General features: G+C 40.1%; 2 protein-coding genes across 6 annotated transcripts; both read right to left on the bottom strand.

Moving 5' to 3' along the window:
* Nucleotides 1-9,789: 9,789 nt before the first annotated feature.
* LOC139625685 (retinal-specific phospholipid-transporting ATPase ABCA4-like) lies at nucleotides 9,790-66,579 on the bottom strand. Of its 4 annotated transcripts, none has more exons than XM_071485876.1 (51): nucleotides 66,194-66,579; nucleotides 64,994-65,105; nucleotides 63,792-63,885; nucleotides 63,542-63,683; nucleotides 63,144-63,283; nucleotides 61,133-61,260; nucleotides 59,744-59,941; nucleotides 57,978-58,067; nucleotides 56,693-56,927; nucleotides 56,086-56,225; nucleotides 52,514-52,630; nucleotides 51,529-51,726; nucleotides 47,984-48,189; nucleotides 47,725-47,901; nucleotides 47,285-47,507; nucleotides 46,269-46,490; nucleotides 45,810-46,014; nucleotides 45,583-45,660; nucleotides 45,235-45,450; nucleotides 44,381-44,558; nucleotides 44,131-44,262; nucleotides 43,790-43,929; nucleotides 43,504-43,641; nucleotides 42,813-42,991; nucleotides 42,210-42,312; nucleotides 41,422-41,627; nucleotides 41,149-41,203; nucleotides 40,939-41,019; nucleotides 40,244-40,419; nucleotides 39,898-40,022; nucleotides 39,630-39,728; nucleotides 39,363-39,552; nucleotides 30,492-30,586; nucleotides 30,145-30,177; nucleotides 29,741-29,846; nucleotides 29,536-29,610; nucleotides 29,168-29,337; nucleotides 28,725-28,902; nucleotides 28,453-28,568; nucleotides 26,515-26,662; nucleotides 26,309-26,432; nucleotides 25,732-25,861; nucleotides 15,786-15,906; nucleotides 15,636-15,698; nucleotides 15,433-15,539; nucleotides 15,007-15,148; nucleotides 12,464-12,598; nucleotides 12,222-12,325; nucleotides 11,528-11,620; nucleotides 11,146-11,395; nucleotides 9,790-10,884 (listed from the first exon to the last, which is right to left on the bottom strand). In XM_071485876.1, exons 2-51 carry the CDS (start codon nucleotides 65,057-65,059, stop codon nucleotides 10,765-10,767), a joined length of 6,987 nt encoding a protein of 2,328 aa, XP_071341977.1. In that variant the 5' UTR covers nucleotides 65,060-65,105; nucleotides 66,194-66,579; the 3' UTR covers nucleotides 9,790-10,764. The 4 variants fall into 4 exon arrangements, 3 of the variants coding, with proteins under 3 accessions (XP_071341977.1, XP_071341978.1, XP_071341979.1); XM_071485877.1 differs by lacking the exon at nucleotides 66,194-66,579 and adding an exon at nucleotides 65,572-66,174; XM_071485878.1 differs by lacking the exon at nucleotides 40,939-41,019.
* A 3,063-nt stretch (nucleotides 66,580-69,642) lies between these two features.
* Nucleotides 69,643-104,289, bottom strand: arhgap29a (Rho GTPase activating protein 29a). Of its 2 annotated transcripts, XM_071485874.1 has the most exons (23): nucleotides 104,119-104,289; nucleotides 102,816-103,194; nucleotides 88,861-89,004; nucleotides 85,476-85,572; nucleotides 84,857-84,929; nucleotides 84,356-84,416; nucleotides 83,686-83,832; nucleotides 82,267-82,331; nucleotides 82,058-82,168; nucleotides 81,789-81,869; nucleotides 81,109-81,291; nucleotides 80,573-80,710; nucleotides 80,191-80,381; nucleotides 78,001-78,164; nucleotides 76,767-76,895; nucleotides 75,027-75,125; nucleotides 74,525-74,688; nucleotides 73,634-73,822; nucleotides 72,962-73,099; nucleotides 72,451-72,686; nucleotides 71,982-72,297; nucleotides 71,765-71,873; nucleotides 69,643-71,580 (listed from the first exon to the last, which is right to left on the bottom strand). In XM_071485874.1, exons 2-23 carry the CDS (start codon nucleotides 103,093-103,095, stop codon nucleotides 70,637-70,639), a joined length of 4,059 nt encoding a protein of 1,352 aa, XP_071341975.1. In that variant the 5' UTR covers nucleotides 103,096-103,194; nucleotides 104,119-104,289; the 3' UTR covers nucleotides 69,643-70,636. The 2 variants fall into 2 exon arrangements, with proteins under 2 accessions (XP_071341975.1, XP_071341976.1); XM_071485875.1 differs by lacking the exons at nucleotides 88,861-89,004; nucleotides 102,816-103,194; nucleotides 104,119-104,289 and adding an exon at nucleotides 86,410-86,759.
* Between the last annotated feature and the right edge of the window lie 6,528 nt (nucleotides 104,290-110,817).

Genomic DNA, 110,817 nt, shown 5'->3' with positions numbered 1-110,817 from the left:
CTCCTACATGGAAATTACTCCGACTTGTTCTAGTGTATTGGGTGTGATAACTGACAGAAAACCAGATTACGTAGCTAACTGAAAGGAGAACTGACATCTCTACATATGTATATGGCAAACCCTTTTAACATTTAATATATCTACAATTTAATTTTGACTATTCATTATTCCATTTCAAAATATCTTCAATTCCTCTCAATTAAAGATATATTGCAAATGGGTTTAAAATTTAAGGGCTAAATTTGACTATCTGGAATGAACATTACAGATATCAACAGCTTCAGTAAAAGCCTCCAATTGATCCAAAATGCTACAGCAGGACAGGAACTAGGAAACGAGATCACATCTCTCCTGTGCTAGCATCTCTGTATTGGCTCCCTATAAAATCCAGAAAAGAATTTAAAATCCTCCTCCTCCTCACCTATAAAACCATAAATGGTCAGGAACCATCGTACCTTAAAGAGTTTATAGTTCCCTATTTTCCCAATAGGACACTTAGTTCTCTAAATGCAGGTCTACTTGTGGTTCCCAGAGTTTCTAAGAGCAGAATGGGGGCAGAGCCTTCAGCTATCAGGCTCCTCTCCTGTGGAACCAGCTCCCAGTGTGGGTTCAGGAGGCATACACCCACTCTACCTTTAAGATCCGGCTTAAAACTGTCCTCTTTGATAAAGCTTATAGATAGAGCTGGCTCAGGTATGTCCTTAACCATCCCTTAGTTATGCTGCTATAGAGCTAGACTGCTGGGGGATTCCCATGATGCATTGGGCTCTCTCTCTCTCTTGACTACTTTATGCCATTAACTTTGTTTTTTTTCCCTCTCCCATAGTTTGTGCTTCTCCTCTCTCTCCCTCTCTCTGTCCACATTCTGCAGGTATCTCTGTTTCTGGAGCAGCAGGATGAAGATATACCACTACTCATCATTACTATTAACAGTTATCTGTCAGTGTTATTGATAACACCATTACCTATATACATCTGTTCCTGGTCTCTCTCTCTCTCTATCTCTTTTCTCCTCTCTCCTTCCCCCACCCCCTCTTTCTACTCTTAAACCCAACCATTGAGGCAGACGGCCCCCCACCCCAAGCCCGCTTCTGTTGGAGGTTTCTTGCTGTTAAAAGGGAGTTTTTCCTTCCCCCTGTCGCCAAGCGCTTGCTCTTTGTGGGAACTGTTGGGTTTTTCTCTATAACAAAGTAAGGTCTTGGCCTTACCCTGTAAAGTGCTTTGAGATAATGTATATTATGATTTGGCGCTATACAATAAAATTGAATTGAATTGAATTTGGCAGACTGATTTATCCACTATATAGGACTAATGTTTGGCTGTGGACTGATTAATTTCAGAATCAAAGGTTTAGTGTCAACTAACAACGAACATTAGCTTGATCATAGGAGAATATTAACTTATTTGATGAAAGGTTGAACAATAATAAACACTTGGGGACCTCTGCTGGTCACTTTAGACAACACTATTTGGGAAGAATCCACTGTGCATTTTCACGTTTATTCAGGTTGTTTATTAATCGCCGTCGATCTCCTCCACTCTGTTTAATCACAGTGCAGCACATATACACAACAAGCAGCATTTCAATGACAATCAGCTGGTCGGATTGTGTGCGTGCACGCGCATCGGTTATATGCAGAGGATGCCGACATGAAACTATGGCAGGGCAAATTAAATTTAATATTAATTTAACACTACAAAATAATAACATTAATCAGATACATTAATGGAAAACCAAGCCAAATATAGTCTTTAACATTGGCAAAGACATAAGCTATCGGCGATCGCTCGAAATATAAGCTCTATTAAATGTCATATTTTTGCTGTAAAGCCCTCTTACATGTCATAATTGAGCTATGTTCCATCTAAATTCAGATTGATATTAAAAGGAAAACACAGACCAATTTCACTCCAGATTGATGTAACTTTACATGTATAATCTCAGAATGACACTGAGGCAGCATCATTCTGGTATTTAATTTCAAAATTAAAGCCCTGTAAATTGTTTTAGTAAAGCAATATTTTCTAACTCTGATTCAGATTATTATTGTCTGAGGTTGCATGTTATCATTCTGAAGTGAAATGGGTCTGTGGAAACAAGGAGTTTGCTTTTAATATCAATCTGGATTTAGATGGAACACAGCAAATATGTATATATTATTTGTTATGGCTTTAGGGCTTTGATTTTGAAATTCAACATCAGAAAATGCCCTCATTTCTGTTTTGAACTGTGTTACAGTTCTCAAACAGTTCTGGAAAACATGGGATAAGATTTATTGCTGTTCCACTGCAGCTTGTTGATTTCATTTGTGCATTTATTGTTTATTAAATAATGATGATGTGAAGATGATGAAGGAGACTCTGCTGACACCGTCTTGCTTGTATATAAAAAGGTCGCTCTGATGCTACAAAGAAGTCCAGCATCAAATAAAGCACCATGGATTGCCTGAGAGAGGATTCAAAGCCAATATGATTCTCCTCTGATTAACAGCTCTAACTACCCACTTATATAGATTGGTTGTCTTCATGAAGCTGAGACAAAATATATGTTCCATAAATGGGCCAAAGACAAAGAGACACTCATCTCCCATGTCCTTTTGACCTGGGGCCCCTAACTGAATATACCAGACCCAGGAAGTTATATACCATATGGAACTTAGGACACTACAAATTGTTTTTCACATTTAGCAACCAGAACATGCCATGAAAAGCCTATTTCAGATACAATGTGAAAAATTGGCACTTTTTAACAGTCTTCATTTCAAATTTACTAACTTTTGAGCTGCGTATTGCAGAATAGCTCTTATCTTAGCATCCACTTAGTGCACATGCCCCTGGCAAACTGACACTTCAACAAATTAGCAGTGAGACATGCCTCAACCAAGCAATTGAACAGGACATGGACATGCTGGACATCGGTGTCCCATGTGTCGCTGAAAACAACCATCCAGATAATCTGCACACCGTTCGTCACAGGCATATTACGGAATCCAAAGCTCATTAATATGTTTTCATACAATCCAGTGGGTGTTATAAACACAGAAATTTCATGCAGACAAGCCAACAGAGATGTTTGCCAATACCCTTTCAATACATTAAATTTACTAACAATTCTTGAATAGTAGGGCTATAACAAATTCACGTGACAGAGGCAAGATGATGTTCTCCACTTTGGAGTAGCAATAAAATAGTTTTGGTCTGATACTTGCCACTCCAGAGTGAATGGGCCTGTGAATTTTGCTTGGAATGGGGAACCAACTACTGAAATAAGGGCTACCATTTTTGTTTGTACTTAGTCAACGTACATCTGAGTCTGAACAGGGCTGCTAGGGAGCAGGAGCCTGAATCTCACAGACCTCAGGAAAGGCATCTTGGTTGGGGGTGACAGGGCCACAGAGCTCAGACCTGGGTGCGTCAGCTAGATCACCTGACCAGACTACTGTGCTGGTGGAGGGGGTATCCGGCTGGAAGATGGTGGGGTCCACAACGTCCTCCTTGATACCCTCATCCCCCTCCTCTGGTGACTTCATGGCAGCCGCATTGTCAGTAGTGTCAGGGTCCAATCTGACATCCTCAAGCACTCTGCCTATCTGCTGGTATGGGAACTCCACCCCAATGAGCAGCCCTGCCCCGTCCCCGCACCGCCCCTCAGTGCCCTAGTGTCATGTGCACAGCAAAAACCAGAAGAAATTGATCTGATTACCTACATACCTTTGTTATTGTTACAATGGAAGAATGAATTTAAGAAGTTCCACATCACATACCTGTGTAATCAGCAGGCTTAGTGAAGCAGGGTGTTTGGCCTTCAGACGGTTAAAGTGATAGTTCGGGTTATTTGACGTGGGGTTTTGTGAGGTAATCTATAGTCAGTCTATTACCTGCAGTAGACTCGGATCTAGAAGATGCTGCCTCATCAGTCCGGCTGCCATCCTGGACAGGACCTCAGAGCCCTCGGAGCAGGTGAAGTGATGATCTGATAGCTCACCACTGCCAACAGCCAGTCGAGTGTCAGCAGACGAAGCATATGGGGCACTGGTGTAAACTTCCCCCTCAAGGCCAGTCACACAAATCAAGGTACTGGATTGTTCTATGCATCCAGGAATGTGAGTGGTCCTCCTGCAGGTTGTTTTATAGTCAAGTAGCACTGTTGCCCAGATTGCAAGACTTCAGCTGTGCAACCACCCTCATGTCACAGTGATTTGGTGATATTAACACTTTAAATACTATGTTGAACACAATACCTGTTGTTTTCCTTCAAACAGTGACTGAAGTATCAATTCAATAATATGTTTAACATAAACATTAGATGCCTACTCACTCATGAGGGCAGAGATCTGGAAAACGACATCTGTACAGACTTTGATGAGCTTCAGCTCAGTCAGTAGCCCAGTCATTGTTTGGATGAATGCCTCTGTCTCTATGATAACTACATTTCTATGTGTTTTCCTGTGGTGAAACAGATTTATGTATCAGACTTTTTTTTTCTTCTGTCCCCTGCAATTAGTCATCTGACTACCCCTCAGATTTATCTGGTGTTCATACAGACTGTATGTAAAAACTCTATATACAGTGCATCCGGAAAGTATTCACAGCGCTTCACTTTTTCCACATTTTGTTTTGTTAGAGCCTTATTCCAAAATGGATTCAATTCATTTTTTACCTCAAAATTCTACACACAATACCCCATAATGACAAAGTGAAAAAAGTTTGCTTGAAATTTTTGCAAATATATTAAAAATAAAAACAAAAAAAATGTACATAAGTATTCACAGCCTTTGCTCAATACTTGTTGAAGCACCTTTGGCAGCAGTTACAGCCTCAAGTCTTTTTGAGTATAATGCTACAAGCTTGGCACACCTATTTTTGGGCAGTTTCTCCCATTCTTCTTTGCAGAACCTCTCAAGCTCCGTCAGGTTGGATGGGGAGCGTCGGTGCACAGCCATTTTCAGATCTCTCCAGAGATGTTCAATCAGGTTCAAGTCTGGGCTCTGGCTGGGTCACTCAAGGACATTCACAGAGTTGTCCCGAAGCCACTCCTTTGTTATCTTGGCTGTGTGCTTAGGGTCGTTGTCCTGTTGGAAGATGAACCATCGCACCAGTAAGAGATCCAAAGCGCTCTTCCTGACTAGTCTCCCAGTTCCTGCTGCCGAAAAACATCCCCACAGCATGATGCTGCCACCACCATGCTTCACCGTGGGGATGGTATTGGCCAGGTGATGAGCTGTGCCTGGTTTCCTCTAGACATGACGCTTGGCATTCAGGCCAAAGAGAATTTTGTTTCTCATGGTCTGAGAGTCCTTCAGGTGCCTTTTGGCAAACTCCAGGCGGGCTGTCATTTGCCTTTTACTGAGGAGTGGCTTCCGTCTGGCCACTCTACCATACAGAGCAACAGAGCAACGCTGGAGCACTGTCAGAGTGACCATCGGGTTCTTGGTCACCTCCCTGACTAAAGCCCTTCTGCCCCAATCGCTCAGATTGGCCGGGCGGCCAGCTCTAGGAAGAGTCCGGGTGGTTCCAAACTTCTTCCATTTACAGATGATGGAGGCCCCTGTGTTCACTGGGACCTTCAATGCTGAAGAAATTCTTCTGTACCCTTCCCCAGATCTGTGCCTCAATACAATCCTGTCTCGGAGGTCTACAGACAATTCCTTGGACTTCATAGCTTGGTTTGTGCTCTGACATGCACTGTCAACTATGGGACCTTATATAGACAGGTGTGTGCCTTTCCAAATCATGTCCAATCAACTGAATTTACCACAGAAGGACTCCAATCAAGTTGTAGAAACATCTGAAGGATGATCAGTGGAAACAGGATGCACCTGAGCTCAATTTTGAGTGTCATGGCAAAGGCTGTGAATACTGCACAGCCTCTTGATAATGCAGCATACATTTTCTGTGGTTGTCATGCAGGTTTAATACTTAGCATACTGATACTGAGTGGTGATGGTGAGTTTTATATTTATGTTCTGTTAGGGGAGCAGGGTGAGGTCATAATGACAGTCAGGAGTCAGTCAAGAGGACAGTGAGCAGGCAGGACTTAGTAGGACATCTGTGACATCCTTGGTGAGAGCTGGACATCATCTTATAACATTGTGGGTGCCAGGGAGGAGAGCCAAGGGGAGTCAACCCAAACCTCTGTGGTCAATTTTTAAGGTAAGAATGATTTGATAGAATCTTTTGTGGGGCTGTATCTAATAGTTGCCATAATCAATGACCAGGGCTGAAAATGCATCAACATCAATATATATATATTGTGGTTGATATTGCTTATTTTGATACACATCTGCTTTTATAATGATATTGCTTATTTTGATACACATCTGCTTTTATAGTGATATTGCTAATTGTGATACACATTTGCTGTTATAGGACTAAGCCCTTCAGGCTTTCATTTAACTAATAGTTATGCTGTGCACAAATACTGTTAGAAATTTTAATGGGGCTCATGTAAGGAATGGAATGCATTAGGATTCTCAAGCCAGGGGTCAGAGAGGTCAGGATCAAAGAATACTGTGCACAGAAACAGGAGATAAAGCATGAACATCATCTGCAGAATTAAAGGGCAAACTGACCTGGCGAGCTGATATGGGAGTGAAGATACCTGCTCAAGGCAGAATAGATACCGTGTTATCAAAACAGCTCCATATTAGGGCATAATGGAAGAGCAGTTGGTAAAATGCAGTGGTATAGATGGGGAACGGGATAGTGGGTAAAAGTTGAGTTTCAGGTCACGTTCCGGTCGGAGGCAGAAGAAGAGGCGGGAAGCGAGAGGAGCCAATCAGAAGAGGACATCGCGTCTTAGCACTTTTTCTTTGTATGTAATAGTATAGAAAATACTGGACCAGGGAAAGATAGACAGTCAGAATGCAGGCTGACTAACACTTGTTATTGGTCAGGGTGAGGCATTCTGGTCCAGAGCTCTGTAAACTGTTCATTGCTTGCTGAAAGGATTTACTAAAGAATTGGAACTCAAATTCTGTGGTGGACATTCATTTATTTGGTCCTTAAGTATTTTGAACATCGCACTCATCTGCCAGAGGGTGAGATTGTTTTTTTCCTTCTATATATATATATATATATATATATATATATATATATATATATATATATATATATATATATATATATATATATATACACAGGGCATTTTGCCTTTATTTGATATGACAGTATAGAGTGACAGGAAAGGGGTAGAGAGAGGGGGGAATGACATGCAGGAAAGAGTCAGGCATCAAACCAGCAACTCGCCTGGTAAGAGCATCAGCTCATGTGGTATGTGTCCTAACCACTCTACTATCAGGACACCCCTACATCAATATTTCAAGTTGATGTATCATTTCCCAAACAGGCAGGGCTGCATACTCAGTATACACACACACACACACACACACACACACATAGTGAACAGCAGGGAAGAGAGACTGTATCATTTCCCAAACAGGCAGGGCTGCATACTCAGTACACACACACACACACCAGGTGGAGTTAAGATATCAAGATTACTCGAGTTGATGACAACTCTTGCTGTACTTTACTGTAAGTGCAATAAAAAATAAAAAAGGGCAATAACTTTACCAAACCACCTGCTCAGAAATATTTGAAACTATTTTGTCCACTGTCTCCCAGTACAGAACATCTGCTGGTTAAGCTAATAGTGAATTGATAGGAAAAGCCAAAAGAAAGCTGTCTGTATGTAAGTCTAACTGATTATCTTGGTTTACTAAGAACTGAGAAAATGGCTAAGGCAAAAACCAGCCCAATCAATTCTAATCCTGTCCTGAGCTTATTCTACTAATTGTAAATCATTCTCATTAATAGTATGAGCTGGATTAGTAAGGGTCTGGAGAAGATAGAGATAAAATCCTAATGATACCCATCCCTACAGCTGGTTAGTGGCTGACTTAGGGAGGATGAGGATGAGGAGGATGTTTGAATCCCCCCCATATGTATTGTTTAACCATTGTAATTTTGTGATAATTATTTTTATGGCACACAATGCAATCAGTCACAAATTGTGAAGGATTGCTTCACTTGTAAGTGTTGTCTATTCATAAGTAGGGGGAGCTTTTTTGATATCTTTTGTCCTTGTTGCTGCTAAATACTCTGATAAAGCTGTAAAGTTGTCTGCTTGCTACCTTAGAATATCCTTTGAATAAGTGTTTGAGAAAGTGTTTAGGCTAGAATCTGGGCTCATATGTTGATTGACTGTGCCAGTGTGTTGGTTAGATTTTCTGGAGGAAAATTAATCATTTAGATTAACTGACTAATCTGTAAAATGACCAGTAGATTTTTCACTGACCCACTCGTGGACCCCCTGCAGTTCGCCTACAGAGCCAACAGGTCTGTAGACGACGCTGTCAACATGGCTCTTCACTTCATCTTCTCGCACCTGCACTCCTCAGGGACCTATGCCAGAATCCTGTCTGTTGACTTCAGCTCTGCTTTCAACACCATCATTACAGCTCTGCTGCAGGACTCTCCCAGCTGAGCGTGCCTGACTCCACCTGCAGGTGGATCACCGACTTCCTGTCTGACAGGAGGCAGCACATGAAGCTAGGAAAGCATGTGTCTGACTCCCAGACCATCAGCACTGGATCCCCGCAAGGCTGCGTTCTTTCTCCTCTGCTCTTCTCCCTGTACACCAACACCTGCACCTTCAGCCATCAGTCTGTCAAGCTCCTGAAGTTTGCAGACAACTAAGACGATGGGTCTGCCTACAGGTGGGAAATTGACCGTCTGGTGACTTGGTGCAGGCAGAACAACCTAGAGCTTAATGCTCTGAAGACAGTGGAGATGATAGTGGACTTCAGGAAGAGCCCAGCCCCACCCACCCCCATCACCCTGTGCAACTCCCCGTGGCCATCGTGGAGCATTTCCGCTTCTTGGGAACCACCATCACACAGGATCTCAAGTAGGAGCTGAACATCAGCTCCCTCATCCAGAAAGCCCAGCAGAGGATGTACTTCTTGAGGCAGCTGAAGAAGTTCAGCCTGCCAAGGACAATGACAAGACAATCTACATCTCTGTCATCGAGTCCATCCTCACCTCCTCCATCACCATCTGGTATGCTGCTGCCACTGTGAAGGACAAAAGCAGACTGCAGCGTATCATCCGCTCTACTGAGAAGGTGAAGGGCTGCCACCTACCATCCCTCCAGGACCTGTACACCTCCAGGACCCTGAGGCATGCAGAAAAGATTGTAGCTGACCATGGACACAAACTCTTTGAGTCACCCCCCACATTAGGAGGCTGTGGTCCTTCAGGACCAAAACCTCTCGCCACAAAAACAGGTTCTTCCCATCTGCTATCAGCCTTATCAACAAGGCTAGAGAGCCCCACTGTCACTGTCACTGTCAATTTTACTCTAAGTTTATACTTTTTTGCACCAAACACCAGCACAAATTCCTTGTATGTGGAAACATACTTGGCAATAAAACTGATTCTGATTCTGATCATGTAATGTGATGTGTGATGATGTAGGATGTTTGTTTTTTGTATTAGGCTATTGTCAAAGTAAGAAAACACCTGAAAATCTTAAAGTATTTGGTGGTGTATTTGTGATGCCAAAACATTTTGAAGTGCTTAAAAGAAATGCTGATAAGCAGACAATTAATTATACTAATATTAACCTTCTTCAGTGTATTCATAGCTATCACATAGTCAGTCAACTGCTGTGGTTTTCTGGCTGTTACTGTTAAATCTCAGGGGTGTTTTTTCATGTCAAAAACAGTTTTCTGTAAAAGTGAATGTAATGTATCTAAAGTCAAACAGCATGTCTGAACAAAGGTCCATATCTTAAAAATTATTTTTATTGGATATGGTGCTCCTTTTGAAAACATCGCTTTTATGTCATTGTGTCGTCGTCTAATGACACCAGGTACTGGTGGAATGCAGACAGTTCAGTTCATATGCAAGTTTCACATGCATATGATAAAGCACAAAGATTTAACAAGACATTCATGGCATAAAAATATCAAATGATATGAGTTTCATAGAAGCAAAAATATTTCGCAGAAATTATAAGCTATATTGCACTTGCAGTTATTTTTTAGCAAATTGCCAAAAATCTTGGGCAAAATTGTGATGCTTCAATTAAAGCTGCAATAATAAAGTGCTAAGGCTCTGCTTCTCTCAGTGTTTATTTCACATATTACATAAGGCAAAAAAGATAATCTTGCTTGGCATCTTAAGCAAAACACACCAGGCCCTATGCTTTCTTTACAATACACATTGAGCTCTCATTATAACCAGATATTGAACTTTTTTTGACATTTCATCACTCAGAGTCATGGTCCTTGTCATGTATCTAAAGCTCTGTTTCATCTTTTTGCAAGGCCTAAAAGGTGACCAGGAAGGGAAACATATAGCACACAAATGCTCCACCCTTTCCAAATTCAAAGTCCACTAACCCTGTTTACCAAACAGCAAAGTAAAGCATGTGCAGTGTTGTCATCATCAGTCAAACATGAGATTTGGAGGGGCTTTCCTCCCTCACAGACTGTGTTTCAAGGCCTAATCCAATACAGCAAATCAACACAGGCAGCTCCATTCCAAGGGATTGTACAAATAGTGATGAGAAATGCAGCCTTCTGTCACCCAAAGTTGGGGGACACATCAAACTTATCCTCTGTGACTTTTAGTATCCCAACCTGAATATCCACCAGTTTTTTTGTCTCTCTGAGGCCATGGCTGGGGCTGGGACTAGTGTGATTACACTACAGTGAAATGAAAACCTCTCTTCCAGTTGAGCTCAATGAGGTAAGTTCACTTCCCCAAAGACTCCATAGGTGTGGTGTCCATGTACCGCTGTGCCCCAGCAGCTTTTGGATGCAACACAATAGTGTCATCTTCTCTTGACTGTTGCTTGGCAAAATTCACAAACACCTGCAAAACATCAAAATGAATCATGTTCAAAAAGATTTTTTTTTAGGCACCAGGTTGACATATAATGAGGAAAAAACAAGGATATAATGCCTAAAGAAGAAAATAATGAATCAGTGAATCCACAGTTAGCCTAATTCAATTGAGTCATGTAATCCTTTACATTCAAGTTAAAACCTAAAGCAAAATAAAAGTAAAAAATGCACACTCCTGTTAAATTCCCATTTCACAATAAATTATGTTGTAATTTTCTAAGCTCACTACCTGGTCAAGGGTGGTCTGTGACACTGAGTAGTCCTCTATGTTTAGCTTGTCTTTGTTGGCCAGGACCATTTGAAAGATCCTAGCCAGGGAGGAGGAGGAGATCTTGTACTGGAGCGTATTGTAGTGTTTCTCTCTCTGGATGCAACCAGGGAAGGTGCTCTCGATGAATGCTTCGGCAGGGTTCAGGTCTGGGGCACAACCGGACTTAGCTGCCCTGATCTTCATGGTCAACACGTAGCCATCACCAAATCTACATTCACATGGATTTAAGATCAAGCAAAAACAAAATCTCAGCAATTTCATAGAATGCTAATTTGAGTTTGTATCCACTGAAAATTTTAATGTATTGATCAGCAACATGGGATGAAGTAGAAAGACCAACTTGTATTTGAGATGCTGAATGGTTCCCAAACACTTGAAGGATCCATTAACCATAATGGCTAAACGGGTGCACAGTGCCTCACATTCCTCCATGCTATGAAGATGAAATGATAGATATTGAATTCTCTACTCACAGTACTAGTGGAAGCAGTATTCTAAATATTTACTAAAGTATAAAGTAGCAAGACATTATTGCAAATATACTCCATTAAAGGCAATTGAAAATCCTACATAAAAGTACAGTAGTTTTACCAGCAAAATAGTAACAAGTAAAAGGTATAAGTACTCTTTCTATATTAAAATGTTCCCTGTGATTAATATTTTATGATATATGACATTATTATATGACAGGTAGTTAATCTGAATATAATCAGCATTTTACAGTTGTAGCTGCTCAAGTTGGAGCTAGCACTAATCACTTCATGCACCATACATTTAGGTAGTTTAGCCCAATGGCACAGGTCACACAATACATTTTGAGAAGATTAATGTGAGAGGAGAGAAGAAAAAACAATGTCTGACATGCATCTCTTTTTACTCTAATCTTTTATTAATGGTGAAATATTGGATAATTTTATCTCTATGGACCTAAAACAATATGAAATCATGTAAACAGTTAGGATGGGAAATTGCTTAGTACCTAGTTACTTTCCACTGCTCAAATACAGATAACCACACGCCATCATACAGCCTACCTGTGTGAGGTGAGAACCACAGCTCGTCTTTCCTGAATAACACTCATAATGGAATTCCAGAGAAAGCGTCTGGAAAGAGGGTCCATACCTGTAGTAGGCTCATCCTGATGTTCATTAAGTAACAACAAAAACATTAACGCACACACAGAGAAACATTTCATATATGTCATGCTCATGTAACTGTGATCCCTATCCTAAACCTGTGATCCAAAAACAGAAATGTTACATCTGGATTGCCTCACCAGCAGCACCAGAGCAGGGCAGCCAATCATGGCAATGGCTGTGGAGAGTTTCCTCTTGTTACCTCCACTGTAGGTCCCAGCACTCTGACCTGCATACTCTGAGAGACCCAACTTCTGAATGGCCCACTCTGCAACCTGAGCATGAGGAGAGTAAGTACTTGCATTACAATTCCGTCAAACTTCTGAAGTCATGTAGATCAGTCATATGTAGATCAAAATGACACTATGTACATTTTCCTTTGTACAACTATAGACCTATCTCCAATCTCCCATTTCTTGCAAAACTCCTTGAAAACTCCTTGGACTGTGGCCAGCCAGCACCGACTCACATGTCCAACAACAACTTATGGGAAGAGTTTCAATTTGGGTTTAGGACAAAACATATAGAGATATGTTAGAGTATAGAGTATGGTCCTCACCAAGGTAACAAATGACTGTTTATAGCTGCAGATTCTGGTTATCTCAATATACTCATCCTGTTAGATCCCACTGTTGCTTTTGATACAGTCTGCCACAAACTTCTCCTGGACTGATTAGAAAATCTACTTGATGTCACCGACACTCCATTATCTTGATTCAGGTCATACCTCACATCTAGAAAACAGTTGGTCTCCATTAGCAGCCTCAGATCTCCCACATCCCCACTTTCCCATGGTGTTTCCCATCATCATTCTTGGGCCATTACTATCCATCATTTATATTCTCCCTCTTGGACACACAACTCGTCAACATGGCCTCAATTTCCACTGCTATGCTGACGGCACACTACCTCACACCAAGCCCACAGACACTATCCAACCTAACAGACTGCTTAAATGACATCAGTGCTTGGATGACCTGCAATTACCTCAGACTTAACCAGGATAAATCTGAGGCTATCCTCATTGCTTCCAGCCAGGCCTCACAAAGTTTCCCATCAAAATCTGACCATCCCTGGGTCTCAATTTAAAACTAGCCTATATGTATATACATTCACACACATACTTTGTGTGTATATATATATATACAGTTAAGTTCAAAATTATTAGCCCCCAATGAACTATGGAACATTTCCCTAAAACTCTGCCCAATGTCTGCATCATTCATAAAACTGTGCATAGTTAAACATTCATCAATGTGAAGGCCTCTATTTGGTACATTTGGGAATTTAAAATAAATCTTCAGGTCTGCTTTATACCAAATGTAGTGAAAACTGAGGGGATCAAAATTATTAACCCCCATGTGATTTTTTGCTTTCAAACTACACCTGAGCAATCAATCAGCTTTCAAACAACGCCTGAGCAATCGATCAGCACTGAACTCTACTTAAGGGACTCCAAGTAAACAGGGCTACGGGCACTTGATTTAGAGGGACTACTCCTGGTAATAAGTAAGAAATAATTTAATCATGCCAAAAAGTAAAGAAATCAGTGTGGAACTCAAAAAGATAGAAGAAAGATAGAAGACGAAGATCAAAAAGAAAGATAATGGATGTTCATCTTAAGGGGCAAAGGTATTCTGCTGAATTGGCCTCTTCTGGACTTGATGTTTCAAGGAAGACTGTTGTGAGGGGCTCTTCATGGTAGTGGGCTTCGGGGTCATCAACCCAGGAAAGCTCCATTGCTCACACAGAGGCACATCAAAGCCAGACTGAAGTTTGCCCATGAACATTTGAAACATGGGGATGAGTTTTGGAAGTCTGTCCTTTGGTCTGATGAGACTAAACTTGAGCTGTTTGGGCACATGGATGCTACATTTGTTTGGGGAAGGAAGGGAGAGGCCTTCAACCCTAAAAACACAGTTCCCACAGTAAAACAGGATTTTGTTTGATAACATAATGGGGGCTAATAATTTTGACCTTAAGTGTCTATATATACACATATATATACACATACATATAAATACACACACACACACACACACACACACACACGTAATTCTTTCATTCTTATATTTATATCTTGTTTATGTATCTGCATGGGCGGCATGGTCTCCCTGTATCTGCGTGGGTTCCTCCGGGTACTCTGGCTTCCTTTTACAGTCCATAGACATGCACATTAGGTTAACTGGTGACTCTAAATTGTCTGTAGATGTGAATGTGAGTTGTGAATGTGAATGGTTGTTTGTCTCTATATGTCAGCCCTGTGATAGATGTCCAGGGAGGGCTGGATTGGCTCCAGTTTGGATAAGTGGTATAGATAATGGATGGATGGATGTTTCTGAATGTTTTATTTGCTTTGTAAGGGCACTTATAAATAAAATGTATAATAGTAATAATAACAATAATAATAATAATAATAATAATAATGTGTCATAATTTTAACTTGAATAAATCCTAGTGTGTGTAGACTATTCACTCATTGTAAATTTATGCTCTAAGTTTTGTAATCTTTTTGCCAAACCACAAGTTGACAATTAAAACAATAAAGGAAAGTAAATAAATATGGATTCTGAACGATACACTGAAGCGAATGTTCAGCTTATGAAAAAGCTGTTTCAGTTCAATAATCTTTCTACATTACATTCTTATTTTACACTTTTCACACTTTTAAGTTTCACCTCACCCTGCTGATTTCAGACTCTGGGACTCCACGGAGGCGGGCATAAAGGTGTAGATGTTCTCTACCTGTCAGCAGCTCATCTATGGCGTCAAACTGTGGGCAGTATCCCATGTTCTGGTGAACGTCCAGGATGTTGGTTAAAATGCTGCCAGGATAAGAAAAAGGAAACAAGTAAGCAACAAATATTTGAAATTCTCAATTTTTTTTGTCATAAAACAGATTTTGTCATACGCTGGCTGCTTATTGAAAGCTAATATTGAGTGAGCAATTTCTATTTCAAGCCTGGGTCCCTATGGCGACTCTTAGTACCTAAATTATAAATCTGTTATGTGTGACAGAGATTTTTTTTCATTTAGATTAAGACTGCTGCTTCATGGATATTGAAGTCCATGTTGATTTGCTTCTTATTCATAATAATATATTACTAACCTGTGACCAGCAACTGAGGCTTCTCCTGAGGTGACTTCAATGTCGCCTGTCAACATCTTGAACGTAGTGGTCTTGCCTGCTCCATTTACCCCCAGGAGACCAAAGCACTGCCACAGATTAGAAAAAAACATAATAAATTGATTGTAATTTTACCAGAAGATTTCCCTATGTGCTGCAAATTGTATCAATTTAACAGTAGCAACCTCTCCAGGTGATACTCCAACACAGATTCGGTCCACTGCAGGGATGATAGTTCCTGTGTATGTCTGACAAGGCAAGATGAGAACGAAGTAAGGAAGTATATTTACTCGTATTTTGTCCTTTGTCCATCATTGATGATTTTTTTTTCTCACCTTGGACAGGTCTCTTATGCGCAGAATATCATTTGTTTTTCCACTCTGGTAGATATGCTCTCTTTCCTCAGCCACATCTGCATCTTCATCCAAAATAGGAGGTTTTGGGAAATCGGATATCCTACCAAGGGAAAACCAGTCAGCCAATCAAACATTCATTAGTCTATGCACCAATAACATCATAATCTTTTTTTGGCCTTTATGCCTTTATTGATAGGGCAGTAGAGAGAAACAGGAAATGGGGAGGCAGAGAGAGGGGGAATGACACCCAGGATAGGGCTGCTTGGAGTGGCATTCGAACCGGGTGCCGCCTGCAGTGAGGACTACAGCCTCAACACATGGGGCGGGTGCTCTACCCACTGAGCTAAACACCGCCCCGTAACATCATATTTTAAACTGCATTATCAAGAATAAGTGCTTTGAGTTTCTCAGTATCTTACAACACACACTGTACATTTCAGTACATTTAGTAAAGTTGGTATTCTTGTCACATGGCAGAATTTTCTTGTTTGGACATGTTTTGCATGTTTATCAGTTGCTACACTTTAAATATTTCCGATTTGATTATTGTTTGTTTGTCATTATTGTGTTGAACCATTTTTGGATTGTATAGTTTTGTTGTGTTTTGAAGTTTTGCTTTCCGCCGTAGTATACAACCAACTGAAAGTGTTGTAGTGGTCAGGAGTAGGAGACCAAGGGTCTCTCTCATATATTTTTATCTTGTTTATGTATCTGCATGCGCGGCATGGTCTCCCTGTATCTACGTGGGTTTCCTCCGGGTGCTCTGGCTTCCTTTTACAGTCCATAGACATGCACATTAGGTTAACTGGTGACTCTAAATTGTCTGTAGATGTGAATGTGAGACCAAGGGTCTCTCTCATCTTGGGGAGTGGAGAGTGACAATGATGTGGAGAGAGAAGCATCATTTTCAAATAGGTAGTTTTTGGCATAATCTGATTTGTTACTGAATAGGAATAGCAAATAGCAGTAGATTGTTGGAGGACGAAGAATTGGAGGCTGAATGGATAAGAATTGTAAATAGAGGGAAAGGTTGAGGAGGACGGAAGGATATAAGTTATAGCTGGATGATGGTCATCTGAAGAGGACGAGTAAAGGCCAGATCGATGGAAGGAAAGCTGGAAAGAATACTGGAACAGTATTTAATACTTGGAACAGTTTGTGTGGAGATTTCGATGCTCACAGCATAGTATGGGGTGAACAGGATGATTTAAATGAAGGAATCTTAGAGGAACGAACGTAAGAAGAGGAACTGGTGTGTTTAAATGATGGAATAGGAATAATTAACAGGAATCTTAATTTGGTGAAGAGCACGGAATCAGCAGTAGATCTCACTTTGGCATCACAGTGATAGGATGGGATATTAAAGATATTAAGTTTGCAAAGGGAACACGTGATATATATCTGATCATATTAACTTAATACAGACATAAGCAGCATTATTCTAGATGCACCAAAACAATCAATACCAAAGAGAAACAGAATTAAAAGGAAAAATATAGTTCCATAGTGGACAAATGAATGTACTATTGCAATAAAAAATCTAAATAAGCCATTTAAAATCTTGAAGAAAACACATAAAGTTCAGAAACGCGCTAGGCAGAACTACATCGTTAGACCGAGTTTGGGCTATGCTTAAAAGGATGTCTGGTAAAAGGAAGAATATGAGGGAGAGGGTTAAACCAAAATTATCGGAAAGGACTTTTTCTGGCACACATAAACACAGCAAATGTGCTAGCCATTCCCCTGCATTATGTCCGATTGTAGACGTGTACGTCAAAGTCCTGCACTCAGGATTGCAGCTCTCTTTTGACCCATCCAATCCCACTGCCATGCATTCCTAAACCATGATTATGGATGAATATTAAACCTCTGAACCCACAATCCTCGTCAAGCGTCTGTTTAATTTGAGAAACCCAGGCGGTCAGCCCAGTGTTTGAATTAGCCAGTGTCTTTGATTAGCCAGTATCAGCTTTGCAAGTGGAAATTAATGAAATGCCATTGGAAATCTGAAGAACCCAGTTAGCATTAACTATTGGGCAAGCCTAAAGGGCCACAAGGCTAACCATTCTACTCAGAAATTGTAACAGCCTTATGAAGAGAAAATTGAAGAGAAAAATGCAAGTGCAAGAGCTTCGGTTGGACAATAGGAAACACAGATGGAGTAATGATCAGGGCTATAATGTTAAGCCCCACTGAACTGCTTTCAGTTGTCCAACCTTGGTTTTTAGAGGAGTTAGTGGTTGACCTGCACCTTTTGTAATGGAATAAAGAGATAAATTTAGATAAGATCTAAGTTAGCAGACACATAGAGGTATATCATTCTGTTTATCTTAAAACATACACTGAAGCCTCAAAAACAGCTCATAATTGAGTAGGGATTGTACTCATCATACCAGATGTAAATGTAATGTCAAACAAAAGAACCAGCAGAATTGTTGGCCATTCTTTTAGCCCTCAGCTGGATAGAAAACTTCAAACCAAGTGAAGTTCTAATATGTTCAGATTGTAGTAGTGCATTAACCAGTGTCAAGAATATGCAGTCAGAAGCAAGACAGGGTATTGTTTTGGGAAATATGTCAAACTACTTTCAGAATGATCAAAACAGGAATAAGTGTGAAACTCACTTGGGTTCCAGCTCATATAAGGGTGGAGGGAAATGAACTAGCAGACAAGTATGCAAAGGATGCAACTAAAAAACAGAATATAGTAGTAAATTATAGTAAGGCTAAGTAAAAGTATCAAATCAAATCAGAAATGGTTAAGAAATAGAATGGAACAGGGAAACTAACAGTAGGCATCAGTATACAAAGGACAGTTGGAGAAATAAGAAGCTAGCAGAAAAACAAAAAAAGAAGACATCATATCAAGGATTGGATTTGGGCATACTAATCTTAACAGTACATTTATGATAACTAGTCAACACGGAACTGGTGTGTGTGAGTATTGTACAGGAAACAGTAGAACGTGATTATTCATTATTCTCAGTATCAGCAAGAAAGGCAGGTTTTCAAATGTAAATTGGAAAAAGATCATATCAAATTTGAACTAAAAATATTGTTACAATTGAACTCAGGGTATGTGGGGTATAGAGCTATATTCACATTTTTGCAAAAGACTGGACTCAACAGAAGAATATAGCATAATTTATTGGAATCATTCCAATCCATACTCCATTTCAGACAGTGGTGGAAATGCACCTATAAGTTGTTTGCCAACTGCCATAAAACAAAATCAGAAGAAGAGGTTCGAAATGAAATGAGGAATAGTAGTCGACAGAGTGCGAGAATTTCAAATCAAATTTGAGATACTTAGTGGCAATGGAGCATGACTGCTTCATGAATGGATCAGAGATACGCAGTTAGGCAGACATGGATTTTGATGAAGAGTGTTAGAAAGTAAGGGATTTGATAAATTAAAATCAAGGTAAAGGGAATAAAAGAATTAGAAATGACAATGGTGAGAGGAAGTGGGGGAGAAGAGTGTGAGCAATATCAGGGGGAAACACTAGAGAAATTAAAGAAAAGGCTTGAGGAAGGATGAAGAAAATAAATCCATTTGTGCTAACAGCAACTCTGGCTGATAAGATAGGGGATATACAATATGTGAAGGTCCTCAATGATGGAAATCTATGAGATGTGCAAATGAACAACAACTTAAGAAAGCACTCAAAATAAAACAGACAGGAAAACATAAGGTGGAAAGCAGGGAAAGTGGGATCACGAAATGGGGGTGGATGTAAGGGAGTGATCACAGGGGTGCCAATGTAGTGCAATGGAATAACTAGAGGAATATCAAAGGTGGAGAAATAATGAATGCCCAAAAACTGAAAACAACAAAAAGAGTGAAACGGTAGTGATTGAGTTTGAAGCAGAGGGTGCAACAAAGAAGGTTTTCCTGAGCTTTATGAGTTACCCAATGAGAATGCATACACCGAAGCCAATTAGGTGCTTTAATTGTTAAACGTTTGGGCACACAGCCAAATATCGTAAAGAGCAGAGTAAATGTGCTAGATGGGACCAAGTTACCAAGTAAGTGACTGAGTATGGAAAGTGTAGAACAGGGGTGCAACCAAATGCAACAGCGGAGGAGCCCATAATGTGGCGTATGATGGATATGTGGACATGAAAGAAGAAAACAAAATCGAAAAAGTAGAGTGGGAAGAAGGATCACTTATGCAGAAGCTGTAATAGTGATGTAGAAATGAACAATGCTACTTATGCAAAAGGAGCAGTGGAAGTATGAGGGCTACAAACAAATGACAGGATCTATGTGGACAAAAAGGCATTAGTAGCATTTATTGCAGGAGTGATTACAGTACAGCAGAAGCAAAGTAAAAAAATGATAAAATTCAGCTGGTTGTCAAAGCAGCAGAGAATCATCTGGGATTAGTTGGACTGACATGGGAAGAAGTGAGGGAGAACCTTACAAATCGGTCAAGTCAGGAAACATAATGGGTTGGTTAATAGTAATTATGGTGATTCTATTACAATGAAGTGTCAGGGGCTACTGGGCAATGGCCAGGAATCCAAGCATTTCATTAGAGAAATGGCTAATAAATGAGATGTAATATGTGTTGGTGGATGTGTTTGATGGATGAAAGGGATTTGGTTTGTACAAATGATGGAAGAGGAACAAGAGTAATCATTACTATAGGCACTGAATCAGCATTAAATGATGGAAGAGGAATGAGAGTAATCATTACTATAGGCACTGAATCAACATTAAAAATACATCAGTGTCTAAATCCTTAGCTGGAGTTAGTAACTAGGATTTGTTGAGAGCTACAACAGTGGGCAATGATCACTATTCTGTGTCATGCTCAGTAGGAGAAAGACTAGAGGTGAGGCCAGGTAGTGGAATCTCCAAGTGGATCTTTGGAAAAGCAGATTGGGAAAAGTTACAGAAGTGAGGAAACACTGAAAAGGATTGATATCTCTGGAGATATAGATGAAATAAACAATTATAGGGATACAGCAGAAATCATGGCCAAATCATTTGCAAATATACACAGTTCAGAAAATGTTAGTAGAAGCGAAAAGGAGAAGGGAAAGAACAATAAGTCAGTATCCAGGTGTGTTAAATAGGAGGTAAGAAATGGATGATAAAACTGGCAGAGATGACAAGAGCAATTGGCAGATCAAGACCAACCTTTCCAGGGAAAGAACAAGTGTTATGTCATGCTAAAGCATCTAGGGGAAGGAGCATCCTTATAGTGGCTTCAGCTGTATAATAGTGTGGAAGGAGGGGAAGATTACCAAGTGCCTGGAAAGAAGCAGCAGTGATTCCAAGAAGAAAACCTGATAGAGATTCATCTAAGCCCACTAGTTACACGCCAATAACATCAACTTCTAATATGTGCAAAATCATGGAAAGGATGATAACAGAAAGGTCATCATATAAACTTGAGAGGAGACAAACATTAGCAAGTTCTCAGTGTGGTTTTAGGAAGGGAAGGAACATGATGGACTTAATAGCAAGAGTAGAGACTGAAATAAGAAAAGCCCAGGCAAATGAAGAATCAGTTATTGCAATGTTTTTTACAGAAAAAGTCTATGACATGATGTGGAAGGAAGAATTGCTAATCATGCTGCATGAAATGGCTGTTGGTGGGAGAGCTTTTCATTGGATACATTTTCTGTTCAGAAGAAAAATCCAAGTTCAGATTGGGGCAGACTTGTCAAATCAGTACACAGTTGGAAATGGCACACCTCAAGGTAGTGTGATAAACCTGTTGTTTTTCATTATTATGATTAATGACATTTTCTCAAGGTTACTAGCAGATATAGGTAGGTCACTATTTGTGGATGTGGAAATGAGGAAGGAATAGATGAGGTAGTGGAGTGAGGTTATGATTGGGTGTTTGAGTGGAAAAACCTCAAATAGTCTTTTTTACCAAGAAAAGAATTGAGGAAAGAATGAAGCTAAGGATATATGGGAAAAAGACTGGAAAGGGTTGGAACATTTAAATTTTTGGGAGTTCTTGTTTAATCACAGTTAACATGGGCAAAAAGGGCAATAAATGTGATTAGGTGTTTGACTGGGGGGGGGGGGGAGTAGCTCATCGCATTCATGAATGTAATGAATGTATGAGGCATTGATAAGATAAGATTGATAAGATCTGTGAGTGTAGCGTGGGTCTTTGAGAAAACTAGATGTGATTCGGGCTCAGGCATTGAGAGTGTGCAGTGGGGCTTTAAAAATGGGAGAATGCAACTGATGGCAAAATACTGGATTAATATGCAGGGACACAATCAATCTCACCCACAAAAGGAGTGTTACAGGAGTGCTGGGAGAATGGGAGTGGTCAGAAGGATAACTCTGCTCATGTAGGGAAGCTTTTCTGTCATAATGGTTTAGTTCTTTGTTTGCTCCTTTGTTGTATTTGTTTTCATGCCCTTACAACATTCACCACTCATGCACACCTTACATTCCCAATTCTACTGATATTCACACTTCATTGAGTATTATTTTATGTTAGGCATTTAATCAATCTTCGTTGTTATATGAATATCTATTTTAGGTGTCCAGCAGCTGGACATTAGGTCCAGGCCTTAGTGGCGTTTTCCCTTTGGGATGCATCATTTTTCTTTTTTTTTCTTTTGGTTATTCTTTCTGGTAGTGTTGTGTCATTGTGGTTAGTGTCAGTTGTCCCTGGACAGCTGTCTTGAGAGCATATCCCTAGGAATTTGTGGGGTTGCCTGCTTGCAGGTTGTTCTTCAATCATCAATGTAGGGGTAGTGTTGGAGATGTACGCCCTCATGTTGACAGGGGTAATTCCAGGTTAGGTCAGTAGGTAAAGAGGCCGGCGCCAACCCCGAATAGGGATAAGGTTTGCGGAATGCATTTACATCTTTGAACAAGCTTGCCAGTATTGTCATGGACTGGATCACTGAATGGATTAATGCCCTGTCCTCAGGTCTAAATCTGGATTTAGATGGTGTAGGTAGGTGTAGGTGAACTTGCTGCACTGTCCCAACCAGAGGCTGATGCGGTGGCTTTTGTTGCTCCAAGCTTTTACCTTGGAAATTAGGCATATCAAGGACAAAGATAAGATTGTGGCTGATGCTTTGTCCCATGCCCCAGTGGGTTAATTAATACTGAATCTTGGTTTCTGTCAATGCCTGATTGTTTTGCTCTTTCTTGTTCCCTCTTAATTTGCTTCTAGGATCCAGTTGGGGTTAGTTCTCCATTAGCTCCTTTGTTGTATTTTGTTTTCATGCACTTACTACACACTTGCACACGTTCACCACTGATTCAGACTTCAATGAGTATTGTTAGGCATTTAATCATTCTTTGTTGTTGAATGAATATCTATTTTTGGATGCTGGAACTGGTGTGTTCTCCATTTTGGCCTTATGAACCAGGTTGTGAGAACTGCAATAGATGGAAAAAACTAAAGATCAGGTTTTGATATGTTCAGATTTATCCTCTGCCCTAGCATGTTTAGGTCTTCCCAGCTGACGAAGATATACTGTATGAGGTCCTGCAGTCACACGAATAGTAAATCAGGGAGGTCAGGTAAAATTTCCATGGGTTCCAGTGCATGTTCGGTTGAAAGGGAATGATAGGGTGGATGAGTTGACAAAGAGGGCTTTCCGATCTCAAATCAAATTAAAGCTGCAAGTAGCATTATGTAGACCCTTGCCCTTTTGCACACCTCAGGGCTGCTGCCAGGAGGTAACTGGATGCAGCCACCATGCAATACATTCCTGTATATCAAGTGTAAACCAGAACATGAAATTGTCATATACATCAAACGATGACTGACAATCAAGGGTCACTTCCTTTTTTTAAGTAGGTGGCGATGACTATGACTTCAGATTAGTTTACAGATGTCTTCAGTGAGCAGATTGGGCAATGTTTGTTTGAGTTATAACAACTTCCTGTTTCATGGCAAAACATCAAAATTAGCCATGCCACCAGAGCCGTACCGTTCAATGAAACTCATAATTTCACAGCAAAGCATCATCAGGGTCTTTTGGCATTTTCTAACAAGTTTGGGGCAGATTGGGCAATGTATATCAGATTTGTAAATACTTCCTGTTGCGATATTTGCCATGCCACCAGCGCCACGCCCTTCGATGAAAACCCCCAGTTTTCACGATGACGCATAATCACAGCCTGATGCATTTTCTGACCGTGTTTGAGGTGGGTGTGGTCAACCTGCTGAGAGGATTGCTTCAAATTGTAAAACATGGTATCATCTATTGCTGTAAGGTGGTGCTATGAGTATAATTGAATATTGGTGTGTAGATGTCTTCAGGCCGAGACTCCTATCAAACAGTTTGGGGTAGTTTGGATGTGTATTTGAGTTAAATTTCTCATGGTGAAACACTGTAAATCACCATGGCACCACAGACAGGCCGTTCTATGAAAACCCACAGTTTTAAGCACTGTCAAGGTCTTAAACATTTTGACCAGGTTTGAGGTGCAGGCAGGTAAGACTGTGTGATTGAGTTATAACGCGTTAAATTTTCATGGAGGACGTTCAACGGAAATTTCAGAGGCTTCGCAATTTAACGTCTCACAGGTCTTACAGTTGTAAGATGTACGTTTTCAACATTCAAATGTCTACAAGTGACTAGACCTATATTATAGATGTTTTTGAGTAATGTACTTACATTATCCAAAATGTTTTGTAGAAATTTCCAAACCAGAGAAATAGTGATTTTAATCATGGTAAAGCTCCGAATCATTTGGTTGCCTGTCAATGATGTCATATCCCCTAAGCACATGTGTCGGCTTGGTGGTTCCCCTGAATGTTTTTCAAAATATTTGATTAGATTAAACATAAAAAAAGCATTGTGGTTGCTTGCCAGAAGCTCAAAATTGACTTTAATCCTGTTTTAAGCCACATTTTAAAATAGTCTGGATCCTAAATATTCAGAGACAACAGCCAGGCAAATGGCAGTTCAGTTCCCATCTGCTCATGTATGTCCATGCATCAACTCTTGACCGTACTGGTGAATGACAGATTTTTAAAGTGACACTGCTTAATTTGGTGTTTCTACCAGTTTTAATCCCCTGGCCTGTGGTGTTATGGAGAGGAGGACACCTCTTCAGATAATTTGGCTGCCAGTGAAAAAAACTCTGGAATGTTTGATTCATAAATTAGCAGGTAGTTAGTTAGATTCGCAACTTTAGCCTCCAGCTCTTCCCTGATGTCTGCTGTCCGCCGTACAGCGTCAGCAAAACACTGACTTTAAACGTGAAACAGCTTGCAGTGCTTTTAATGGTTATAATCACTGGGTCTGTAGGGAACCTGTAGATAATTCAGCTCCAGGTAAAAACCTCCTGGATGACTGACACTGAAGAAATACAAACCAGGAGAAACTTAAGGCAATGGTGATGAAGACAACAACTCCCATGATCCCATACTATTTAATGACATCACCCAACACTGTCTTTTGTTATTGTTTTGATTGAGAGACCCCTTGCAGCAAAAGTTACCTACTATGCATTTAAGATTAGACTGACAAAATATGATGTCGATCTGATTAATTCTCTAGGAGGAGATGGTTAAATTCCAATGCCTATAAATGGCAAAACAAATTCAAAATATATAATTTCCTGTTTAGGATAGGGATACATACAGTCTTCTCTGTAGGTCTTGGCATGTTACATATATGAAACACAGGGCGAGTAGTGCCTCCTTGAAATTTTATAGGGGGTGCTATCAAGCCATTTTGCCACACCCAAGGGCAAGACCCATAAAATATGTTAATTTTCACGAGGCCTGACTCATATGCAAAGTTTGGTGAGGTTTTGACCATGTTTAGGTGATTTACTTTCCAGTGTGGAATTTTTTTTTTGACAAACTTTACAATAGGGTTTCAAATATTGAGTTAAAGCCTTCAGAGTTCCTAGTCTCTAACAAACCTTGATGGCAACTTTTAGTGATCTGTGCCACATAGTTCAAACTCACCAGTGATTCAGGAAGAAACGATACTGGAAGAGAATGTTAAGGATGAAATAGACAAAGCCCTCAACAGCCATCCAGAATAGGTTCTTCCCAAGAAAGTCCCAGTTATAGGGGTCTGGACTGTAGTCTTTACCTGAACAAACATAAGCACAACATACTTGTCAATGACACTGAAAATATTTAACTTTTCAAGAGTGTTGGTTGTTTTTCCTCAACATGTGGAGTTTTAAAGTAACGAGCAAATTGGTTCTTGTTTACTTTATTATTTTAAAGATAAGACAATATCAGAATGAATGCAGCAGAAGCTTAGTTTATCTTGATTATTCCTGAACATCACTGGAGGAGAATTTGTCAGAGATCATTTGTTGCACCAGTGGCTGTTGATTGCCTCACAACTTTGCAGTTGACCTAGGTGTTAATGGTACAGGTAAAGTATCAGATTTCTGATGCAGGCAATGACCCAACATTCATTCAGAATGTTGACATAGTGGCTGAGAATTGGAGGCTTTTGTTGCCATAAGTTTTGTTGCTTCAGCTTACCGGGCTGTGAAGGATATAAGTCTGTGTATTTGGTTGTTACCAAAGCGAGCGTAGATGTCAGTCACAGCCTGGTTCATGGCCATGTCTATGAGACCTCGTCCCAGGCAATAATGGGGGAAGATGAGCAGCACGGTCTTTAACAGCTGATTGAACTTGTACAGAGTCTACAAAGCAATCCGATGCATATGAATGAGGATGAGACAGAAGATGGATAGGAATTTAGAGAAAGGAGAATACTGGTCTTACTGTGGTTCCCTCAAAAAGGTCCAAGATGAAGGTGATGGCACTACTGTTGATGCCAATAAAGAGGTTGATACATGACAGAGCAACATAGGCTGTGCTGGGGACGCTGAATATGTAGGACATGGGGTACATCATGGGTGTTACAGACCAGCTGAGAGAGAGAGAGAGAGAGAGAGAGAGAGAGAGAGAGAGAGAGAGAGAGAGAGAGAGAGAGAGAGAGAGAGAGAGAGAGAGAGAGATCAGAGTATGCATCAGTTAAGCACAGTGGATGTCACAATCTAATGCTGAATACTGTTAGGCACACTAGATCTTTGCAAACCAATTTTGTGCTCTGGCCGCAAATTGAACATGGACTGTACACATGTGGGTGCAATTTAGGACTGCATGTGTATTCCTTGTATTTTTACAACCAAAATATACAAACCCATTTCCAAAACACATATAAACATATAACATACAAAACATATAAAACATATAAAATGTTGAAACTGAGAAATGTAATTGTTTTATGAAAAATGTATGCTCACGTTAAAAAAAAAGTTGGGACAGGGGCATCACCTCTTCTTTTAACAACACTCTGTAAACATGGGTTAGGGTTAGGGTTACCCTGGAGTTTTGAAAGTGAAATGTTGTCCCATTCTTGCCTGATACAGGATTTCAACTGCTCAACAGTTTGGGATCTCCTTTGTCGTCTTTTTCGTTTCACGAGGCTCCAAATGTTTTCAGTGGGTGACAGGTCTGAACTGCAAGCAAGTGGGTTTAGTGTGGACTCTTCTACTGCAGAGCCATGAAGTTGTATTACGTGCAGAATGTGGTTTAACATTGTTTTGCTGAAATATGCAAGGCCTTCTCTGTAAAAGACATTGTCTAGACTGCAGCATATGTTGCTCCAAAACCTGTGTATTTTGTTCAGCATTAAAGGGATCCTTCCCCGATGCGCAAGCTTCCCAAGCCATGGGCACTAATGCACCCCCACACCATCACGGATGTTGGCTTTTGACCTGTGCGCTGATAACAAGCTGGATGGTCCCTCTCCTCCGACCCCGGAGGATGTGGTGTCCATGATTTCCAAAAAGAATTGAGCTCTTTTTTATTGACGCAACAAACTGTGTTCACAGACGATGGTTTTTGGAGGCCCCAAGGACACGAAGATCATGGCCATCCAGTATTGGTTTTCGGCCTTGTCCCTTGTATACAGAGATTTCTCAAGATTCTCTGAATCTTTTAATGATATTATGAACTGTAGATGCTGAAATTCCCAAATTCTTTGCAATGTTATGTTGAGGAACATTATTCTTAGACTGTTGCACTATTTGCCCACATAGTCTTTTACAGAGTGGTGAACCTCTCCCCATCTTCACTGCACAGAGACTCTGCCTCTCTGACAGGCTCTTTTTATACCCAATCATCTTACTGACCTGTTGCCAATTAACCTAATTACACAATTTTTCCAGTCGTTTGTTGCCCTTGTCCCAACTTTTTTGAAACATGTAACTGGCATCAAATTCAAATTGAGCATATATTTTTCATAAAACAATAAAATTTCAGCATTTCAACATTTTATATGTTGTCTGTTCTCTTTTCAATTAAATACGGGTTTACATGATTTGCAAACCATCACATTCTGTTTTTATTGACACTTTACTTTAATATGTCCAAACTTTTTTGGAAACAGGGTTGTACTACAAGATGCATTGTTATTAGGAATAAAAGATCCCTGCCTTTTAACATTAAACAGTAGAATTAGAATAAACAAATAAGAGACTGACAGCCTCAAATCATCTCTACACTGCATTTTACCTTGTGTATTAAACTATAAAACATAAAATTTGAAAGACCAGTGCCAATTCAAAGGGCTAACAACTTTCAATCACTTTAAATGTAGCAGTGTCATGTTGATTTTGCTTATTTTGTTATCTTTAATTTTACCCATTTTCTTACCCATAAAGCATGATTAGCGCAACAAGTGGTTGGAGGTGGGTTGGTGAGGTGTAGCACTTCTTATCAAAAAAGATGAAAATTTCCACCACCATTGCTGCACTGATGGAGTAATTCAGCTGGAGAAAGAACACAGCCACAGAAAATACCAGTGTTTATCCTTATTAAACCCCCTCAATCCCCTTAATCCCCTGTCTTATGTTAACTGTTAAAAACAGTTAACATAAGCCAGACAATTGTGTACATTTCAGAGCAGGCTAACAGGGTCACTGTACCATGTCCCAGAGGAAGTTGGCCATCCAGTAGATCAGTGGACTGACACCACTGACAAACTGCAGGTGTTTGGCCTGGGTGACCCTCTCCTGGATGAGATACAGGACAAAGCTAGCTGGGACAAAGGACATGGCGAAGATGATGCAGATGGCCACCACTGCATCTACTGAGGTTGTTAGGCTGGGGAAAGGACAGATAGATTAATGTGTTTCTGAGAGCTAGTGTCACTGAAAAATATCCTGTTATTCAGCAGTGACAATGAACAATGTTTATGTTACAAATCTTTTATTTGAGACTCTAAAATAAAACTGACTGGATCACCAAAAACTGTTACTGCACACGTGTCACAGCTGGGTTTTACTACTCTTTATTTTTCTGTGTAAACACTCAAGTTTAGACCTTGAAATATAATTGGATGAGGACTATATGGCTGCTGGTCACTCACACAGTAATCTCAGAGAGTTGTTCTTTTGTGAGGTTCAGGGGGTGGTTGATAGCAGTGATTCCATATTCATCCAGGTTAGCTCCTTTGGCCAGGTTTGCACGGAGGATGGCGTTGTTGGCCACGTTCATGAAAGATACCATAGCATGCCAGCCCTTATTGTTGTACCACACCTGTGGAGAAATTGTGGATGATATAAAGACCACTGCTGATGTATAATTTTGATAACATAGTGGAGTAACACATAAACTGCAGTATTTACTTGGTTTGCACAAAGTTATGTACAGTCTAATATATTGCATTATACAGTGAGGCAAATTGATCACAGTGATGTAGGTTTCATCTGGCTGCTGAAGCTTTAGTGGACTCACCTTGACATTGTTATGAGTCTCCATGTACCTAAGGAACGTACCTATGTCCTTCAGCATTTGTTTAGAGTATTTGCCCTATAACCAACAATGTGAGAATCCATTAAAAAAGAAATCATGGAAGAGGAAGGTGATGAACACACAGAAACAAAGACAATAGTTCACACAAACATATACAAACAAATAATTTCAAGTTTTAAAGTCATACCCCAGTAACATTGAGCAATCTCCCCAGCTGTGCTGCTACATCTTGGATGGTCTTTGGCTGTAGCCCCAAAACAGGAAGCTGCCCTCCCACTGATATACCTCCATACCTGGACACCACAGAGAAAAGTCTAATGGTATCTCTAATTTTAACTAGAGCTACTGCAGATTCTACTCATTACAACCACTGGAGGGAGAACTGCTCCACTACATAAACACATACATCCAATTACTTAAATGGTTACTATTTAACACTTTTCTAATGTTTATATATTTATAGTTTCAAGTACCAAAAACCATATTGACATAGTTTTACATCTACTCTCTCAGGCCTTTCTATAGCCTCTAGGCTATTTGGATGTGAATGTAATCTTACAATAAGGCAGATGGATACAAATTAGATTTTACCTTTGTTCATTCACCCAATATTTGCTCTTCAGGCTGGAGAAAAATCATACACAGAGATTATAATATATAGAATATATTATTCTTTCTCATAACACCACACATTTGATGTGAAAGAACTACAGTGTTGCACTACTACAATAAATTTTAACATTGCAGTGAAAATACCTACAAAGTTCTTGAGTAAACACAAAAGATTTATGTTTAGATCAATACAGAACATAGGATCTACAGTAGCCCACAATGATGCCACAATGTGCAGGAATTGAATGCATCTGTTTCCATGCACTCTTTGCTTTTTGGGCAATAAATAGGTTCTCCATTTTCGGTTGGTGCAAAGGATCAAATACCTGGTTCTGATGAGGCTGGGGTAGGTCTTCACCAGGTAGTCAGAGATGTTCCTGCCTGTAAGGTCCATGAGAACATCTCCTGTTGACTGGATCCTCTGATGCACAAAATAACACACAATGCACATTTTATTAAAGACTGAGCTACGATTGTATGTGCTCCTATAAGTATTTAAATTGAAAACAACGACGTGATACACAAAAGTGTGTGCTGAAGGAATATAGCAGTGTGCATACTATGAAGTGTGGATAGTGCCAACTCTGGGATCATCTGGATAAGGAGAACGAGTAGTCAACCCTTCCATCGCCACTGGAACATGTGGATTTTTGAATTGGATTGAATGGGACTGCAGACAAGATACTGGCAGTGGTATATGTAGGAAATTAATATAAAATGTATGCCTACTAAGTACGTCTGAACTTGATGCATCACCTTGATACCATCTGACAAGTACATCATTGCAAAGTACGTTGCCATGTCAGGCCTTACCTTGTGATTCTAAAAGCACAGGTGCAGACAAACATGGGTTCATCCACACAAGGGGAAAGCATAATTTGCCATACAATTGATACACTTCTTAAACAACATTTAACTCTGTGAAGCTCAATTATAGAAAAAAAAACAAAACACCCTTATTACCTTTCAATTGCTGCAGCTGATGATGTAGAAATAAAAGGGTAATCTTTTCTTAAGTTTAGGGAAATAATGTAATATGAAAGAGTACAGTCCTAGTTAGGAGCATATTTTTTGTATTTGTACTCATATTGTCTGAACAAAGATACAGAGCAACAAAGGGCTCATTTGCAGGGTTGACTGTTTATGTAGGCCTGTATAGCCTTTCATGAAAAGGTAATCGCACAACAGTCATATTATTTATGAGTAGTCATCCATTTTTAAAAGAGATAAAACAGAGAACTGAATTTCATATTAATTAAGACTTGTTCATTTGCAGTGGTAGTCCCAAAGACAGTTTGTTTCCCCTTTAAAGAAGAGATGAACATGATATTTGCTGCATAGTGTGTTGCCGTATCCTTTATTTCAGTGTTTGCAACGTCCTCTATTTGTCTTCACTGGGAAATGTGTAATCATGTCCAATCACTCTCAATCACATCCGGCACTCTGTACCAAAGATTTAATTAATTTATGCATTCCACTGAAGTAACTCTAAAATGTCTGGCTATAGCTTATTATGCTTTCTACTTATTATACTAAATGGAATACATGCAACCCCCATAGCACTCTCCATATTCAAAAAAACTTTCACCTGTCCCTGAATAATGCAACAAATATCCCTCAAAACAGTCTTGAACATTAAGTACCTGTTTTGCCCAAAGCAAATTCACATGTGAACTTGGTGACCTGGGCAAGCGACCTAATAAAGGCACCTGTCATCCAGTAATCATCTCCTTTTCATCTTCTCACCTAAGCGCGCAGCATTAGCTAGTACTGTTGTTAACCGCCCATTTCTGCCTGTTACCGTTAAGTTTATAGCGTGTTCTATATTGGCTATTGGCCTTTTATCTCAACCGACCATTCTCTGTTTTCGCCATGTTGCAATGACTGTGTTGACGGCTAAGAAATTGTAGCTAAGAGTGAATTATTTTTTCTCGTGCTTTTTGGTCACTAACTAGCACTTGTTTACAGTGCACACTAGCAATATTAGCGTAATTTAAAAAAAGCGTATTTGTAGCTGAGTGCTTTCTCGCTCTATTGCTACATCACTGGTCTCACAGAGCTTCAGGTGATCTGTCAATAGGTTTGTGGCTGTGTGTTTTTCTTGATCTTCTGCTACATTACCAGCTTCCTGATGCAACAGGTGCCGATTCAGGTTATATTCTAGTTTCTCACTCTATGGCTACACCAGTGGCCACAGTGTTGGCAGTGTTTTTTTGGGGTTTTTTTTGAGTAGTGTCAAGCCATCTGAACTACACCAAGTGCTGATTTGTGAGCAGGCATTCTCGCCTGTTGTTGACCATGTTCTAGATTGGCAAAACCTGCTTGGTTCCCCTCAGCCCATGGTCACGGTAAGTGTCCATCATGCATTAAAAATCTGAAAAAGGCATTGACAGATAATGCTTACACTAATTGCAGCCGCATGCTGTTGGCAGAGAGGGATGTGAGGTTGTCCCAGCATGACAATAGCATTTCTGAGGCTGGGTTACCCCTTTCGGGAATGCCAGCAAAGGATCCCCCTTCAAGTTCTAAACATCACTGACATACTGACGATAATGCCCCCAACATGAGAAAGAAATGGCAGCATAATGAACCTTTGGCTCTCAAGGCGGACACATTGGCCTCAAAGTTTGCCCAAATTAAGGCTCTTCTTAATTTACGGCCTGGTGACCATCCTACTGCTTCTGCCACTATGGAGACGGACGCTTGCTATTGCGGCCTCCGGTAATCTCTTTTCTGATAGGGAAGACAGAGAGCAGGAGGAACCAGACAGGGATTTCCCCTCTCCCCTCAGTGTCCGGTTCTCGCAGGTCAGGAGTAGATTCCCTGAAGGATGCTGAGGCTGGCCTTTGCCTTTTCTTGGTTTGGATGCAGCTCCCTCTGGCACCTTTTTAAAACATGCTCCACAACCATCTACCTTCAAAGTTCTGCCCTCTGTGCCATACAGTACTCAGCTTCAGAAGTGCTGTCCTGACCCCAAAGCATTCCTCCACCTACCCAGTAACTGCAGGGCCCTGGTTGCCTTGAAAGATGCTGCCCAGTATGGCCTAGACCAGATGCCTGCCATTGATGCTTCCATCACTTCTCTGATAGTATCTCCTGATGATGCCTTAAGACCAGATGCCCATCGCCCATACCCGAAGTGTGGGATCACTGACAACCTCCTTACCAAGAGCTATGATATAGCAGGTTGGCTGGGACGTATTGGAAATTCTCTCTCCCACCTTGTACTAGCTCTGTCACAGACTCTCCAGATTGCTGGAGGTGATGCCTCGGCACAGAGCTTGAGTGATCCAGGCATTTAACTTCATGACTAAGGAGTTTGGAAGGTTGATGCCTACTCTTGATCAAAACCAATAGTCATTCAGATGATCTGGGAGAGGTACGGGAGAGCAGGTGTTGCACTGTTTGCTTTAGAGGCGTCAACACACAGTCAGCTGTGTTTCTCCCTCTCCGAGCAAAACAGTCCTTTGGGACAGGATGCGCTGATTTACCCCTGGCCAGACTGTATGCCTTCCCTCCAATTCCACTACTTATGCTGATACTTCACAGAATATTCAGAGACCACACAGTTTCTGGTGGCTTCATACTGGCCAGGGAGGATATGGTTCCCTGTGATCCACTTGGCCCCTCCCAGTGAAACAGGTTCTCCTGTCACAATTAGGAGGGCACATTTGGCATCCCCATCCAGATCACCTTCGGTTGTATGTTTGACCCCTGAAGGACCAAGATTTTTATTGAATTTGTGCGATCAGGCTGTGATCCACACTGGACTGAATGCTCGAGCACCTTCAACTAGGCCTCAGTATGCCAGCAGGAACTGATCTGTGCACGCACAGATCAGAATGTGGACCCAGAGTGTTGCGCTGTGCCTGTATTGCTCAGAGACCTGCAGATGTTGCTGGATATGGGTCTCTCTGTTTGTACCATCAAGGTGTATGTTGCTGGCATCTCAGCTCGGCATGTTCTGGTGGACAATCGAACTGCGGGGTCACATCCTCTGGCGAGTCACTTTCTGAAGGGTGCCCTCTGGTTTCAGCCCCCGCCCAGATGTCATTAAACTTGGAGTGTCTACACCTCTTGGGCTGGCTTGAGGGGTGTTCTACTGAGTGACATCTGTGCTGCGGCTACTTGGGCTTCCTCCTGTGCTTTCCCACACTTCTACAGGGTTAATGTTGCTGCTCCCATCCAGTGGCGACAGTGGTTCGATCCGCGTGGCACAGTAAGTGTGGATTCCTCATGATTCCACCAGATTCCCGTATGTAATGTAATGTATTACATACCGTCTCTGGTGGCAGAATGTCATAGAACAAGAGTTACAGATGTAACTAAGGTTCTATGAATTCTGGATGACTGCCAGAGTCCAATGTCACTAGGAATCTAGACGAGAAGATTCTGTAGGAGACGATTACTGGGTGACAGGCATCATTATGAGGTTGCTTGCGTAACCCAGGTCACACCTGACTTTGTTGGTATTTTGTCTCAACCTTCTCCAGGGTATATACAGAAATCCTGAAGTTAAATTTAATACCTTTTAATACCTTTCTGTGGATAAATAAATTATCAGACATCTTCATAATTACATGTCAGACATTCTAGTTCAGACAGACTGACGGTTATGTTTTGTCAAGCAAGAAAAAACTGTTCTGAAATGCAAAATAATAGAATTTTAATCACGTGATAAAACATTAACTTTTGAAATTCAGCAATAATTCTGATTAAGAAAAAATTAATTGTTTGACAGCCCAAGTCAATATCATAATTATGGGCACATATGACATTCATTCATACAATGGAGAAATCAGAATGCTCAGTAACTTCATTTAGAAATAGCTTGGTTTGGAAATTAATCAAATAATTATTTCTCTTCTCTACAGTTCAGGCTGATGCTCACCAGCAAATACACACACAAAAAAGTCATATTATGTCACAATGTCTGGTGTTTTGCAATATTCACCCCTATAATTGTTTGAGTCACCTGTGTGTATTCTAACAGGGTCTTAAATTATAAATGATTTTTGGTACATTATATTAAGCTGTGAACAGTTGAGGAGTGTTACATTAACTGCTGGAATGTGAGGATGCCCTGCCTTACGTATATTTACTTTTATTGGGCTTTTTCATTTTATTCTTATTTATGTATTTTATTTGTCATTCTAGCCTTAGTGGTTTTTAATCTGTTTGAGGAATGCAAAATCAATATTTAATGTGTAACCCTGATTTCTTGGTCGGTAGCGTTCTCAAGTCTCTCTGGGCTGTGGGCAACAAGTGGGATACAATTTTCTTTTAGATGTCTTCTATAATCATCACCAACAAGGCAGCACAGTTGACACAACTTTATTCTGCTCTCTCAGCAGCACATGTGCATCTCTCAAAACTCACATTCACACCTGTCCCCCTGTAGATCATAGCAGGTGGTATTCTCAACGCTAAAGCGGGTTGCAACTCAAATGTTACACCTACAAAATATATATTATATATAAAATAATAAAGTTGTGCAACCGATAATGAAATTATATAATAAACTCAATGAAGTAATATTAATAAATAATATAATAAATTGTTTAAGAAGAATAAGAAGTAGCTACAGCAGCCAATGTTTTATCTCTCTGCACTGCAGGACTGAGAGGTTCAGGAAATCCTTTGTTCCCACTGCCGTTAGACTATTTAACAACTCAGACAAAGGCATTGGAGAATGACACAGACTCAATTTTAATTTACCTGAATACATGAATAAGCTACTGGATAATCGTGAATCTCCGTATAGGGATAAATAAAGTATTTCTTATCTTATCTTATCTTATGAGATGAACTTTATTGTCCCAGAAGAGGGAAATTTGTCTTGGGCAAATAGAACCAATGCGCTGCCGCGTTCCATCATAACACTGAACATATAAGACCAACAATACAGCACAGAGATGAAGGACAAAATGGACACTACAGACAGTCTGCACTGTTATGAACACAGTCCCAACTTGACATAGAGTCGCATATCCCGCCCTCATTGTACAATCCCAGTACAGCCCGACACACAGTATATAGGCAGGTTCAACAACTGCACAGTCCCATAGCCTTATGTTCTAGTACATGGACATGCAGTAAATAAATAATTTGTCTATAAGCATTTAAAATAGATTTTAAAAAATAGTACTTGCTCATCTATATTTAGGATATTTTCTTTCTTTCGTTCTTTTTGCTCAAAGAGTTACGGAGATTGGGAGGAAGGAGAACTTGAAGTGATTGCTTTTGTAGCTGATAGCTCTGTACCGTCTCCCAGAGGGTAATAACTCATATTCAGCATGCAAGATATGGGAAGGATGTTCCAGGATTTTAAATGCTTGATTCACAACAACCCCCTCAAAGACTGAAGGGACAGGTAGTTTTTATTACTTATCACCTTCATCGCCATTTTCACTAGGTTCTCTATTTTTGTTTTGGACTGTATAGTGAGAGAGCCAAACCAGGCTGCCATTCTGTATCTGATCAGACTTTCCAGTACAGCATTAGAAAAAAAAGTGACATGGCGGAGTGGTTAGGGCGTGTACCACATGAGCGGATGCTCTTAGCAGGCGAGTGCCAGTTTGACTCCTGAACGGCCTGCTTCTTTCCTCCGTGTCATTCCCCCTTTCTCTCTGCCCCTCTCCTGTCACTCTCTACTGTCCTATTAATGAAGGCAAAAAAATGCCCAAAAAATACCTTAAAAAAAAAAAAAGTGACCTGATGTGCCTACTCCGAACAACCTAAGCCTGCGAAGGAACTGTAGTCTTTGACCCAGTCTGGCACATAGGTGCTCAACATGAACATTCTATTTAAGTAGATTGTCCATGTGTATACGCAGGTACTTATAAGAAGACACCTGTTCTATTTTTCTGTATATATATACTACTATAACTACAGGATTGTGAACGCCCACTTCTTTTGGGTAAAAAATCATCTCTTTGGTCTTTTTGGTGTTTAGTGTGAGATGATTCGTCTCACAGCAGTCCCGGAAGGAGTTAATATTGTTGTAGTTTAATGAACGACCTTCACTTGCTTTTATTAAGCTTAGAATAATTGTATTGTCAGGGTATTTTATGATGTACTTATTTTGCTGACTACTTCTACAATCATTTGTGTATAATGTAAACAGGATGGGTGAACTCATAGCACCTTGTGGTATCCCTATTCTGCAGGATTTGGCTTTTGAAAGTGAACCGTTTACCCTGACCTGTTGCGACCAGTTTAGGAAGAAAGAGTGGAACCATAATAGAGGGACTGACTTTCAAGTTTATGAGCTTCTGAACCAACAGGTGGGGACAAACCGTATCAAAAGCAGAGCTAAAATCAGCAAAAAGAACCCTTGCATATGCCATGGGGTCTTCAAAATGTTTGTTGATTAAGTGAGCCACAGTAATGACCGCATCCTCCGTGCTGCGCCCAGCCCTGTATGCAAACTGGAGCGGGTCAAAGCATGAGGTTACTTCAGATTTGAGCATCTTCACCATAATTCTCTCAAAACACTTCATGACTACACGCGTTAACGCCACAGGTCTAAAATCCTTGATTTCAACAGGACACTGAACTTTTGGAACGGGAGCCATAATAGATTTCTTCCAGAGGGCTAGAACAGTAGTGCTATCTAAGGACCGCTGGAAGATAGAGCACCAAGCATCAGTTGACCCAGAGGAGCATTTTTTCAGCACCAGAACTGGCAACCCATCCGGCCCTACTGATTTCTTTTTACATACCTCACTAAAAATTGACTGTACGCATTGGGGAGCTATTTCCCAGCAAAAAGACGTGTTATTGAGAGCAGACAAATCTAAAACAACCTCTTTTGTCAAAGTATGATCATTTTGTAAATTATATCTTAAAAAGAAGTCATTGAATTCATTGGCTCTTTCCCCCTCATTTATTGTCATTAACAGACTTTTGTTGGAGTTCAAATTGGTAATCTTGTTCATGGAGACCCATAATTTTTTGTTGTTCAAGTTGCTGAGGCCCTGTCCATGGCCACTTGCTGATTGCCTTCTTGAGCATACTATTGAGTTATTTATGAGCCACTGCCACCCATGCTCCATCTTTATTTTTAAACGCCAGCTTCTTTTTATTTATGCAGGCTTTTATGTCTTTGGTGATAGGTGGCTTACCCTTAGCTAAATGTAAAACATTCTTTTTAGGGATGATATAGTCCACGCAGAAACTGATGTATCAGTTATTGTTTCGGTTGCTTCATTAAGATCAGGGTTTTGGAAAATGCCCCAGTCTGTACAGGAAAAGCAGCCTCTCAAAGTCTCAATGCTGTCCTCAGTCCACTGTAACAGAGTTTTTTGCTGTGGCTTAGATGACTTGAGCACAGTGTTATAAGTAGGCACAAGTTGGACGGTGGCATGGTCAGAGTTTGAGAGAGGAGGGAGTGCCATGGCTTTGAGAGCTAACATTACTCAGTATGATGGAGGGGAGCGGTGGTTTGTTGCCCCTGCGTCGGAGCTGCTGCCTAACACCACCGCGCCTGCCTCTTTTGAGCAAAATTCTCAAGCAAATTCTTGCACAGGAGTTCAACCACCACCAAGAGAAGCAGAAGTAGGGACATGAGAGGCTTCATGGCTTGACAAAGGGAGCAGGTACATTTATTCAGGTGCTGACACACAACCCACTCATATTCTCGTAGGCCTAGGTTAGTCTTGTATCCACTCAAGCAGGGATAAAGTCGGTGTACTGAGCGCAGACAATGTTGTGAGACGCCACTCTACACATACATCCAAACAACTGGAGAAAGCAAACAAATATACAAAGTTACAGCAGCGGCACTAGAGCCCGGGTCGCCAACAGAGCAGGGCCACCGGAAGCAGCCAAAATAATCTTATCTTATCTTAATACTCAATAATATTTAACCCCTAAATAAACAACATATGGTAAATGTATAATTAAAATAATTTAGGTTACAACTGTATTGAATTGTTGTAAATAAAGTTTAAAGATTGTGATGTACTTATAAACAACATTGGAGTGGCATCAAATCCTCCAAATCCTGGAACGGCTATGATGTCTGACTGACAGCGAGGTACTTATCAGTGATGTACTTATCAATGACATTTGAATGGCACCAAATCCTCTCAAGTTTTTATTACATGACAGGTTCCTTCAGTAGGTTATCTGTGGCACAATCCACACTTAATATGTATACTATGGTATTCAGTATCAGTGACCCATCTACCTACTTGTGGAGGTGGCAGGCCTCCAGCTCCTTCAGGGCACACAGGCAGCATGGTGAGTTTCTTGGGTGTGCTGCACTGACAGTCTGGAGATGGTCTGAGGGAGCTCCACTCTGGACCAGCCAGCATATCTAGCAGAGCAGGGTTAACCAGGGGCATCTCCCACTCTGTGGTGATGTTGTTACATGGGAAATCGCTGCAAATGGGAGAAAATGACCCATGCGGTTAGCAAAGCACAGATAACAGAAAAAAAGATCTAAAACTATTACTTACTCCAGTGGTTCATCCACCATGCAACGAGTCCCAAAGCCAGGCTTGTCCAGCAACACTTCACCAAAGTATCTCATCTGAGCATCCATTGGACGCTCATTACTGCAGTGGATAAAATAACACATGATTACCATATCAGATAATTCTGTCTGATTTATAAATTCTGCCCTTCTGGCCAAATTCAATTAAAATACTGTACTGATCTTTTTACATTCAGTAATACTCTTGACTACTAAATGGCATTTGGTGATCTGGAATCCTTCATAATCACCTGAAGAAGGTATACTGTCGTCCATACATCCAGGGACTGAGGGTCAGACTTGGATACTCTCCAAAGGGTGGAACAATCAGGGTGAATGTCAGTGCCAGGAAAACAAAACTGGCTGGCAGGACAATCTACCAGAAACAGAGACATAACTGTGATTTGAAGACCAGACAAAAAAACAGTCAACTGTGGCCTATGTTTGACAAAATGTCCAGGTTGTTTGCTTTTTCAGTTGCTAGATCAAAGCCTTGCTTTTTCTTGCAAAAAAATATGTAAAGTCAACCTTGTTTTCAAATTTCAATTTCATAAAATACTATAAAGATTACAGTGGTGTAGTGGATGTGAGGATTACCTGAGCAAAGAAGTCTTTGGAGGAACGGGTGGTATGATGCAGCCTCTTGATTAGCAGAGCAAAGAACTGTTTGATGGTCAAACACAGGCCTTTGACTTGGTAGGATCCTCTGCCTGCTCCACCCTCTAGGACATCACATGGACCCTGGCCATTGGCATGCAAAGCTCTGTCTGTCTCTGAAATTCAGAGTTCAAGTTAAGTTGCACAGCATGACTTGCACAGACAGTGGGTGTCACTTAGAGCGACAAGACCAGCCAGCAAGCCAAGCATGCTTAGTCTTCTGCAGACAGAGACCAAAAAGTAATAGCCTATGCATTGATAGCATTGCTCTACTTGCCTATAGGTATATAGTAGAGCATCTTTTGCATGTTACTGGTGCACCAGTGACAGCTCCAAATCAAAATGGATATAATAAAATCATACAGTTAGTCAAGTGTCACTAGTAAAAATCCCCAGGCTGAAGCTCTCTACATTACACTGTTGTCAGGAAAAACACTTTTGCCAAAATATGTTGTCAGGAATGCATAAAACATTGTTTAGAATGTTTTTATTTGATAACAGAAAGTTTAATAGTATAGTTAGTAATATTTCACCTTTCGACACATAAAAGACTGTAAACCCTCTTAAATTACAGAATTTAATGTTTTTTCCACAACAGCATTTATCCCAGGCTTTAAGCTGAAAGTCACGGTCACCTTTTAGTGGTTCCATATCAACAGCCACTATGTTGAGTCCACAGAGACTAGCTCGAGAAATCTGCTGTACTGATTTCTTGTCTGAGAGGATTAAAGAGTGGGATAGAAAGGATACAACTCACATGATGAGAAGTGGGTGGAGAAAACAGGGATAGCAGAGATACAAACAAATCATGAGGAAAAGAAAAAAGTGCTACAAAAACTTTGTACCTTGTATACATTTTCTGTTGGTTGCATTCCCATCAGCAGTGACCTTTAGGAAGATCTACAAAAAGATAGTCGAGACTCAAGATTAACAGATGCTCTTTTATGAAACAGCCTAACTGTGAAAGGTGAAACAGGGGCATGAAATATATGACAGATTGTCCCAAAAAAATTCTGTTCTTGCACCACAATATAAAAATTGGTAAATGTATATGTATTTTTTGATTTTACTGTGATTACTACACTGTTCCCATTTCTTTTCTTCTTAATTCCACACACCTCCTCTAGTGATGTGTCAGACACACCAAAGCTGCTGAGGCCAATGTCAACCAGGGTTTCCTCCAGCTCCCTGAAGAGGCTGGCATAGGCCCTGGGCTGGAAGTTACGGTTTGGAAGCAGATAAGTCAGCTCCTGGCCAATGACCTCGATCAGACGAGCCTGCGGCACGTGATGATGGACCAGAGCTGTGATTCTTTCCTGGTTACCTGGAGATGAGTGAAAGAAGCTGACTTCACTGATTATTTTAACTAAACTGTTCTGTGTATTTAATATGTTTTTCTTTATTTTCTTTTTATCTCCTGTCATGTTTTTGCATTTTCATATATTTCTACTTAACATGCCACCTGTTGACAGAAACTCTACTGTCTTTGCTGTATCTTTTTACTATTACTTTTAATGCTGCAACAGCTAAGTTATTAAAGGTTCTTCTCATATTATCTTATTTGCGTTTGCATTCAATGCCTTATCTTTACTCCCAGAAGCATACAAGAGGTGAAGAGGTAAAGTCAGGCAAAACTCCATGTTATTATTATTTATTTTATGGGAACACAGAGGGCAAAAAAAAGTTGACAGAGTGCACTGATTACAGGGTGTTTTTCATTGTGTTGACAGCAGGTACAGTAAGTAGACTGACTACAATCCATTGCAAAGGCACTTTTCATCAACATGACAGAGATATGTCCCACTGTATTCATAATTTTTGAGAAGAATAGACTAAAAACAGGTTTGAGGAGATGGTCAAGAACTCATAACACACCACAGACTAATGGAACTAATGGTTGCCTTACCATCCATCTGCCTGTCTGCAGCCTGGCTCTCCTCCATGTTCACTTTAAACTTTGAGCATTTTGAGCATTTACAGGAGCAATCCTCTGTACAGTCGCAGCTAGTCTGGAGGACAAAATGGCGACATAATAAAACCATAATTAACTTTTTTTTTTTGCATCCCCTTATTCAAGAGGACACATTTACATAGAAATCACATTGGTGAAACCATGAAAAAATGTTGTATCATCTGTTACCACTGCCTCCTGGATACACCCTCTTCAACAGGGACATATTTGACTGTATGCTTTCTTTGCTTACTTGTTCATTTATCATTATTAACCAGGGTTTTTGACCAGAATTATTATAGGCTAAATGCTTTCCTGCCCAGTTTAGAATATAATTCTCCCTGGTGAAGGCCAGAAGCTGAAATGCGTCGGTCTAATAAGGTTCTTCAATTTACTGTAAATGCTGCTGGAGTTTTGACCTCTTTGGACCTTTCTCTTTCTGCATCCACCTTCGAACTAGCTTAGGTTGTGCCAGACACATGAACTTTTATCTACAAAACTACCACTCTAACATTTTAACCCAAATGCACACAAACATTTGCTACTACATTTTCTCACCCTGGGAGTGTCATGTTTCATTCGTCGAACAAGAGTGAGGTAGAAACCAGCACCAAAACAGTTCTTGAGGAAGATTGGGGAGCCACAACAGTAGAGGCGACCCTGTGAGATGATAGCTACCCGGTCACTTAGCAGGTCGGCCTCGTCCATGTGGTGGGTGGACATTATCACTGTACGACCTGCAAACCAGAGACAAAGTGGGCAATAAATAAGGAATGAACAGAGAGAACTGGAGGAAGGAAAGAGGTTTGATGATTTTTTCTTTCTCTCGTGGATGAATAATGCACTAATAATACTGTTGCGCTGTGAAGGAATATGGCAGGAAAAATCTTCATATGTAAAGGTTTCTGGTTCAGCTGGTCTGACTTTGGTAGGCCCAAGAAAACATGAAATCACTGTGATAGTTAAAATGGGTGATTTGTAGTGCTCATAACACATTTCAGCTTCATAAATGTATTATGTTACAACACATTAAATGCATGATGGTAACAATTATATTACAATGAAAATGGTGTGTAAAAGTTGCCAGTCCTTAGGGACAAGAGTGCAGCAATAGAAAACTGTAATTTGTCTGTTGATATTAGATAAAACTTTTTTTCTAACATCTGTGTATACAGTCTTGGTAAAACATCAACAATGCCATGATATTTAGACTCTAGCCCCTCCTCTAACCACCAGGTGTCAGTGTTACCTGCCCTGTATTTCAGCAGCAGGTCCCAAATAGAGCGTCTGGAGTAGGGGTCAACTCCAGAAGTTGGCTCATCCAGGATCACCACCTTAGTCCCACCAACAAACGCCAACGCCACTGACAGCTTTCTCTGCATGCCTCCTGAATTAGAATGCCATACAGTATTGACAGTGCACGTGTGTGTGTGTGTGTGTGTGTGTGTGTGCGTGTGTGCGTGTGTGTGTGCGTGTGCAGTTTGCATGACACCAAGAATTAATACATTTGTCCATACACCTGCATCTAGACAGACCTGAGAGGTTCTGGGTCAGTTCATCCCTCTTGTGAGGCAGACCAAGATCCTGCAGCATGTTCTCCACTTCTTCCTCAGCCTCTGCTGTTGGACGGTCTTTCATCAGTGAGTAGAACAGGATATGCTCTGCTACAGTCATACTGACAGACAACAAGAGAATGAGGGGGAAGCGTTAACGCTGTTACAATGCACTGCTAGTACATTTATTTATCACACTGTTTTGATGAATTCCCAATAGTGGTGCAATGTAATATGCAGTATACAGGCTCCAAAACCACTCATTCATGTATTTTGGAGCCTCTTTATACATGTTTTGACTAAATGTGATAGGGGTCACATACTGATAAAAAAGGATGTTGTGTTGAGGGCACATTCCTAGAGACAGGCGGATGGTATCCATGTCTGTGCGGATGTTCTTGCCATAAATCGTTGCTGTCCCCGAGGTGGGAGGGAACATACCAGTCAAAATAGACCTGGGAGAGAGAAACAGAAAGAGAGATAGGCAGAGACAAGATAGAGACATTTTAGACAGTTTTCTACATGTTCAGTTTCAGATTATTGGTGTGCTTGCACAGTATCTGTGCCACATACATGGTGGTGGTCTTCCCAGCCCCATTGTGGCCCAGAAAGGCAGTAATCTGGCTCTCGTAAAAACTGATGCTGAGGCCATCCACTGCTGGTCTGGAGCTACTGCCAAACACCTTGACCAGGGCCTGGATACAAACACCCTTCACCAGGTCAGCAGGCTCTGCCTCAAAGAATGACTGGCCTGCACACAGTGACAAGACAACCACACACTGTATATACAACATATTTAGTACATTTAAAAAGCAAAACAAAATACATCAAAGCAGGAGTGCCTTTTAAGTAAACAAGGAAACAGAATGATTATCAACAACAAAGTTCAAGCTAATTAAGTGACAGTCATATCAGCACCTCATCTCTTCTCATATTGCTATCTTTTTTCAAAAGTCTTATTTTATTTCTCGAATGCTTATGAACAAGGCAGGACACATGAAATTGGGGGGCTTGGCTGCATAGAAAACAGGTTCCATCACTTATTAACTAAGCAAACTGAGAAAGAACTGAGAAGTTAGCCCTGTGTGTGTTCACATATGGCAGCAAGTGCAAATACACACAAGGGCATTGAGTTTCCACACAGTGAAACTGACTGGCAGAGTGATAAAAGACTTCTAATTAAATTTTTTGTTTAGATATCAAAAAACAACAAGGGGCGACCTGATAGCCGAGTGGTTAGGGCGCATACCACATGAGCACAAATGCTCTTAGCAGGCGAATCGCTGGTTCAACTCCCAACTGGCCCAATTCCTTCCTGCATGTCATTTTCTGTCATGCTCTACTGTCCTATCAAATAAGGACACAAAATGCTCGAAAAAATATCTATATTAAAAAAAACAACAACAAACAATATGCAGCTTTTATACCATCTTTCTCCTGGTTCTCCTGGCCCATAGCCTGGTTGTCCTTCCCCAGCCTCTCCCTCTTAGCCTGGTGTTTACATGAGGTAGTCTCCTCCAGAGTCTTCTCCTGGTTTATCTCCTGTTCTTGGTTTTCTTCCTCCTCTTTTTTCTGCTGCTCTCCTTGCTCCTTGTTTTCCAGGTTATCAAAGCCTTTTTTATTCAACTCCAGTGTGCTGTTGACTTTCAAAAAATAGAATGCAAAACAGATTTAATCATGTTAAAGACACTTTGCAGTCCAGGTCCTCTTAGATAAATATTAGACATATTAGGTTTCAGATAAACCTTAGGGTAAATGGTAAGTGATACGCTTACTTGAAGCTGGAGTCACAGTGTTGAGCCAATAACAGGGGAGGAGGGGGAAGTAAAATGGCCGGCCAATTCCATACTGTCCTGTGATCGAAAGTAAATATATTTAATACCTGAACTACTGTAAGTATGCAGATAAATCAAGTATCCTGTGTCCCAGAAATGATCTGTAAAAGTAATATGACTACATATACCAGCGGAAGTTCTACTTCATTTCTCTCTAATACACTGACCAGGGAAGACATTGTCCAGGTACCAGGCAAGCACAGCATACAGTATAGTGTCCAGGCCCATCATGCAAATGGAGGTGAGGAAGGAAAACTCATCCCCCTCTAAAGGGCTGGTCTGAATATTGTCCCACTGCAGACCCAGACCCTGTTCTTCATACCGTGACAGGTACTCTGTTCCAAAGCCAAATGCCACTTGGGATAACAGACTCTGAGGAAAGAGGCATGACTCAGGACTGACACTATAGAAAGAGGCATGACTCAGGACTGACACTATAGAACAGAATAGCATATATATATATATATATATATATATATATATATATATATATATATATATATATATATATATATATATATATATATATACACACACACACACACACACACACACACACACACACATACATACATACTGTATATATTATTATTATTATACATTTTTATTTATTTATTTACACCCACCACCAGGATCTTCATGTCCTTCGTGATGTGGTCTTGCCAGGCAAAAAAGAAGATGTGAGGGAGGTAAAGAGTGAAGTAAACAATGCCGCAGCAGGCTGCTGCCAGGTTGGCCTGATTAAAGAAGACACTTAGGAGGAAGCATTGCATAATGGTGGCCATGGTGAAGGTGATAAGAAAGAGGAAGAGGATGACTGGATTGCTGTAGTTCAGTACCCTCCCTCCCTGTAGGCCAAAGAAACACACAGATTAACACTGATTTTCCCTTTAAAATGTTTCCTTAAAGTAGCATTAAAATTAAGAAATTACATTTTGATCTACACTGTATGACAATGTAGCACATATGGTATTTAGTATTACAGAATGTTTTTTGCACCATATATTCCATCAACCTCATTTCTCTCAACAGAATTTGAAGAATAACTTGCTATGTGAAATTAGGGATAATAAATGAGTTTTTACAATTAAACCTCAATTAACCACTAGAGGTCAGACCAGCCCATCTTACTATAATGAGAGGATGTGACATTTACAAGGTAAAAGTTTTAATCATTGACCATCATTCCTGCAAAGCCAGTCACATTATTCCAATGATGTCATGGTATTCATCATCCTTTCATTAATGATTAATAGGGTAAGTATGCAATCATTTACCCACTATAATTAATTAATTATTTCAAGGAAAAAGATCTGATAAAGATTGATGATGAACTGGGTGACATCTTGACATTTACAGCCAGGCTAGTTTAGATGATGAGAGACACATGGTTTTAATCATTACGAGTCATTAGCATTACAGGTGAATTAGGTGTTGCTAGTAAAACATGGATTGTAGCACAAAATCGAATGGTAAAAATGGCAACCAAATGGCACTAAAACAAAAAGCTAAAATTTAAGTAATCAGAAAAGTGCTGGAACATTGCGAGAAAAGTCAAATCAATATATAGGAGCTGGTATAAATATACATTACATAATGAATAAATATGAGACAAAGAGAAGACTTGGTAAATTTTCCTCACCATGATGATGGAAGAGAGAAGAGCAGTACTAGTACCCATCATGATGAAGCTGTCAATAAACCATGTGGACCAAATGACACCATTGGTGACCCCCATGGCTTTCAGGGTCTCCTTCAGACGGAGTTCCTTTTCTAGAACGATACTCTTGACTATCATGGACACAGAGTAGACCCAGGCCAGTACCATGAAGATAGGGAAACAGCGATTCAGTGTCAGCATGAAGCTAGATGGAGGAAGGGGAGAGGAAATAAGATGGAGGAGAAGAATGTAGTGACTGATGCAGGAAACTAGAACTGTGTAATTCCCTGTACTGTAATTCTAAATTGTGACTGAAAATGATACCTTGAAAATCAAAAGCTAAAAAAAGTCAATGAAGAATTCTGCTATGGCTGTTAAATCTGACTGTGTAAAGTTACTAAAAGATCATGGCTTCTACTCACAGATCATCCACATAACAAGGGTAGGGCATCTGCTGAAGGTAAATACCCAGCGGCCACTCCTTTCCTGTCTGAGTCTTGATGATCCCATGCTCTATTATGTCCTGAAGGTAAGCAAAGCCACCCCAAACATAGCGGAGGTCATCCATAGGATCAGCTCTGGGGCCAGGGTCCCAGTACCTGAGCAGCACATACATATTTAGTCTCAAGGTTTATCATCGTTATGATAAACCCATTATTTATGCTTGACTTTGATTCTAACCTGTCTTTGACCTTATTGGTGCGCTCCACTGCATCAATATCCATACGGATCTTGAACTTCACATGAGGTGGGACATTGGTGGTCCAAGGGAACATATTTACAAAGACAACGCCTGCCAGGAACTTGCTGTCCTCCGACAAGTCCAAAGCCCGATGAGTGATGGCATCCTCATCAGGCAGAGCCACAAACTTATCCAAGATTACACACTGGGTGAGAGAGGATGAACAAGACAGAGGTCGACATATTGAATTGAATTGAATTTCCCTCAGCCTCTGGTGACCATGAATGATGTTGAGATCTTTCACCAGATCAATACCTCCATTCTGAGAGCACGCCACTCATGTGGCTAGAATCTTATTAACTTTAAAATAAAGATCAGATTTTTATTACTTTGAAATTCATCAGAAAATGCCTTTTTTTTATCTTTTAGTCTTAGCATTTAGCTAGGTGAGTATATTTTTTTAAAAAGTGGAAAAATGCCAGAGGTGCCAGTGTAGGCTCAGGTCTCTATGATCTACACTCTACATGCACAATTGAAGTGACATTTGAGCAGAGGTTGTCTATTCTCCATAAAGCATGTCTGATATAGCCATTAACTATAGGCTATGGCAAATAGGGAAGGGCCTTGATCCAGCAGGAAATATTTCATAACAGCTATTTACCACTGAGATCCCAACAAAAACCAAAGCACGCACAAACACACACACACACACACTTGCTGTGCAAACAGAGACATGCAATCAAAATACATGCAAATGCTTTATGCATTTTATGATTCAAATCTCAAAGGCCATCCCTTTATTTACTCAAGCATTCATTGACTAACACTGCAGCCCCACTGTGTAGTGTGGTACGCATGCATGCCACCAACATGCAGGCAACCAGCCATCAAGCCCACGGTCATTGTTGTTGCTTTATAAAGGATGGTGGATGGAGTGACAGCTGTATCTAATTGGCTTCAATCGTTCCCACTCTCCCTGTCACACTCAAGTGCTGTAAGCTTCAACTTGGACAAAAACATAGAGCACCAGCCGTCCACCCAGCCATGCCCCCAGGTGGCCCCCATGTCACCCCCCAGGGTGATAGGCCTCTCATCCATATTTGCTACTGCAAGAAAAGGGGTGATTTGAACTTTGTTTTAAATACACCAGCCCACTTTAAATTTGGAGGACCTTTACAAAAGAAGGTATGTGATGTGTTTTCATTTTTTTAACACTCCACTCCATCAGCAGTAAATAAAAGAGACTTGACAGCTAGTTTGTTTCTCTGGGTCTCGCCAGGTGGCAACCCACCGTGACGTCACCCATTGGTTTGCGAACTGCCGTTTTGAAGCCTCGAGTTTGCAATTTGGCCGCCGCCATCTTGATTTTTTGAAACCAGAAGAAACCATATTTGGAGAAGAGGGTGGCGCTGAGTAGGAGCAAGGGGTGGAGCTGACCTGAGAGCCGAGGTCACTGTGCCCGCCCACCTAAACTGTCGACCTGACAACGGAATCAATCTTTCGGCTACGCAGCGCTGCTGAATCTGAAGTCATTTTCCATAAGTCGAGGTAAACTTTATTACGAAGTGTTAAAGTACTTTAGTTAATAGTTAAAGGGGACTGCTCTTGATTGACAAGTGACATGTGTCAATCATAGATTAGCCACGCCCCAATGCATACCCTACTTTATCGTCTATTTTAAATTAAATGGGACTATAATTTTAAAAATGAAGATCATGTTGTATTGAAGAAGACTTGAAACTAGCAATTGAGACCATAAACTCATTATGAAAACGTTTACTGGGGTCATAAACCAAGCGAGAAGTAGGGTCATTTTCTCATAGACTTCCATACAATCGGACTTCTTTTTGCAACCAGTGGTATCGCCCCCTGATGGTCAGTAGATAGAATGCAGGTTTAAGGCACTTCCGCATTGGCTTCATTTCCCGGAGCCGGCGTCGACGTCCATTTTTATATACAGTCTATGGGTCTCGCCCACCTGGGTAGATTTCCATATCTCTGGACAGGGAGACAAATTGCAGTGTAAAGACAGCTTATCTAAACTCTCAAATCATTTCAAGAGTGGAATTGAGCACACAGTAGTCATGCAACCAGGGTATTGAAATCAACAAGTGACAAGACCTGTGCCTAATTTGATTATTTCATGAAGAGGCCTGTCCTAGAACTTGACATTTCAGGTGACGTGAAATGTGAAAAACTAGTCCACATTCTTACTCTGAGAGTCAAATGGCAAAAAAGTTAGCAAATTATCTTGATACCTTAGTTTCATCTGGAATTTAGCACCCTCTGTGACCAGTCAGTATGATTTTGCATGCTTTTACATACATTCAGCAAGCGCTTTATTAGGAACACAATACTAATACTGGATAGGGGGTTCACATTGCTCTAAAACAGCTTCAGCCCTGGATTCCACGAGATGTTGGAAACTTTCCTTTGAGATTCTGCTCCATGTTGACACGATTGCATCACATAATTTCTGCATGAACATCCAAAGGTGTTCTACTGGATTCAGGCCTGGTGACTGAGGAGGCCACTGAAGTTCACTGAACTCACTGTCATGTTCATAAAACCAGTTTGAGACGACTTGTTTTTTTTTGTTTTTTTTACATAGAGCATTATCCTCCTGAAGCAGCCACAACATGATGGCAAACTGTGGCCATAAAGTGATGAACATGGTGAGCAACAATACTCAGATAGGCTGTGACATTCAAACCACGATTGATTGATATTAAGGGCTCAACGCGTGTCGAGAAAACATGCCCCACATCATTACACAACCACCACCAGCTGGGAGTGTTGACACAAAGCAGGTTGGGTCCATGGATTCAGACTCTAACCCTACCATCTGCTGCCTCAACCGAAATCCAGATCCGTCAAACCAGGCTATGTTTTTCCAGTCTTCAGCTGTCCAGTGTTGGTGAGTCTGTGTCCACTGTAGCCTCAGGTTTCTGTTCTTGGTGACAGGAAGTAGAACCTGGCATGATCTCTGCTGTTATAGCTCATCCACCTCAAGGTTGGAGGTGTTATTCACTCTGCGGCTTTACTGTTCACCACAGTTGTAAACAGTGGTTATCTCAGTGACCATAACCTTCCTGTTAGCTCCAACCAGTCTGTCCATTCGCCTCTGACCTCTCTCATCAACTCAGAACTGCTGCTCACTGGATGGTTTTGTTGTTGGCTCCATGCTGAGTAAAGACTGTTTTGTGTGAAAATCCAGATCAACAGCTTCAGAAACACTCAAACGTTGTCTGACATCAACAATCACATCACAGTCAAAGTCACTGAGATCACATTTTTTCCACATTCGTTTGATGTGAACATGACCTGTATTTGCAGGATTTCATGCACTGGACTGCTGCCACATGATTGCCTGGTTGGACAACTGCATAAATAAATAGGTATACAGATGTTCCTAATGAAGTACTCAATCACTGCATTTCCCAAAGTCTAGCCTGAGATATTTGAGAGGCACATACATTTTGCCAACAAGTCTATTCTATTACACACTAACAAATCCTCAATGTTTTTAGTAATGCCCACTCACATCCCCATATTGGTTGAGCATCCGAATAACCTGGTCGGTGAGGTTGAAGATGTCTCGCCAGTCAAAATCAGGCACGTCATTTGGACGGTTCTGTGGTGGACCGTTGTACAGGAAGTTCAAAATGTGTTTGGAGGAGAACGGTGCCTCCTTTAGACTCCTGTCAATGAAATCCATCACTGATGGATTACGAATTGTGTCCTGAAACAAAAGGAAGTAGGGGAATAACCTTTATTTACCCAGTTTTTTTTTACCAAGAGTAAGAACCTTTTTTCCAAGGAAGACATTACTGAGAAATGAGCAGGAACACAATTAACATTTCATAACAATTAATCTCCGAAGTTAAATTTTTTTAGGGAAGTGTAACTGTCCTCATCATGTTACATTCACCATCAATTTGTCCTCTCTCTTGTGTCTACCATCAGTTAGAGGGAAGCAAACGAGGAGAAAATTAAAATAAACAGGTCTTACTGGTGGAAAAGAGCATAATAAGAGAGAAATATTGACAGTGTTGCAAAGAGTGGGATAAATCAAGAACGGAAAGCAATGGCATATTTTGGTAAGTTAAGGTTTTATATTCAATTAGGAAATTTAGGGAGTTCCTGAAACCCCAGCAAAAATCATCAGTGAGTAAAAGATCAGGATAAAAGAACAACAGCATTATTAATCATCTCATTCAAAGAGACAGTTGTTAAGCATCAAATGTCAACTGAATGGCAAAACAAAGGGAGATCCGAATCACATCTGCTGTATAGGACACAGTACGGCTAGTATGTAGATGTAATTTTAAACCACAACTGAGTTAACTGAGTTAGTTTAAAGTGATATAAATGCTCTGGCCCTGCATGCAATCTTGTAAAAGAAGTTTCTACGATGTAGACATGATTCGATAAACTTACTTTATCCCTGACCTCATTATTTATGCTGTTCTGGTGTACTATTCAAACCTAATCATTCAGTAAAACTATATTTATCCTATATATCCTACCCGGATCATCTTGACTTGGACTCCATCTTGGAAAAAAGCCCAGATCTGCGGAGCCACTTCATGCCAGGCCTTCCCCATTATTCTCAGCCTCTCCAGCTCCTCAAATGTAGTGTTAGCCTGCAAGAGAGATTAAAAGGTGTGTGTGTATGTTGTAGTATCAAGATTGAAAGGACAGGAAACTATTATCGAAAATTAACTCGCACACAACTATTCTCACAAATCCCCATATCTAGGTGCACAATGGTCAGAAATTTAGGACACATGTAAATACACACATTTTGCTCACAGAGAAGACAAAACCATGTTGGGGTAAACGTCAACTCCACATGTATACATGTGCATATGTGTACAAAATATTCACAAATTCAAATACACACATTGTCACAAGTTCTCTTAATCTCTTGCTACATACCATTCCCACATTCAACTCTCTGTGAAAACAGGCTTTTGAAAAGACAACACATACATTCTCACACAAAGAATTCCCCCAGCCCTGTTCAGATAATCAGTGACTGTGCAACAGATGTACTCTGTGCCAAATCGTCAAATATTTACTGCACGCTTATCATTAAAACCCTGGATGTGTGTTGGTACAGTGCTTTGTGTAGCAATACCGAACACTGGCTATTTCAGTACTCAGTCATGTGCAGTGGGGGATGAAAGCGCTCAAGAGCACACCCAATTAAATGCCTCTTGTATGTGTCTGAGTTTGGGTGACAATGGGGACAATGGAGCTGGGGTGACAATGGAGGCCATTGGTGACAACTGGCTGAATGTATTCAGCCTGCCCAGTGAATCTCAGTCAGGTTCCCACAAGTGAGCACTTCCTCACTCCGCAGGACAGATTAAAATAGCAGGGAAAAGAAGGATTTGCAGATGCTCAGTTTAAATTTAGTCTTTTATTATAAACTATGTTTGGTGTATCCCATTTTGAGCCCAAAACAGCAAAGCAAGTATTTAGCAAATAAGTATTTAAATTAAAATTACCACAACATTTACTAGTTTCGGTTAAGGAAATGTCTAACTTCCTCATCCCTTCAGTGTTTGCAAACAGTAAAAAAATACAGCAATGAGAAGTGATAATAGGATGCAGATACATAGTCAACATTACACAAGAGTAGTTACATACAGATATTATTATTATTTTGGTCTTGTAAAGAAATGGATTAACCCCTTGGTCACGACTGTCTTGGTGCAATTAAGAGTGTGTCTCTTTGCATGTGTGATCACATGTCTTTAGGGATAGACTCTTGCTGCTTACATAACACCAAAAAAGCCTTGGTGCCACTAGACTGCATGGTAGGCACCACAGCCAATCAGCTTGTGATATAAATTGCAATCAAGCCATCCATGACTGCTGCCTTCTGAAGGGCTTTGAACAACACGTATCTACATCTAGATACAAAGGAGCTGGACATGACATGAGGAAAGTTGATCTTCTTTAAAAGGAAACTGAATTGTTCACTGCGGTATAGGCTTGCCTGCTCTGGAAAACATCTATTCTTATTTTCTATTTAAGTTTCAATTATCTCTCCATCTTTGAGTTTATATACATATATTATAACCCTGCTTACCATGCTCTTCTCATGTAAAAGCAAAAAAAAAATGCAAAAAGTAAAGTCTACCACTCCTTGTCTAATAGAACATTTCCCCAGAGAGTTGAAGCAGGCCTAAGGTCTTTAAGAATTCTTCCACTTATCATCTACATGCCATCATTGTATTATATCTAAATCAACAATAGAATAAAAATTTGTATAAATCCATGGTTTCAAGCCCCAGGCAAGTCCTGTGGAAGTGTTATTACACATCCATAAAGTCCACCAGCATAGCACTCATGATCAAGAACGTTGTTGTGCTCATTTTCATTGCCCAAGGGCACGATGGGAGTGACACTACTGCGCAGTCTCTATGGGCTGCATAACGTGAAGGTAACCCGGAAGCCAGCCTTTTTCACCGTATGCGCCAGGCACGCAATTTCTTTGGAATGAATGGGCGCCATTTTTAGATCCAATATCCTGTTTTTATAATACATCCATGGTATGTCCTCTTTTATGGTCACAACGTCACGTGGCTCCATTTGAAATATAGAGGGTCATTAACCCCTCCTCCATCCAAACTTCCGGCCTCCCTGAACATTCACCCTACCTTCCATGTTTCACTGCTCAAACCAGTCTCATCCAGTCCTGAGCCCTCCAGCCGAACCTCCACCTCCCGCCCAGGTCGATGATCATCCGACCCTCACAGTCATGCGCATACTAGACGCATGTTGCAAAGAGCATGGTTTCCAGCACCTGGTGGACTGCAAGAGCTACAGTCCTGATGAGCGGTCACAGATTCGCCAAAGGTTCATTTTGGATGCTACCCTCCTAGCATCCAAAATGATGGCCTGCACGGATGTTGTGGAGAGGGTGGTTTGTATTGTCCAAGATGGCCTGCATCTTCAAAATCAAAACAAAGCAAGCACTTCAACTGAGATTTGCGTTTTTCTGTGGGCTTTTTTTTAAGTGGCTAAAACATGTTTCCATGGATGACCCCATCCACAGCAGCACATCTCTCAGCTTCTGTGCCAGTGCTCCCAGCTGCTTCTCCAAACTGGCTGACTGCTGACTAGAACTACTGCAGGTAGTACTGCACTGACTATATTTGAGTACCGCACATCCCTCCACATCAAATAACCCAAACTATCACTTTAACTTAACTTCCATAAAACTTCAATTAGAGGCTGAGTCCCACTTAAATGATGAATCCCTTTTACTAGCCTGGTGTGGCTGCACATTTTGTCAAATAAACGCAGCTCTCAATTAGATGCCCGGTTCTTCGGATGTATTGATTTCACCCTGTCTAAGGTAGGCTACCGATATTTGATATGGGTCTCTCTCTCTCTCACTTTTTGTCACTCTCTTTGTGCGTGGGTTTGGCCTAAATGCGCTGTCTCTCAGAGCTAGATCAAATTAATTATTTGTGATATGTTTTTTTATAGCCTGGTCATTTTTATATCAGTAATATTCATACTGGTTTAAATAATTAATTTGATAGTATTTCCTATCTTTTCTGTTCACGAGTTTTGTGCAAAAGGAATTAAAGGCCTGTCTAATGTAGACTCCTGTCCCAACTATAGGCCGGTTGAATTCAATGACTGAAACAAATAAAAGCCTGTGCTATTAGTTTTACAGTATCTATGTTTGAATATGTTTTGTTAAAATAGACATTTTTCTAATATTAGTGTCAACTGTGTCTAGTGTAGAGTGTCTGACTTAGATGCACATTTAGGATTGCTTGAAAAGCACGCTAATTATATCTGTCATTACAGTCAGTTTTGATTAATTTAATTATCTTTACATTTATACAAAAAAAAAAAAATGTATGTACTGTATGTACTCGCTTTACTGAAAACAGGTGGCAACTGTGCTTCTGCTTGCAAATCCTCCATTAGTTGTTTAAGAGGGAGGGAACCACATTTCAGATATTGCTGTGGTGTAAAGTTTGTCAGCCCTTGGAGGCCCCCTGACAGCCTGGGGCCCCAAACTGTTGCCTGCATTGCTTGTTTACAAGCTGTGCCTCTGCTTGCTTACGTTTCGTATGATCTGTCTGACAGCTGGTGAATCAGGCGCATAGAGGATCTGTCCCAGAAGCATGGGCTTGATGGAGTTCCAAACAATCCTGGTGGCAGGGTCGGACTCCAGTTCTCTCATCAGATCATTGCAGAAAGGAGCTGGAGAAAAAGATTATGCACATACACTGTTGACACCACTGTCAGACAGACCATGTTCACAAGAATTTGGCATCAAATTATCAGAAGACAGTGGCATATCATGAAATAAATAATAATAATAAATAGTTGCCATGCTTATCTAAAAATTTACCAAATTAGGGGAAGACTGGATGAAACATGTCAGAGAAAAAGATAACAAACTGTTTTCTAAAAATACAGTTCAAAACACTTTTGTTTTGAGATATCTTGGAAACTAACAAATAAGTGGGCTGAAATAACAGCTTTCTTAAAGTGACACCATTCAAAGCTAGTGGGTTTGTCATATTAAACCAGGAGATCCACTGATTTTTTCACAAATTTTCTATTATAAACCTTTACTCCAGAAAAGCTTTATAATACATACTATATTATTGAGAGCTTAAGACAGAGCTTCAGACATCTGCCATACTTGTATATGGTCTACTCACTGGTGCTGTTGTTATGTGTGTAGTGGGCCTGTGCCCTGCCGCTGCTGATTCCCAGGAAGGCTTTGTAGTTATTGTCTTCATACCAATTAAAGGATGTGACTCGGGAGAAAGCCCCCTCAGTGTAGCCACATACCAGGCGGGAGGCAGCAGCCATCACCTGCCTGAAAGAGAGATTGTTCTGGAAGAGAGGAGTCATAACCTGGAGAAGCTCCTTAGAGCTATTCCTCTGGAGCAACTGTGGAGAGATAACCAAAGGAAAACAGGCCTTAACTATGAACAGAGAAGATGGGAACGTTGTAAAAAAAATTGAGTGATTAACTACCTCATCACCAGGTGAAGGAACTTTATGTTAAGAAATTTGAAATATGCAAAGATAGGCTCATCCTGATGCTAAGCCTTTTGGGGGGATTTTTGTAGTCACTACAAGCCTTTTTGTAAGTTTTCACAAGAGTCAGTTTATCTATCTATTTCTGTTGTATGGAAAATAATGTATCTCCAAATCTGGATTTTGAAAAATGCATGGTCACAGAGCTGAAAACAAGACTGGTCTTCAAGAGAAGTTGCCACTTTCTAGGTACATGGTTTTGACAGGACAGCAATGCCTTGCTACCTTAAAAAAAATGAAATAGCAACAATTCAGGTTTCCCTTTGACCTTGTTATCTTCTAAGGGAACATCTGATTTTATACTGTATAATGGTGGGGAATGACTGAGTGGTTCACATTGTCGAGACAAAGCTAAGTGTCTTGCCAACAGGATGTCAGCTATACTAAATATCCCATGGAAACCTCCACAACAAACAGAACAGTATTTCCACACATCCATGTACACTAAATTAAGTACAACACAAATTATACCTACACAATCACGCAAATACAACATCTCACACTAAATTACAAAACATCAAAGGGAAGTTATGGTTGCATTGACGTGGGTAATTCAAACTAAGTAATGGGCACACAGAGAGAAAGATACACAGACATATAAACAGATGATTCAGTCACAACCAGTGTTTTTTTTTTATTAACCCTTATGTCTGGAGGCTTCAGCTGTTCCTGCAGTCTTAGTGCTGTTTCCATTGTGATGGTCTGAAAATTATGATGTATCTGTTTGAGGCTAAATGGGTCTGTTCTGGATTTAGCCTTCCTCATACGCACTAAATGATGTTCCCCCACTGTCTGTGTTTGCGTAAAAACTAAGTCAAGAGGAAGCAACTGTTTCCTGATGACTAAAAATAGCAGGTTGTGAACTTTTAAATGGAGCTGGCTGCAAGGGCTGCGCCTTACCTGTCGCAGTTTGTCTGAGGCGGCAGAGACAACCCGTACCCAGAAGTGAATGTCAATGCCCTCAGAGTGATTGTCCAGAACAAGAGGAAGCTAAGGAAAAACACAAATACATTATTTTAACATTTACTTTCATCAAAATGTCATCTCTGAACTGTCAAAATGCTATATTTTGTTTCTCAACGTTTACACCACACTTCCTATAAACACAATTTCTTCCTGACACAAAGAATACTTAGAAGCTGATACTCTCTCCAGCATAACTTTCTCAGCCCATGACTAATACCTAACCCCAAACTATTGCAGCCTGACCAAGTAACACGATAAAGTTGTAAGTATTCTAATAAACAGTATACTCATTATTAGGTCCTCTCTTGTTTTTTGGTCCTGTTTTGTGCCATGAAGCACTTTCAAGACTGAAATGACAGTCTCCTCATCCAGAAAATTAATATAGGGATAAATTGTGCAGTTACAGACATGTTTTAGTGGACCAAAGAGAAAACCTGAAAATACTGTTCCCTTTATATCTGCTGAGCACTCTGCTGGTTTTGCCCAAGGATCTTCCAGCCAGCTCACAACACAATAGGCTAAAGGTTCAGGAAGCAGCATGAGGCCAAGACACAGAACTGTCAGAGGAGATATCCTTCCTCTTTGAAATTTCTTCCTATCCCAGTATGTGTGAGAGGGAGGAAGTTTTTTCCTGCTACAGCACAGACAGACAACTAAATATATTTGGCACAGTCACATGTGATTTGGCCTGCATGAAGATGAGGCAGAGGAGCCAATCGTCTGTCTGACTGTTACCCATGTTTACTCTCAATGCCCACGCGGTTACTAAAGAGAAGAGTGTGTCCTCACTAAGCTAATTACAGAAAGATGCCAAGTGTGTCTGCTCCGCTACATACTTATGGCTGTTTCACAAGTTCTCACTCCTATCTATTTGAAGAAGTAGATTGGCAGAGTTGGAGCAAATTTTGGAGGTAATTTTATTATGTTTGCAACAGTGTGGTTGCTGTACCTAGGAAGTAATAAATAACTCATTCAAACTAATTTAGTCTAAAATTGCACAAAAAAAATCAGCTTATAATCAAACACCAGTAATACATGTTTTTTCATCATTTTTACATATTGTTTACCAGTATTTTTTTTGTTTGTAGTAACAGATCATGGTTGTGTATGATTATAATGATATATTTATAACCACTTTAGATATCATTTTTTTCTCTACAACACTGGGTGATATTAACACTATTGAATATTCCACCTTTTTTGAAATGTAAAAATACTGTCTCCTCAAACCTATCTTTAATGGCTATCTGTTATATACAAATTTGTGTTTCTCACAAATAAAGACCTGAATGGATAATGATGTAGTTGTATTAGTTCTCTTAGAAATATTTGTCCCACCCTATGAATCATAGCTCTTGTAAAAATACTAACAGCTGTTTTTCCATTGGGTCTCCTGACTTAAAACATGCTGTATGTCAGACAATAGGCCTTCGTCAGCTTCTTGTTTTGATCCAGATGTCATCTGAGCCCAAACTCCAAAATTTATGCATATCACAAATTTATAATGGTGCATCTATAAGCTTTATACTGTCAGACTTCAATGGATGGCTTATGCAGCTTATGAACAGTGTGTGAAATGTGAAGACAGGGCTGAGAGCTTAATTATGACAGAATGGACAGATACTGATTGGGCAGATATTACTCAGAGAACGCTAACATCGTTATCAGCCTCCTAAATCCCAGGATAAACAAGCACTGACCAGACGGAGGAGCTTGAAAAAGTCAACATTGGCATAGAATTTGTCCTCAATGATCTGCAGCCGTTGTGGAGTAAGGATACACATGGCATTGTGGACAGCATAGAGTCCTCGGCGGCTGGGGAAAATAAAGAAACGCTCCAGCAGGTTTAGGCTGCAGGCAATATCTTTTAAATGCAAGTCTGGGACCCCAAAGGCAAACTGGAAAAAAAGTGGACAGAAAATATAGGTTAGGGACACTTAAACCTTTAAATACAGTCTTTAATCTAGGCTTGCAGGTACAGTAAGAAGTTCCTCTTTTTTCCACAGAAACTTCCAAAGCACTTCAACTCAAGGATTGCAGTAGAAGCCTCTTTGGCAACAGTTACAGCTTCAAGTCTTCTTGGGGAAGCCTCAGTGTTTTCTTGGCTGTATATTTAAGGTTATTGTCATGCTGAAAGGTGAACTGCCACTCTGGCTGTGTATTGAACAGGTTTTGTTTGTATTTCACTGCCTTCATCCTTTCCAGTCTCCCTTTCCCTGCTGCTCAAAGTGGCTTCTGTCTAGCCATGGCCTGATTGATGGAGAACTGCTGAGATGGTCATCCCTCCAGCAGGTTTACCATCTCTGCAGACAACTTCTGAAGCTCTGACAGTTGGGTTCTTGGTCACCTCCCTGACCAGGACCCTTCTTGTCCAGTTACTCAGTTTGGTCAGATGGCCTACATCTCAAGGATAATTAAAGCAAACAGGATACTACTGACCATAGTGTAGAGGGAAACAGCAAAGATTTGATTTTAAATAAATCAAAATGTTTCCACTTTGTCATCAGGAGTACTGAGTGCAGCTTTATGGGCAAAAAAAGGGCAAATCCATGTATTTACAATTAAATCTATGACTCTACTATAATCCAGTAATAGTGTTGTTAGATGCCATCCTTTGGGTTGGCCAGCCTGTTTGAAATGTTAAGTAACCCATCCTTTCATCCATCTGCTATACTGGCTTCAGCCAATCACATCCACAGTCACACCTGCAAATTACTTGAGTTTCCATTTAACATGACCTCTGAAGACACTTTACACATGATCCTGTGAATGTTAATTTGTTTAGCTGTGTGACTGTTTATTCAGCCAGAATCATTAAAACCACTGAACCAGATAACTATATACTGTTGTTGTCAACATTTCCAGTGTGACAGCTCTGGTACCACGCAAGGGAAAAAGGTAGGGTCAATACTGGCAGATGGTGACAACCAGTCTCTACATTGGTTGTGTTTCTAGCACAGAAGTCTGAGAAATAATGAGGTACTGATTTATTGATGCTACAGTAAGTACCCTCTGCTATCCAGCCCCATCATGTAGATGTGTGTTATGCATGTGTACTAGTGTGTGTGTGTGTGTGTGTGTGTGTGTACCTGTTCAGGCCTGATTAGAGCTTTGACTAACTGCTTCACCACAGACTCTGTCAGAGGAACGTCTCTTAGCAGGAATGATGTCAGAGTTTCATCATCCTTCAGGATTGTCTCCACTTTTACTCCTCGGCCTAATAGAGAACAGAGGCAAGTAAATATAAATGCATGTGACTGCTCTTTAATTATCATTCATATGCTGCTGGGTTTTAATGATTATATACTGTCGACCAACACACATTTATTAAAGCTCCTTTTGATCTGGATACTTAGTGGCTCATATTTTGGGCAAGTTGTTACAAATCTGCAGCATTTAAAAGGACAGGAACATGGGATGAAGATGCTCCAACTGTCTCACTGTATGATTGTTTCAAGTGGCTTGTCTGTGCATGGATAAAGTTTATTCTGGAATCTTAAGTGTATAGAACATGAAATCAAGAAAGGGAGTGGAAAAGGAAAATACTGACTTCAGAAGTCCAGAGAAAAGAATGTATAAATAGACATGAAAAGGTTTTTTTACTAAAAGCATGCAAGAAAAACCAAGAAGGCGAAATGCAACATTCAGTCACTGGCTATACTGCATATTATATTATTGGGTTTCTAAACATATTTATTATCAGCAGCAGCATCAGACAAGTAGCTCTTTCAATTCTCACAGAAAACTTTCAAAGTTCTACTGTGTCAGCTTTAATGTAACCACTTGTTTTTGTGGTGAGGTTACTCACACTGCCTGAAAGTTTATGAGGCACTGACCGCTGACACGAAGAGTCCTTGGGGGTAGTATCTCGGTAAAGCAACACACAACTGTCAAAACAGATGGTTCATTACTTCAGTGATTCTTTTGTACAACCAACATGCACTTGAATGTGCAAGTTGGGCATCCAAGGTGTACATGAAGATAAGATAACACACTGCTGCAGGAGGCAGCAGGTCTCTTTTTTGGTTACATTATTAGCACTTACACATAGCTGCACTTGTTCATAATCAGGGGCCTTGAAATAATGAACATAAAATCCATTCAAACATTTTCTGTCTAATATGACCATTCATGATGAGTCAAATTCATCAGTTACATAACCTAGTCCTCCACATGATTCATTTTTCTTTCTCAGGGCTCATGGGAACTTGTGTGGAATGTGGATCCATATCTCTGTTGGCTCTCTTAGTCCATCTACATATTTCACCATCAGAGTGGGAGCACAGAGAGCGGCCAGATGTAATCATTCACAGGCTGGAATGCAATCAGCCTTGTTCCACTCCCATCATAAAAGTTTTATTTTGCCAGCAGGGAAACATACTGTATATACAGTATAGATGTACATATGTTGACATGGACAGTGGATTGTTAGCATGGTGTCCCATGATATGGGATCGCTATTTCTATGTTCTGTCATGGGGAGAGACCAGAAGTGCAGATGGGGGACAAGTGTATTGCTCTCCTACCAAATAAACAACACACTAGTGGTGAAACTAAGCAGCTTAAGTTACAGACCTTCCTTAAATCCATTTGACATAATCCTGTTACACTGTATAGATACACAGGCTGATGGGTAAAAGAGGTGTATGGTATGATGTAGACTGTGACATGGTTTTCATCCATATGATGGCTCTGAGCTTTTATCTATCAGTGTGCAACAAAAAGTAACAAAAATGTGTCCTGCTGCCTGGTTTGTTTACTTGCTGGTTGTGTTTCCAAGTTCTATTAAATCTGCATGTGTTTTAGAAAAAATCATGACTACAAAATATAACAGCAATACATTTAGGAACCAAACTCATTACACTCTCCAAGAGCAGAGAACAAAGGATAGCTTGCAGTTCTACACAGTATTGTTGTTTAAAAGCGTGGTTTAAAACTGAAAGCCCTCACCTCACTACAAAATATCAAAAACACATTTTTAAACAATTCCTCCAATCACATCTATTCCACTGAAACCACCATCCAAACCACTGACCTTGGGTTTGCTTCTGCAGACAGTGATGTTTTTGTACTATGTTGATGAAAGCCTAGAGCACTGACCTGAGACCTGCTGAGGATGGGTGCGCAGGATATCCATGAAGTTAGTCATGGAATTCAGTTCCCTCCAGAGACGACCCAGCTGTAGAAACTCAGGATCGCTAAAGAGAAGCTCCTGGGCATCTGAGTAGAACTGAGCCAATCTGACAAACGAGGGGAGTAACAGATCACATGCAGATCACACAGTCTTGTTTACAGATTGATGGCATAAACATTCACATATGAATGCATGCACACATCAAGGCTTCAAAACAAATAAAACATAATCCAGAGGCTTTTGAACATATTTTCTTTGACTCCATTACACAAGTCTGCCTCTCATCTCAGATCAAATATTTCATTGGAATTCAACATCTCTGGCTGAGATCCGCCTCCCTCTGCCAGCCTGGCGTGATGCTCACATGGAGTTGTTGTAGTTGGACACAAGGCCAGGAGATTCACCACGGGTGGGGTGCTGGAAACAAGGGTTGTTGGCATTACAGAAGATACCCTGGATCCATGGCAGGACTCCTGTGGAGGGCATGGCCTTGTTGGGGAAGTGGCCTGAGGGAGACGAGACACTGTTTACTTTCAGTTCATTTATCAACATCTATCAACAGGATGCCATGGACCGCAGAGGAAAGTACTCTTGAGGACAGAGTTGTTGCTTACATTCATGTTGACGGTAGAGTGGATTCACCCTTCTTAGCCACACCAGTCCCATGAACAGCATAACAGGCCACATGATCTCCATAAAGAACCGCACCTGGTGGAAGAGTATAACATAAACTTTCTAAAAATGAACAATGTGAACTTTGGCTCTGTTCAGACCTGGCTTTAAAATGCGTCTCCACATGCGTCCCGAGTGACCCCTTGTGATCGGATCTCATTTCCCCGCTTCATATGCAAATAAACAGGTAAGCGTTGTTGTTTTTAGCCAATCAAACAGCTAGGTCCATAGTCAATATGCTTCTGTGTATGTACATGTCTATGTGAGTGAGTGAGAGAGCGAGCGAGAGAGTGAGCGGTGCGAGGGGTTGAGTAGTGAAATAAGGTTTTATCCATTAGAAATGGCAAGATATTTTCGGTTCATTATGAAACTGTGGCGTCACTAATTAGGCTGCGGCAGAGGATGTCAGCAGAGTAGGAGGTCCTTCAATGTGACCAGGACACATTTGTGTTCACACTGCTAAAGAATGTGGCCACATGTGACCAAGACCACCACCGAATGTGGTCTGAGTGATCAGATCTCAAATGTGTCCTGAATGCATCCTAGGTGCATTCATACCTGTACTTAGAGTTGTCCACTTGTGATCGGATCACTCAGGACGGATGTTAATACCAGGTCTGAACAGGGCCTTTGATAGAAGTGAGCGAGTCATTTATTCTAATATATGAATGGATGTTAACCAAAGTGTTTTACGTATGAAAAGAAAGAAAAAAATGAACTTCTTGACCATACACACAGAAAAATGGCAAAATAATAAGTCTCACACATGTGTGGCAGTCCTGGCAACTGAGCTGTAATAAGTCATTAGGCTGCTACTACATATACAAGTCAAACGGCCCATCAAATATTATACTGAGAAAATAAAATAAACTCTAGGTTGAGGACCTACAAAACGAAATTTTACTATTTTATACTATGAAAAAACTGTTCGATAAACTCACAATACATATAATAAATACAATACTAAGTGATATACTCTACGTATAACACAAGTCACACCAGGATTACTCAGCTGAAAGTTATGTTATGACCAAGTCTCCTGATTAGCTTTATGAACATGCAGGGTTGAGATATTTTCATGAAATCTAACTTTTTTTCCAACAAATTCGCAAATTCTGCAACAATGAAAATGGTAGGAATTTACCCTCTGCCTCCTACGGATGGTCCAATTCTTCCACAGCAGAAGTTTGACCTGTCTTCCTGCCCCCATGGCTCCTCCTTTTCACCCCAACGGGGGCTGGCACCAGCCAACACACCTGTATTCAACCATCACACAGTACCACTAAGATCCAAATGAAGCCTCCTTATGCATTGCAAAAATATTAGCAACTTAAACAACAGTTATATTTGTAAACCTAAATTTTTGTGGATGAACATATGCATGTTCATACATCATAGAGCTGTCCATCCATTAATCCAATGAGTGCTCAATGTGAATGCTAGCAATAGCTCTGCAATGAGGTCAATGAGCTCTACACTTCACATGGTTAGCATAGCAATTAAAGACCTTCCCACAGTCTATAAATATTATCCAGTTACTGCTATTCATGGTTAAATTTGCCTCCTAAAAGAAATGAACATTGCAAATTACTTGTGCAAATCACAAATTTCACTTTAATCTAGGTCACTTACAACTATTATGCATTTTTGTTGCTACATCACTAATTAGACATAATATGACTATATTTCAAAGCATGAAGTGTAGCATAGCATATCACTTACTTCAGAAGAACACTGTAGACTGATACCCTGTAAATAAACCATAACACTGCATATTCTACCAAGTGCTCCTTGTTGCACAGCTTGTTTCCAGACCTTGTGAATAGTTAAGCAGATTGATTTAATCTCCTTTCTCAGTGTTCAGAGACTGCTAACGCCTCTCATCCATTTGTAGAGGTCTACATTACCTAACCACCTGGACGTCATTACACTGCATAATCCTACCACTTAATCTTACCACTAAATATCCCAATTTTAATTACAACTGAACAATTTATGGGTCATCATACTGTTTGGTTACTGTATAACCTGGATGAAGCTTTTCTTGCTAAACAAGAGCTCAGTATTGCATAACTACTGATAATAATTGGAATAATTCTTCTTTGTTCAACAAAGTTGTTGCAAGTTTTAAACATTTGAAAAATAAAAAATACAAATCATTGTGGTTGGAAGTTGTCAGACATATTTTGTTTTCAAATGCCTGTTGTTTCAACACTAAACTTTGCAACAGTGACTTTTATAGATAAACTTAGATTATTCTTCTGAACTGACACGAACATATCAAATTTGCAGTAGAGGAAAAATATCTAAAATTCAATTCTATAATAATCCACAAAATATTTACCATTAACTGACAACAACACATTAAAGTAACAATGCAGAATCCTGCATTTTCCTGTGTCAGTGTTGTTAACTCTTCCTGGCTCATCGTCTGGATTGTAGTTGGGAAGCACTGGGGAGACGCGGGAACTTCGGTCTTAAGGGAGTCGTAGCATTTCTTTACTGCCAAACAGCCTGAAGTGCACATACATTGTACCGCTACGTTCACAGCTACACTGCTAACCAGCTAACTCTCTGCTCCGGTCGCCGGCCTTACCGCCGGGGGTGTGTATCGTCACCGCTCTCTCTTTCTCTCGCTCACTGCGCACATAACCTACGTATTCCTGAAGGAAGCTGCGCTACTCCGGTAACAATATTCTGTCTCAAACTTCCCAAACTTGCATCAGATCTTGCACATCTTCTTCTTCTTCTTCTTCTTCTTCTTCTTCTTCTTCTTCTTCTTCTTCTTCTTCTTCTGAATTTCAGGCATGCTGCCCTCCACAGACAAGGAGTAGCTATTTATCCTATATTTTCAAATACAGGCCAGTTGAGTCAAGAAATTTTAATACCGCTCTACCAATATGTTTAAATTCCGTTTCAGTTGGAAACAAAGATTAGAAAGAGAAAGAAGAGAGACCCAAATCCGGCGACTTGATGAATAACTTTCCTTTCATTTTTTAATCTGTTACAAGAGAATACAACGTGCCCTTGCTGTGTCCAAATTTTCACACTGACATAGACCATCCAGATGTTTGCCCATGACTTTCAAATAGCTGGCTAAACCACAGTGCCCCAGTCTCAGCCTAGTTAGAACAACATCCCCTCTCCCAGAATTTATCAACATCTTTCTTTTAACAGATGTCTAAAAGAGAAATAATGTCTACCTCTTGGCTATTCTCCCCACTCTTTTTGCTACTGAAGCTACCATGGCTTGATAAATTAGAAACAAGGTGTATCAGTAACACTTTACAATACTGGTGACAATATCATACAATATCCCCCTGATCCCCAATTGCACCAATCATCAGCACAAATTCCTTGTATGTGGAAACATACTTGGCAATAAAACCAATTCTGATTCTGATTCTGATTCTGGTGCACTAATGTGCATTTATTAATACTTAACTAGTATTAATTAATACTTTAAATTCATGGGTTAATTACCACAATGGGGCAAAGCCATTTATTTAAACTTCTAGCCATCTGCAACCAGGATGCCACTGTACCAGATGACCTGGTGCATCTGTTTATTACCTAATATATAAATAAAAGATGCTTATTTAAGATTTCTTCTGTTCAACAATTTCAAAACACAGAGGTCACAGAGGTCAAGCCTGGCTCATCGGAAGGGCTGTGGCCCACTATAGAGCAGTGATACAAAGATTTAAAAAAAAAAGACATCAAAATATATACAAAACACCACAAAATTAGATTAATGTTTTTTTAAAGATGCATTTGTAAAGATTACTATACAGATACATACAGGAGACCGAGGCTCCAACTCATTGTACTCTTTCCGATTGCGTTACCACCTAAAGTTCAGCCGCAAAACTACTACAGAAGGCAGCAGAGTAGTCCCTCCCATGGGTAAAAGTTGCCAGGTTTCTTTCAATCAATAAAAACATGTGAATTAAACTTTCAGACACACACACTTCCTGCAATTTTTAACTGTTAATAGGCCATAACAGTGTAGTTTTCTGAAATTATTTTATTGGTGACAAATTAACACATTTATAGTAGGGTCTGCATATAACATTTGCACTTCTGACACAGTTCAAATATTTCCTCATCATATAATATGTTTTCCTTTGATTTGTCATTTAGAAGAGGCTCCAGTTGCCAACATCATTCTTCACAAAGCAAACAAACAAAACAGTGAGATGCTGAAGGAGAAGTTCTTTATTCTGGAGGGGAAAGTGGAGTCTTTGACAGAGGAGAAACATTTTCTCTGTGAGAGACTGGAAGACGGTATGTTTTCAGAGGACAGAAAATGTCAAATGGGTTTTTACAGTTACATTCAGTCTTATGTTTGTGTAGTACATCAGTGCAAAAGTGTGATTTTCAGTTTCTTAAAATCTTAAAAATTTCCCCAGTTCAAGACATGCAGCAGATATAATTGTCTCAATGTCATATTCTAAGGAGAGATATCGCTTTTCACTTCAGTATATATCTAATTGATGCCTATTTTTAGCTTTAACTGGACAAGCACTGCCACTGACACAAAGTGAGTCTCTCAGTGTTCGACCTCTTGAAAGCGTCTGGGCCTTAGTCTCTGGTACACTGGTTTTCCCTGGTTTCAGCTGAGTTCCTCAGAGCTAGAACTAAGATTGAGACATGGCCACCTGTTCAGCCTCAATCACCTCCTCAAGAGGCTCATCTACAGACATTCCTATCTCAATCTCAAATTCTCATCTTGTTTCTCAGCACAGCTCTGCAGCGCTTTAGTTTTTCTCTCTGATGGAGGCTTGTAGAAGGTTCCCGGGGAGGCTGGAGAGTCCTTGGAGCCCTAAAACTCATTATGATGTACTTGGTTACAAGCTTCATAAAATCAGTATAAGGTCTGTTTGGGTAGATGGTCCTAAAAGTGCTCCAAAGAGACCTAGAAGCAACATCTTGCTTGTACTGTTCGTCCCAAGTTCTGCACATTGTGTCTGGTGGTCAATAAATGTACTACGGTAATGTGTTGCCACTTGCAATTTTGTATTCTTAGTTTTGTCCACCTCTTTGATGGACTATGTTGGTCAGTGCTGTTCTGGGTGTTATTCACGTCAACTTTGGCCTCAGCAGAGGATCCTTTCAGCTGGCTGGCCAGGAGGTGAGTTTGTTGCAAGGGTGTCAAACTCGACCCTGGTGACTGTGACCTGCTGAGAACAAGAGTCCTCTCTCACCAGGTTTTTAGGACTTCAGAGACACCTGACAGTAAAATCCCATTGAGGTTCTTTGAATCCTTGAGCTCAACACTTCATATGGTTAACTTAACAATTATAGACCTTCACACAGTCTACAAATCTCTCTCTGGTTACTACTATTCATGGTCACATTCCTGTGCAAATTTCAGTTTAATCTAGGTTAGTTATTATGCATTTTGGTTGCTACATCACTAATCAGATGTACTATGACTACATTTCAAAGAATAAAGTGTAGCACTTACCTCAGAAGAGCACTGTGGACTGATAGGTAATCCCTCTCATTCATTTGTAGAGGCCTACATGACCAAGCCACCTGGCCCTCATCCCTTACCACAGTTTGAAAAATATCCCAATTTTAATTTCAACTGAACAATCTAGTCAAAGGTCATCATACTGTTTGGCTACTGTATAACATCAAGCTCATCAAGCCCATCAAGGATCAAGCTTTTCTTGCTAAAGAAGAGCTCAATATTGCATAACTACTGATAATAATGGAAATAATTCTTAGTTCAATAAAGAAGTTGAAACTTCACTTGGAAAACAAAACAAAACAAAAAAAACATGGTTGGAAGTTGTCAGATATATTTTAATAAGTTACAAAAGGGTGTTTGTTTTCATGTACCTGTTTTTGTTTTTTTTTACACTGAACTTTCTGACATTGTCAACCTTGTACATTACCATGAAAAACAGCTACCATTTAAATAAATGATGTGTTTCCTATTACTTACAAAGAACCTGTAAGATTTAGGGTTAATGATAAAACTACTACAATTAAAAAAATGAAAATGAAAACGCTTTGGCTATTAAAAAATGTAGATGTTATATTGAAATAAGAAAGATAATGCTATGGCATTTCTAAAAGCTTTCGGAAAAGTTTGAGTTGGCACCATACAAGTTCAGATGTACAAAGACAAGTGGATGTACAACCCTTTGCAACTGGAGCTTCATAACACTAGCAAATGCCAATACAAATATTCAGTACAGCATGTAAGGAGGATCATTATATTGCTTTATACACAAGTTATGAGAAAAATGAATAATTATACCCTAAATATAACAGTTTCAAACATTCTGACTCACAGTAGGTAAAATGACTCAGAGATATGTGGAAGAGTATTGATATCAGGAAGGTACACCAAACTATTTTTCAAAGTCATGGCTACATGTACTATTGTAACTATTCAAACATAGCTTTTAGTATATAAACATACAAAAATAGTGAGCGTTTACACAGAATATTCAAATAAAATTGCACAGTTTCAAAAAAATTATAAATATTCTGACCAGGTGCCAGAGTGTACTGAGGAAGTGATTGGAAAATGAAATATTGGTGAATCATGTTAAAAATATAAAGCATTTTAAGTGCATCCTGTTTGTCTTTTGAGGACCAAAGGTACATTTAATTCTTTACACAGTGACCACAATCATAGTAAATCTGGAAATTGTCTTTGCAGAGTCAATACAGATGTTTCCTATTCTTTCCCTAACAGATTATGGCACACAGTTTTCACATTCAAGCACCGTTTCTTAGACCTCTGACAGCCCATCACTCTCTGAGATCACACAAAGTGAGCCTCTCGATGTTCGACCTCTTGGAGGCGTCTGGGCCTTAGTCTCTGGTACAGCGGTTTGGCCTGATTTTGGCCCAGTTCCTCAGGACTAGAACTCAGAGACTGAGACATTGCCACCTGCTCTGCCTCAATGACCTCCTCAAGAGGCTCATCTACAGACACTTCTATCTCAATCCCCAATACCTCCTCCTCATCCTCATCTTCCTCCTCATCTTCTTCCTCAGCACTGTTAGCTAATGTGCAGTCCTGCAGTGCTTTAGCTCTGGTCCCTGACGGGGGCTTGTAGAAGGTTCCAGGGGGAGGCTGGAGAGTCCTGGGTGCCCTAAAAGCTGTTGTGATGGGGCTGTACTTTGTTACATTGTCCTCTCTTCTTAAAGTCCTGCTGGGTCGCACTGCAACGGTGTAAGGTCTGTTGGGGTAGATGGTACTAATAATGCTCCCAGTAGTTCCAAGGGAAAGGGTTGATGGCACAGAAGCTGATAAGTTGCTGGAATCCACTGCTGAATTCTCTGTGGATGAACTGGCCACAATTCTGACAGACCTAGAAGCAACATCTTGCTTGTACTGTTTGTCCCAAGTTCTGCGTAATGTCTGGGTGTCAATAAATGTGCTACGGTAATGTGTGGCCACTTGCAATTTTGTATTCTCAGTTTCGTCCACCTCTTCGATGGACTGGTCACAGTTGCCTCCTTTCCTGATGTCTTGGTCAGTGCTGTTCCAGGTGTTATTCTCGTCAACTTGGCCTCGGCTGAGGATCCGTTCAGCTGGCATGCTGACTGGCCGGGAGGAAAGTTTGTTGCGAGGGTGTCGAAGCTGAACCCTGGTGACTGTGACATGCTGTGAACGACAGAGCCCCCTCTCACCAGGTTTCAGGACTTCAGAGACACCTGATGATAAAACCCCATTGAGGTTCTTTGAATCTACTTCATCAGCTTTAAACAGAGAAATTCAAAATAGATTAGACATTAACATATGAAGTAAAATTATGTGGACTTCAGAAATTCATAGATAATAAGAGATCTCAAAGAAAAATTTAATTTGCAGAAATATTGTCTGAATAATAATAATGCCTGTTGTATAATAATGTTTGTCATCTAGTTATGTAACAACACTGACCAGATTCAAAGTCACTTCCATCGAAGTTTGGTGTAGTCTCCTGAACCTCAGCCAGTAAGTGGGAAGAAGGAATTATGGAGGAATGCCTTTTATACACTTTGGAGGTTTGCTGCATGGTTCAATAGACAAGGGCAGACAACAATGGGTCAATGCACCATTTTATGTTAAATAAGTATATGTATGTGCAGATCTAATTTTTAGCATGAGAACTAACTACCTCCTTAATGTCTCCCAGCGACTTAGAATGCCTGCTCAGCTGCTGTTCCTTCTCCTGGTGGGTAAGCCGGGTGTCAGGGCTGGTTTGAACATCAACCTCTGTAGGAGAGGTGCCACTTAGGGGACTGAGGGGGGTGTCAAAGACCATTTGATAGTGTCTAATCAGGAGTTCCACAATCAGTGCTTGATAGGGGTAATCCACCAAAGAGGAAAGGGAAACTTCAGCATCCGCCTGCCTTGGCTTGATCAGTGTTGGGCCAAAGATGATACCCAGGTTGCTGGCTGTCATCTTATTCTCCTCTGACCGCTCTGTGACCCTGGGGCAGAAGGAAGAGTAGACGAAGACTAATCAATTAGCAAATTATTACTTATGTCATCCTTGCTTGTAAAATGACCATTTTAGATGTAGGAACAGTTAAATAATACACTCAGCAGAAATGTGTGTAATGGGTTATGTGATTGAGGCACACCGGTGCAGATGCTCTATTAGAAACTGCAGTGTCCTGTAATTTGCTGGTGGCAGCTGCCTCAGCAGGTCCTTGATCTTAAAGAGGACCCGGTTGAGCTCCACGCTGACCTGGGCCGGGTTCACTGGGGTGGGAATGAGACGTAATGCCTCCAGTTCCTCCACAATGACACCCTGGCTTTCCTTGGCCAAACCGATAAAGTCGTTATAGAAGCGGAACAGGATGAGTGGCTCTGGAAGCTGCCAGGGAAAGCATGGAGGAAACAAGAACAAGTAAAACAAATGAAACAAGGAAGTTCATGTTAAAGAGAAACAACAAAAATATAAAAGCAAATACAGAAATAGGAATAAGGGGATGAGAGGTGGGAAATATATGCTAAAAATAAACACAGACAACTAAACACCACTGCAGTGGTTTTGTTCAGCAGAGTCAATTTTAACCATCTCATGTCCTTATTTGGGTGGCCACCTTTGCAGTTTATTACATTAAGGATAAGTTTTCAAAAGCAGCCCACCTGTCTCAGGTAGAGTTTGAGTACGTTGCTAATGTCATGAGGATAAAGGTCGGACAGTTCCACCAGATCCTTGCCATTCTCAAATGCCTGGCACAACTTCTCCACCCGAGACTTGGCACCATTCACACGGTAGATACCCTACCCAACACAAAAACAAAATGTATTCAACACAGGAAAATTAGATGCAATTTTCCAGCTCACCATGGTGACACTGGGTGATCACAGCTGCCATATATTAACTGAGTAAGAAATATTGCACTGTATATGCATTTACAGAAAGCGTTTCCAGACTTTAAGTTTAAGTCTGTGAGTTACAGAATTACACAAAATAACTTCAAGTGAATTATATTTCTTTTTCAAAGCAAAGCATCAGCTACTCTTCCTAGTGTCCACACCTGAAGTCATGTTGAGACTTCCTAGAAAACATTATGACTTATAACACCAGCAACCTCTACCAACATAACTACTGCATTTTATATTTTAAGTCATAGGAACTGGATCCTCTTAAGTAAAGGCAAAGAGAAAACACTTGAAGAAGCAACATCCTCTTAACTGAAAAGATAGAGTATCATTGTCATGAACAATACAACTGGTGTGAGGTAGAGGCCACCCATGAAACCCTCTATTGATCTGACAATAGAAATTTTATCCTTCATATCTGCTTAAAAATACCTTCATGTTGAGTGCTCTGTTTTCGATTTCTGATGTACACTTCCGTATGATGAAGGGGATGCTGTCCTGACTATTCTTCGCTGCTTGTGTGAAGTCAATGCCAAAGAGGTGAAGCCTTCCCTGGAGTTTCTTATGGCCACACTGGATGGCCAGGGATTCCAGACACTTCTTGTGGCAGGCCAATGAACACTACACACAAGTTAACATTTATCTCAGTCACTCAAACAAAAGTTTCAACAAACAGCTCAAAGAGAGAAAAATAAAATGGATGAAAATCTCAATCCATTCAAAGCATCAAATCCAACTGATTCAGGGTTTGAAATTTGGAAATATATGTCCTCACAAAGCAACTTAATATCCAATGAATGAAGATGAAAAACAAACAAAGGAAGCTGCATGACTTGTAACCCACTGAACCAATGACATGGAAAGATTCCAATACAGTGCAGAGTTATGTTAATGAGATTATGCTCTTGACACTAGTATTACATTACTTTTTTTTTTTCCAGTAACCCTTTTGTTATTGTTTTGTTCATTGTCTTGTTCACTGTTTGTAATTAACAGTGGGGTGGGCGCACAGGGTCAATGGAGAGACTCCTTGGAAGACGTACAAAGGTCTTCAGTTTCCACTGCCCCTTCCCCCAACTGAGAACAGTTGGTGGATTTGGTCTCTGTGGAGAGCTTGTGGCCAAATTCAACTCTCCCCTTTATTCAGCTGTTTTGATGATTTTTTGCATGCCATGAGTGATAAAGAAACCATTGTGAGACTTTGGCAAAGTTCATCCTGAACTTGAGTTTGGACCCACTACATTTAATAAAAGGTCCAAAGAGAGGATCATTGTTGGTTCTATTCATTCTAAAAAATAAAAAGAAAGAAAAAACCAAGGTTACCTCCTCACACTCTGCTCCATGAAACACCACCAGGCCATCACACTCTCGACACTTGGAGGGTGCTCTGAGCTTCCTCAGCTTGTGGGTTTGAGCTGCCTTGGACATCTGGGTGTTTCTAAAGGGACCTGGAGAGCTAGCTGTCTCTATTACAATTTCACTTAAACCTGCAGAGTGAAAGGGGAGAGGGCATTGGAAGTCATTTTCCTGCCCTTTATATACCGTAAGAAAACCCTTGAATCCCACTGAGAATAATAAGATAATTCTCAAACAGAAAAGAGATTATACATATTAACAGACAAAATAAAGGGGTGGTAGCACACAAAATGCAAATGACAATCTCATAGTTTCAAGAACTAAATAGGGTAATACTACTGGAACAGGTTTGATGTATGTAACATAAATATAAGGATAACTTGAGAACTAACAGACAAGACATGTCGAAAACATGAGAAAAAAGGGTAAATGCATGGTGTAACATTTGTGAGCATTCAGTTTGACTCACCGTTATCAGAGGGTGAGGGAGGCTCTCTCTCATCCAGGTCATCAGCAGAAGACATGGTGCCAGTGGAGGGGGTTCTGGGTAATCTCCTCTTGAAGTCTCCTGAACAGTAAGCCATGACACACCAGTGAGTCCACATCTCCACAGTCGCTTCAAGTCAGTACTTTCTTTTTCTGCTCCCTGTTTTCTACATTACAGTGGTGGCAATGAGAAGTACTGAGCCCTGACTAGGACAACTTTCTGAATTTAACGCAGCGATGAAAAGGTGTGGTTGACTTCATGTCGTTGATAAACAAGAAAATTCCGTAATGGATTGTTTGGTGATTCACAAGTCCATTGACTGATTAATGATTTTCAATAACCTAATTTTAATTATGTTGTTGACTTTCTGATGAGCCAATCAGGAAGCTCACCCTTTAGTGTCTCATCAGGGATAAAGTCCTGCACTGTTTACACTTTGGGTGAGGATTGGTGGTGGGGACTACATTGTAGATACTTAGCTTTTACAATTGGAAATGCCAAACTACCCTTCAACATCTTGATTTACTCGAATAGTTGACTAGCAAACTAACATCCCCACCCAGCCAAGGACACACGTTGATTAATAAAATGTTATATAGACATTAGTTCAAGAAAGAAGGAAACAGGGCACTGTGCAAAAGTTTAAAATTTTCAGTCAGACCATAAAGTATGTTCATAACATGCCCATAGTTTGCCATAGACATCTGTGACTATCAATTGTGTAATCAGCAAAAGGACTGTAAAAGCTGGTTTAGGGGAACACATACCAAAGGGAAGATCTGTACAAGAACATTGCACTGTGACACATGTACTGTTGCACAGCAACAGAGAAAACACTGAAAGAAACCCAACCACCAAATCTTCCACTTTGTGTACATTGTCAACTGATACAATTGCATAATGTTAAACGAAGAGGCACCTGGATTCTCAGATAACATGCCAACAAAGTTGGGTGAACATCAAGTTTATAGGAAAAAAAATGGGTGGAGGCCCCAGGGACATTTAAGACAATCGGCACTGAGGAATGCCCCTCCTGTCTATCATTTGCAATGTGCTGTTGCTTTATCAATGACATAAGCAAGACCCAACTAATATTAAAGCTAGGTGTTGTACAACAAGTGTGGAAAATCTGGTGATTTGGCTACATAATAAGCATAAAAGCTTCAGAGAGGTAAATGTGTTTTGATTTCCTTAACTGAAAGTGCGACATCATGCACAGATTCATGCAGAAGATCAAAAGAACACATCAAGTTGTTAGATAGCTGTCCCACTGTAAATTAGCTGTTAAGTAACACAAATACCTTATCAATTTTGTTGGAAACTATTACAACATAGTGTTTGCAGAGATGCTAAAATAGTGGAACAAGTAAGAATTGGAGCCAATGATCTGTTGGGGACACTTGGACAGCTCTTATTCAATAAATAAGCAACCTGACCATTAACACAACCTAAAAACATTAAGCATGCATGTTTTGTTTTTGTTTGCTTTTATCCTGGTGTTACAACAATTTCTTATTTTGAGAACACATGCACATTGAGACCAGTGTGCAGACCAGTGTGAGCTTCAATGCCAGTCACACAACTCTTCTGCTGTACACCATGCTTTATCTTGCTTAGTGTTGTTCATTAAGAACAATCTGTCTTGTAAAAAAAGCTAAATTCAATTTAAAGCTTCAAGAAATATGAAATTAATTTAGGCACATTGTATGTCCATGGTCCTACCAGGGCTTGCAGTGGGCGAGTCCATGGACCGGGATTCACTGCTCCCTCCAGCACTTTCTGAGTCGCTGCACATCCCTCCACCCTGGCTGGCTGTGGCCCAGGGACGAAACGGAGCCTGAATCCGAGTTGCTGGATAAAAATAAAATTGAGCATTGAAAGCAATAAATAACATCTCCATCATGTGTTGTAAAGATGCAACTGGGTACTTGATCTAGGGTTGTGTGAGGTAGTCATGTTACGCGCAGTAGATTCAGGCCCTGTTCAGACCTGGTATTAACATGCGTCTTCAGTGATACGATCACAAGCTCTAAGTACCTCTGTTTACACCTAGCTTTAAAATGGCTTGTGTGTATGTGTGAGTGTGAGTGAGAGAGAGAGCAAGTAAGAGAGTGAACCTCCAAATGTCTCAAATACTTCCTGAATGAGTCCTGGGTGCTTTCACATCTGTACTTAGAGCTGTCCACTTGAGATCGGATCACTCAGGATGGACGTTCATACCAGGTCTAAACAGGGCCTCAGAACAAAGCACTGCTAGTTTAAAGAGGCAGCCGGGAGTACCAGCACAGAAGCAGAACGAGCATCAATACAAGTGAAGTTTAGCTCTTTCTGATTCACTCAGCTGACCTTTGGTGGCAGCGTAATACAGTGAGCCCCGTAGGTGTGATTGTGTGTAGGAATACGGTAGGTTGTACAGTGCGGTATACGGAAAACGGTAAGCGGTTGTAAAACATGCAGTACCAAAGGAAACTGCTGTTTTGACGGGAAGACAATGCACTGAAAATATTCTAAATGAAGTGTATATTTAAATGTATATTGGATTGTTTCGGTGGATGTCTTTAAAAAGTGTCTAAAACACGTTTTTTCTGCTGACCCCATCACAACTCAGCTTCCGTAACACACTGACTATGCATGATTACCTCACACAACCCCACCTCAAATAACCCAAATGAGCCTTGAAATTAATGTCTTGTATTGTACCTAGCTCTACAACCTTTTGGACTACTGAGGAATGGGGAAATGTAGTATGTGTGATCTCTGTCTGTTTTACAATAAAATTCACCCAGTAAGTTTGGTAAATAATGCACATGATAGCTATAGAAACCAGCTTTTTTTGTTGCAATGCAGGAAGGCCTGACACAAGCATCTAATATTTAGTCCTTAGTTGGTTCAGACAGACAGACAGATAGTGGTAGATAGTAGCAGCAGTTACTATGCTAAAAGTAAACATGTATACCTTGGATGTCTGTGCTACTGTTGGAGTGTCTTTCTGCAATCTTGGTATGTTGGGCATTGATGTCTATGTCATCTCCACCAAGGAGGTCGGAGGCCATGGATGCCTGTGACAGGTTATCGTGGGACGAGTGGCAGCCACTTAGCGAGTGCTTGTTGAAAGGCAGCCTGGGGAGGAAAATGATGGAAAAAATATGATGATATTGTTCATAGTAAACATACAGTGTCTTACAGCTTTTGAGGTTTAAGCTACATGCATTTTTGAAGGTTGAAACTAACTTATGAACTAATCAGTATCAATTCAGAAAGTCCTCTAAAACAGTGTGTCATTATCATGGGAGACTAAAAAGAAAAAAAAAAAACACCCTATAAAATTGTTCATGGCATGATGAAAGATCTTTTACTGCAGTTTTAAAGACATTATTGACACTTAAATCATATTGTCAAGTGTGTTCATCCGTAGATACCCAAATCAACAGACTTTTGACAACTGGGTAGATAGATAGATAAGATAGATAGATAGATGAGATACTTTTCTCCCTGCCAAGCACAGATCCAGCCCTTTTAACTAGCTTGTCCAGTCTTCTTGTGTTCTTATCTGACATGCTGCTTTCCAGGCAGACCACATCATAGAGGAAGACACTCGCCACCACTGACTGATAAAATATGAGCAAAATTTCACTGCAGACGTCAAAGGACCCGAGCCTCCTCTCTGCCCCTTCCGGTAGATGACATCCGTGTTCAGGGACCAGTCCAGTTTATGGTCAAGGTGCACACCTAGGTATTTATAAGTGTGCAACACCTTAAAGTCCTTCCCTCTAACTTCAACCTCCCTAGACCTGCGAAAGTCAATGATCATCTCTCTGGTCTTGGAGGTGTTTAAAAGGAGGCTGTTCTTGTCGCTCCATTCACTGAAGACCATCATCAGATCCCTGTACTCTCCTTCCTTGCCCATTCCTAACAAACACCAAAATAGCTGTGTCATCCAAGTATTTCTGGATGTGGCAAGACTCAGAGTTGTATTTAAAATCTGCTGTATACAGGGTGAACAGGAACAGAACAGAACAGTCCCCTGTGGAACCCCAGTTTGAGCTAACCTTAGAGTAACCTTAAACTGCCTTAGATATAATACGTTTCTCGGTGTTCATAAGAATTAATTTAAGTCAAGTCAAGAAAGAAAAAAGAGTATTCTCTTTTATAGAATGTCATTAGTCATCATCTAGCCATAACAATACAATATCTGTTATTCCTATACTGCAGTATCAAATTACATTCAAGATGTTCCCTGAATGATGTTGATATCATGAGATCAGTCCCACTTTACCATCATATAGCAATGATCATCTAACCAAGATAGGTTTGAGAATGCCTAATGTGCAAACCATGCCAACCATTGTTAATCAAAGTATCCCATTTTATCTCACAATACACAGTATGTAGGTCAGCAGTCTATATTTAACCTTTTGAAGACTAGTGGTGAGGAGTGTGCGTGTGTTTGTGTTTCATTTCCTCTCTCCAAAGCTGAATGTGTTTGATCAGTGGGATCAGAGTTGGGGGGATCCAAAAAGGGACCTGACTAACTTCTTGGACCAAAGCTTTCACAAGAGCTGGGTGCTAAAATTGCTCAAATATAGAATAAGCAGCATATTTTTATTGTCAGAGACAACATGTATACAGTTTGAAAGCTACTGGACCCTTTCAAAGAGGTTCAGTGAAACTGATGGTCAATCAACTGCCGCAGTTTTGCTCTCCCCTGACCGCAGTTATTTCCACAGGAAGCTTTGGCCAATCCAACTGTTTTATACTTTCCAAAAAAAGCTCTCTCACTGAATCACTCCACCTCAGCAGTGAAGTCTACAGCACCATTGTTTTTACAACCACTTGTTTATCATAAATAAATGTTCATCTTCCCACAGAATCCTGTGATACAAGATTTAAGCTTCTGATACAGTATAAAGATAATATATAATATCATTGTCAACAGTACATGTACAGACACTTTTTTACTGAAAATTTCAAATGAACTAAATGAGAGTGAAATTACTGATGTAGCTAAATTTAGGCACAAAACCTTATACATCAGATTTCTGTTTAATTCCAAGGAGATTTTCGAGTAAGGTTCATGAACTGTAGATCTATAACAAAAAAACTGAGATCAGATTAGGATGACAACCACAGTGTCTTGATGTCTAACCCTGTGCTTTGTGTAACAGCTGAATCAAATGAGTGAGACTCCAGGCGAGGCTCGTCGGTGGGCAAACTCCTGACAAAGTCGATGTATTGCTGGCCAGGCTCATACAGCTTGGCATTTTCACACAGACTCTGATGGTTGACTGGGAGGGATACAACCTGGGCCTGTTGGAGCTGGAACCAATTCACTGTCACCTAAAAAAAGGAAGCAAACATTAGTATCCAGGAGGTCCTACCTCAACAAATTACTGACACTGTAGTAAAATAGTTAAAAATCCAGACTAGTGCCTCCTCTTCAGTCTGTCCTGGATGTGGTATATTGTTTCTATTATTCCAGTTAGTCTAAACTTCAAATAAACATTTACAGCACAAAAATCTAAACTTACAGCCTTGAGGGTGAGGTCGCATTGAGAGACCATCTCTCGGATCTGAATGATGAGCTCACTCTTGGTGTTGGCAAGATCCATTCTCTTTTCCCCAACATCAATCTGACAAGCTTTGCAGTGCTCCCTGGCCTCCTCAGCCTGCCAGCAGAAGCATGATGAGTATAATTCTCAACTTGCTGGCTGATTCAGTTCTATGATAAATCTATAAATCTATGATAAACTTTAGGCTAGATTGACAAGTTTTGTGACAACTGCTGTAAGCTGTGCATGTGAGCTCATTTTATATTCACAACGCAGACCACAGCTCCCTTAAATCCACCTGCTTGCTGAGGAAAAGCAAATGTCATTCATCTTACCAGTTCCTGTTTTATATTTGGCACTATAAAAGGTAAATTGAGAGATGAAACAGGCAAAAGAGACTGGTATTCTATTCCAAAATGGTTGTATTTGTTTGCTATTTAAGAAAAACATTAAAAAACCTACGAGGGCCCATATGAATCTACAATGTACCACATTTGTACACATTTTTGCTGTACCTTCTGCATGGCCTCCTCCTCCAGCCTGCGCCTCTTCTCTAGCTGTTTAGCTGCTGCTGTTCCCCCTCCTCCTCCAATCTGCTCCTCCTCCATGCGGCTGGTAGACACTTTGGCCTTCTCATATTCTTCCTGCCGCTGGACCTGCAGCAGCCGAGCCTTCCTAAGAGCACTGTCTGCTTCATGCTGAAGATGTACATACATATTGAGTTAAAACACAGTCGACACATACAGCACCTACATGCAAAGACAGACATGTCATATTACAGTACAAGAACATCATTGTTTATAGATTAAGCGCGGCTGATCTTGCCACTTTTCCTTTGTCTGGCAAATCTCTGCATAAAACCAAAAGCATGTGCATTTTACAACTCCAACAATGCTAAGCAGAGCAAGCACAAAATTTAAAAAAAAACTGTTCTAATATTAAAAAGCAATTACTTTACAAATTACTAGTCCTGAGCACTTGGTAAGAATTATTAGCTTAATCAATGATGCTCTTTCGATTATACTGTAGTTGAAACGGAATGAATGTTCTGGCAGGCTGCATGACAACCTGACAACATATGTATATGTGTATACTGGGCTTAGGCATTTCAAGAGCATTTCTGGATGAAGTCCGCAGGTAGATGCATTTGTGTGGGGCCCTCTTCAAAGTGTAACCTTTATGGTTGTCAACTCACCATTTTCTTTTGCTGTCTCTGCCACTGCTCCTTGACCTCCTTTCGTAGTTTGTCCAGTTCATTTTTTCTGGCCAGGAGAGGCTGGAAAGAAACACAAGTGCATGCATGCACGCACACGCACACGCACACACACACACACACACACACACACACACACACACACACACACACACGCATGCACGCACACAGTCAGTAAGTCCTCCTGTTTACATTAAACAACCCAAGACACAGCACCATTTCAGAAATGCTTTAGTCATTTTGCTGATTACCTGCATGAATTTGTTACTTTGGAGTACTGCTGCAGTGTGAAGTACCAACTGGCTGTATTCAATGTCATTTTTGAAAGCACTCATGTAGATCTCACGAAAAGGCATGAATTCCTTTCATGAAGAGAAAAAAGTGTTAAAGTCGATCCTTAACAACTAATAGGTGGCAGCAAAACTGAATGCAAGTCAAATTAGCATCAACATCTACTCACCTGCTGACTTGCAAGCGTCTTGGCAGATTCAGCCATTTTGGTGTAACTCTTCGCACACTCAATATCTAAAAATAGACCACACCCTAAGTTTACATACAATAACTTGTATACAGTGTGTAAACAGTTCTCTCTACTGGCCTGCAAATTGTCATTTATGTGTGTGGAAACATTTGCATTGTGCTGAAGTACCTTTTTGTATTAACTGTTAGACTTTTTTAAACACACAACTGGCTGGAAATCATTTAAGCATTGTCTTATCAAATCATACAATGTCCTTGAGTCATCAGACACATCCATAAGCTTATCAGTAAATACAGCATTTGCCAAAGTGGATATGTTAAACAAACAAGCCTTCTGTTCACCTAAAAACAAATGTACTGTACAACTTGACTGAGTGCTTTGTGTCACTGTGTTGACTGGCCAAGTGACTAAGTAATAGACTGAAACCATTCATTAACCAGTGCACTGAACAAAAGCTCTCATACTGAACATTAAACCTTTAGCCTGGATAAGACTCCATTGTTTCAAGTCCAGTTCAGGTGATTAGGTATTTATTAAAATTTCACTCAATCAATACACCACATTGTTCTGGAGCTGAATTCTGAGCTACAATAATTTAAAACATTTTCATTCAAACTGTATTGCTTGGAGCTATGTTTAAGACCACATATGAACCCCCCCAAATATTGGAAAATTATTTTATTTCCCATTGAACAAGACTAATAAAAACCCTAAAACTATAAAAAGGGACACCAGGAAATTCAAGTGATCCTGAACAGTATGTCAAATAGGTTTTTCCTTGATAAATGCTAGGTAAGAGTGGGGCATTCAAGCATAAAAAGTAAGTACAAGTGACAGCTGGCAGCCAATGTGTTTTGCTTATTGTTTCATCATTTGACCTTTAATTGCAGAATGATGTCTGTGCAGAATTTGACACTAGAAGGCTGCTTCACATCCAAAAAGGAGCAAAAGTTTTTCTGTTCTTAGTTAAATCTGAATTTGACAGGGGTACATAGGAGCATTCTGTAATATAAAAAGCTTGGAAAGCATTCGTGGCCCAACATGCAACTTACAGAAATGTGATGTGAAATGTTTTGCATATTCATAGATTCTGGATTTTCAGTGACAGAGGATGTATAGATGCTATTACTTTTTTTTACTGGGTAATTGAACTTTTTGTGGAAAAACTATATGAAACAGTTATTTAACCCAGAATATTTCTATATGACATACCCAGAGGGGATCTTTAAAAAAAAAAAGTATGTAATGAAGTACCTAAGCTAGGTATATAGTCCATAACACTAAGCAACACATGACAGCTGACATTTATACTTTACCTGATAGGTGCTACTTTGGTGCTGCCTCTCTACATGTCAGAAGTAGTCTTGCATTTTTCCCTACTCTTGTGCCGTAACTCACCCATGTTGAGACGTTTATCCACCCATGCCAGCAGCTCTTTGGTGTACTTGGACCAGGCCTTGGCATAGAGGAGCGCTGACTCCACCCCACTATCCTGCCGCTGCAGCGTCCTGTCCACCTCCTCGGCCCGAAGCAGCGGTAATGGCCCTGTGAAAACAACAGGAATTCCACGAGGGAGGTCGTAAAAGATGGACTTGACCGGCAGTGGCAAACTCCCATGCAACATACCTCTCACTACTGGTGGAATATTACATAGGCTACGTGTTGAGCTAACAACATCTGTGACAGTGATCACAGACAAAAAGCCCACACTGACCTTGTATGAATGGGATATAGGCTAATAGCATTTGAAGGTAAGCTGACAGAGGACTGACTGCTGGATGTATTAATAAGTGGTCAAGGAGAATGATCATTGAAATGTGAGAGCTAGTGGTGCTCTTACCCCAGATAACCCTACAGACACTGCTTTAGGTCTGCCTGCAATGGCAGTGATGCAGCACGAACAAGGCCATAACACAGAATGATGAAGCAGGAACAGGAGCAGTAGCTCAGCTTAAGAATGATTTGTGAACAACATTTTTCCAACAAATTACAAGGATTAGTCCCCCCCCATACTTTCACAGAACAGCACCAGAGTACAGTAGCTGTGTGTTATAGAGATCTGTCTTACCTGGTGGATCATCTTTCTCAGGACCGGATCCTCCAGATTCCACGGACAGGTTCTCAAAAGACTGAAAAACAGAGAGATGGAAAAAAAATAGGGTGGATTAATGTTCTACTCAAAACATGATATGCTCTGCAAACATTCTTAAAACAAGGCTAATCAGAACTTGACTTCCTCCTTGGAGCACTTATAAAACCTACAGCAGCATAACAACTAGAATTACATAGAATTAATTCATCTCTTGCAGAGACCATTTCAGGAACAAGTGTCAACCTGCAAACACTCACTTGACCCCTGGACTCTGCACTTTGCTAGATATTCTTTCATAACTTTTACATGACAATTCAGAGGCAGTAAGCCACATCCTGGCGCTGATAGGACGGTCAATAAACTACTGATAAATGGGTGTGTAAGAATGGGGGCCATATGAATACACTAATGTCAGCCTTTTATTTTTGATATCAAACACAGCTATGGAACATGTTAAGTATTAATTTGATTACTCACCTTGCTTCTCTTAGTTAGGGGGAGCCCCAACACTGATCCATTCTCTACATCTCCCATAAGGAAGTCAGATACTCTGAAGGAAAGAAGGAATACAAACCAATAGATTGGGTTAACAAAGGGAGAAAATGATCAGATACAACACTTTAAACATAATCATCATTGTGTTTTTAGAATAAGATGTTTTAAAGGAGTACTCAAGCTCTTTAGTGTTGCACTACCATAAAGTTGGGATTCTCAAAAGATCAAAACAGATGCACGAAAAGCTACAATATTATGTCTCTAGCATGGGTCAGGCTCCAAAAACATCAGATCCTTGAATGCCCATAATGCAACTCAGCAGTATCTTTCATCAGTAGTAGTAGTAGTAGTATCTTTCACTTTCCTTCTGCCTCCTAAATGCTCACTTTTTTAAACTCTCCACCTCTAGTTTGTAATGCAGAACTTCAATTTAAAAATGTTAAGTTTTAGTATAGTTTTAGATAGTTCCCAACTCACTGGATCAAGGTAAAGAAAATTGCGATTTTTACGATTTTCCAGTGACATACAGTCAACTCATCTGCAATTTAATGGAGTAACAATGAGCAATCAATAGCAAACACAATGATGACATCATACTTACACATTGCCAAATGTGAATGCCAATGTGTCGATAGCAGTGTAGATCTCTCCAAAAAGCTTCTGTTTGTTCTCTTCATTCACTTCCTTAAAGTTCACCCCTGTCAAATTGTGATGAAACAGGATAGAGTCAAGCCTTGGTAGCAAACTTAAACCCTGGAATCTGAAGACATCCTGTGATTAAGGCATGAAACCCATGGCATGATTCATCATCCTGTGTATGACGTCAAATATGGACTCAATGAAAGTTTCTTCTGAGTCATGCTTTACTCCTCAAATCACACTGACAGCACCTCATATGTCTATGTGCCAGTGACATTTTGAAATTGAAAAGTCCCTGAGAGGCATCCAAAAACAACTGTGCACCTTAAATCAGAAAAGATAAGCAAAGACCCCAAGTGTGTATATTTGGCTGTAATCTGGAAAAGCAATGGTTTCCTGCTGTAAGTCTAAACACAGTGATGACTGATGACAGAGTGGGGAAAAACACCAGTATAAATACTACTGTAATCAGTCTTCACAATAAACTTCCTGTCCTGAATGAGGACAGAGGAAATAAATGAGGAGAGAGATGGTCATAAAATGAGACCAAACACCAAGAAATAAATCAGTGAATCACTGCACTGCTCTGCTCTGCTGCCTCCATGATTTCTGCTTCTATTTTACAGAGGCAGAAAAGGATGAATCATAAGTTGGAAAGAGTCCAAATTTGTTGAACTAATCTTGAATGGGGTTTCAAATCTTAAAGGAAGACTGGTTCAAACAGTATCCTCACTTACAGTACTACATCTTTAGCTAGGCCCTTCAATATCCATGCCATATAATGAATTAACCAAATATTAAGATGGTTCCTTGGTAGATATTACATATTGCATCCGGTTTTTCTGTTGTCAAACAAGTATACTATATGATAAATGGCAAAACTATCAATTACCCACCTCAAAACAAGCTTTCTTCTTCTCCCGTCAAACAGAAATAAGACTTCTTGATCATGTAACCACTAATTCGGAGTGACTGAAGCAATAACTTTCTGTCTAAACATCTTAAATACGCCTCTGAAAAAGTAACTTTCCTTTAGAGGGTACAGTAATATGTTTCTCTATCTGGAAAAAGGAAAAATTGACAGAGAAATAAATCCAATGCAAAAATTCTTCTCTCAGACTTGGGCACAGGAAGTGTTAAGGCTTTGTCAGAAGGGTGCACAAAAGGATTTCGATGAGTCGAATGTCCATGGCGGCCTTGGAGCCTCTTGTCAACCCCAGACCAGCTACTGTAGCCACCACCATTCAAAGCATTCAAACTCTCTTGTGCTGTTACATCTCCTCCTCTTCTGTCCAGCCCCTACCCCCAACAGGACATCCTGAGGCTTGGTGGAATACAATGCCAGTACTCGCTCAGGCCCCAACCAGTGGTCCAAACATGGAAGTTACATCATTGGAGAAAAATGGTATTGTTTCACTGGAAAGCACAACAGTCTTGAAATATTCATCAGCTGCAAAGTCCTACGCAGAATTCAGATCTACGAGGATTTTTTCTTCCAATAAAGAGTAATATATGTATTGATATGGCAAGGCACACGACTGGATATTAAGCAGCACAGCATGGAGAGAGTAACAAAACCCTGTATGAACAAGTATTTGATCTAGTGATGGAGTACATCTTGGAGTGTGATGAAGTAGACATGTAACCCAAACTCCACTAGAAAAATTCCCAGTATTTTCCCACATTTATTATTTTTTTTCTTCTGTAAAATTCAGATCACAACAAAACACAACCTCCTAGTCACATGACATCCCTCCATTTATAGTAGGATAATAACATTTTACATTTTAATGTTGTGTAACATCGAAAGCTCGAGATTTAGTTGTGAAAAATACTGGTACCAGAATACAGATAACCATACCTTGTTACTGTGTGGGGTTCAAGAAGTGAGCAATTCTGGCCACCTAGTGGCAGAAAAGGCATTATAGCATGCTTCACTTCATGTATATATAGCTATACAAGACTATATAATTAGAGCTACTGTTAATGCTAAGCATGGTATTACTCCAATACAAGTGAAGGTTGGAGTACATTTTTTTATATGTCAGTGCATTGTTGTATTGTTCTACCTTTACAGGACCTAATGACTATGAAACAAGTTATTGAATGTACTGACCTACTTGTAGAACCTGTAAAATAGAAACCTTGTAGAATATGATACAAAGCCCGTAGAAATGGCTATAGAAACATAATTTAATCAAAAAAGGACAGCCATTGTCATTTTTGTATTTTTTCTTCTTTTTTTTTTTAACACACCCCAACCCCAAAAATGGCATGGCATATTACTCAAGTAAAGTACAGATAACTCAAGTAAATGTACTTTGTTACTACTGTTACATTATTTGCTATACAACACAAGCACTTGTTCAGAAATGCCACTTACAGTTGTGCCCTTAAACAAGTCAATATTAATAATACAAGTTTAAAAAACAGCTGCAAGTTTTTTTATTTTAAATCTACATTCTTCAGAATCTTTCTGACCATTAATGCAATGTCATTAAGAGCCAAAAGCTTCTACAGAATGAATATTGAGCTGTCAAATCTGAAGTCTCCAAATACCCTACTCTCTGTGTGTCTACTGTTAACCATATGTTTAAATGCCACATCAATATTTAAGTTCCTACACTACAGACAGGACTTGCATGCATCTAATTGTTTATGGCACACACCCACGTGTTGTGCACTCGCTGAATTCATGTGCTGAGCCTCCTCAGAATTTGCTCAGTTCTGCATGCAAAGCTTTTACTAAATAAAAGCTTTGCAAAAAGCTATGTGGCTCTTTGCAATGTAAATTGAGGCAAGGTATACTCAGGGGATTCTTGTATGGCAGCCAAGTTAAGAATTGACCTGCATGCCAGATCATAATCTCAGAGAATGAGAGATTGAAAAGGATTCCTCAGTGACAGCACTGGCAGGCTAAACACAAAGGACAACTGTTTCTCCCTGCCTGTTGAATCAGGTATTTCACTCCCAAATATAATTTTCTTACTCTCTGTATGGGGTTTGAAACACACGCTGATGCATTCTAAGCCTAAGTGACTTCTGAACTGCATTGCTTTGAAGCTTAAGAAAACTCCTCAGAAACATTCCCTGGGAAGTTCTTTTTAAGATTTGGGGAAACAGTGTGAGAGAGAAGATGTAGCAATAGTGAATGTTCAGGGGAGAATACTGTCAAGGGATTAGGGGGGATGAGATAAGAAGAGACAGAAAACAGACCAAAGGAAGAGTGGAGGAGTAGCTGGTGTATGTTGCAGGAAAGCTGTGACTTATATGTGTGTGTGTGTGTGTGTGTGTGTGTGTGTGTGTGTGTGTATGTGTTTAAGGGTGAGCTGGTCACCATAGCTTACCTTTGACCGTGGCGATGACAGTTCCAGCTGTACTGAGGATGTCTACTGAGTTGAGGCTCTGGTGTTTGCTGATAATGGCCTTTAGGACTCGCAGCAGCTCCCCAAGACGCTCATGGACCACCTGATGCAGGCAGTCCTGGTGCTCTAGAAAGTAATAAAGAAAGTTTTATTAAGCCACTTCCTTAACTTAACAATCATTAAAGTGACATTCAGTCTACCTTGTAATAATTAATAACAATAATGGATAGTTAAGCCTTGTGGTTTGGACTTGGGATATTATTTACTGCTTAGGGTAAACCACTGCAAATATCTTACGGGCTAGACTTGCAATTGAGTTTCCTACATATAAATAAATAAGGACTGTGTCTCAACAGATCTATATGTAAAAGTAAAATATGTAGAGCAAATCAAGGAACAACAAAAGGCAGTTAAAGTAGTTTTTTTACCTTCCCCACCATCCACAGTCAATCAAGCATTTAAAATAACATTGACTATTAGGACTAAATACATCATCAAACATCTTGAATAGGTCAATACTGTCTATATTTCAACACTGAAGCTGAATAATTAACAATTCATTGTGTGCTATAAACCCTTAGCAGATTGGACTTGGAACCAAACTATTTAAAAGTCTCCTTGCTTTAAATGAATGGGGCAACCTCACTGGAAAAAGGATCACTACATGACATTCCAGCATCATTGATTGAAAGCGTGACCATTGCAGCCATGTCAGACTACTGCCATCCATTCACAGTAGTTCTAGTCAACAATGTAGCAGCTAATGGTCCATCCAGGCACCTAGACCATAGAGCAGAGATAGCAGAGAGATTGCACACAATTCAGCAAACCTACACAGAGAACTAAAATTGTGTTAACCCAAGAGCCAATTGCATAAACAAACACAACCGTGGCCCTTCTGCAATTAGCAGTTAGCTGATCAGTTAACCTAAGAGAGCATGGCATCTCAGGTATGCGGTTCTGTGTACTTGATGGAACTTTACTAACAGTGAGTTATCATATTCACAAAGGACAAAATGCACTTTGCTACCAAGTAACTTTGATAATGTCCTTTGGCATGGTAAAGGAACAAGGTCATGTATGAGACAATATAAATGCGTACATAACCTAAATGTTTTTACTACTTATTGGAAAAACATACTGAGTGCTACAGGGTAATGTGACTGAGTTCTGACACAGTTGGTATGGGTGCCTGTGCGCTGCGCCCCCCCCCCCACAAACACAATATGGACACACATAACTGCCATTGTGACCAAAATATTTCCGCTCCTATTCATGTCATGTTTCCAAGTTACATGTATTGTCATGTGTATAAATTGATTAATTCTAATAACTATTTCTTTGTTAGAATTCCTTGGTTGCAACTTCTTAGTAAAATAAAAGTTTGATTCAAAAAAATGCACACACAGACAAACACACACAGAATGGATACAGGCTTTCAAAGCCACATTTTGTGCTGACGATCACCCCTGGATTACCCCTTCATGGAAGAGGGGATCAGAAAGACTTTAGCTGTCTCCCATTTTTGCTTTTATTCGTTAGCCCTCTTTTTTGGAGTGGGACAAATAGTGCCGCCAGTGGGGCTAATAATGCTGGGCCTGTGTGGCCACCATGACAATGCTAGCTGAGGCCTGACCCGGAAATCCAGCCAACTGACCAGCAGGTGACAAGTTCACATTGACCAACAGGTCACAACATCACAACAATAATCAAACAACCAGTATGAAGTGTGAAAAAATGTAGTCATTTGAGGGCCATTTTCACCTATTACTGACAACTTTAATACAACAAATCCACATAGGCCGCCTAACATAAACCTAAAGACCTGGGGTGAATGGGTAAAGTGCAATAACTCAAAGAAATAACACCACAACAAGGTCAAGAGGTAATTCTAGGTGAACAACATGCACTTGCAAAAGATCCACACACACACACAACAAATAAACTCAGCAAACCCAGGACACAACAAAATGATTATATAAGACAATCACCAATTTCAGACTAATCCACCAACACTCGAACTACTCCATGTCAACATGCCCTGTTGTTTCTTGCTTGCCAGAAGTTTCTCCACAGGACCCGGGGAGTCCTGTCCTTCTCCATAGCAACCATCTTCATCCTTCTTCATCAGATGTCATGAACAGCTCTTTTCAGTGCCGAGGACCTGGTGGTTTTTGATGATGAAAGCCTCTCGTCTTTTTGTTTCAGCTGCCCAACTTCCCACGAGGCAGGAAAAGGGCCAGCGGTGTGCTTCTGGCACAACTGCACATTAAACTGAGACTCATTACGGATGTACAGAGGTCGTTCTCATTGATCGTAGCCTGAACTATTTTGGCCTTTGAAAGGCGACTAAAAAGAGTAATTGAGAAAAACAGTACAATTTGTGATTTTGTAATAGTGGCATGCACTCTCGTATTCAGTTCCCACCACAGACCATTGAATGATGTCGTCTCAATTTCCACAGGCTCTAAAAGTAAAATACTTTAAAGAAACACACATATCATGTGGATGTTTTCCTTGATAACACAATAAATAAAAGAAAATAAATATTTTCAAAATACAAGACCAGCATGGAATTAGGGGAAGCAGGGAAGCAAGAGAAACGTCAGGGTCTCCTAGGCCAAAATAACAAACAAAAACCCCCACACTATCTACAAAATAAAGCTCAGGTGACCTACCCAGTCAAACAAAAAACAAACTGACCTCCCTGACTGTCCACAAAACACGAGAAAAATTGAGTTAAAAAAGAAAAGTCAGAGAACCCCTTACAAAAACTTCTCCTACATCAATACATTAAAAAAAACAAAACAACAACCACAGCAACAACAGGTTAAAGGGCATCCATGTGGCCAAAAGGGGAAAAGGGGTGAAACAGTAGTTCTGGGAGGCTGATATAGATGTCCACTGATGAAGCGACCAACAGCTGACTGATCCAGGTGAGTTGGTTCAGGCAGCCAACGATGGAAAGAGGAGGAGGGCGTGGCAAACCTGCAACACACTGCTTGGAGAACAGCACACACTCACACACACTAGAACATCAGTGGATGTAACAATCATTTAGCCTATGTTTAACCCAGTCTTCCCAAAGACCTTGTCTCTCACAAGCTCATATGGGAATCCCAGCCCACAATACTTTGATAAGGGTCAAAGTTTACAATGAGGTGCTTCACCCCTTAAGCCCTTAATTGGTCCTGGTCAGTTTAGATCCCATTTATGTACATTATATGTTGAATAACAAAATACACACAATGGCCTAAATTATCCCCACACAGGCTATACACTCCATTCACTGACTGAGTAATTGAATCCTGAGTCTTGGAGGCATCAAGCCTGGACAAGCAAGAGGTTTATTAAGGATGGGCCCAGACCATGATTGCCCACGAGTAGTGGGTCTTCGTTTAGAAAGCTCCATGGGCTTCAGTCTTCAATGGAGACAGTGTGGCCTATTGGACCATCCTAAATGGAGGCTAATTAGCAAGACATTATGGTTGCGTCCACCAGCCCAGCAGGATACAGGATAATGTACAGAGACTGATTGTTTAACTCCTCAACTGCCATTCTGTGTATGAGACAAAGGGAAGAAACTTGTTCCCACCAGGAAGGGCCAGTTAAGAGAACATTGCATTTTATTTTCAGCTGGGGTATTGTCATTTTAAAGACAGGAAATAAAGTTCAGAGAGGACTTCTTTTGTGGAAAAAGCTGAAATGATACAAAATGTTTTAGCTTGCAAATATTAGTTTAGGGCCATCTGAAAACTGGCAAAAACAAGCAAGCTGCTGGGAAGATCATTCTGTTTTCCCCAGGGAAGACCACAGAGTTTTGATTGAGGACTTGTTTGAGTGCTGAAAACTCACTATTGTCCCTGGGGCCACAAGCAAACAGTGGGACTAGTCGCCTCATGGGCCTGCCACATGAAGCATTTATGGAACAATAAATCACAATGGCAGCTTTTCACTTTTCATGGGAAAAGGTTAGAGTATGTCTGTATATGTGTGTAATAGGGGAGTGGTTTTAATGAGTATGGGAGTGTTAAAAAAAGAGGAAAGGGTTTGTATGTGATTTGAGTAGCACCCTCCCTTGGGATTTGTCCCAAATTCACCCCTGCACCTCACATCCCTGCCTCAGCATGGGTTATGAGAGAAGGAGAGTGAGAGAAATTCCTGGGCATAATAAGCCCTGGTGAATGAAGGCTACAGGGGGATCAGACTCTGATCCTGATGAGAAGGAGGCTGCTGATCAGGAGCTGCTCAGAGACTGCCAGCAACACATTGCCAGGTTTTTACTTCATTAGTGTCATGGAAACCCAACATTCCAGCCTCTTGTTTGGGAGCGGGGACAGGAGTTGAAGGAGTCAGGAGTGGAGGGGGACCCATAATGAAAACATTGTAGGATCACTCAACACTGAGATGACACCTCAATACCAAAATTTTCTGATGCTGGTGTAAAACAGAAACTCTCTGCCATTTACATGTCACAGACCTACAAAAATGCAGACATACGGCTACAGACCCCCATTTTATTACATTTTTTCCTGAAGATTTCATACATAGAGAACATCACAAGTGTTTACAGTTTACACAGTGCACGCAGTTTTTCTTTCACATAAAATAATTTCTTTGGTACCCCACCAAAAAGCCCCAATGTGGGTTCAGTGTTAACCTGCAAAGTTGAAACAATGGTCAAGCTTGGTTATTTGACCAGTTTTAACACACAAAACAATAGAGTTGTATCTACTGATATCACCAACAAATATCCTAACAGAATCTAAAAAAAGGTAGCTTCATTCTGACTTTTAATATATGCAATACCCAAATACTGTACAAGGAAAGTGTAGCAGAGCCACACCTTAAATGTACAGACTTTCCTTACCAAAGAAAAGCTATGTTCATCTGTGTTTTACGTTTAGGTTTTTTGCATTTGATCTTATCTCTTGTTTAGTTTACTAAGTGGATCAAGTTTAGTTGCACAAAATTAAGAGACATACAGAAATTTATCTAAGAACAAAAACCAGGTATTTGTGGAGGGTCAAACAATTTTACCTTCAGCCATAAAAAGGTTTAAAATACTACATTTACCCATAATATATGAACTACCATATAAAAAATTGAATATTTTCTTATTGTCATCAGCACTAAAAAGATGCTGATGCTTTTTCTTAATGTTTACTACAAGGCTCAACTCTCTGAAGCTCAAAACTTCCACTAGGGCCTGACACAATATGACTTGGCAACATTCCTCTAGCTGTGACCTTGGTATGCTCAGTCATGCATTGCAAATCATGGGAGCAATGTATTATTTATGCTTCGAAACATTTGAGAGAACTGAGGGGTGCTTATTGCCACAAAGCAAGTGTGAAATCACTAAACATGTCACAACTGGGTCTGCAGAGGTCCAATCAAATGGAAGCAGCTCATGGTAGAGGGGCCTAAATAGGATGTTGGACAGGTTATCCATGACTAATGTCAATCAAAATCTCACACTGTGTCCTATTAAGTCGGACCACAGATGGACATTCCAGTTACTCACCCCCTAAACAACCAACTACAACTCTGTAGTTGTTTAAAAGAAATTGTGCATTCATCAAAAGCTATGGTAAAACTACATTCCAAGGGGTTTCTTTGAGACTAGTCTCCTTCAAAAGACAAGCTACCAAATGTGCATCTAATAATCAATTACTGTGTGACTCAATAACCTTTGTTTTGTCAAATGAATTCTTCTTTTAATTGGCTGGGGTGAAGTGCCACATTCTTTCACATTTCTCTCACAGCTAAAACTGACCTCAACGTTTCAATCTACATTTCAAACTATTTGCCCAGATATCAAGGGGTTGTGGAAAATGGCTCCACTTAACCTTTAACACTTGGGCAGGGTCACTGCAATGGGTGGCTCACACAACATAGATATGCCCCTCCTCAACATATTTCCTGTGGTCAGTGGCCCTGGTCCACCTCTATTGACAGACCACTGGCAGTCCACTCTACAGATTAGCAGATTACAAGCAGCTGGTAAAAGGCAGGGGAACTTTTCTGGCGTTTAAAAAAGAGCCCTAGGCTAGCCCTAGGCACCCAGCACCTTTCACCTAGGTGGGAGGCTTTTCTGGTCCCACTCTGCAGGACACTGCCTTTGTCAGGCTTGTAAGCTATTAGCTCAGGAAACCAAAAGTCAGTGAAAAATGATGCTGATTGAAGGCTGAAGATAGAAAATATCTGACATTAAGTTTGACAAATAGAGAGGACCATGTGATATAACCACATATTCACTTTCAAACTTTAGTTGATCCTAAAATCCAAGGGTGATCTGGTAAAATGTTCCAACATCTCTTTCTTGTCAACAGACAGGTCTACTCTTGGATATTTCTCTCTTCAGGCATTTCCATATAAATGAGATGCAGAATGAAGAATTTTTTTCCCCCCTCTTTCATTTCTTTTTGGAGCTGTCTATCACTGTGAGGAAAGACCTTTCTCTCTAGGTACTCCCCCACATCACCACCACCATCACCCCCCGCTGTAAATGCAAAGCTCTGAAGGCTGGCATTTCAGCTATGCTTTCTTTAAGAGAGACTGCAAATCCCCCACCATGCAACGTGCAACTAGTTGGCAGTCAAACTGTTCAGGCATTAGCCTGATGAGTCTTCAGTTGCTCCCTAAGCCATATAATGTAGGCGAAGAAGCATCAGCAGGCCAGAGAGTTGGGAGATCTGTCCAACAAGCAAAGACAGGCCCCTTTACTACACCTGTCAAGGGGTAGAACTGGGATTTGAGGGGGCTGAGGTTGGGGGACAATCACAGCATTGAGAACAAGAGGACACTGTTCAGCTTTACTAGCATCCTAATCCTGAGAGAATGGGCCTTGTGTGCTTGAGAGATTGCAAAGCAACTTTCAAAACATGATTATTCTCATAACTGTCAAGGTATTTTATTGACTTAAATGTATTAAATACAACAACTTTTTCTATAAGCATCTCTGAGCTATGGATAACATCAAGGGTTTGAGGGAGATGCAATGTTTTTATGTATATAAGGGGAATTATGCAGATTATAAAAGGAACTGGGACAAAGCATTTCAAGAACATGTTCAGACTGAAGACTTTTTTTACCATGGTTACAGCTTGAGTATACACAGGCCTTGCATGGGGGTGATATTCAGGGCTGTGGAGTCAAGGCTGATCTACACCTCATCAAAGATACTAAACATTGCCAATGGGCATTCTGCATTAATGGGCCCCGTTATGAAATATGATGGTTTAAAGGCTCCTGATTTCTATGCTTCTATGAGATGAAAAGACACTATTTCTTCAACAGACATTTCTACATTGTCAGTTTCAAGAAGCCAATTTAAAAGAGAGATATGGGTATTGTTGCTTGCGTGCTATATACTTTGGTAAATTCAATCCCTTCTGAAAAGCTCCACTCTCCTTCCTTGCCCTTTCTACAACCTAGTCAGACCTAATTTGAGTTTCACAAGACAGGACAGGCCCTAGTTGGTTACGCTTTGTAAAAGGAAGCAGACCTCTGTTTGATGTGGAGGTAAACAGACTGAGCACAGCAAGTAGTTCTTAAACTTACAAAATGTTGCAGACAAAGACAATGGCTGGTTATCCTACTCTCTCCCATCAACTCCATTGGCCTTTAACAAGTTATGAGATGTACCCGGCATGGTGCTGAACCGGTCACATGTAAGCATACTCTAAGGCTGGCTCTGGCAGAAAAAAAGGACAATTATGCTGAATATAGCTGGTGAATAATGAGGCTGGCATACCTGTACTGTGCTACGAGTAGCCCCAATCAATGCTTGTAATAAGAGAACTAGTCAAGTGGGTTTTCCAGGTAATAAGAATCGCTATGTAAGAGCCATAATTTACCTTGATGACATGCTGTAACTAAAACAAGCTTATTTTGCATTTAGTTTCAGAATTTTAAAATCTACAGCCCATAATTCATGTCCTAATCACTATTATTATCATTAAATCTTTTGATGGCCAATGGTTGAGTAACAGCAAAAGCAAAAGCAATTTTGAGTAATGGCATTATTCAGTTTTATTTATGATTCAAATAATTTCGTTGAATATATTTAAATATTAAAACCTAACCTCCTTGTCCTGTTGCAAAAATTCCCCATGAAAATTTTTCAGATCAAGCTTTTAATGACAAAAAACATAAATTGTGTTTTACGTGTTATTGATAATAAATGACCAAACATGACCAAAAATTAACTTATAGAAATTTCATAAATTTTGCAGGCTTACTAGTGGATATATCTACATCACACACACACACACATATATATATATATCTACTGTATCAGTGGATGAATAATTGGCTCCAAAAGTCTGTTTAAAAGTACAGGATTTCAAATGTTTCCTTGCCTAATTCTCTGTTATTTTAGTCCAACGCAGGGATAGAAGCCACAGATTCAGGGACTGCTTAAGCTTATAGAGCATAGGTGCCAAATTTGGCCCGCAGTGTAATTATATCTACCCCGCGAGACAATACCAAATGATTACTAGAGCTGGCCCGCCGGTATTATACAGCGCATGTATCGCTAATACTACTGCCATGCTCTGGGGCAAACGCCTTGCGAGCGGAGTGCAGTACCACACGATAACTACAAATCCCAGAATGCTCTGCTGGTGTCTTGGCGCGTCAATCAGGACAAGACCCATAAACACCCTCTCCTCTGTTGACAGTAGTCATAGCGACCTCATGCTACTACTGGCACCGTGCTACCCCTCCCAAAAATGGCGAAAAGAAAGGCAGAAAACAGGAGTAACATTATTATAAGTTAATTGATTTATTGTTGTTATTTTATTTTTAAATTTATTATTAGCCTGTGGAAAAAGGTTACTGTTGAAATCTAAATCAGAAAGCTGCAAATAAAAAAAGAGGCATACGATTTTTATTTAAATTTTATTTAAGAAATGAATACCATTGATGTGTTTTTTTTAAATTTGAAATTCGATTTTGCATGTGTGCAATATTAAGTTATATATTGTATAGTATTAAGCTTTGCTTGTTCCATATTCAATGTTTAAGCAAAACTTGTTTGGGTCCATATGAAAAGGTTCATTGTTATATCTGGAGGAAGATTTTTTCAATAAATATCAATGTTGGCCCGCGGCTTTGTCCAAGTTTTAAATTTTGGCCCACTGTGTATTTGAGTTTGACACCCCTGTTATAGAGGATAAAATTGCCATCTTTGTTGCAATAGTTCAGTTCTGAGTTTCTCAAGTTCAGTCCCTCATCAGAGCCCACAATCATTAGCTTCTCATGTGCAGCATGGGAATCCTAGAGCTCTATCTTAGTGTGTTGCAAACATCAACAACCTCCTGGAACAAAGCTTCCCCAGCAAAAACAGTGCCTATAACCATATATCTTTGCAGAGGAAAGGAAGGAGAAACACATGCAGAGAGGGAGCTCCCTTGGGTTCCAACATGAAAAGAACTTACAAATCTTCAAGTCCACTTAAGCTATTAAACTTGACCAGTCAGCATCGTTTTGCCACCTGTACACAGCCTGCCATTATTACAAACATTGTGGCTTGCCAAAAGACAGATTTTCAGCTGATGGTGCTCAGTACAATATATAAGTTCGTGTTTTGTTTTCTCAGGCAGAGGATATAAACGGACCTACCATATGTCACAACTCTCTACACCTTAATCATGTTGGGTAGTAATCAAAAGATCTAACCCTGGCATGTCCACTAATGCTAAAACAATGCCTTCACTATTAAAGAAAGATTACCCAAAACAATTAAGGTAATGTAATAAATCTGTAGGGCAGCTTAGTTGGAAAGATGAGTATACAGTATCAAATCACAATCTTTGGAAAATGTACTGTAGGGACCAGGCTCCCAAACCATTGATTTAACTTGATCTTCAAGAGCCAGCATTAAAGTAAGGAAGGCCAGTTATCTTCTGCACCAGATAATTTACAGTGGCTTTAAGTATGGACACATTAAAAGAACCATAAAAGGAACTTTTTGGAGGAAGAAGCTTGCAATGCTTTGCAGTGGATCCAAGACCCAGTGGGACAGACTGTCTAAACAGAGTACAGTTACAGCTATTAAGGAATCCTGGAATGGTTAGTGAAAAGCCCAAGTAGGGCTAATTTTAGGCTGGTATTTCACAAGGGGTGATTTAGAATACAAATCACTAAAATAGCATTTAGGCTTTCGCTGAGAACCCAGACCAAAATTGCTTTCCCACAACTCAACTCAACTGACATGCAAAAAGAGAAAAAAAACCACTTAATTTTCTCATATCTTTACTACACATTTCAACCAAAGGCACAAAAACAAAGCCAAAAGCAAATTGGTAAAGTGAAGTTTAGAAAAATTGTTTCTATAAACACATGTCTGGCTCCCTGCCACAAAACTTTGACTCATTGAGTGGTCAGGTGCATTACAGTATATCATTGTGCATTACACAACACTTGTAGAACATTTTTAGTAGGCACCTGTTAATCATTAAAACACAGAACCACGTGTTCTCTGTAAGGAGAGAGACTCCAATTATGACTCAGTGCTTATGACTCAAAGCACAACATACAGCTGACTTCAGGATGTGGGGGCATACAAGTCATACATTAACACTGAAAAATTAAATTGTGACTAATTGTGATGGAGGTGTAGTAAAACCTTGCTTCTACACATTCTTAATTCACAGCAATCCCAAAAGACTGATTGAAATTGCGCAACATTTGAGAGTTGATTAGATTTCACTGGCAGAGAGAACTACAGGGTAAGAGTATGTCTGGGAGGGCCAAAACTGGGGTGGACCGATTCACAGCAACCAGGCAGGAGGAGACTGAAATTCATGCCCTGCTTTGTTTTTTGTCAATAAAAGCAAAAAGACTCAAATAGTGAGACTTAAAGACTTAAATAATAATTAAGAAAGGTGTAAATTTATAGCGGTGACAGCATATCAGTGCAATTGCAGTCAACACACAAGAGAGAAACAGACTCACTGGCAAATTAACAAGGAGCTGACACATGAACACATAAGCAGCTCCAGGTCATTAAGTTATTTAATTAAAAAACCCAACAAAAATCCCATATATCTGTCCTCCTTAAACAACCTTCAACAACTATAGAGGACAGATCCTGATAGTACAGATTTAGATAACTGTTTACTTTTACATAAGGTGTAGCATTCAATTGAAAAAAACTTTCCTGTAACATCCTGCTCCACTCAGCTTCACAGAATGTATTGCTTGCTGGTGCAGTTTTCATTCTTCTTGACCATGATTCTGCTTGGCAGAGCTGGAGCATGAGACACTGATGACACACTTGTCCTAGTCAGACAGGCAGCCACAGTAATACACCCTCAATCCCAAAATAGATGATGAAATGCACAAAAATCTTTTGAAAACTTGTTGAATAAAGACAGGCTGGGGCCAAATGTTTGTTACGCTAATCTTCTGATGAGGAGCTTGTTACGCTAATCGTATGATGGGGAGGCCCCACTCACCGTCTAATACAAAAACCACAGGGACCACCTCCACTGCTCATCTGGTCTCCAAACGTCCTCAGTGACCCCAGTTGAGACCAAACTTCAAGATAATAATCGGCTCCAATTAATTACATGTCCTCCAGAAGTGGCTACTGGGTGAGGTCACAACCTTAAGAAAGAATGTAACACAGCGGAGATGCTGTGACAAGTCCTCAACATGGACCTGACAACAAAGACACACAACCAGTTTCTTCTCAGGCACTAGTAAAAAACAAAATTCAGTCATGCGTCATTGACTGTGACCACAGCTGAGGAGCCCCCATGTAATAATTTCCATTTAAGGTTGATGTGCATTGCTATAAAAATAAACTTTTTATAAATAAAACATTTTAAAAGGAATTGGCCTAAGAAACCCCACAGGCCACAGCTATTCTTGACTTGGGAAAGTATAATTTCTGTAAAAGCTGCCAGTTGGTAGCAGCACGCTTGTCCGGAGATGCCTCCTGGGAACAATGGGTGTCAGACTCACATCGTTGTCTGTGAATGTAGGCCATGTTGAGAGGGGCACAGGGCTTGAGGCTGAATATTGCTCCTGAATATGGGGGGAAAAAACGAGGCTGTCCTTTGGTTTCAGTGAGTGGCCAGGGTAATGAGAGGTCTGAACTATTGTGAGCTAGCACTGCAGAGACAATGTGGCCATAAATTGGGGTGGGGGGTTTAATCCCATCCAATCACAGCACAAGTCAGTGCCTCCAAATAATCTTTTTTAGCATGCTCTGCTGAAGTCCTAGAGTACTAAACCACAACAATTATACTTTGAGGTAGTTTTCTGACAACAGGTACAAACCAACCAGGTATGACAAACAAAATAAATGCTGTTTTCTTGATTTCATTACCCATGCCCAAATAAGGTAAGCTTTTTTGATTTCAGCTATATTTTATTGTATGAGCAATGGAATAATCAGTGAAAATAACAGTCAATAAGACTTTTCCTGGAGTTTGCAATTACTTTGAGATACAATGGTCTCTACTCCTTTTCTGTTTCCCACATCATTTAGCCTACTTTCCCATATCTTCCCTTTCCTGTATTTAGCTAAAATAAGCCCTGGAATGGGAATACTCTGCTTCGCATCTCAGTGACAGCATTTGCATAGCTGAGCCTGTGCTTACTGGACCTGTAAATATTGTGCAGCAGAGTGGGCTCACAGTCACCAAGTTATTTTCTTTGTGAGTTTGGTTTTAAGCCTATTTAAAGTATGATGTTACTTTTAAACACAGATTATAAACCAGTTTTTAATGACCAACAACAAGGGCAAAACATCTAGTATGACAGCTATGCAACTTCGTTACGTGGCAAAAACCTGTATTTTTATTTAACAGGCCATTTAACAGACCAAAATCACACTGAATTTGTTTGATCACACACACAATGTCACACAATGAAAATGTGGAATCACAAAAAAACTCCATAAAGTTAGAGGCACTGATCACATGATGGTTTCTGCTTTGATCTGTGGCATGTTAACAGGTCACTGAAAAATCTCTTAAACTTAAAGTGCTTGTTGCAAGTCTGTCTATATCACGCACCTCTCCAGACAAAAAAAAAAAAAGCCTCAGATTCCTTTTCCCAAGGCTTGGGTGTCATGTCACAGTGCTAATGGGAGAGAAAGGGTACCATCACCACCACCACATGGCTCATCACGTGCACCTTCAGCTCATCTTATTTAGAGGAAAGAGCAGTAAGACAGACCTGACTCCTTTGTTTTGACCAGATAATTTCCATAAAACGCTCAATTTGCTTTGGTTTCTCAAATATATTGGAAATTCTTTATAGGTAATCATTAATAGGTAGTAATAGATAGAGTATTGAATGCACATTATTTTCTAATCTACAAAAGGAAACATGGAGTTCAACCAAAGACAGAGAGATAAGGCTGGTTGACTGACCGTGCAGCCAAGGCTGTAGCAGGACAAAACAGGTAGATATGTCTGGGACTGTGTACATTGTGGTAAAAGCAACAGAGTGTGCACAAGAGTTGACTACCAGCTAGATTCCCCTATAAATCCCTTTGGCTTACACTATATAAGTATACATCTTTTTGAGCCAAAAAATACAAAGGGAGAGCATAGTTTAACCAAACTGATGTGTTCATGTCAAACAGGGAGACAAGACGACATTGCTAATATGTGGAACATTCACATGTGTAACTCACTGAAAAGCCCAGATCCACATCTGGCAATTGTTGTGGTAACAAATCTGGTTACCTCCAAAGAGCAGCAGGTATAGTTCAAATTAGTACTTCAATCAAGTCAAGTGTGAGACATCAGCACTTCAAAGAGATATTGTTTTATAGGGAGATTATCTTGTGCTCACCACTTTTTATCATCAGCAGAAAAAACAACTACTAAGCAGAAAGTTACAAAAACAACTGTGTATATTTTGCCACAGTTTCCCTTAATGCCAGCATTCACTCTTTCTGAACATACCTTTGGAGTTGAAAACGTCTTTGAGTTGTAATAGAACATCAGCAAACTTGCGCACGTCACTGACCAGCTGCATAATGTAGTTTGGGTCTGAGGCGGGGATATCTGGGCTATCCAAGCTCAGGGAGGTGCTCTTGGTGACCCGAACAGGGCCTGCTGAACCCAAGCTGGAGCTAGACAGGCGGGAGATACCTACAGAGAGTTTGGTTCCACCACCGCCACCTCCACCTCCACCTCCACCTGATCCTGTGCCAGTACTTTGGCGCAGCATGGCAGCCAACATGTCTTATTGGTCTAGTGGCCCTTGGGCCTGGTGAATGTTATCCTGTTGTTCAGCTCAGTTCTCAGACTCAGCACTGCACCACAACAAGGATGAAGGAGGCTGTCAAAGAGAGAGAAAATTCTAAATGCTGACAAGAAACAACTGCAATAACATAACATTAATGATTGACAGTGTATTCAATAGGTGAGGTTGAAACAATAATGACTGTGTTTATCAGTAGAAACTATGGTGTGTAGTTGGACAGTTCCTGAACAGTGCTGCAAGTAGCTGCTGCAGTGTAGCTACACATGTGATAACATCTCACACATTTACCTGTCTATAATAACATGTAGCCTATCTGATGTTGTAAATGTACATGTTCTTCACATGAAATACTTTTTGAATTCATGACAACATAGACTGAAAAAATCAGGTGTCCACAGAGGTAGACGGAAGAGAGAAACAAGAGAAAATACAACTGGTCATTAACCTCATCTTCACTGCGTCTAACCACATCTCCCCTTCTTCAAGTAATTTAAGACCATCAATATCCGATTATGTGGTGACTTGTTGCTTATTGCTACATAAAATAAAATGAGTTAAATCCCCACTAAGGCCGAAAGTCGAACGATCATTATGGTCGACTTTCATAAAATCTACCAAGCAACACCTCGATTTGCGGGGACTCGTTGTGACTGCTGGACTGCGGCCACCATTGGCATTTTGGTCGGAGGAGTAACTTGAAGATAAGTCTGAATCTTATGCAAGTCAGACATACTACGTGTACTGGTAATATGACAAATCAATGTCGTTTGAGCCAAGAAAACATTTGAGGTACCAAGAACAGGTATTAGCGACCACACAAGGCAGCAGTACTAAAGTAAATTAAATGTAAACGGAATCCACGTGAAGTTAATTGTAAATTAATTAAAGGAAGGCGATCACTCTCTTGAAATGTCAGACCAATGTATTTTTCAGCAGCAGTTTGCTTGTGGCTAACGTCACCCAAACAAAGGTTAAAACTTATCAGACAAAACTACACACCTGCCACTGGGTCCTGAAACATCGTAGCGGACGAAAATCCTGAAGCGGAAAAGTGACGGAAAGACAAATTAATCCACATCAACATCCGGCGTGGCGCCTTTCTCCCATAACTGCATCCCAAACCCAGGTCCGCTCCTCTGCGTTGAATCGCCTCCTCTCTCCATGTGATTTGGCTGTAACTTGTGGTGGGTGAGTGAGTGTGTGTGTGTGTGTGTGTGTGTGTGTGTGTGTGTGTGAGTGGGGCCCTCCCTTAACAACAGGTGTCTGGAGGTTTAAAGTTGCAAGATTGTCACAATAAAACGACAACCTCCTGTTATGCCTTTCAAAATAAATTTGGCTAAGCATTCACAGCAACCTGGTCTGTCAATATGTTAATGTACTTTGAAAGGCTTTTAATTTTTTTTTAACTTAAATGCTTACAAATTACTAGGGGAATTTAAAGTTGTCAAAAATGATGTTACAATATGTGTCCCCAAATGCTTCATATCCTCAAGTAACATGGACAACTAAAAAACAAGGCCAGACAATGCCAGGCAAGGCAGCCTACATGTCATATTCTAAAAGCTAGTTCTAATGTAAAAGCTCATAAACCACCTGGACAAAAAGCGTATTTTCGGGTGACACGTTAAACATTTATTCTGAACAAAAAATCTCTCTACTTCCGGCAATATTCTGATGGACGACCATTTAAGCAATCTTTATTCAGGCAACAGTTCATTGCCTTTTCCTGGGTTGTAAATCTGCAATTCACGTTCAGGCTTTCTTGAATTGCCGTCTGTGGCCGTCTGTGTTGCATTACTCTGTTGTGCTCTTTGTTTTTCTTAGAGCAAGAAACCTTTGGGCATGGAGACGTCCCTCTAAGAAAGACAGTGGATTGTAATTGGATATTCATTCATTAATTTCTTTATCTTTTCCACAGGGATAAGTGATTAGGAGAGCTACATCCAAATGTAAACCCGTGCTCCAAAAAATCAAAACATTGCACAGGAAGTTTCTCAAGCTGGTCTTTTTACACCAGAGCCAGTGTTTTCTGATGCTCTAAATCAGGGGTGTCCAAACTATGGCCCGTGGACCATTTTTAATTGGCCCGCAGCAAATTCTAAAAATATAATGGAATATGGCCCACACATGAAACTTGGCTTGACTGTATTGCATTTCTTAGTTCTAACACCTGGTTGAGCTACTGCGTTGAACAAGGCAGTTTCTTCATAAAACAAAGTGACTCAAAGAAGAATTTTGCCTCAGGGGACCAAAAATGGCAGAACCAAAGAAACGCTATGGCTCAGTCGTGACTCCGTGCTGCAGCGGTTTTATTCCCTGTGATCAGAAATCGACCAGTTACGCACCTTCAATGTTGCACACTTCCCCACATCGAAATCAAATCTGCTTTTCCAAAGGCCGATCTCTCTGATAAAAAGGAGCAGTGTGTGTCTGTGATTATCTCTCTCATGAAAGAATTTTCTCAGCGCTTCCAAGATTTTTCTGTTGAGAAAGAAATCAAGCAGTTCTCGACACCTTGATGGACGCAGAAGAACTAGAAGAGAGTCTGCAATTAGAACTTATCGAAATGCAGTGTGATGATTCTCTGAGGAATCAACATCAGCTTTTCTCCTTACCTGACTTCTACCAGAGCGTGGAAAAGTTTCCTCTGATGAGACACCACGCAAAACGTATGATGAGTCTGTTCGGCTCAACATACATATGTAAGCAAACATTTTCTCTGATGACTCTGAACATAAGCAGATTGAGAACAAAAATGGCCGACAATCATCTCTGTGATGTTCTTCGCATCTCAACCACCAAACTGACTCCCGACCTGCCAGCCATCCTGCAGTCCACAGCGCAACATCATTGCTCCCATTGAGCGCAACGCTGTTCCCCTTATAGGGGAGTTAAAAATATATTAGAGTATCCATGTGTTAATAAGCCCAATTACTTGATAAATTTAGTCATTTTATGTTGATAACATTGCCTAACAAATGTTAGTTGATCTGTTAACAAGCCAAACAACTTATTTGTATAACAAGCTTGAAATATTTACAGTACAGGGCCCAGCTGTTTGTATATGTGGCCCTCGGTGAAAAAAGTTTGGACACCCCTGCTCTAAATGTTTTATTTACATTTGCTTTGTCTGCCTCTGTATGTTAAGACCTTATTTGTACTTCACTCTGAGGCTTCTCACCTAGTGGCACTGAAAATGGACCCAGTACTGGAGAGCTTAAGTAACACAGTGCACATTGTTGACATCTGCTGGTAAAATTAATGTAGGGCAGCCAAATTAATCAAACACTCCCTACTGGTTACCATGTCTATAAATAAATAAATAAATAAATTAGTAAATACGTGTTGTAAATAAAACATACTTGTGCTTGGGACACATAGCAGAGGAATTGCCTGTCTTTGTAAAGTTGTCTATTAAAGTCAGTCAAAAACACATTGTGTTGCACCTGTGCCCAGTGTTCTCTGCTTTCTGAAACTGCTGACTGGAGCTTAAGTGCATCCCGTATTTTTATTGTTAATCACTCAACACTTCGAAAATCATTCTAACTCAATAAAGCCACAGGATTAAAATAAATACATTTTTTGCAGGACACGTTTTCCATTTTTGCAGCTGTGCCTAATGTGCCAGGCAATACATAGTACATCTGAGCTGTAATTACGGTGAACCGAAAACCAATTATCACGAAATAACTAACAGCAAAAGTATCGGTAGAAAATTCCTCCTTGACCTAAAAATAACCAGAAAATAACTGTAATTTATCACAACTGAGTCAAAACGAGACGCCTACGACTTGCGTTCTCCCCAGGTGACTGACTCTCTGGTGACCCCGCTTCGCCAGCTTGTCAATCACTCCAGACCAGGGATGTCAATCCAACAGGCATGCTTCCAAAATCACCAATCTGTAAGGCCTAATATCTAATTAATTAGAGAAAATGATTCAGATGGACCACCAAAACACTGATCAGGGGAACGAATTTAGCCAATGACACGGCAATGAGTTGTGGAAAAAAATTATTGACTTAGTATTTCATGAGAGAAGTTGACGTTTTTTGAATGGGAGTCTATTGAAGCCTGAGTTTTTTGGAGTCAGCCCCAAGTGGTTCTCGGTGGTTCTGGTACAGCACTGCAGTGAACCGCAGCTTCTCTTTTCTTCTTTTAATTCCTTCACGATACGTGGGACGTGACGGTCCTCTGCTGGTCAGAGTGTGCACTACCTCTGGGTGAGACAAGTGCTGGTCATCACTACAATGTCACTGTCATTATTCTTAGTTTCTTTAACTTTACGATAACAGTACCCAGGTTCATGCCTTTTTATGCTATTGTTTGGTCTACATGTATTGCTAAACAAAAATTTAATTTAATTAGGACTGAATGTGTGCGCTTAAATTATTTTGTGGTCTTTGTTGTATAATTCTGTATTTTTTATTGACAGTTCCCCTAAAGTGATGAAAAGTTTGAGTCCAGATTGCAGACAGACTTTTGCCTACTGGTCGGGGGGCTTTTTCATCCATCTGACCTTTGAGGGTGCCAGTATCTTGTTGTTTGGGGGGGGCTTTCCTTTTTTTTTTGTATTTGCTATTGTTTGTAAGGAACGTGATGAACGATTCAAGAAAATTCACTGTGCGTGAGACACATGTACACTGATGTTTACAGACATTATATAACAGTATGGATACTCTCAAGTGTTATTATTTATTCCCCAAGGCCCATTGAAGATCTTGCTCTAATTTCCAAGCATGCAGGTGAACTGTACCTGGGCTTTCAACAATAGGGATGTCTACTGAATGACTGTCTTAATGTTTTGGATGGTGATTGTGATTTAATCACATGTTCCATGGTCCTACCTAGGGCTATTAATATCATATTTGAGCCCTACTATTGACTCAAAATACCATCCATTTCAAAATAATAAAACAATATTAAATTCGTAAAATATGTTATATTTAACCTTAGTATTATGTCACCAATTTACACATAAAGAAACACAAGATAAAGAAGTGCTGTGCATATGGCAAAGTGCACCACTTTGGCACGAGTGAAAGCTATCTGTTTGATTTGTTTGTCTATTAGATACACCACAAAGGAAGCCTGAATTTATCATTAGGAAAAATTAAGGAGACTGCACTTCAAAAAAAGTCAACCAAAAAAACAAACAAAAACAAAACATAAAATACAATAGTCTCCCCCTTTTCTGACCCTCTGTCTCTAGAAAAAAATTTGTGTACTGTTTCTTAGACTATATTACTAATAATACATAGCCCATCCTAAACTGAATTAAACATTTGTGACACACTGGGAGCACTGCAGCAGTTATTTCACCTGGCCCCTTTGTTGGCCTCTTATGCCAGTGCTTGAAGGGTTACAGATGTATGGGCTGGAATACAAATAAGCCTGGCTGCAAGCATGTCTAATGTATGGTCTTGCATTAAAACTGCTGCAGCTATTTATTTATTAATCTTTCACTCCTTTAACAATTGCCTCACACACTGCAGTCTGCCTGCTGCAAATTGCAACCTATGATGTTACTACGATATAGAGATTATGTATTAGTCTAATATGGTCTGCTGCACATTCTTTGCTCATGAACACCAGTAAACATGTCATTTCTCCAGTAGGTGGAGATACTGACCTAGCACTGGAAAATACAAGCATCCTGCAGAATCAGGTATTCAACAATTGTTTCTACTCAACCGTTTTTTGATATTTATGTGATCATCTGATCATCTTACGGAGATGAAAAAAGTGAACTGAAAATGAACAGTTTTGCTGCAGGTGAAAGTGATTTTGATCAGATTTTAATATTGTGAAGAAAAAAAGTATTGCTAGGGGAATAGTAAAAAAAGAGACTTGTTTTATTTTGTTAGAAGGAATGTGACATGAATATTTGTGTATGTGTTTGAAGAATTAATTTTAGGTTTTGACTTGAGTTCAGTTCAGTTATGAGTGTACAAAAAACGTCTTTCATCATATGAATTTGGATTAGAGGTAAATCAGATATACTTAACAGATTATTCATTCCTTAGGTTTTGGTCCCTCATATTGTTTTCACAGCAGAGTGTGATACTTTGGTTCAGAATTTTTTCCCCCACACTTTATCAGTGAAGAGCCAAATGAAATGATGAGGACACTACAAAAGACTACTAATATACCTTTCAAGGCAAAAACCACCTTTCACTTTTTTTTTTATTGAGAACACTAATGGATTACAAAAAGAAAAAATGAGAATTCTGTGAAATGGCCTAAATCAAAATCAATTTTCAGGGAAAAAAGACTGCCAGGTAAGTTGTTCACCACAATACAATGTCAGATGGATTGGTTTTTGAATACTAACATGAAAGATCTGATCTAATCTCTCCCAGTCTAGTAATAACACTCGGGGTGATGCAGAGAAAAGGTCATGTTTATAGACTGATATTTTTGCAAGTAATATTACTTCTTGTGATAACAATAACCAAACTTTTTATGGAGCAAATTTTAAAAACCAAGGATCTTTCCATTTTCAGTACATTGTATCAATAGGTCTCATCTATGAGCTTGCAGTGTGTAAACAATTGAGTCTGTGGTGTTGTTGTTGTTCTGACTTTTAAACCTTTTCAAATATCAAGATGTCGAGACATGTCACTAAAAACTACAAATGTGTAGGCTTACCTCATGGTGGCACTGGAAGTCCATAATACAATAACACAATACATTACACCACAACATAACATTTTATCATTTATAGTTTTATCATTTTATCGTTAGTGGTAGAATGTAATCATCAAAAAGTAATGTACCAAGTTTAAGTTGATATGTTTTATTGTTGGTGTACTTCAGTAAATGATTAATGTTTTTCAATGATAATGGTAACCAGTTTTTGAGAATAAACAATTATACTGTAAGTTCTGATAGTCAGTCACTGATTTTGTTGAATATCAAAACAGTATTGTGACTGAATCCTGTGTCTGTGTGAGTTAATGAATCACGAAGAGGAATTTAGTGATGTGGGGCTGCTGGTGAACTACTGCATTGTAAATACTACTTGAAAGTACAGATAAGATTACCATTAAAGTACCAGATCGATAAGCAGTATCGATAAAAGTAGTAGTACCATTAAAATCTTAACAATAACCATCTCTAATTGTGATACGCTTGGAATGACAACCATTAAAGTGAAGCAAACCTGAAGACAGTCTAAAACAATTTCTTAAACCAGCAGCATTTGATTTCTTGTCCCCGTTTGTCCCCATGATGAATTCATTTGGAGTTGTGATTAGTAGTAATTATAAGTCCAATATTCCCAAACTCTTTCCCTCTGGTTTGGCCTTCAACCATTTCTCAGAGAAACATTTGACTCTTCAGCTGCTCCCACTTAAAGGTGGTCCTCTCCCTGCACCCCAGACCAAAATTTTAACACTGGACTTTGATTAAAGTGAAATGAGGCAATATAATTAAGGGTGATCCAAGGCCAAAATAACAAAGAAAAGAACCTTATATAATTCAGGGTGATCCAAGGCAAAAATAACAAAGAAAAGAACCTTACATAATTCAGAATGATCCAAGGCAAAAATAACAAAGAAAATAACCTATCAATTCAATTCAGTGCTGACTAACCTTGGTGAAAAAAGATTAACTAACCCTAACTCTCTAATTTAAAGCAAAAGTGTGATTCAGTGTGCTTTGCAAAATTTGATATATGTACAATACTCACATAACAA

Source organism: Trachinotus anak, unplaced genomic scaffold, assembly GCF_046630095.1.
Source record: "Trachinotus anak isolate AG129_WGS33_773 ecotype Australia unplaced genomic scaffold, CSIRO_AGI_Tana_v1 ptg000009l, whole genome shotgun sequence".
NCBI lineage: Eukaryota > Metazoa > Chordata > Actinopteri > Carangiformes > Carangidae > Trachinotus > Trachinotus anak.
Note: the sequence above shows the minus strand (reverse complement) of the source record. Positions and strands in the feature narration are given on the sequence as shown.

What these genes read in the sequence shown, in the direction of transcription:
- LOC139625685 (XM_071485876.1), bottom strand. Translation starts at nt 65,059, where the DNA reads ATGGGGGCAGGAAGACAGGTCAAACTTCTGCTGTGGAAGAATTGGACC. An exon ending in CCATCCGTAGGAGGCAGAGG is followed by an intron (nt 63,886 to 64,993) that starts GTAAATTCCTAC and finishes CTCTTCCACCAG; the next exon opens with GTGCGGTTCTTTATGGAGAT. An exon ending in TGCAGACAGGCAGATGGATG is followed by an intron (nt 41,628 to 42,209) that starts GTAAGGCAACCA and finishes ACTCATCTCCAG; the next exon opens with GTAACCAGGAAAGAATCACA.
- arhgap29a (XM_071485874.1), bottom strand. Translation starts at nt 103,095, where the DNA reads ATGTTGGCTGCCATGCTGCGCCAAAGTACTGGCACAGGATCAGGTGGA. An exon ending in TGTCATCGCCACGGTCAAAG is followed by an intron (nt 85,573 to 88,860) that starts GTAAGCTATGGT and finishes ACAATTTGACAG; the next exon opens with GGGTGAACTTTAAGGAAGTG. An exon ending in AGACGCTTGCAAGTCAGCAG is followed by an intron (nt 82,169 to 82,266) that starts GTGAGTAGATGT and finishes TCTTCATGAAAG; the next exon opens with GAATTCATGCCTTTTCGTGA.